The following is a 121,896-nucleotide window of genomic DNA, read 5'->3' as shown; positions in this document are numbered from 1 at the left end:
AAAATGCAAGCCTGTGAGCACTCCTGTTGCATTAGGAGAGAAACTCTCAAGCATCAGTGAACATGATCGAGTAGATGAAAAGGAGTATAGAAGTTTGGTTGGTTGTCTACTCTACTTGACAGCAACAAGGTTAGACATCTTATATGCTGTTAGCTTTCTATCGAGATTCATGCACTGCTGTAATGTTACACATTTTAAAGCTGCTAAAAGAGTCCTAAGGTATGTTAAAGGCACCTTAGGCTATGGTGTAAAGTTTGAGAGAATTGAGGAACTGAAGCTGGTTGGTTATTCAGATAGTGATTGGGCTGGCTCGGTTGATGATATGAAGAGTACATCGGGATACTTCTTCACTCTGGGATCAGGAGTTTTTAGCTGGAGCTCAAAGAAGCAACAAACTGTTGCTCAATCAACAGCTGAAGCAGAGTATATTGCATCTGCTGGGGCTGTTAATCAAGCCATTTGGCTTAGGAAACTTTTGTATGACTTGAATGAAGAACAAGTTGAAGCAACAGAGATCAAAGTTGATAATCAGTCAGCTATTGCAATTGCCAAGAACCCTGTGTTTCATGGAAAAACTAAGCATTTCAAGATCAAATACCATTTTGTGAGGGAGGCAGAGTTGTCAAAGGAGATCAACTTGGTCCATTGCTGCTCAGAAGTTCAATTGGCAGACATTTTGACCAAGCCATTAGCTACCACCAGGTTCGAGTATTTGAAGAAGCAAATTGGAGTCTGTTGTTTTGTAGCCAATGAGGAGTGTTAAAGGTGGCAACAAACAGCAGTACGTATGTTACCCGGATAAAATACAGCAACTGCAAATGTACGTATTTTACCCGGGTAAAGTATGTTTTAGTGTGACAGACGACCTGTATATGATTTGACAGAAACTTTTTGACTGGATAAAGTTGGTCAGTTACTTTCCAATTTTAGACAAGTCCTAGGTTATCATTAGAAAATTTAATGTTTGTTCATTTCAACAAGTTAAAATGTTTGTTGTAAGCTCTCTATGTATATCATATTTGATGGATAAATGTAATACACTGATCATCTTCTTGTTCTCTCAATTCCTTATTCTTTTTGCTTCTGCCTGTTCATTTTCTTGAATCAAAAACTTACTTCATACTTTATTCGAGAATATTACCTTGTTGCTCCAAATTCAACAAGTTGTTCATATTTTACCCGGGTAAAATAGATCTGTTTTTCTTTCTGTGTGAAAAACTCAACAAAAACAAATTGAAGTTCTCACAGTTCAGGTGCTCCTCCTTATATGGCTAAAGCTCCAATTCAACAGTGGCACAAATAACCAATCTTTCTAATGGATCTAGATATCATTGAAGGAAAATGCAGCAAGTATTGAGATACCAGATGACACCAATGCTGGAAACTAAACAATGAAGCTGAACCGAGTCCACCATTGGTCCTATGAATTAAAAAAACCAACCAATAACAAGTCAACTGTCAATAAGAATTAAGTATGAATTTTAATATCTGAATTTTAAGAACACAGACGCAACAGGGGAATGAAGATGAGGAAATAATAATAATAAGCAACAATCACAAACTTTTGAACAAATTTCCAATTTTTATGTTCATAAATTATGCTTTTAACATTTACAATGTAGAACTACAAAGTTTCACTATGGTAAAGCACCTTCTAAAACACAAGTAATTTATAAAGCAGAGCAAGTTAGATTCATCCTGGTCAGTTTTAATTAATTAAAGCACTTCATTTACTGTCATTAATTTATAAGATGAAAATTTACTATTAACAATGGTGGAAAATTTATTGTAGAAAATGTTATCTAAACTTAAATACTATGCACCAATCATATTTGTCCAAATTATCATTCTTATCCAAAAGATAATAATACCTAAAATCTACTACAAGGACTATGATTGGCCTAAAAGATAACAACTAATATTATTTAAATAATACTAAAAAAGTTAACATTAAAATAGTATTCATCTTTGACAGAATGAATTAAATTAAATATATAATTAGACAAAGAAAATAAGGTGATAGAATACTTAATTCTTAGAGACTGAGAGTGGGTTTGGATGGGCGGTATATTTATCTCTTGTTAGTGTTAAAATAACCGTGAGATTAAATATTATAACAATACTATAACGTAAGATAAAAAATTAGTTAAATGTATCGTACCTTACATTCCATCCAAATCGTGAATCGCTGATAGCGAATGCCTATGTATAGGATTAGTTCATTAGAATTTAACAAAAGAAAACGTAAAGTCAAATGGCCCTACCATGAAATCAATCCTTCACTCCAGACTAAACCCAAATCGTTTGGATTTCTTGCAAAAAAAAAAAAATTCTAGTGTATTGTTTTTTGCTCTATGAGGAAAGCTTAAAAGCTCAACAATCTAGCTTTGAGAGTGAAAACTGTGAAAGGGGTGCCATTGAAACTAATATCCAGCTCCATCATCCCACAAGTTTCGAGATAACGGCAAGTTTGGCAAATTCTGAATTCATAAAAACCAATTGATAAATTAGGGGAAAAAGGTCATGAGGATGCTAAAAACATCACAATGAAACAATGGTAAATTACCTCTCAAGGAAGGCTAAATTTCCGAAATATATATGGTCCCTCTGAAGGTTCAAAAACCAAAAAGAGCTTAGAGATAGCTTCAAATTTGCATTGACTCAATGTTGAACAAGATCAAGAAGGCAAATGTATTGACAAGTTGCAGTACTGCCTCAATATCTCAGTTCAAGCACAAACATAAAGCAGTCATTCAATTGAAGAAATTGAAGCGCTTAAAAAGCTTACTTGTTCCTCCTTTTTCTAGTATAGGTAAAGCTCCAAGCATCATGGCATTTCCAAAGATCTACCATCAATTCTCTATTGACACTCTGTTTTGGTTAACATTTGTTACGTCGCATTAAACTGTGCAAGTAAAAAGCACAACAAATACGAAAGACATGAAAAAAAAAAAGCAGAAATCTTGTAATCATGAATTGATGAAAGAAAATGTGAAACATAAATCAATGTATCAATATATCATTGAAAGCAAATGCAGCGAGTATTAAGACCTTGCTGGAAACTAAAAGCCAAAGCTCCACTTATCCTATGACTCAAAATCAACTAATAGCAAGTCAACTGCCAAAAAGAATTCAAGTATGAATCTGAATATCTACTCACTGCAATGCTCAAACAACATAAGAGGCAGTAACATACAAAGAAATTTCAGCCCAAACTGATATGATAATCAAAATCCAAGATAAGAGAATATCAACTCCAATGGCTCTACCATGAAAATAATTCAATCTAGCTTGAGAATGAAAACTGTCAAAGGTTGCCTCCAGCTCCATTTGTTCATCCCAAAGTTTTGAGACCTCTTGCAAATTCTGGATTTATATAATCCCATTGATAAATATGGGAAAAAAAAAGGTGAGGATGCTGAAATTCATTATATGAACCTAAAATCATAATAATAAGTCAAAAGTCATAGGTAACTTACTTCTCCACCAAGACTGATTTGCCAGAACCCAGAAAGGGCCTCAAAAGATTACTTTGGATTTGTGTTGACAAATCTGTTGACATCTTGCATTGTCACCAAATATCAGTTCAAACACTTACATAAAGTAAGCATTCAGTAAAACAAATTGAGGGTCTTACAGGTCAGGTATTCCTCCTTGTATGGCTAAAGCTCCAATTCAGAAGTGGCATTCTCAAAGATCTGTCATTCCTAATCTTACATCAACACAGAAGCAAAGGATATAAAAAAAAAACCAATCTCACAAATAACCAATCTTTCTAATGAATCAAGATATCATTGAAGGAAAATGCAGCAAGTATTGAGATACCGGATGACACCGATGCTGGAACTAAACAATGACGCTGAACCGAGTCCACCAATGGTCCTGTGAGTTAAAAAAAACCAACCAATAACAAGTCAACTGTCAATAAGAATTAAGTATGAATTTTAATATCTGAATTTTAGTACCCACCAAAATCCGATATGGATATTTTCTCAACTCCAAAGCAGAATCATTTTGCTACTGTGTTGAAATCTCCAGTTAGCGTCTAATTTTCCTCCAAATTAATTAATATATATGGAGAATTTCCTTCTTGGACAATATATGCTATATCTACAAAAGAACACACACAACAGGGGAATGAAGATGAGAAAAAATAATAATAAGCAACTATCATAAACTATTGAACAAATTTCCACTTTTATGTTCATAAATTATGTTTTTAACATTTACAATGTGGAACTACAAGGTTTCAGTATGGCAAAGCACCTTCTAAAAGGCAAGTAATTTATAAAGCAGAGCAAGTTTAGATTCATCCTGGTTGGTTTTAATTAATTAAAGCACTTCATTTTCTGTCATTAATTTATAAGTTGGAAGTTTACTATTGACAATTGTGGAAAACAAAAGTATGGCAATAAGAAAAATGAAATGAAAAAACTGAAAAATGTATGATAATATGAAAAAATGAGATGAAAATGAAACCCCTACCTATGCATTTGGATGACATGATTGAGTAGTTGAAACTCCTCAAAAGCAGAGCCAAGGATGGAAAGAAATACAAACTATTTCAATCTTTTAAGTCCTCCATCCCTTCTTCACCATCATGGCTAAAGCTTCTTTTGTTCCCAGCAACTCTCTTTTCAGTAGCATCTGTATCACTTTTTGCATCCACGTAAAATACATGAACACCAAATCTCTCCACCTTGATTTCCTTTTCTCCACTAAAATTCCAATTTCTATTTCTGATGTATAATTCAGATGTTGCCTCCTCATAATTCTTGTCTTCTATAACCATGTCCATGCAAGATAGAATAAGCACGTAATCACCCATGTACTGCTCTGGCTCAAGAAGGTCTACCAAAGTTATTTTACTTATTAGCTCTTCATAACCACCACCAACATTGCCACCACCAGCGGCTGTAAGTTGGTACGCACAAATACATTCAGGTAATTGAAATTCAAAGAAGCTAGTGGGGTCAGCCACAAGGCAAATAGCAAAAACCAAAAATCTGCTGCCACCACCCCCATTTGGGGCTATCTTCAAACTTAAGGAAGAATTCAAGCTCCGACCCTTGAACTTATTTGCTGAAATTTCGTTTCCTGGGAAACAGCAAATCTAACTTTGACGGTTATCACGAAAGTATTTCCTACCATATGTCGCTGCCCATTCCTTAGCTAGGGATTCAATTTTGAGCATGGCATTTGCCTCGATGTTTTTAGTTGACTCTTGATTCAAGTTGAAGCAATTACAGAATCGCATCAATAAGTTATGATCAATGCAAAACTCATCATCTAAAGAATCAAACTGATATAAATTTTGATCTGCAAAGGATACTTTTTCTAATGATGTGCAGTTATTTACACTCAAGACTTTCAGATATGGTGGAAGCTCTGAGAGTAGTTCGACCTTTGGGCAACCACTAAGATCCAGTTTAAGAAGGGATTCCAACTTGATCAATATATTTTTGACCGCTGAGCCACTCATATCTAAGTGCTGAAGATTACATAGGGGATCGAAAGGCAACGGCACTTTTTCTATTCCGCTTTTTGATAAATCTAAATAACAAAAGTGACGAGGGACCTGAGGAAACTTCTTGAGACTATCATATCCTATAAGATGAAGATTACTCTCATCAAGAGATGCCAAATGATCGAGGCAAGTAAGTTGAACCAGACTTTTACAGTTAGAGCAATTAAGGATTTCAAGGTTGATATCTCTTGAAAGATTAGTTATCTTTCTTAAATTACTATAATTTGAAACGACAAGTACCATTAAATTAATAAAGTCCTATACAGAAAAAATAGTTGTATTTTACTTTCAAGCATCAGCTACTTATTAAAAAATGAAAAGGAAAGAAATACTTATAATACTATAAAAAATAAAAATCTATACTTGATGTATAGAGTGTGAAAATTCACCCACAATTAATAAATCAAACGATGTCACTTATCTAAATAAAATAAATTCTTTTATATTTATTTTTAAAAACTTTAAATAAAATGTTATCATATGAATATTTATATATCAAAATATAATTTTTTTCAAAAAAAGTATGAAAATACATACCATTCAATAATCTCCATTTCAAAGTTCAAGCAAAATTTTGCAGTTAGAGCAATCAAGGTATTTAAGATTAATGGCTCTTGAAAGATTAGGTATCTTCCAGGGATTTAAATTGTGGTCGCGGCCGCGTTTTCGGTCGCGTCTCGTTTATTGCGGTTGCGGACATAACGAATGCTATTGCGGTCATTGAGGGTATCGCGGTTGTAAATTTTTTTAAAAATTCACACAATTTATTGTAAAATATAATAGCGGTTAATCGCGGTAGCGGTTTCGGACGGTGCCGCTACCGCTATATAACGGCCGCTATAGCGGTATCAGACTGCTATTTAAATCTCTGGTATCTTCCTTAAACTCACGCACTTTTTGAAGCCAATTTGCCTTAAATTAACAAAATCCTGTACAGAAAAAATAAGTGTATTACTTTTAAGCATCAACTATTTAGTAAAAAATGGTAAGGAAAAAAATAATTATAATACTATAAAAAAATAAAAATTTATATTTAATGTATCGAGCGTAAAAATTCTCCAACAATTAATAAATTAAACGATGTCACTTATCTAAATAAAATAAATTTTTTTATATTTATTTTTTAAAAATTTTAAATAAAATGTTATTATGTGAATAAAAAAAAGTATGAAAACGCATACCATACGATCACCTTCATTCCCAATTTCAACCAAACTTTCACAGTAAGAGCAATCAAGGATTTCAAGGTTGATGGCTCTCGAAAGATTACATATCTTCCTTATATTATTGCAATTTGCAACGTAAATTTCCCTTAAATTAACAAGCTCCTACATAGAAAAAAATATTTGTATTACTTTTAAGCATCAACTACTTACTTTAAGCAGTAAGAAATGAGAATGGAAATAAATAATTATAATAATAAGAAAATAAAAATTCATATTTGATGTATTGGATGTGAAAATTAACTCACAATTAATAGATCAAATGATGCCACTAATTTATATAAAATCTTTCATATTTATTTTTTAAAAACTTTAAATAAAATGTCATCATATGCAGGGGCAAAGCCAGAAAATTTTTTTAGGGGAGCCGGATAAAATTTTAATTTTTGATAGTTTATATCTTTATAATTTGTAAAAGATTAAATCGAAATTTTAAATTTTAGGAGGGGCCAAAGTACAATTTTACATTTACTAATTTAAAATTTTTAAAAAAATTTAAAGGCATAAAAATTAATTTTACATTTTAAGAGGGGCCGAGGCCCACGCCAGCCCCCCTTGACTTCGCCCCTGATCGTATGATTATTTGATACACTAAATTATAATTTTTTTCTTAAAAAATTCTTAAATTAAAAAAGAATGAAAGTACACTTACTATATGATCATTTTCATTCCAAAGTTCAACCAAACTAACAGAGACAACGCAATGAAGGACTTCAAGGTTGATGGCTCCTGAAAGATTAGGCATCTTCCTTAAATTCTCGCAAAATGAAACGTCAATTTCCCTTAAATTAGCAAGGTTCTGTGTAAAAATATATATATAAAAATAATTATATCACTTTTAAGTATCATCTACTTACTTTAAGCAATAAAAATATAAAGAAAATAAAAAAAAAGTAACAAGATCCTGCACACGATGAGAACAAAAGTAGCTTCATTACTTTAGAGCATCATTTACTTATTTTAAGATTAATACACCCACCATGAAGATTAAATGATGTTGCTTTTTTAAAAATAGAATAAAATTATATGTATATTAAATTTTTTAATAAAAATATGTTATCATATAATTAAATGCTATATCAATTATAAATTCTTTTTCTTAAAAAAAAAGAAATTCTCAAATGAAGAAAGTATAAAAGTATTCGTACTGATGTCCATCCCAAAGTTGTTCCATGTCTCCATATGGTAATTTTAATACCACAAGATTTTTTGGATTAAAACTTGATGATAAAGATTTATAGGGGTAACCATCCCATTGAAGATACTTTAGCTCATCAGGAAGAGATACAATATCAACTTGATTTGTATATAGGTTCTTATAATTTCCACACTTCAAACTCTTAGGAGAATAGAAGATGATATATTTAAGATTAGTCATGCTTTCAAAAACAAAAGGGCGTAATAATAGCTTATCCATATGTGACATGTTTAACTTCATTCCTTGAATTCGATCCGTCCCCTCATAAAGAAAATCAATTTATCAAACATGAGCATGGAGAAATTTATGGATATTCCATTCTAAATGTGAACGCATAATGTATTTAACTAAGCCATAAATCTTGACCAGATTATACAGTATACTTAGGACATCAGTCATTATGTGTCTAGTAAGACAATAAATATTTTATTTTTTAAAATGCTATTAAAAGAGATAATATTTGATACAATATCAAATGTATAGATTTATATAGTGATGTTGAACCACGTGATAGTATCTCACTAAATCATATTAAAAAAAAGAAAAGAATACGAATACAAGTAATGCTTACTTGATTATATTTGAGCACTCGTTTAATGTGTTCATGACTCCATAGCCTCCTGCACTTTCCAGGGGTTTTAGATTTTTGGCGAATAATATCTTTTCCCAACTCTTCAAGCATATCATGCATAGATATTATATCTTTAGATGAGATATTAATTAGGCACTTGCTGACCAATTTGCTTATTCCATCCTCTACACCCCGATAACAACTTAGAACATGTTTTATTCTTTTTATGGGTTCCCCTTTAAAGAAGCATGCAATGTCAAGAAATATATTCTTCTCTACCATACCAAGCCCATCATAACTACTTTTCAAAACCACAAAAATTTCGGGGTGGGAATAGTCCCCTAGCTTCTCCATCTCACTTTCCCAATCATTTATAGTCCTTCCATATAAATTACAACCCAAAACTCTAAGAGCAAGTGGACTGCCTTGGGAGTACTCCACAAACTTGCATGATAGATCTCGAAAATCAACGTCAAGATTCAACTGCTTAAATGCAAAGGTAGAAAAAAGTTGAAGAGAATCATTCTTATTTAATGCCTTCACCTCATGTATTGTGTCAGCTCCTCCACTCTTAAGCACTTGTTTCTCTCTAGATGTTATAATGATTTTACTTCCAGAGCCCAAATGTTTAACACCCATACAATCTATTTGGTTTGGGTCACTAATATCATCAAGGACAACAAGTACTTTCTTATTGTTGAGCCTCCTTGAATTAAAGTGGATTCTACAGAGGGGGTGTCTATATCAACATCTGACCTCAATAATTTCGAAAGAAGTTCATTTCGTAAAGATTTCTTCCCCTGTTTTTCTATTTCCTCTCTAACATTTTGGAGAAAGCAACAACTTTCAAACTCTAAAGAGATTTTTTTATATACAGCCTCAGCAAGGGTTGTTTTGCCTTGACCACCCATTCCCCAAAGTCCTAATACACGACAGTCTTTTTGCTTAATCAGCTTCAAAATCGTCCTTTTCTGATCATCTATTCCAACCAATTCTTCTGAAGCACTTCCAGACTTAATATTCGACAACTTTTTTATAACTTATTCAACAACATCTTTAATGTACTGGGTTTCAGGTCTAGAAAAAAAATATATATAAACCAGTAAATATGAAATCTAAAACAAATATAAGTTGAATATAACAATAGAGAAAAATATAGTTACCTGTCAAATTTGCCTCCTCCTATCAGCTGGTTGCTCTGATTCATGCTCTTCGAAGGATGTCTTAAAATGCCCACCACTATTTCGCACATCGGAAGGATCAACATGGTAAAAGACGGTAAGAACAATATGTTTGTCAGTGGGATTGTGCTTGCGATCCATGATGTCAGAAAGTTCACCTAAGCATGATTTTGAAGAAGCATAGGGTTTAGATAAAACGAGGATTAAGAGATTTGAGGCCGAAATTGCTCGAGAATATGTTGGCGGAAGTTTCTCTCCTTTTTTCAGTGTTTCGTTATCGGGGAAGACATTAATTCCTACTTTTTCCAAAGCATTGACTAGGTGATTGGAAAAGTTGAGGCGTGTGTCTTCACCTAAGCTTAAGAAAACTTGATGCTTCATCAACTTTCGCATAACATACGTAACAATATCCTTGATGTGCTGGGTTTCCGGTCTAGCAAATAATAGAAGTATATATATGAAATCCAAAACAAAGATAAGTCAAATATAAGGAGATGAGACAAATATAGTTACCTATCCGAGATGCTTCCATCTATATGCCACCCTTGTAATTAATGTCGAAAAGGTAAAGAAGACAAGGAGATCCTTGAAACATTCAGAAATGTCGAGATCAATTTACCACTGTTGGATGCCATCAGACAAATTTCGCGGTATGCCAAGTTCCTTAAAGAACTCTGCAACAACAAATGAAAATTAACAGGTAATGAAAAGGTAAGTGTTGGTGAGAATGTATCTGCAGTGTTACAGCGGAAAATGCCAGCGAAATGTAAAGATAGGGGCATGTTTGCAATACCATGCAAAATAGGTCATTTAGGAATTAAGAAGGCTATGTGTGATTTAGAAGCCTTCATAAATGTAATCATTCAGTTGGCATTCAGTTGGCAGCCAGGTCCATTGTGTATCCCGAAAGAGTCCTCGAGAACGTATTAGTCAAAGTCAACGGACTTATCTTCCCTACAAATTTTTATGTGATAAAAATGGAGGAGGATAACACTCTTGGGTCTTCAGACATCTTGTTGGGGATACCTTTCTTTAGTATTGCAAATACTAATATTGATGTACAAAGCGGAACCCTCACGATGGAGTTTGATGGGAAGATCGTGAAGTTTAATGTTTATCTCACTATTAGTCACCCAAGTGAAGTCTTAGACGTAAACCGTGTCGACATAATTAACTCATCAGTAGAAAGAACTTTTGAGTCATCTTATGGAGATAAATCCAAAATGATGTTTGATGATTTTTCTGTTAATAAATTATTGGCTCCTATAAATACTAAATTTCTACCTTCTGTTGTACAGGCACCAGATCTGAAATTAAAATCACTTCCCAAGCATCTCAAATGCACATTTTTGGAGAACGATGAGACCATTGCCGACTTAAAAGGGATCAAACCCTTGGAGGAAAATATGAAACTAAAGAAAGAGGTGCAAGGACGATTAAACCCAAATATAATGGACATGATAAAAAATGAGAATTTCCAAGCCCATATGAACGAAAGAATTCAGCTGGAACAGCCCCAATACTAGTTGAGGCATCAAGCTAGCGACGTTAAACAAGTGCTTATTGGGAGGCAACCCAATTTTTTTATTTTATTTTATTTTATTTTACTTTATTTTACTATTTATTATTTTATTTTATTTTTTTGGATGTTGATAAAATTCTCTTCTTTTGTCTAGGTAAACGAAGCAACAATAGGGAGAACTCATTACCATAATACGCGAATAACAGTAACTACACGGGGAGTTCTTCTAAACTTTTTCCACCTATTTGTTTATTTTCTTCCACATCGAGGACAATGTGTTTTAAGTAAGGGGATGTATTCCTCATTATTTCTGCTGTTTTATCTACTACTTTCGTTTTTGTCCACATTTATTTTTTTCGAATATTCTGCCTCTTTTCATGCCTAGGAATTTGACCATGACTTGGCCACTGTTTGACATCCATGCATGATTCTTATCTACTGAGTTAATTATGATTTTGCTTGATAGATTTCATCTCCACTGCTTTATTTCTTTTAGTTAAAATAATTATGGTTAATAGAGTTAACCCTATTTGCTTTTAGTAAATTTGATTAAGTCTAAATACAAAGAGGACACTTAATACAATTGCATGCTTAAAATATGTTCATGACTATTAAGGTGGTTACTGAAACTTATTTTTGACACTTGATTGTTTTCCTAAGTCCTCCAAAATTAAAATTTCATTTAATAATAATATTTCTGTGGTTATGAGTGCAGCTTAAGACGTGGCTAGCTAAGTAACTGGGGTAGGGTGCTTGGGTTGTCATTCTATTTTGCGTCAAAAGGTTGTGTGACGTGTTAGGTAAAACTCCGCTAACCAGAATTAATTTTTAAGAATGTGTTAGGTTGAGTAACCGGGGTTAGGTGCTTGGCTGTCATCTCTCTTTGCGTCAAAAGGTTCGATATGTTCTAAAGAAAAATAAAAATTAGGAATGTGTTGGGCTAAGTAATCGGGGTGGGGTGCTTGGCTGTCATCTCTCTTCACGTCAAAAGGTTCAATATTTTCCTAAGTGAAAGTAAATAAATAAAGTTGAAATTAAAGTAAATAAAAAAGGAAAAAAGGAAAAAAAAAGAAAAAATAAATAAATATGCATTAATAAAATTTTGGGACTAAAGGGAGAAGTAAATAAGGTGTCTTGATAGGTTTGGTAAATTACCTAATTTTCATGAAATAATCCAAGTCGATCTTAATTTTGTGTGTGTTAATTGGAACACTTTTTCAATTTTACTTAAATCAAGCTAGGGGTTCTCTTTATTTTTAGTATGCATTTTGACCAATTTTTATAAAACTTTGGAGTAGAATTTCTTTCATGGCAGGATCTAATTTTCACAGTGGATAGGAACCATACTTGAGGGCAAGCATGGGCTAAGTAGGGGGAAATTTGATAACACTCTAGAACGTCATATTTTTATGTGCTAATTGCATATTTATTTTGAGTATGATTCTACTAATTTGGGCTATTTATGGTCTTTTATCTTTTATGGACTAAATTGAATGCAAAAGTAAATTTAAAGGTAAAAAGTGCAAATTTGAAGATATAATGAGCCAACATGCAAAGAAAGAGGGAAGTGGTGCCAAAAATGTAAACATGGAAGACCCAAGGACTAAAATGCAAAATAAGAGATTTTATAGCACAAGACTCTATTTTAATTTCAATTATATTAGTATAATTATTAAGGATTTTTATTTAGATTTAATTTTAGGATTTATTTTCATTTATCTTTATTTATCTTTAATTATCTTTAATTATTTTTATTTATCTTTTAGAATTTCATTAGGAATAGACTAGGTTTTCTAGTACTATAAATAAGGGATGGAGTGGCACATATTTGATATCTCTTTTTCCTAAAAACACTCCCTCTCCCAAAAACTCTGTCTTTTGTTCTCCCCATATTTTCTTCAATAAAAATCCCATATCTATTTTATTTATTTCTTTCCTAAAAATCATGAGCCACTAAATCAATCTAGCCGAAGGTTGTCAAAATTCCTCAAAAAGGTTCATGAGGCTTAGAACCCGTGCTTAGCCTTCTCAATAGGGTATTCATCGTTTCTCCGCATTACGAGACTAACGCTTCCGTTCATGTCCCTTAATAGGTGATCTTTTCAACTTGTGCAAGAACGGCCGCTTTGCACGTTTTGGGAAGGTTACACAGTCGGTTCGTTGGCTTTCTGCGTTAGAGGTTGACGATTCCAAGAGACAAAATAGTGTGGTATTCGCCGTTAGGAAGAGGTGATCTAGCAGAAGATAGTCCCACAAAAGCGATTATTGGCTAGAGTCAGGCTCCGCCAAATCTTAAGTCCAAATCCTTGGAGCTGGTAGTCGTAGGCGTCCTCTTCCACTATAACTGGCTTATCCTGCTCGAGAGGGGTTACTTAAAAGCCAATGATTGAACCCAAGGTGGAACGAGACAATCGGAGGCTAGAATCTTGCCACATAAGAAACTTTCTCTTTTCCCAACTCTATTTATTTTTATATTCCTCATTTTAATTTCTGTAATTTATTTAATTTCACAATTTCAATTCACTTTAAATTCTGTTTTTATTTTTTCAGATTCTTAATTCTATTTTTTAGGAACGCAGGTTTTCTCGGCCAAGAAATTGTCCAGGATTTCAAGAAACGAGCATTCGTACAATCCGGTCCCTAAGGATTCGACCCTACTTTCCCTTTACTGTTATTTTTACTATTTTACAGGGAATAGGATATTTTTGGTGCTCTCAACGACCGCATCAACTATTAGCATAACCAAGTAGCTTCATGCTATCAACTTTGGTGAACATCATTCCAAAGTTCAGTATACATTTGATGTACCTGAGAACTCTTTTGGCAGCTTGTAAATACTTCACATTGCAACAATGTATGAATATAGATAGCAGACTTACAGAAAACATAATGTCTGGTCTAGTGGTTGTCAAATAGAGCAAACATCCAATAAAACTCCTATAGGTTGATTTAGAAACCTTATCAAAATCACCTTGGCTCGACAGCTTCTCTCCAACAGCAATTGGTGTGCATGTTGCCTTGCAGTTCAGCATGGAAAATTTGTTTTGAATCTTTAAGGCAAATGCCTTCTGACTTAGGAAGATCCCTTGTTGAGTTTGAGACTTCAATGCCAAGGAAGTATGACATTTGTCCCAAATCTGACATCTCAAACATCCTTTCTATTTTTCTTTTAAAATCAGCCATCATCGCATTGTTGCCTCCTATCATCAGTAAATCATCCACATACAAGGAGACTATGTGCTTTGTTTCATCATCTTCCTTATTCACATACAAGGTTGGCTCACTGATGCTTCTCTCAAACCCCAAGCTGGTTAGGTAGCTATCGATTTTGTCATACCAGGCTCTTGGTGCTTGTTTCAAGCCATACAAGGCCTTTCTTCAACTTGTAGACATTACCTTTCTTACCAGCTACTTTGAAGCCTTCAGGCTGTTCAACATATATTTCCTTATCAAGAAAACCATTGAAGAATGTTGATTTTATATCTAGTTGATGTATTTGCCATTACTTTTGTGCAGCCAAAGCAACCAGCAGCCTAATTGTGTCAAGCCTGGCCACTGGTGCAAATGTAATCAATGTCATACTTCTGACTGAATCCCTTCACTACCAGCCTTGCTTTTAGCTTTTTCAAAGTTCTATCAGTATTTTGCTTGGCTCAGAACACCCATTTTACTCCTATGACCTTCCTGTTGGCTAGTCTTGCAACTAGCTCCCAAGTTTGGTTCTTTTTTATCATGCTCAATTCATCAAGCATAGCCTATTTCTAACCTTATTAAGCTTTAGCCTCTTCAAAACTTGGTTCAACAACAGCCACATCAACCCTCTCATATATTTCAGCCAACGGTCTGGTTCCCCTAAATGGCACATCATCAATGTCTATTTCAGGATCATTTCGATCAGCTTCAGTATGATCTGTCACCAGGTCTTCAGCAGCAGTCTATGGTTCACTTTTATTCCAGTTTCAATCTGACTTCTTGTCGAATACAACATCCCTACTCACAAAGTCTTTATTGGATGAAGGGTTTATGACCCTATACCCTTTCTTGACACTGTTGTAGCCCACCAGGATGCCAGGTTGAGCCTTCTTGGCCAATTTGTCTCTTTTTTACTGCTAGAACATGTGTATAACATATGCAGCCAAAGACTCTCAGGTGATCAACTGATGGTTTGAACCCAAATCAGGCCTCGAATAAAATTTTATGAACAATGCCTTGGTTGTTAGCCTATTTGAAGATATACAATAATGTTAACTGCCTCAGCCTACAAGGTTTTGGGCTAATTCCTCTCAAACAATAGACATCTTGCCATATCCATCAAGATTCTATTCTTTCTTTCACTAACACCATTCTGTTGAGGTGTGTAGATGTTGGTGAGTTGGTGCTTGATGCTTGTTTTATCACAAAAGCACTGAAATATAGCTGAGGCATATTCTGTCCCATTATCAGACCTCGATGTCTTCAGCTTGCAACCTATTTTTGTTTCTGCTGCAGCCTTGAACTTTTAAAATACTGAGGCCACTTCTGACTTGTGCTTTAGGAAATAAATCCAACAATACCTCGAGTAATCATCAATGAACAGGATAAAATACCTACTGCCATTCAAAGACAATGTCTTCATAGGGCCACACACATTAGTGTGGATAAGTTGCAACATTCTACAAGCTCTCTAGGCTTTGTTTATAGGGAATGGGCAACCTGGATTACTTTCCTAGCTGACACACTTCATAGACATCTTCTTTCTCAACGATTCTGAGAAGTTTTCAACCAAGTCTCATTTGGTCAACTGAACCAGTGACTTGTAGTTAGCATGACCTTGCTTCTTGTGCCACAACTTGGATTCATCTAAAACAGCTGTATAGACAATGTCTGAGCTCTTGTTCCAGTCCACTACAAAGGTTCTATCAGCCATGGTCACTGACATAAGCTTAGATCCACTTAGATTATTGATCAGGCATTCTTTTCCTTTGAACACTACTGAATAACCTTTTTCTAGCAACTGAGCTATACTGAGTAGATTTCTGTCAATTTTAGGCATAAACAAGATATTAGAAACAAGTTTGGTACCTGTAGGAGTGTCTATCAGCACATCTCCTTTACCTTCTGCTTTGATGAAGTGACCATTTCCAACTTTCACCTTTGTTTTGAAGCTTCCCTCGATGTTTTTGAAGACAGCAGCATTAGGGGTCATGTGGTTTGTGCAACCACTATCTATCAACCATTCTTTTATGGCTTTTCTTTTAGTAGTTGAGCAAGAGACTGTAAAGAATTGCTCTTCTTGCTCACTACTTTCTTCTGCCATTCGAGCTTCAGCTCTAGGTTGCTGAGGCTGGTTTTGATTCAGCTTGCTTTTGTTTCTGTAAACCTTTTCAATATGGCCCATCTTTTTGCAAACTTTGCATTGCATATTAGGCCTGAACCAGCAGTCTTCTCCCTGATGACTGAGCCTTTTATAATGTGGACAAAGTGGATATTTTCTTTTTTACTCCATCTCTCTCCTAGGCTTGTCTAACCATGTCTTCTTCCCTTTGTAGCCAAAAGAGCTCGAGGCAGGTCTACTCTTGGCTTGAAAGGCACCTTCTTGATACTCCTCCTATCTTTTGGCTTTTCTTTGCTCTTGAGCATAAAGAGCATTAATTAGCTCAGTCAAAGAGATGCTAGTCAGATCTCTCAAGTCTTCAAGGGAAGAAATATTAGCCTCACATCTTTTAGGCAAGGTTGAAATAACTTTTTCTACAATTCTTGCTTCATTAAACTAGTCCCCAAGCAATCTAATGCTATTCACAATAGCCATGATTCTGTCTGAATATTGCTTCACTGTTTCTTCTTCATTCATCTTCAAATTTTCAAAGTCCTTTATCAAATTCAGTAGTTGTTGCTGTCTCATTCTTTCAGTCCCTTGGACAAGCCTGCTTTGGTGACTCACAAGCCATGATCCTTGTGAAAATCACATCAGACACATTGTTTTGGATGCAAGACATGGCCTTATGTCTCTTGGTTCTTTCATCTATGTGCTGCCTGATCTGAGCCACAGTGGGATTGACTCTTAGAGGTGCTGGTTCAACATCCGAGTTAACTACTTCTCAAAAGTCGAATGCCTACAGGTAGGTTTTCATCTTTACTACCCAGATATGGTAGCCTTCTCCATTGAAGACTAGTGGTGCCTGGAGAGAAGCATGATGAAGACATGATTTGAGGAATGAAAAAAGACAGGTCCACTAAGAAATGTGATCTAGATACCAATTGTTGGAACTAAGAACAAAGATGAATGAAACAAGCAGTTTCTCGAGCTTTAAGGCTCGGTGCTTACTGCGCAAACAAAAATAGAATCGGGCTTGAAGAATAAAAGAACGCAAAGAATTAAGAGAGAATTAGATGAAGAATTCTGATGAATTTTCATTAACATAGAAGATAGCACAATGCCAATACATATACTAGACATAAGCTGGTAAAAAATAAGCAAATTGTCACCTAAACATTACCTACTACCACTAAGTGACTTTGAAACTTATAAAACATAACTTGCACACTTTGTAAAGCTGATTTATCGGCTCAAACATTCACAAATTACATCAAGTACATTAACAACTTGGTTTGAATCTAACTAAGTTACAAAGTGTTAATTGAATTAACAAAACTAAACAAAACAGCAGCACCATATTCAGCTGCAACATGCATGGTTCGGGCAGCTCCTCTACTTCTTGGCTGCATGTGCTGCATGGAAGCCAACTTCAATAAAAGGTATTCAAAAGATTCCTTCAATTTTGTGTTGAACCATCATATGAATAGAATCAATAAGGCAAATCTATTGACAACTTGTATTGTCACAAAATATCAGTTCAAACACATAAATAAACTAGGCATCAAGTAAAAGAAATTGAAGCTCTTACAACTTAGGTGCTGCTCCTTATATGGCTAAAGCTCCAACTCATTAATGGCTAAAAATATTTTGCATTGGTCACAAACTTGACTTTAATACCAGAAATTTCATGGGAACTTGTTTTATTGTTGAGAAAGAGGATATTAGAACCATCCACAATCTACAAGTTCTGTTGAGTATCGAATCTCACAACAAATAGGAAACACCTACTCCTAAATCAACATAAAAGTAAAGGTTATAAGAGAAACCAGTCTTTCTAATTAACATGAAATCATGTAATCATGAGTTGATAACATATGAGCACCGATGTTAGAAACTAAACAATGAGGCTGAATAAAGTCTGCAATTAATCCTATGAATTAATAAATCCAACCAATCCAAAAATAATTTAAGTATGAATCTTAATATCTAAATATGGGCACCTACTACTAACCCCTTACTTTTATGACTAATTACATATATATTTTGAGTACGATTCTACTAATTTGGGTTTTTTATAGATAATTTATCAACTCCAAAGCAGGATATTTTTACTATTGTATTGAAATCTCTCCAATTGCCATTCAATTTTCCTCCAAATCAATTAATATGGAGAATTTCCTTCTTGGACGATATATTCTATACCTACAAATGAACACAGACACAATAGGGGAATTGATATGAGAAAAATAAGAAGAAGAAACTACCACAAACTATAGAACAAATTTCTATTTTATGTTCATAAACTATGCTTTTAATATTTACAATGTTGAACTACAAGGTTTCAGTTTCTCGAAGATGGTAAAGCACCTTCTAAATGACTAGCAATTTATAAAGCAGAGCAAGTTAGCTTCATTCTGGTTGGGTTTAATTAAGTAAAGCACTTCATTTTCTATCATAGGCAATAAACATAAAATTTGAAAATTTAGTTTTAACAATTGTGAAAAGCAAAAGTATGGCAATATGAAAAATGAAATAAAAAACTGAAAAATGTATGATAATATGAAAAAATAAGATGAAAACCCCATACCTATGCATTTGGATGACATGATTGAGAAGTTGTTACTCCTGAAAACCAAAGCCAAAGATGAAAAGAAATAAAAACTATTTCAATCATTTAGGGCCTCCATCCTATTTTTCACCATCATGTCTAATGCTTCTTTTGGTCCATTTCTGTAGCATCAGTTTCACTCTCTGCATCCATGTAAAATACATGAACACCACATCTCTCCACCTTGATAAATTTTTCTGCTTCTGCTTCTTCTTTGTAATCCCAATTTCTGATATAGAATTCAGATGATGCCTCCTCATAATTCTGGTCTCTTTTAACCATTTTGATGCTAGATAGAATAAACACGTGATCACCCGTGCACTTCTTTGACTCAGAAGCACCCAAGAAAGATATCTTACTTTCGAACTTTTCATAACCACCATCGGCGGTTGTAAGTTGGTACTCACAAATACATCCAACATTACTAATGCAATGACAGTGAGTGAGATTAGCCACAAGGTATATAGCAAAAACCAAAAATCTGCTCCCACTACCCCCTTTTGGGGCTATCTTCAAACTTAAGGAAGAATTCATGTTCTGACACTTGAATTTATTTGCTGAAATTTTGTTTCCTGGGAAACAACATATCAAACTTTGAAAGTTATCACGCCGTTTTTTCATACCATATCTAGCTTGAGAATGAAAACTGCCGAAGGTTGCATCTAGCTCCATGTGTTCATCCTACAAGTTTAGAGATCTCTTGCAAATTCTGGATTTATATAATCCCATTGATAAATATGGGAGAAAAATGGTGAGGATGCTGAAAATCATTATATGAACCTAAAATCATTATAATTAAGTCAAAGTCAATGGTAACTTACTTCTTCACCAAGACTGAATTGCCAGAACCCAGAAAGGACCTCAAAAGATTACTTTGAAGTTGTGTTCACAAATCTGTTGACAACTTGCATTGTCACCAAATATCAGTTAAAACACTTGTGTCGAAACCACCCCTTTCATTTAAATTTTTTTTTTTTAAAAAATAGGGGGAATCGACTTTTTAAAAAATGAAAATATGGAGTCGCCACCGGTCCTTTATTGGTGTGATCGGATCACCTAAGAATTGGGTTATAAAACATTTGCAATTCACTAAAACAATGACTCTGGTCTACGAAAATTTTAGAAAATGGGCTCGGGAGTCGGTTACGTATGATGAAGGATTAGCACCCTCACTATGCCCAAAATTGGTACCAAATCGATTAAATACTGTCCTTATGTCTAAAATTTAAAGATGTTTTTGAAATGTGGTTCTTTTTCTTTGGGAAGTCTGAGTTTGTTGCCAAAATCTTCCTGTTTCGACTTCCGAAAGTTTATAATTAGAAAATTTCAAAAGGGTGCTCAACTATTTAGTCCAACAAAAAACTGAAACCCAGCACAGTAGGGCACGATTCCTCGAATTTCCAAACATTGAACATTGCCTCTCCTTAGAAAACACGAATGAAATTCTGAAGGGATGTTCGATTATTTTGAAGAAATGAGAAAGTGCAACCCAACACGATAGGGCACGATTCTCAAATCGCCAAACATCGAACATCCCTTGTTTTGAAAGGTTTTTAATAAGCATGAGTGAAAACCTAAAGGAATATTCGATTGTTTTGAACAAACGAGAAATCACAACCCAACACGATAGGGCGTGATTCCCGAATTGTCAAACGCCGAATATTGCCTTCGTTTTAAAAAAATTTTGAAAAAGGCATGAGTGAAATTTTGAAAGGATATTCGATCATTTTGAGCAAACGCGAAATTGCAACCCAACACGTTAGGGCATTATTCCGTGAATTGCCAAACATCGAATCTCGTCTTCGTTTTAAAGAATTTTTAAGTGAATACTTATAAACTAGCTTAAAACGTATTAATACATTTTTTTATTAAGCGAAATTAATCATAAAACTTGGATTTTATAAAACCACATTTCAAAAACCAAATGAAAACGGTGAGATGAGATAATTGACATATATGAGATACTATCGACTAACAAACTAATAATTAAAAATAGCTAACCTAAAAGTGTAATCCGATTGCAATAATGCATGGAGAATAAATACTATGAAACAATGAATAAATGAATAATGCAACGATAACATGCATGGGAAATAAAATGATTAATATTAGACACAAACAAGATGCAAATCAAAGAAATAGTACGATATAAAACTATTTTAAAATAACGACGCGTAAATGGGCACATAAGACATGGACTGACAAATTTGCATGAAAAACTAGAGGTATATTATTGTTCGAATGTACATTATAGAATAGGGATTTTTAAAGTTAAATAACATGCAAGGTGTTTTAGAAAAGGTACGCGCAACAAAGAAGAATTTAAATAATGTATAAAAATATAAAAATAGTATTAAAATATGAGATTCTAAATCAAAACAATGTGATAAAATGTGTTCTAAAAACAACTTGTATACATAAAGATATATATAGGTAAATTTAAAAGGAACTTTATAAAATAAATTAGCATAAGACTTAAAATGTGCATAGAATTAAATTAATTTTGTCATAAATTATATATAACATATTTAAGAACATGCTTATATATGTAAGAAAACTATATGTATAAAATGTATAAATTTAGAGATGTATATATAGATTAAACTTAGACATTAATAAATATATATACACTTACGATAATAATGATTTAGGAGATATATTATGTAGGATCATATGATAAAATATAAGGATAAATTTAAGAGATCATATACATAAAAATAATATAAGGTTGATAATAACTATATATAAAATCAAATCAAATTTAAAACAAAGAATAAATATGTACGTGTAATAGTGTATAAAGAAAACATTTACAATAGTGATTTGAAAAACAAAATAATTAAAATAACTTATGATATAAAGAAAAGGTAAGTAAACAAGGATAAAATGTTGAACGTGTCTTTTAAAAAGGATAATGAACCATAGAATGAATAAATAAATAAAAGGGGGGAGACTCAATCAGAATAGAATTGAAATAAAAGGGACAAATTATAAATGAAATCAGCTAATAAAATAACAAAGGGGACCGTCGTGTAACGTGCACCAATATATGAGGACTAAAATTGGAATTATTCCAAGCCTCAAAACGCTGTGCAGTATCGCGGATTCAAATGAACACGCGCGCGAATTGAAGAGCTAAATTAAAAAAAAAAAAAGGAAAAGGAAATAAGGATCAATCGGATACACATGCACAAGGGGAGGATCCTCTACGCAAATTCCCCATTTCAGGAGAAAGGGCACTGATCCGGCCTGCTAAACGGGTCGACGCGCGGACCTTTCTTAATACAAACGGCGCCGTTTTATTAATAGGTTATTTAAAACCTTTCTTTTCCTATTTCATTTTCCAAACGCAGGTGAAAAAGAAAAGGAAGGAGAACCCTTGCTCTGCTAGGGTTTGGCTCTACATACAGCAGCCAGACCGCCGTCAGTTCGATAGCCGACGACGCGAACCACCAGACTCTGCCGACGGAGGTCGCAACCACGGAGATCTGGTGAGCCACTCCTTTCCCTTTCCATTTTTTTTAAAAAAAAATAAATCTTTAAATCGCATTTCACTCTTGAAAGAAAACAAAAAAATGAAGCAAAAATTCAAAGAAAAACATTCGACCCTCGCCCGAATCTCCTTATTTTCGAAATACTTGGGTGTTCATCGGTGTCGTTTCAAATATCTCTTTCTTTCATGCTGAAATCGCAAGCAAAAATGAGGAGAAAAATAAAAGAATGAACAGACTTGAAAAATCACCTCTTGTTTCGTGATTTCTGCTTTTTCTATTTCTTTGTTGTATTGCGTCCGTTCGTAACCTTTACAATGATTAGAGATCCCGGCTTTATAGCCGAAAAAGAAAGAAAAAATAAATCAAAATACAATGTTTTTTTCTTTTGTTTGCATTTGCTGTTGTGTCTGCCTTGTTGGTTTGTAGGTACGGGTGCGTGTACGGGGATCGTGCTGGCGCTTGGCGTGAGGAGTACGGAGCGAGGGCTGTGCTGTTGTGGTTGCTGCTCGTGAAGGCTGCGGCGTGAGGACCCCTTCTGCCCTAGGGTTTGCGGAAACTTACCTTGGCTTTCGGGCCGTTTGGGCTCATTTTAGGTATTGGGCCACTAGATTTGGGCTAGAGGGACTGTTTTGGGTCTTTGGGCTTGTAATAGGACATTAATGGACTGTTATAATATTTGTTGGGTTTAATATATATTTATTTATTTATTTATTATATATATTTGGGTTTCTAGTGGGCTCGGGCAAATTTGGCCCACTACAACTTGTATAAAGCAAGCATTCAGCAAAACAAATTGAAGCTCTTACAGTTCAGTTGCTCCTCCTTATATGGCTAAAGCTCCAATTCAGCAGTAGCATAAATAACCAATCTTTCTAATGACTCTAGATGTCATTGAAGGAAAATGCAGCAAGTATTGAGATACCAGATGACACCAATGCTGGAAACTAAACAATGAAGCTGAATCGAGTCCACCACTGGTCCTATGAATTAAAAAAACCAACCAATAACAAGTCAACTGTCAATAAGAATTAAATATGAATTTTAATATCTAAATTTTAAGAACACAGACACAACAGGGGAATGAAGATGAGAAAGTAATAATAAGAAGCAACAATCACAAACTTTTGAACAAATTTCTGATTTTTATGTTTATAAATTATGCTTTTAACATTTACAATGTAGAATTACAAGGTTTCAGTATGGTAAAGCACCTTCTAAAACACAAGTAATTTATAAAGCAGAGCAAGTTAGATTCATCCTGGTCGGTTTTATTTAATTAAAGCACTTCATTTGCTGTCATTAATTTATAAGTTGAGAATTTACTATTAACAATGGTGGAAAACAAAACTATGGCAATATGAAAAATGAAATGAAAAAATTGAAAAATATATGATAATATGAAAAATTGAGATGAAAATGAAACCCCTACCTATGCACTTGGGTGACATAATTGAGAAGTTGAAATTCCTCAAAAGCTGAGCCAAAGATGGCCAAAGATGGAAAGAAATACAAACTATTTCAATCTTTTAAGTCCTCCATCCCCTTCTTCACCATCATGGCTAAAGCTTCTTTTGTTCCCAGCAACTCTCTTTTCAGTAGCATCTAAATCACTCTTTTTATCCACGTAAAAAACATGGACACCACATCTCTCCACCTTGATATACTTTTCTCCTTCTGTTCTAAAATCCAAATGTCTGATGTAGAATTTGAACGATGCCTCCTCATAATTCTTGTCTTCTATAACCATGTCGATGCTAGATAGAATAAACACGTGATAACCCATGTACTTATCTGGCTCAAAAAGACTGAAGAAAGATACCTCACTTCTGAAATTTTCACAACCACCTCCACCATTGCCACCACCAGCGGCTGTAAGTTGGTACTCACAACTACATAGAAGATGTAGAAAGTCATGGCGGTGAGCGAGTTTAGCCACAAGGAAGATAGCAAAAACCAAAAATCTACTCCTACTACCCCCATTTGGGGCTATCTTCAAACTTAAGGAAGAATTCAAGCTCCCATAATTGAACTTATTTGCTGAAATTTCGTTCCCTGGGAAACAACAAATCAAATTTTGAGGGTTATCACGAAAGTATTTCCTACCATATGTCGCTGCCCATTCCTTAGCTAGGGATCCAATTTTGAGCATGGCATTTGCCTCAATGTTTTTAGTTGACTCTTGATTCAAGTTGAAGCAATTATGGAATTGCATCAAAAATTCATGATTTATTCAAAACTCATCATCTAAAGAATCAAACTGATTTAAATTTTGATCTGCAAAGGATACTTTTTCTAACGATTTGCAGTCATTTACACTCAAGACTTCCAGATATGGTGGAAGCTCTGAGAGTAATTCGACCATTGGGCAACCACTAAGATGCAGATAACGAAGAGATTCCAACTTGATTGATACATTTTTAACCGCTGAGCCACTCATATTTAAGTGCTGAAGATTACATAGAGAGTCGAAAGGCAGTTCTGTAATTGGGCAACCACTAAGATCCAATTCACGAAGGAATTCCAACTTGATCGATACCTTTTTTACCTGCGACTTCCCCAACAGCAAAGTTTCAAGTTTGTGGAGATTCTTAATTGAATCAGGCACTTCTTCTATTCCGGTTCCTGATAAATTTAAAGAAATAAAGTGACTTGGGACTTGAGGAAACTTCTTGAGAAGAGAACATCCATAAAGTAGAAGCTCAGCAAGAGATGCCAACTGATTGAGGCAGGGAAGTTCAACCACACTTTCACAGTTAGAACAATCAAGGAGTTTAATGTTGATGGCTCCTGATAGATTAGGTATCTTCCTTAAATTCACGCACCCACCACAGCGAATTTCCTTTAACTTAACAAGAGACTCGCACCCACCACAGCGAATTTCCTTTAACTTAACAAGGGACTGTATACAAAAAATAATTGTATTACTTTTAAGTATCAATTATTTATTTTAGTTAATAAAAATAAAAAATAATTATAAAATTATAAAAAATAAAAATTTATATTTGACATATCGGGCGTGAAAATTTATTCACAATTAATAAATCAAACAATGTCATTCTTCTAAATAAAATAAAATCTTTTATATTTATTTTTAAAAACTTTAAATAAAATGTTATCATATAAATATTTGATACATCAAATTATAAATTATTTTTTCAAATAAATATAAAACACATACCATATGATCATCTTCATTCCAAAGTTCAACTAAACTTTTGCAGTTAGAGCAATCAAGGACTTCAAGGTTGATGGCTTTTGAAAAATTAGGTATCTTCCTTAAATTCACGCACCCAGCAAAGCAAATTTGCCTTAAATTAACAAGTCCCTGTATAGAAAAAATAATTGTATTACTTTTAAACATCAACTATTTACGTTAGGTAGTAAAAATGAAAAGAAAATAAATAATTATAATACTGTAAAAAATAAAATTTATATTTGATGTATCGGGCGTGAAAATTCACCCACAATTAATAAATCAAACGATGTCATTTACCTAAATAAAATAAAATCTTTTATATTTATTTTAAAAACTTTAAATAAAATGTTATCATATAAATATTTGATACATCAAATTATAAATAATTTTTTGAAATAAATATGAAAACACATATCATATGATCATCTTCATTCCAAAATTCAACCAAACTTTTGCAGTTAGAGCAATCAAGGACTTCAAGGTTGATGGCTCTTGAAAAATTATGTATCTTTTTAAATTCACGCACCTTACGAAAGTAAATTTGTCTTAAATTAACAAGGCCCTGTATAGAAAAAAATAATTGTATTACTTTTAAGCATCAACTATTTATGTTAGGCAGTAAAAATGAAAAAAAATAATTATAATACTATAAAAATAAAAATTTATATTTGACGATTAGGCAGAAAATTCACCCACAATTAATAAATCAAACGATGTCATTTACCTAAATAAAATAAAATCTTTTATATATATTTTTTAAAAACTTTAAATAAAATGTTATCATATAAATATTTGATACATCAAATTATAAATCATTTTTTTGAAATAAATATAAAACACATACCATATGATCATCTTCATTCCAAAGTTCAACCAAACTTTTGCAGTTAGAGCAATCAAGGACTTTAAGGTTGATGGCTTTTGAAAAATTAGGTATCTTCCTTAAATTCACGCACCCAGCAAAGCAAATTTGCCTTAAATTAACAAGGCCCTGTATAGAAAAAATAATTGTATTACTTTTAAGCATCAACTATTTACGTTAGGTAGTAAAAAATGAAAAGAAAATAAATAATTATAATACTGTAAAAAAAAAAATTTATATTTGATGTATCGGGCGTGAAAATTCACCCACAATTAATAAATCAAACGATGTTATTTACCTAAATAAAATAAAATCTTTTATATATATTTTTAAAAACTTTAAATAAAATGTTATCATATAAATATTTGATACATCAAATTATAAATCATCTTTTTTCGAAATAAATATAAAAACATATACCATATGATCATCTTCATTCCAAAGTTCAACCAAACTTTTGCAGTTAGAGCAATATAGGACTTCAAGGTTGATGGCTTTTGAAAAATTAGGTATCTTCCTTAAATTCACGCACCCAGTAAAGCAAATTTGCCTTAAATTAACAAGGCCTGTATAGAAAAAATAATTGTATTACTTTTAAGCATCAACTATTTACGTTAGGTAGTAAAAAATGAAAATAAAATAAATAATTATAATATCTGTAAAAAATAAAAATTTATATTTGATGTATCAAAGTGAAAATTCACGCACAATTAATAAATCAAACGATGTTATTTACCTAAATAAAATAAAATCTTTTATATTTATTTTTAAAACTATAATAAAATGTTATCATATAAATATTTGATACATCAAATTATAAATAATTTTTTCAAATAAATATGAAAACACATACCATATGATCACCTTCATTCCAAAGTTCAACCAAACTTTTGCAGTTAGAGCAATCAAGAAATTCAAGGTTGATGGCTCTTGAAAAATTATGTATCTTTTTTAAATTCACGCACCCACGAAAGCAAATTTGCCATAAATTAACAAGGTTCTGTATAGAAAAAAATAATTGTATTACTTTTAAGCATCAACTATTTATGTTAGGCAGTAAAAAATGAAAAGAAAATAAATAATTATAATACTATAAAATAATAAAAATTTATATTTGACGTATTGGGCGTGAAAATTCACCCACAATTAATAAATCAAATGATGTCATTTACCTAAATAAAATAAAATCTTTTATATATATTTTTAAAAACTTTAAAAAATGTTATCATATAAATATTTGATACATCAAATTATAAATCATTTTTTTTCAAAATAAATATAAAACACATACCATCTGATTATCTTCATTCCAAAGTTCAACCAAACTTTTGCAGTTTGAGCAATCAAGGACTTTAAGGTTGATGGCTTTTGAAAAATTAGGTATCTTCCTTAAATTCACGCACCCAGCAAAGCAAATTTGCCTTAAATTAACAAGGCCCTGTATGGAAAAAATAATTGTATTACTTTTAAGCATAAACTATTTACGTTAGGTAGTAAAAATGAAAAGAAAATAAATAATTATAATACTGTAAAAAATAAAAGTTATATTTGATGTATCGGTGTGAAAATAAATCAAACGATGTCATTTATCTGAATAAAGTAAAATATTTTATATTTATTTTTTAACAGCTTTAAATAAAATGTTATCATAGAAATAATTGATACATCAAATTATAAATCACTTTTTTCGAAATAAATATGAAAACACATACCATATGATCATCTTCATTCCAAAGTTCAACCAAACTTTTGCAGTTAGAGCAATCAAGGACTTCAAGGTTGATGGATCTTGAAAAATTAGGTATCTTCCTTAAATTCACACACCCACGAAAGCAAATTTGCCTTAAATTAACAAGGCCCTGTATAGAAAAAATAATTGTATTACTTTTAAGCATCAACTATTTATGTTAGACAGTAAAAATGAAAAGAAAATAAATTATTATAATAGAATAAAAATAAAATTTATATTTGACGATCAGCGTGAAAATTCATCCACAATTAATAAATCAAAGATGTCATTTATCTAAATAAAGTAAAATCTTTTATATTTATTCTTTAAAACTTTAAATAAAATGTTGTCATATAAATATTTGATACATCAAATTATAAATTATAAATCATTTTTTCAAATAAATATGAAAACACATACCATATGATCATCTTCATTCCAAAGTTCAACCAAACTTTGGCAGCCAGAGAAATTAAAGATTTCAAGGTTGATGGCTCTTGAAAGGTTAGGTATCTTCCTTAAATTCACGCACCCCTCAAAGTAAATTTTCCTTAAATTAACAAGGCCTGTATAGAAAAATAATTGTATTACTTTTAAGCATCAACTATTTATGTTAGGCAGTAAAAATAAAAAGAAAATAAATAATTATAATACTATAAAAAATAAAATTTATATTTGACATATCAAGCGTGAAAATTCACCCACAATTAATAAATCAAACGATCTTATTTATCTAAATAAAATAAAATCTTTTATATTTATTTTTAAAACTTTAAATAAAATGTTATCATATAAATATTTGATACATCAAATTATAAATCATTTTTTCAAATAAATATGAAAACACATTCCATATGATCATCTTCATTCTAAAGTTCAACTAAACTTTTACAGTGAGAGCAATCAAGAATTTCAAGGTTGATGGCTCTTGAAAAATTACGTATCTTCATTAAATTCAAGCACTTATCAAAGTAAATTGCGGTTAAATTAACAGGGCCTGTATAGAAAAAATAATTGTATTACTTTTAAGCGTCAACTATTTGTGTTAGGCAATAAAAAATAAAAAATAAATAATTATAATATTATAAAAATAAAATTTATATTTGACTATCGGGAGTGAAAATTCACCCACAATTAATAAATTAAACGATGTCATTTATCTAAATAAAATAAAATCTTTTATATTTATTTTTAAAAACTTTAAATAAAATGTTATCATATGAATATTTAATACATAAAATTATAAATCATTTTTTCAAAAAAATTGAAAACATATACCATATGATCATCTTCATTCCAAAGTTCAATTAAACTTTTACAGTTAGTGCAATCAATGATTTCAAGGTTGATGGCTCTTGATAGATTATGAATCTTTTTAAATTCACGCACCCATCAAGTTGAATTATGTTAAATTAACAAGGTCCTATATAGAAAAAATATTTTTGTTACTTTTAAGTATCAATTACTTACTTTAAATAGTAACAAATGAAAAGGAAATAAATAATTATAATACTACGAAAAATAAAATTCATATTTGATGTATTAGGTGTGAAAACTAACCCACAATTAATACATCAAACCATGCCACTAATTTATATAAAATAAAATATTTCATATTTATTTTTAAAAACTTTAAATAAGATGTCATCATATAATTATTTGATACGCTAAATTATAATTTTTTTCTTAAAGAATTCTTAAATAAAAAAAGTATGAAAGCACACATACGGTATGACCATCTTCAATCCAAAATTCAACCAAACTTTTACAGCCATTGCAACAAAGGAGTTCAAGGTTGATGGCTTCGGAAAGATTAGGCAGCTTCCTTAAATTCTTGCAATTTGAAACGTCAATTTCCCTTAAATTAACAAGGTTCTGTGCAAAAGAAAAATATATATAAAAATAATTATATCACTTTTAAGTATCATCTACTTACTTTAGACAATAAAAATAAAAATAATAATTAACAAGATCCTGCACATGATGAGAACAAAAGTAGTTTCATTACTTTAGAGCATCATTTACTTATTTTAAGACTATCAAAATAAAATTTATATTTGATGTTTTGGGTGTATTAATACACCCACCATGAAGATGAAATATATATATAATTTTAATAAAATATATTATCATATAATTAAATGCTATATTAATTATAAATTTCTTTTCTTAAAAAAAAAATTCCCAAATGAAGAAAGTATAAAAGTATACATACCTGATGTCCATCCCAAAGTTGTTCCATGTTTCCATGTGGTAATTTCAATACCACAAGGTTTTTTGGATTAAAACTTGATGGTAAAGATTTACAAGGGTAATCATCCCATCGAAGATACTTTAGCTCATCAGGAAAAGATACAATATCAACTTGATTTGTATATAATTTTTTATCATTTACCCACCAAAAAATATTAGGAGAATAGAAGATGATATATTTAAGATTAGTCATGTTTTCAAAAACAAAAGGGCATAATAGTAGTTTATCCATATGTGACATGTTTAACTTCATTCCTTGAATTCGATCCGTGTCCTGAAAACAAAAATCAATTTATCAAATATGAGCATGGAGAAATTTATGGATATTCCATTCTAAAAGTGTTTTTTTTTTTCAAATCAACGCATAATATATTTAACTAAGCCTTAAACCTTGACCAGATTTTACATTATACTTAAGCCAATAAGACAATAAATATTTTATTTTTTAAAATACTATTAAAAGAGATAATATTTGATACAATACGAAATGTATAGATTTATATAGTGATGTTGAACCACATAATAGTATCTCATTAAAGCATATTAAAAAAAAAAAGAATATGAATAAAAGTAATGCTTACTTGATTATATTTGAGCACTCGTTTAATGTGTTCATGACTCCATAGCCTCCTGCACTTTCCAGGCGTTTTAGATTTTTGGCGAATAATATCTTTTCCCAACTCTTCAAGCATATCATGCATGGATATTATATCTGCAGATGAGATATTAATTAGGCACTTGCTGACCAATTTGCTTATTGCATCCTCTACACCCCGATAACAACTTGGAACATGTTTTATTCTTTTTATGGGTTCCCCTTTAAAGAAGCATGCAATGTCAAGAAATATATTCTTCTCTACCATACCAAGCCCATCATAACTACTTTTCAAAACAACAAAAATTTCGGGGTGGGAATAGTCCCCTAGCTTCTCCATCTCACTTTCCCAATCATTTATAGTCCTTCCATATAAATTACAACCCAAAACTCTAAGAGCAAGTGGACTGCCTTGGGCGTACTTCATAAACTTGCATGATAGATCTCGAAAATCAACTTCAGGATTCAACTGCTTAAATGCAAAGGTAGAAAAAAGTTGAAGAGAATCATTCTCATTTAATGCTTTCACCTCATGTATTGTGTCAGCTCCTCCACTCTTAAGCACTTGTTTCTCTCTAGATGTTATAATGATTTTACTTCCAGAGCCCGAATGTTTAACACCCATAAAATCTATTTGGTTTGGGTCACTAATATCATCAAGGACAATAAGTACTTTCTTATTGTTGAGCCTCTCTTGAGTTAAATGGATCCTATAGAGGGGGTGTCTATATCAACATCTGACTTCAATAATTTCGAAAGAAGTTCATTTCGTAAAGATTTCTTCCCCTGTTTTTCTATTTCCTCTCTAACATTTTGGAGAAAGCAACAACTTTCAAACTCTAAAGAGATTTTTTTATATACAGCCTCAGCAAGGGTTGTTTTGCCTTGACCACCCATTCCCCAAAATCCTATTACACGACAGTCTTTTTGCTTAATCAGCTTCAAAATCGTCCTTTTCTGATCATCTATTCCAACCAATTCTTCTGAAGCACTTCCAGACTTAATATTCGTCAACTTTTTTATAACATATTCAACAACATCTTTAATGTACTGGGTTTCAGGTCTAGAAAAAAATATATATATAAACCAGTAAATATGAAATCTAAAACAAATATAAGTTGAATATAACAAGATGAGAAAAATATAGTTACCTGTCAAATTTGCCTCCTTCTATATGCCACCCTTTTAATTTACCGACCTCTGCAAAAGCAGTTTTCCATTGTTGTACTCTATCAGCTGGTTGCTCTGATTCATGCTCTTCGAAGGATGTCTTAAAATGCCCACCACTATTTCGCACATCGGAAGGATCAACATGGTAAAAGACGGGAAGAACAATTTGTTTGTCAGTGGGATTGTGCTTGCGATCCATGATGTCAGAAAGTTCACCTAAGCATGATTTTGAAGAAGCATAGGCTTTAGATAAAACGAGGATTGAGAGATTTGAGGCCGAAATTGCTCGAGAATATGTTGGTAGAAGCTTCTCTCCTTTTTTCAGTGTTTCGTTATCGGGGAAGACATTAATTCCTACTTTTTCCAAAGCATTGGCTAGGTGATTGGAGAAGTTGAGGCGTGTGTCTTCACCTAAGCTTAAGAAAACTTGATGCTTCATCAACTTTTGCATAACATACGCAACAATATCCTTGATGTATTGGGTTTCAGGTCTAGCAAATCATGGAAGAAGTAAATATATGAAATCCATAAAAAAAAGTCAAATATAAGGAGATGAGACAAATATAGTTACCTATCCGACATGCTTCCATCTACATGCCACCCTTGTAATTTACCAACTTCAGCAAAAGCAGTTTTCCATTGTTTCACTTCATCAACTGACCTCCTTGTTTCATGCTCATCAAAGGATTTCTTAAAACTCCCATCAATATTCTCCACATCAGAGGGCTTAACATGGTAAAATATAGGAAAAACAATTTGTTGTTCGACGCTATACCGGTCCATGATGTCAGAGAGTTCAACCAAGCATGATTGCGAAGAGGCATAGTCTGCAGACAAAACGATGATTGAGATATTTGAGACTGCAATTGCTCGAGAAAGTGCTTGTGAAAGCTGGTCCCCCCTTTCCAGTTTTTCTTCATCGAAGAAAACATCAAGTCCCTCGTCTTTCAAAGCTTGAAGTAAGTGAGTGGTGAAATTAAGGCGCATGTCTTCACCTCTGAAGCTCAAGAAAACATGATACTTCATTAGAGTAGAAGAAGAAGAAGAAGCCATGGAAGAGTATTGAAGCAAAAGAGAGAAAAATATAGCTAGTGAGTTTTGCTTGGGTTGTGGTATTATTCTAAGAAGAACAAGTGTAAAATATGCATAATCTTTGGTATCTTTTTATTAAAAGGGAAAGAGATTGAACACCACCCGAGAATCAATTGCCCTTTTTATCTTTAACTGACAAAAGTCAGAGTGTTTTGATGATGGGTCCATCAAACCCAAAATGATTCTTATTTGAGCGATTAATAAAATATAAATTTAAAAATCACGATTAATTGAGCTTAGATGAGAGCATAAGTTTACAGTTTTATAATAAAGTCTCTCGTAATTTTTTAAATATTCTAAATCAAGATAAAGTTAACGATGCTTTTGATCAATTTAGTTTGATGTAATTTTATTTGTTTGCTTGTTTTTTTTTAAAAATCGATTATTATCTGAAATTAAATTAAATTGAATCAATTTTATTTTTTATTTAATATATAATTAATTTTAATTTTTAAGATATAAAATTACATATTTTATATTTAAAATAGTGACAATAATTTAAAAGTTTTGAAAAATTATTGTATTTTAGAAATATTTATGAAATTGAGTTTAAAATTTATCAAATAATGTTTAAAAGTCATGAAACAAAAACTTATTTTATCAAAATAAATCTTAAAAATTAAAACAAAAATTTATATAAAAAATGTGAACCAAATCGAGCCGAATTGAACTATGATGGACTGTTCAAAAATATAAATAACCCGGCCCCGTGAACCTCTTAGAAACTTCACTATCCATGAAATTAGCCAATTTGGAAAAGGGTCAAATTTTGATTTTGAGTCCCCCTACTATTCTCAAATTCGAGATTTAGTCCTTTAACTTAAAAATAATCTCTCTACTTATATGTTGTCATTAGTTAATTCAAACAAGAGAGTTAACTATTTCAATTAAAATTAAAATTTTAGTACGTACTATAATCAAAGTGATATAATATCTTGTAAAAGGTAACTCAAATAAACAAAAAAAAAATTGAGAGAGAAGTGAAGATAAGGGCATAGTTAACTTTTTCTATGTTTATTAAGATAAATAATCGTATGAAGCAAATCCAAAAATTTATCTTGGACCCAATTCTAAAGTTCGGCTGAAGCATAGGCGAAGACTTGAATAACCCCAACGCCATAAAAAAATTTACTGAAAAACAGTTAAATTTTAATTTTGATACTTATATTATTTTTAAATTTAAGATTTAGTTTCTAAACATTAAAATAACACAATTTAATCTCTTTATATTATCATTAATTAGTTTGATATAACATTAGTAAGTATACCTAGTAAAATATCAGGTCAGTATTTTTAAACAAAATAATTAATCACGTTATCGATCCGGAATATTCTCAAAATTAAAATTTAATCCTTATATTTCAAAACCACTTAATTTAATATGTTTGTAGTGAAGCGTAGGCGAGGATTTGAGATTAGCCAATTATCTTTGAGGGTAATAAAAAATACATGTGCTTGTGGAGCTTTGATAAATTGCATAGTGAATCTTGTATTTTCTTGTCTAGTATGTTAAATAACTGTTTGAGTATTCATTAGCTGAACTATCTGACCCACACATCTCAATGTTAAGTTCACATTATATTGTCTTTTTATCTTATCTTCATTATTGATTTAAAAAAAAAAAATCAATACTAAGCTACCAAGCTGTAAAGAGTCATCTTTATTTTTTCCACGAAGCTACATAATTAGGAATTTTGCTGAATTTTCAAGAAAAATCTACAGATTGTTAGTACAAATCTCCGATGTGAAAAATTTCGAACACACAAACGAAACTCGAACAGAAAAAAAGAAGAAATAGGACAAGGCTCCAAGGCGTGTATCAAGCCTCTATATATCTTTAAGGTTGTATTCGCCCCTATTTATCTTCGATGTGCAAATGAGTTCCAAACAAATTAACCTCAAGGATACAATGAAACCAATGACTATTTGCGTTTTGCACTGATGAGAATAGTACACTACACACTGAGCAATGTATAACAAGAAACTTAATTTCTACAAAAGATTTCTGCAGTAATACTTTATAGAATAATCTAATAATATTAGAAAATGAAGGAAGGAAAGAAATAATATTAGAATTTGTTGGTGTGATTTCCAAATGAAATTCCATTTCTATTTCTAAGAATTTTCATGTCTCTTTATAGATACATCTTTCAATAGGTGTCTTTCTGAATAATAATTTCTTTAAAATAAACACATAATTATTTATTTAATATTATAACTCTTTAAATAATATTATTTAAATAGTTATAATTCTTTTAAAAATCGAATAATATAACTTTTGATTAATTATATCTATTATTTTACTGTGGATTAGAACTGTTTTTTCTTGTGGTGGTGAAAAGAGTATACATTAAACACCTATAATCTTCACCTTCAATAAGACATTAGATTAGGCCAATGTTAAAATTTTAAGTTGCATACCTATTCATAAAAAGCTTATGTGGCAACAAGCTCGAAAGCTTTAATTTGACACGATGAAAGCTGAGAAAGAATGTTGAATTACAACCCCAATTTATAATTACCATTTAGTATGTTAGATATTATATTTTGTTAGTGTTTATCGTTGCAGAAAGATTAACCTTTGTGTTTAGTTTTTAGAAATTAAATTCAACTTAAATATTTTGTTAGTTAGAAGGATAATAAATCTCATATTACCTAAAAACAAATGGCAAAGGAATTACAAAATTTATATAAAACCCATATCTTACATTATTTATAAATACTAAGATAGGAAACTTTAAGTCTATATAAAGAATCATGTTATAAGCCTATTTTAAGTGTATATATTAGTTTATGTTGGGTTTATGTTGGGTTATCTGTGGGGTAAACATAAAAGCTCATCAATCTAGCTTGAGAATGAAAACTGTGATACGGTTGGCATTGAAAATGACATCCAGGCTCCATGTCTTCATTCAACTTGAGTTGAGATAAGAGCAACTCTGCCAAATTTTGCATGCATTTATATAATCCACAGATAAATCAGGGAACAGAATGCCATGAGGTGATGAGGATACTAATAATCAAAATGAGTAAAGTAATTTACCCACGAGCATATGCTTCCTCTGAAGGGATAAACTCTGTTGATAAGTTGCAGTACTGCTTCAATATCTCAGTTCAACCACGATATAAAGAAATCATTCAGTAGAAGAAATTCAACATCTTAAAAGCTTACTTCTTACAAACATCTGTCATTTATTCCCTCATCTGCTTTCCTTACATCAATCATTCCCATCTTTATTCCCTTCACATTACCAAATCCAAAATTAAGGGCACACCAATAAATGTGGATTTTGCATTGATTCACAACTATCACCTTAACCAGTAATTTTGTGGGAACATCATTTGTTGGTGAGAAAGAAGACATCAAAACTACCCATAATCTGCAACTTCAATTCCAGTAGAGTATTTGAATCTGTGTCCGGCTTGACTTTCATCCATGTTTTATGGAATCTACAGATCACAGTCATAAAATTCAAAATAATAAAACACATCAAATAGAAAACACCTACTCCTAGATCAATATAAAGGCAAAGGTTATATGATTAACCAATCTCAAACATATGTTGATTATATAGGGAATAGTTGGTAGGTTTACCTTATGTAACATGAATATAAATCAGAAATCATGAACTGAAAACATATATATATATATATATATATATTTACTAACTTTTAAAGGAAATATGAAACATAAATCAATGGGTAAACAAATCATTGAAGTAAAACGCAGATAGTATTGAGATATAATATCATTAAATCTCTACTTACAGCCCATGGCATGAGCACCAATGGGGGAACCTAAACAATTAAGGTGAAGAGTGTCCACCACTGATCCTATGAATCAAAACCAACCAATAACAAGTCAACTGCCAAAAAGAGTTCAAGTATGAATCTTAATATCTCCTCACTGCAATGCTCAAACAACATGAGAGGCAGTAACATACAAAGAAATTTCACCCAAAACTGATATGATAATCAAAATCCAAGATAAGAGAATATCAACTCCAAAGGCTCTACCATGAAACTAACGCAATCTAGCTTGAGAATGAAAACTGTCAAAGGTTACCTCCAGCTCCATGTGTTCATCCCACAAGTTTTGAGATCTGTTTCAAATTTTGGATTTATATAATCCCATTGATAAATATGGGGAAAAAAGGGTGAGGATGCTGAAAATCATTACATGAACCTAAAATCATAATAATAAGTCAAAGTCAAAGGTAACTTACTTCTTCACCAAGATTGAATTGCCATAAGCCAGAATGGGCCTCAAAAGATTACTTTGAATTTGTGTTCACAAATCTGTTGACAACTTGCATTGTCACCAAATATCAGTTCAAACACTTGTATAAAGCAAGCATTCAGTAAAACAAATTGAAGGTCTAACAGCTCAGGTGTTCCTCCTTGTATGGCTAAAGCTCCAATTCAGCAGCGGCATTCTCAAAGATCTGTCATTCCCTAGTCTTACATCAACACAAAAGCAAGGGATATAAGAAAAACCAATCTCACAAATAATCAATCTTTCTAAGATATCATTGAGATACCATATGACACCAATGCTGGAAACTAAACAATGAAGCTGAATCGAATCCACCGTTGGTCCTATGAATTAAAGAAAAAACAACCAATAACAAGTCAACTGTCAATAAGAATTAAGTATGAATTTTAATATCTGAATTTTGGTACCCACCAAAATCCCCTATGGATATTTTATCAACTCCAAAACAGGAACCATGTTGCTACCGTATTGAAATCTCTAGTTGCCATTCAGTTTTCCTCCAAATTAATTAATATATATGGAGAATTTCCTTCTTGGACAATATATGCTATATCTACAAAACAACACAGACACAACGGGGGAATGAAGATGAGAAAAAATAATAAAAAGCAACTATCAAAATTTATTGAACAAATTTCCAATTCTCTGTTCATAAATTATGCTTTTAACATTTGCAATGTGGAACTGCAATGGTTCAGTATGGTAAAGCACCTTCTAGAAGACAAGTAATTTATAAAGCAGAGCAAGTTTAGATTCATTTTCTGTCATTAATTTATAAGTTGAAAATTTATTATTAATAATTGTGGAAAATTAAAGTATGGGAATATGAAAAATGATATGAAAAAACTGAAAAATGGATGATAATATGAAAAAAAGAGATGAAAATGAGACCGCTACCTATGTATTTGAATGACATAAATGAGAAGTTGAAACTCCTCAAAAGCAGAGCCGAAGATGGAAAGAAATACAAACTATTTCAATCTTTTAAGTCCTCCATCCCCTTCTTCACCATCATGGCTAAAACTTCTTTTGTTCCCAGCAAGTCTGTTTTCAGTAGCATCTGCATCACTCTTTGCATCCACGTAAAATACATGAACACCACATCTCTCCACCTGGATATGCTTTTCCTTGAAACCGTATTCTACGTGATAATCTTCTCCTTCGTAATCTTCTTCTTCATCGTGAAGGATATCTTTTATGTAGAATTCAAATGATGCCTCCTCATAATTCTCTTCTTATTTAACCATGTCCATGCTAGATAGAATGTTAAACTAACCCTTATTTCAATTGAAATGTTAATTTATATTGGAATTGAATGTATAAATAAATTAAAGGTTAAAGGTTGTTTGGATACAAGTTAAAAATTAAGGGTTATACATTTTGGACATGAAATAATAAAAGTAGATGAGCATAACTAAATAAAGTGATAAATTAGTATAGTGGAACATGAGACAATCAATTTTGTTTGTAATTTTTTTTTTTAGTTTATTTGGGTACAAATAGAGGATTAAGTAATCAACCCTATAGTTGAAATATTTGGCGAATGGAGGTATGTAAGAAGTTGTTAAATTCAAACTTTCAAAATAAAAAATGCAAGGATGAACAACTTTTTTCACCGTTGATTGGAAATGAGATATGTGAAATGACATATCTAATTATGCTTGCTCAAAAATTACTCCCTTTGTCACATGCTCTTAAACCTAATTATTACTAATTTGCATACTAAGAACATAATATGATTATCACTAAGAATATAGTTTATAATTATATTGATACGCTATTAATATTTATCAATTTCTACAAGATTAATATTTGCAAATAAGGAACTTAATAAGTTTATTTATTTAAAATTTTAAAATATTCACTAATTAATTTCCATAATGAATGTTTTAATTTCTTGGTAATAGTATTTTATTTCAATAATTTTACCTAATAAAAACTAAAGTATTATAAATACTTAACTATAAATTATGTCATGTCCTTATTTTTCATTTTATACATATCAACTTTCAGCTATCAACTAAGATTTATCAAACACTTTTAAGTAAACAGTTAATGGAATCAGTTGATCAAACCAGCTACGACAACAAATTATCAACTATCAACCAATTGCTAAATAGGGCTAATATATTTACATTAGTCAATAAAAATAACTTAATGAAAGTTAATCGCTAATATGATTTTGTTTGAATTTTGTATAATTTGTTAATATTAATGTGATCTGCAAATTTTGTGCAACTTTCATGAAAGTGTCTGATCTGATTTTTACTAAATTCCTCTTTATGGAAAATAAGAAAAAGAAAATAATTGGAGATGATTTGAAAGCGCTGTAGGAGTAAGCCTTTATTAAGGTTTGTGTCAAAAATAATCCGACTCAAAAATAATTGTGGGATATTCTTTTCATGGGTTGAAGCTTCTGGGGACATGTAAAGGACATCAATATATGGGTTATTTTTTTTAAAAAAAAAAGGTATAGCATATGGAGCATAAAATATTTGTGTTATTTTACATAAACCTGACAATGTAGGTTGAAAAATGAATCAACACAGTTGTTAAGCACTCATATGAGAGAAATAATTTTGTTTATACATTAGAAACCGCACCATATGTAATTAAAAAATGTTTTATATTAATATTAAAGACAAATAATTATATCAATATTAAATATTATTTCGCTATCCTTAGTTAAATTGTTAACGGAAATGATAACTTGGTTACCCTCTATTAAATTGTTGATATAAATAATGACGTAGTATTTTCTTAATTGATACAATAACACTTTTGATTCTCTATGTTTATACATTCTATTAATTTAATTTTAATTCTAAATAATTTAATGAATTTAACCCTTCACAATTACAAAATTAATATATTTAATTATTTTATAACTTATTATAGTTTGCACAAAAAGTTATTTAGATTTTTCATCTTCTTTGTTTTCACTAAAATTTTAATATTCATACACTTTATAGTTGTAAAAACTCGACAAACTCAAAACTAGGAGTTAACTTTGGATTTTTTTTTTTTATGATCTCCAAACTCGAAAGCCTCAACTATCTTGCTAATGCATTGAAATCTCCAAACTCGAAGTCAAAACTTCTCGCTGTGCAAATCCCAAATAGATTTAACACAATAAAATCCACCAGTAGCTAAATAACACTCATTGAATCTCTCAAGGATTTAAGACTACAGAAAAATTACTGAATGTATTCGTTTTTAGTATCTCAAGGTATTCCCCTGCATCGTTCGGTTTCTCTGTGTCTATGGCGGTGCTTAAGATCGACCACAAGGCATATAGCAAAACCCCATAATTTCCTCTCGCTACACTTAATTGTGCCTATTCTCAAAACTATTGAAGAATTCGTGCTGTGATACTGCAACTTATTGGTTGAAATTTCATTTCTAGGTAACAACAAAACAATTTGTCTCCCTGAAGTTCGTATTTTCGTAATTCATCTATCGGTTGCTTTACTATGGACTCAATTCTAAGCATGGCATTTTCCAAAATGTTGAGAATTGAATCTTGATTCAAGTTGAAGCAATTAGAGAACTTGATTATACGGATATTGATCTGCGAAACTACTTCCTTTAATGATGTACAGTCATGTGCAATCTAAGGTTAGAAGCAGATTACCTAGACACCCTACAGACGAGGGCAGTTCTTTGATTCAGAGCCCCGAATAAATCTAATTCTGTTAAGCTTCGAGGGGTTTCTGGAAACTTGGCAATCGGGCAATGACTAAGATTCAGGTAATAAAGAGATTCCAATTTGGAGATTTCGCTGGAAACATTTTTGACATTTGAATTACTCATATCCAACTCCCCAACTTTGAGGAGATGCTCAATTCAATCAGGCACTTCTTGGATCCCAGTATTTTGTAAATTTAACCCAGGAAACTTGGTTAGTTTATAACATCCCTTAAGTTGTAGCGTTTTTAAGAGATGTCAAAGGATTGAGGCAAGGAAGTTCAGCCAAACATTCGCACCCACAACAGCTAAGGATTTCAAGTTGCTTGGCTGTTAATAGATTGTAGATCTTCCTTAAACTCTTGCGATTAGAAAGGTCAATTTGTCTTAAATTAACAACATCCTGTACAATGAAAATAATTAAATAGCACTTTAAATTGCATCTTTGGGAGTATTGGAAAAGAAAGGAAAAAAAATTATTAGTCTACTTTAAAATTAATTAGATTATAGCACACCTGCATGGGGATGAAAATTTTATGTAACAAATTATAAAATTTAGTTTTTTTTAGTACAAAAATTATAAAATTTAGTTGAAATGGTAGAATTGTGATAGTGAATGTTATAATTTTAAAATTCAAATCTTATGATTCTCATTATGTATGTATTTCGTTAATTTTATCAAAATATAAAAGACATAAATACTTCTAAAATAATATTTATTACTTTGTAAAAAAAAGTAATAATTTTGATAATTTTATAATTGAGTGGAATATAGGTTAACAAGTGACACTAATTCAATCAAAAACATTAGGATAGTTTTAGACCAAAGTGGGAAAATGAATATGATTTGAGAGTAGCATTAATCGAATCTAAATATAGATTTTATTAATGTTATTTGCATTTGAAATTAATTCAATTTTCTCTATTTTAGTATGAAATTTTATTAACTCATTTAAATTTAAATGAGCTAAGTATATAAAAATAAAATCCATTATTTTAATTATTTTATACTTGAATTTACAATTAAATTATTAAAATTTAAACTTTAGATTGATTTTTTTTTTAAATTTCTACAATTTAAAAATTCTCCTATTGAAAAGGAATAGAGCTGACATGGAATCATAGTTTCATGCAATCCTTTCAGTAAATAAATATATAATAGAATAACTATATTTCTTTTCTAAAATTTTACATAAAATTCTAATATTTCATAACAGATTAAATAATTGTAAATTAATAAGTATCATCCAACAATAAATTTACCCAATTCATAACCACTAATGATTGGGTCAAATGACAATCAACAACCTCTATAAGATTTTACATGCCATTATGATAACATTTAACATTATGATTTTTTTTTGAAATGGTTTTTCAAAAAATAAAGTACACCTATTTTTTTAAAAAATTCAACTTAGTTCACCTAACTTTAAAATGTTTACAATTTAATGTCTAAAATTTGTAAAATTATCAATATATATTTGTAACATGATGTAATTTTCATATTTCAATTAGAATATATTGATTGAGTACGTAATTTAAGTCAGTTAACTTTTAAAAAAATCAATTTTTTTTCTTACTTGAATGATTTAACTCAACATCTTATACCTATTTATTGTAGAAAACTTTATCCAAAAGATATGAGATCCAAAATTTACTGCAAAGACTATAATTGATGACTAAAAATAATAACAAATATAACTTAAATAATACTAAAAAATTTTAACATTAAAAATAGCATTTATCTTTGAAAGAATCCATTAAATTAAATATGTAATTATACAAAGAAAATAAGGAATAGAATAGTTAATTCTTAGTGACCGAGTCACTGATTGTCAATGTCAATATTGTAAACCCATATCGTTTGGATTTTTTACAAAAAGAAAAAATTCTAGTGTCTTGTTGGTTTTTTGTGGTAAACTTAAAGCTCAATAATCTAGCTTTGAGAGTGAAAGCCGTGAAAGGGGTGCCAGTGAAAATTCTGATCTCATATAAACCAATTGATAAATTAGGGGAAAAAGTTCATGAGGATGCTAAAAACATCACAATGAAACAATGGTAAATTACCTCTTGATAGAAACTCGATTAAAGAGAAATATTCTGAAGAAGATTAAAAAATAAATATCTGAAGAGATTATTCTGTATTGCTTAGCTTCTATTCAGTACACAGATATGGTTTATATACAGTAGAAGAAGGCCTAACTGCTGTTAACAATCTTTAACAAAATACCAACTTTGTTAACTGCCTAACCACCTGACTTATCACTCATACGTGTATTATTTACATACTATAACACCTCTCAAGGAAGGAACTTCCGAAGTGCATATGGTTCCTCTCAAGGTTCAAAACCAGAAAGAGCTTAGGAAATAGCTTCATATTTGAACTGACTCAATGTTGAACAAGATCAAGAAGGCAAATCTGTTGACAAGTTGCAGTACTGCCTTAATATCTCAGTTCAAGCACAAACATAAAGCAAGCATTCAATGGAAGAAATCGAAGCTCTTAAAAAGCTTACCTGTTCCTCCTTTTTCTAGTATAGGTAAAGCTCCAAGCATAATGGCATTTCCAAAGATCTACCATCAATTCTCTATTGACTCTTTGTTTTGGTTAACATATGTTACGTCGCATTAAACTGTGCAAGTAAAAAGCACAACAAATACCAAAGACATGAAAAAAGAAGAAGCAGAAATCTTGTAATCATGAATTGATGAAAGAAAATGTGAAACATAAATTAATGTATCAATATATCATTGAAAGCAAATGCGGTGAGTATTAAGACCAATGCTGGAAACTAAACAATAAAGTTCCACTTACACCCTAGGGCATAAGAACCAAGGCTGGAAACTAAACGATGAAGCTGAATGAAGTCCAGCACTGATCCTATGAATTAAAACCAGCCAATAACAAGTCAACTGCCAAAAAGAATTTAAGAATTTTACGAACTCCAAAGCAGAATCTTTTTAATTACTAAAATTTTAATTCACATGGCATTATAAAGTAATCAGAGAAGTATAAAATTTGTGTTTTTTCTTATAGTAGATCATAGTTTAGTATTACAGAAAGTAACTTTAATTACTAAGCTTCGAATCTTGAACTTGTTGGATACCATCTCATAAAAACCAATGTACAAACCAATTCCAATGTTACATCCTTTCAATTCCAAAACAGAGTAAAAGGGAAATTTGATTCAAGTTTTAGCACAAACTGATGTAACAATCAAGTCAAAATGGCTGTACCATGAAGCCAACTCTTCATTCGAAGTTCCAACTAAACCAAAATCATTTGAATTTATTACAACTTTCTTTTTTCTAAGTATTTATGTGGGATTCCTCTACGGGTATGCATTGAAAATAACATCCAGGCTCCATGTGTTCATTCAACGAGTTTTGAGATAAGAGTAACTCTGCCAAATTCTGCATGCATTTATATGATCATGGGAAAAGAATGCCATGAGGATACTAATAATCAGAATGAGTCCAAAGTAATTTACCCAAGAGCATATGCTTCCTCTCAAGGGCCAAAATCCAGAAAGCAAAGCTGGATGGGATGAACAAGGCGGCTCTGTTGACAAGTTGCAGTACTGCTTCAATATCTCAGTTCAACCACAACATAAAGAAATCATTCAGTAGAATAAGTTGTACATCTTAAAAGCTTACTTCTTACAAACATCTGTCATTTATTCCCTCGTCTGCTTTCCTTACATCAATCACTCCCATCTTTATTCCCTTCACATTACCAAATTCAAAAAGTAAAAGTTTAATCTCTAGGTAAAAGGGCACATCTATAAGTGTGGATTTTGCATTGATTCACAACCTTCACCTTAACACTAGTAATTTTGTGGGAACATCATTTGTTGGTGAGAAAGAAGATATCAAAACCACCCATAATCTGCAACTTCAATTCCAGTAGAGTATTGACTCTGTGTCCGGCTTGACTTTCATCCAAGTTTTATGGAATAGTTGGTAGGTTTACCTTAGCTAACATGAATATAAATAAAAAATCATGAACTGAAAACATATATATATTTACTAACGTTTTAAGGAAATATGAAACATATATCAATAGGTGAATGAATCACTGAAGTAGAATGCAGAGAGTATTAAGATACAATATGGTTAAGTCTCTACTTACTGCCCGTGGCATGAGCACTAATGGTGTAACATCCCGAAATAGGCCTAAACGGAACAGTGGTTGCGAAACCATAAATCCGAGGTAGAATGTAACGGCCTAATTTTCAGTGGTGTCGGAAATGGTGATTTGAAATTACTAAATCAGACAAATAAGATTGAACAAGATAGTAATTTAATATTTATGAGTCAAGTAAGAATTTAGAAGAATTTGTGAAATGGTGAAATTAGTGAATTAAAATAATTTATTAGGTCAAACGGGTCAAAAATGAGGTATCGAGACCTCGAATTTGAAAATTGAGCTATAAATATTTTTATAAATATTTATGAAGTGTCATTGAGTTAGTATTAAAGTTTCGTTAGAAAATTTTGATGTTTGGATAGCTAATTAATTAAAAAGGACTAAACTGAAAATAGCTCAAAATTTGTTAAATTGTAAGTAAATAGCTTAAGTATTTAAAAAGATGGATTTAAAGAGGAATTAGACCCAAAGGTTAATGGCTGGATGGTTTGGGTATGAAATAAGCAAGAAAACAATGTGAACAAGGGACAAAATTGGAATTAGTATAAAAGTTAATAGTTAAAAAAATGATGTAATTGAAAATCTAGACATTTCTTCATCTTTCTCAGCCAGAAACGCCGTAGCAGGTATGCTATGCTGGTTTTTCATATTTTTGCACCATGTAAGTTCAATTTTTACTATTTCTTAGTAATCTTTATGTTTTTGTGACTTTTACAATTAGGTCCAATCATCTAATTCATTAGTTTTTGATTTGGTGGGTGAAATTGGAAGTTACCCTGGCTGAGTAAGGGCAGTTTATGATGAATTGTTATGAAATTGAAGTTCTAATTTCATATTAAGGTTGTTTTATTAAGTCATTTTGATAGAAAATGGTATTTAGGACCTAACTGTGAGCAAAATTGTGAATTAGATGTTGGTGTTGAAATTCAGAATATCAAAGGCTGTGAAATAGTTTATAATGATAAAATAAAAGTGTTAATTTAGAAAAAATTAGTTCAATTAATGGGTGAATTGAGCAGGGACTAAATTGTAAAAACTATAAATTTTGGGGTAAAAGTGCAATTTTGAATTTTGAACAGCATAAATTGTGAAGTGAAATAGAAATCAAATAAATGCTAATGAGTAGAAATATTTTATATTATAGATCAAGAATCCAAAGAAGAACGAGGAAAAGAAAAAGTAAAGGATTAAATTGTAAGGTTTAGTCACATTTTGTATCAAGGTAAGTTACAGTAAATAAATGCAATATTCTTTTATTTTACATTATTATTGTCAGTTTCCAGCATTTATATACTTATTTTCTTTGAATAATTAAAGCCGAATTAAAGGCAAAGTGACAGAGAAAAAGCATTAGGAAGCCCCGTTTGAACCTTAGGAATGTTAGGATATTGGGGTTGACAGGACAGGACAGGACAGAAATAAGCCATGTAAATCCATATCAGATATATGGCTTTGGAGACAGGAATGAGCCATGTAAGCCCATATTATATATATATATATATATATATATATATATATATATATATGGCATTAGAGACAGGAATAATTCATGTAAGTCCATGTCGAAGACATGGCATTGGCAGGATATTGATAGACAGAAACGACCCTAATATCCTTAGTATTCCGAGTGGTTCAACGGGTCATTGTACACGTTAAATTATAATGAATTATCAGCAAAAGGGAAGGTAGATTATATTTATGAATAGTGAAAGGTCAGATAAGAAAGAAGGTAAATGAGTAAAGAAGAAGGTAGAAAATGAGAAGTAAAAAAAGTTTATGAGGCTAGGTGACATTATGTATAATTATTCATTATGTTGAATGTTATAATTTATTTGCTTGTAAGCTTACTAAGCCTAGTGCTTACTCTCTCCATTTTTTTTTTCTTATAGTTCTTATCAAGCCACTCGGGGATCGAAGGAAACGTCGGAGACCGATCACACTATCGAAGAAATCACATTGGTATAGCTAGACGTTTCGTTTTGTGTATGGCATGTATAGGAACTTGGTTTCTTTTGATATGATATGATCAATGAATGATGTGTAAATACTTGCTAGTGATTAACTAATAGAAGGGCTGATGATATACATGTTTAATAGTATGTATGAATAAGTAGTAACTATCACATGAAAACTAAGAAAAATGTGAAAGTAACTTAGAAATAGATTCAAGTATCAGAAATAACGTGATTTTGAAAAATCACAAGTAATTGTAGAGACATGGGTTGATGGTGAATAATATATGAAATTAAATCTCATTGTGTCTATTTTCATATGGATTAAGCAAAACAGATAAAAGTTTTGTATTTTATAAGATATCTGAGTTTTAGTGAAATAGGGCCAGAGTGATTTCTGGATCCCCTGTTTCAACTTTAGAAATTCACCATAAATTTTAAAAAAATAATTAGGTGGTTTACCTTATATGGTTAGAATCCTTATTGAATCTAGTTTTAATAGAAACAAACGGTATAGTCATATGATTTTTTTTACAGAGAGAAAAGTGGTTCGTAGTAAGTAGAGGAGGCCAGTGCAGTCGAATTCTGAAACAGGGGTAACTTTAACTAATAAACTGTACTAATTGGCTAAGTCAAAAATTCTAGAAAAAAATTAGTAGATAGATATATGAGTCTAATTTCATGAAAAATTTACGGATCTTAATTTCGAGGTCTGAAACTCGAGAAATGAATTTTTAAGTAACCATGCCTCAGAAAAACAGTTTATTCCAAAAATTAAAATAAGTGATTTAGAGTTGTTTAAAAGGTAAGATAAGTTTAGTAACACCTCAAGCTTGACTCCGGTGATGGTTTCGGGCGTGGGGGCGTTACAAATGGTGGAACCTAAACAATTAAGCTGAATGATGTCCACCACTGATCCTATGAATCAAAACCAGCCAATTACAAGTCAATTGCCAAAAAAAATTCAAGTATGAATCTTAATATCTCTTCACTGCAATGCTCAAACAACATGAGAGGCAGTAACATACAAAGAAATTTCAGCCCGAACTGATATGATAATCAAAATCCAAGATAAGAAGCTGTCAACTCCAATGGCTCTACCATGGAACTAACCCAATCTAGCTTGATAATGAAAACTGTCGAAGGTTGCATCTAGCTCCAAGTGTTCATCCCACAAGTTTTGAGATTTCTTGCAAATTCTGGATTTATATAATCCCATTGACAAATATGGGAAAAAATGGTTAGGATGCTGAAAATCATTATATGAACCTAAAATCATGATGATAAGTCAAAGTCAAAGGTAACTTACTTCTTCACCAAGACTGAATTGCCAGAACCCAGAAAGGGCCTCAAAAGATTACTTTGAAGTTGTGTTCACGAATCTGTTGACAACTAGCATTGTCACCAAATATCACTTCAAACACTTGTATAAAGCAAGCATTCAGCAAAACAAATTGAAGCTCTTACAGTTCAGGTCCTCCTCCTTATATGGCCAAAGCTCCAATTCAGCAGTGGCAAAAATAACTAATCTTTCTAATGAATCTAGATATCATTGAAGGAAAATGCAGCAAGTATTGATATATCAGATGACACCAATGCTGGAAACTAAACAATGAAGTTGAATCGAGTCCACCACTGGTCCTATGAATTAAAAAAACCAACCAATAACAAGTCAACTGTCAATAAGAATTAAATATGAAATTTAATATCTAAATTTTAAGAACACAGACACAACAAGGGAATGAAGATGAGAAAGTAATAATAATAAGCAACAATTACAAACTTTTGAACAAATTTCTAATTTTTATGTTCATAAATTATGCTTTTAACATTTACAATGTAGAACTACAAGGTTTCAGAATGGTAAAGCACCTTCTAAAACACAAGTAATATATAAAGCAGACCAAGTTAGATTCATCCTGGTCGGTTTTAATTAATTAAAGCACTTCATTTGCTGTCATTAATTTATAAGTTGAAAATTGACCATTAACAATGGTGGAAAACAAAACTATGGCAATATGAAAAATGAAATGAAAAAATTGAAAGATGTAATGAGATGAAAATGAAACCCCTACCCATGCATTTGGATGACATAATTGAGAAGTTAGAAATTCCTCAAAAGCAGAGCCAAAAATGGAACGAAATACAAACTATTTCAGTCTTTTAAGTCCTCCATCCCCTTCTTCACCATCATGGCTAAAGCTTCTTTTGTTCCCAGCAACTCTCTTTTCAGTAGCATCTGTATCACTCTCTTTATCCACGTAAAATACATGAACACCACATCTCTCCACCTCCATAAACCCTCCTTCTGCGGCGTTTAAATCCAAATGTCCGATGTAGAAATTGAATGATGCCTCCTCATAATTCTTGTCTTCTATAACCATGTCGGTGCTAGATAGAATAAACACGTGATTACCCATGTACGTATCTAGCTCAAAAAGACTGCCGAAAGATATCTTACTTATGAAATTTTCACAACCACCTCCACCATTGCCACCACCGGCGGCTGTAAGTTGGTACTTACAATTAAATAGAGGATGTAGAAAATAATGGCGGTGAGCGAGATTAGCTACAAGGCAGATAGCAAAAACCAAAAATCTGCTCCCACTACCCCCATTTGGGGCTATCTTCAAACTTAAGGAAGAATTCAAGCTCCGATACTTGAAATTATTTGCTAAAATTTCGTTTCCTGCGAAACAGCAAATCAAACTTTGAGGGTACTCACGAAAGTTTTTCCTAGCATACGTCGCTGCCCATTCCTTAAATAGGGATCCAATTTTGAGCATGGCATTTGCCTCAATGTTTTTTGTTGACGCTTGATTTAAGTTTAAGCAATTACGGAATTGCATAAAAAATTTAGGATTTCTGCAAAACTCATTATCTAAAGAACCAAACTGATTTAAATTTTGATCTGCAAAGGATACTTTTTCTAACGATTTGCAGTCATTTACACTCAAGACTTCCAGATATGGTGGAAGCTCTGAGAGTAATTCGACCATTGGGCAACCACTAAGATGCAGATAACGAAGAGATTCCAACTTGATCGACACATTTTTTACCGCTGAGCCACTCATATTTAAGTGCTGAAGATTACATAGAGAGTCGAAAGGCAGTTCTGTAATTGGGCAACCACTAAGATCCAATTTACGAAGGAGTTCCAACTTGATCGATACTTTTTTTACCTGTGAGTTCCCCAACAGCAAAGATTCAAGTTTGTGGAGATTCTTAATTGAATCAGGCACTTCTTCTATTCCCGTTTCTGATAAATTTAAAGAACGAAAATGACTTGGGACTTGAGGAAACTCCTTGAGACTAGAACATCCATAAAGTAGAAGCTTAGCAAGAGATGCCAAATGATTGAGGCAAGGAAGTGCAACTAAACTTTCACAGTTAGAGCAATAAAGCACTCTAATGGCTCTTGAAAGATTAGGTATCTTTCTTAAATTCACGCACTCTTTAAAGTAAATTTTCTTTAAATTAACAACGTCTTGTATAGAAAAAATAATTGTGTTACTTTTAAGTATTAACTATTTATGTTAGGCAGTAAAAATGAAAAGAAAATAAATAATTATAATAGAATAAAAATAAAATTTATATTTGACGATCGGGCGTGAAAATTAATCCACAATTAATAAATCAAACGATGTCATTTAACTAAATAAAATAAAATCTTTTATATTTATTTTTAAAAACTTTAAATAAAATGTTATCATATAAATATTTGATACATCAAATTATAAATTATTTTTTCAAATAAATATGAAAACACATACCATATGATCATCTTCATTCCAAAGTTCAATTGAACTTTCGCAGTTAAAGCAATCAAGGATTTTAAGGTGATGACTCTTGAAAGATTAGGTATCTTCCTTAAATTCACGCACCGCTCAAAATAAATTTCCTTAAATTAACAAGGCCTCAGATAGAAAAAATAATTGTATTACTTTTAAGCATCAACTATTTATGTTAGGCAGTAAAAAATGAAAAGAAAATAAATAATTATAATAAAATAAAAATAAAATTTATATTTGACGATCGGCCGTTAAAATTCATCCACAATTAATAAATCAAACCATGTCATTTATCTAAATAATATAAAATCTTTTATATTTATTTTTTAAAAACTTCAAATAAAATGTTATCATATAAATATTTGATACATCAAATTATAAATTATAAATCATTTTTTTAAAAATAAATATGAAAACACATACCATATGATCATCTTCATTCCAAAGTTCAACCAAACTTTCGCAGTCAGTGAAAACAAGGATTTCAAGGTTGATGGCTCTTGAAAGATTAGATATCTTCCTTAAATTCACGCACCCCCCAAAGTTAATTTTCCTTAAATTAACAAGGCCCTGTATAGAAAAAATAATTGTATTACTTTTAAGCATCAACTATTTATGTTAGGCAGTAAAAATGAAAAGAAAATAAATAATTACAATAGAATAAAAATAAAAATTATATTTGACGATCGGCGTTAAAATTCATCCACAATTAATAAATCAAACCATGTCATTTATCTAAATAAAATAAAATCTTTTATATTTATTTTTAAAAACTTCAAATACAATGTTATCATATAAATATTCGATACATCAAATTATAAATTATAAATCTTTTTTTAAATAAATATGAAAACACATACCATATGATCATCTTCATTCCAAAGTTCAACCAAACTTTCGCAGTCAGTGAAATCAAAGATTTCAAGGTTGATAACTCTTGAAAGATTAGATATCTTCCTTAAATTCATGCACCCCCCAAAGTTAATTTCCTTAAATTAACAAGGCTTTGTATAGAAAAATAATTGTATTACTTTTAAGCATCAACTATTTATATTAGGCAGTAAAAATGAAAAGAAAATAAATTATTATAATAGAATAAAAATAAAATTTATATTTGACGACATGCTAAAATTAATCCACAATTAATAAATCAAAAGATGTCATTTATCTAAATAAAATAAAATCTTTTATATTTATTTTTAAAACTTCAAATAAAATGTTATCGTATAAATATTTGATACATCAAATTATAAATCATTTTTTTCGAAATAAATATGAAAACACATTCCATATGATCATCTTCGTTCCAAAGTTCAACTAAACTTTTACAGTGAGAGCAATCAAGGATTTCAAGGTTGGTGGCTCTTGAAAAATTACGTATCTTTATTAAATTCAAGCACTTATCAAAGTAAATTGCGGTTAAATTAACAGGCCCTGTATAGAAAAAATAATTGTATTACTTTTAAGCATCAACTATTTATGTTAGGCAATAAAAATGAAAAGAAAATAAATAATTATAATATTATAAAAAATAAAATTTATATTTGACTATCGGGCGTGAAAATTCACCCACAATTAATAAATTAAACGATGTCATTTATCTAAATAAAATAAAATCTTTTATATTTTTTTTAAAACTTTAAATAAAATGTTATCATATGAATATTTAATACATCAAATTATAAAATCATTTTTTCAAAAAAATTTGAAAACATATACCATATGATCATCTTCATTTCAAAGTTCAATTAAACTTTTGCAGTTAGTGCAATCAAGGATTTCAAAGTTGATGGTTCTTGATAGATTATGAATTTTTTTTAAATTCACGCACCCATCAAGTTGAATTGTGGTTAAATTAACAAAGTCCTATATAGAAAAAATATTTGTATTACTTTTAATTATCAACTACTTACTTTAAATAGTAACAAATGAAAAGGAAATAAATAATTATAATACTAAGAAAATAAAATTCATATTTGATGTATTAGGTGTGAAAACTAACCCACAATTAATACATCAAACCATGCCACTAATTTATATATAATAAAATCTTTCATATTTATTTTTAAAAACTTTAAATAAGATGTCATCGTATGATTATTTGATACATTAAATTATAATTTTTTCCTTAAAGAATTCTTAAATGAAAAAAGTATGAAAGCACACATACTGTATGACCATCTTCATTCCAAAATTCAACCAAACTTTCACAGCCAACGCAACAAAGGAGTTCAAGGTTGATGGCTTCAGAAAGATTAGGAATCTTCCTTAAATTCTTGCAATATGAAACGTCAATTTCCCTTAAATTAGCAAGGTTCTTGCAAAAGAAAAATATATAAAATAATTTTATCACTTTTAAGTATCATCTACATACTTTAGGCAGTAAGAAATGAAAAGAAAATAAATAATTAACAAATCCTACACATGATGAGAACATAAAGTAGTTACATTACTTTAGAGCATCATTTACTTATAGTAAAACTATCAAAATAAAAATTTATATTTAATGTATTGGGTGTAATTAATAGATAAAATTGCTTCTTTTAACAAATAGAATAAAATTATTTATATATATATTTTAAATTTTTAATAAAAATATGTTATCATATAATTAAATGTTATATCAATTATAAATTCTTTTTTAAAAAATTATTACATGAAGAAAGTATAAAATATATATACCTGATGACTTTCGCTCCAAAGTTGTTCCATGTTTCCATGTGGTAATTCCAACAGAGTAAGGTTTTTTAGATTAGAATTTGATGATAAAGATTTGAAGGGGTAATTTTCCCATCGAAGATACCTTAACTCATCAGGAAGAAATACATTATCAACTTGGTATGTAAATAGCTTCTTCATTTGCAAAGATCTCCAAAACGAATCATAGGAGAAGATATATCTAAGATTAATCATATTTTCAAAAACAGAAGGTTGGAACAGTAGAATATCCATGTGTGACATGTCTACCTTTATTCCTTGAATTCGATCAGTTCCCTAATAACAAAAACCAATTTATCAAATATTAGAATGGAGAAATTTATGGGCATTCCATTAAATAACTCATAAAAGAAGTCATTATATTAGTATATATAGGTGTAGACTAATTAAACATTTTAGATACAAAAGTGTTTATTTTTTTCAAGTCAATGGATAAGGTATTTAATTAAGCCATTAACATTGACCAGATTCTACATTATACTTAAGACAAAGGTCATTACGTGTGCAGTAGGACAATAAATATTTTATTTTTTAAAATGCTAATTAAAAGGGATACTACTTTATACGATATAAAATGTTTATATAGTACTGTTGTACCACTTGGCAGTTTCTCAATGAAGCATATTAAAAAAATAAAAGAATATAAATGCAATTAGTACTTACTTTATTATATTTGAGTATTTGTTCCACATCTTTGTGACACCATAGCCTGCTGCGCTCTTCAGGGCTTTTAGCTAACAATGTCCTTTCCCATCTCTTCAAGCATATCATGACACCATAGCCTACTATGCTCTCCAAGGCTTTTAGATTCTTGGCTAATAATGTCAATTCTCATCTCTTCGACCATACCATGAATAGATGAGACACTAATGAGGCACTTGTCGACCAATTTGATTATTCCACACTCTACACCCTTATAAGAATTACTCAGAATAAATTTTGTTTTTCCTATGGTTTCCCCTTTAAATAAGCATACAATGTCAAGAAATATATTCTTCTCTAGCTCACTCAACCCATTATAACTACTTTTCAAAACCTCTAAAATTTGTTCGTCTGGGGGACCATCCTTTAGCATCTCTACCTTACCATTCCAGTAATCTATATTCCTTTCATATAAATCAGAACCCAAAACTCTAAGAGCAAGTGGATTGCCTTGGGTGTACTTTACAAACCTACGGGATAGATTTTGAAAATGAATCGGGGGTTTCAACTGCTTAAACGCAAAGGTAGAAAAAAGTTGAAGAGAATTGTTCTTATTTAACCCTTTCACCTCAAGTATTGTGTCAGCTCCTCCACTCTTAAGCACTTGTCTATCTCTAGATGTTATAATGATTTTACTTCCATAACCAAAATCCCCAATACCCATACAATCTATTTGATCTGACTTATCAACATCATCAAGGACAACAAGTACTTTCTTTTTCTTGAGCCTGTCTTGTGTTAAAGTGGATCCTACGGAGGGGGTGCCAATATCAACATCTGAGTTCAATAATTTCGAAAAAAGTTCGTTTCGTAAAGATTCCTTCCCTTGTTTTTCTATTTTCTCTCTAACATTTTGAAGAAACCAACGACTTTCAAACTCTGAAGAGATTTCATTAAAAACAGCCTCAGCAAGTGTTGTTTTATCTTGACCACCCATTCCGTGAAGTCCTAATACACGACGGTCTTTTTGCTTAATCAGCTTCAAAATCGTCTCTTTCTGATAATCTATTCCAACCAATTCTTCAGAAGCACTTCTAGACTTAATATTATCCAACTTTTCTATAACATATTCAATAACATCTTTAATGTACTCGGTTTCAGATCTAGAAAACAATAAAAAATATAAAAAAGTAAATTAATTTGAAATCTAAAACAAAGATAAGTCGAATATGACAAGATGAGAAAAATATAGTTACCTATCACGTTTGCCTCCTTCTATATGCCACCCTTTTAATTTACCGACCTCTGCAAAAGCAGATTTCCATCGTTGTAGTATATCAGCTGGTTCCTTTGATTCATGCTCTTCGAAGGATGTCTTAAAACTCTCACTAATATTTCGCACATTGGAAGGATCAACATGGTAAAAGACGGGTAAAACAATATGTTTGTCAGTGGGCTCGCGCTTGCGATCCATGATGTCAGAAAGATCACGTAAGCATGATTTTGAAGAAGCATAGTATTTAGATAAAACGAGGATTGAGAGATTTGAAGCCGAAATTGCTCGAACATTTGTTGGTAGAAGTTTCTCTCCTTTTCCCAGTGTTTCGTTATCGGGGAAGACATTAATCCCTACTTTTTCCAAACCTTTGACTAAGTGATTGGAGAAGTTGAGGCGTGTGTCTTCACCTAAGCTTAAGAAAACTCGATGCTTCAACTTTTGCATAACATACACAACAATGTCCTCGATGTACTGGGTTTCAGTTCTAGCAAATAATAGAAGAAGTATATATATGAAATCCAAAACAAAAATAAGTCAAATATAAGGAGATGAGACAAATATAGTTACCTATCCGAGATGCTTCCATCTATATGCCTCCCTTCTAATTTACCAACTTCAGCAAAAGCAAGTTTCCATCGTTCACTTCATCAACTGACCTCGTTGTTTCATGCTCATCAAAGGATTTCTTAAAACTCCCACCAATATTTCACAGATCGGAAGGATCAACATGGTAAAAGATGGGAAGAACAATATGTCCTTGTGCGTGCTTGCGGTCCATGATGTCAGAGAGTTCAGCCAAGCATGATTTCGAAGAGGCATAGTCTTCAGACAAAACGATGATTGAGATATTTGAGACTGCAATTGCTCGAGAAAGTGCTTGTGAAAGCTGCTCCCCCCTTTCCAGTTTTTCTTCATCGAAGAAAACATCAAGTCCCTCGTCTTTCAAAGCTTGAAGTAAGTGAGTGGTGAAATTAAGGCGCGTGTCTTCACCTCTGAAGCTCAAGAAAATATGATACTTCATTAGAGTAGAAGATGAAGAAGAAGAAGAAGAAGAAGAAGCCATGGAAGAGTATTGAAGCAAAAGAGAGAAAAATATAGCTAGTGAGTTTTGCTTGGGTTGTGGTATTATTGTAAGAAGAAAAAGTTGAACGCGTTTTCCTTAGACTTGAGCTTAGCCAATTATCTTAGTCAACACCACCAAAGATAATCAATTTTCCTTCTTATCTTTCACCGACAAAAGTGGCAGTGTTTTGATGGTGGGTCCATTAAACCCTGATTCGAAATGAGTTATTTGAACGATTAATAAAATATAAGTTTAAAAATCACGATTAATTGAGCTTAAATGAGAGGATTAAGTTTATAGTTTTATAATAAATTCCCTCGTGATGTTTTAAATATTCTAAATCAAGATAAAATTAAGGGTGCTTTTTATCAATTTAATTTGATGTAATTTTTATTTATTTGTTTGTTTTTTCACTAAAAAATCTGTTATTATCTGAAATTGAATTGAATCGAATCAATTAAATTTTATTTTTATTTAATATATAATTAATTTTAATTTTTATGATATAAAAATACATATTTTATATTTAAAATAATGACAGTAATTTAAAAGTTTTTAAAAATTATTGTATTTTAGAAATATTTATGAAACTTGAGTTTAAAATTTATCAAACAATATTTAAAAGTTATAAAACAAATTTTATTTTATCAAAATAAACTTCAAAAATCAAAACAAAAATTAATATAAAAACCAAACCTAGCCGAATTGAACTATAATGGACAATTCAAAAATATAAATAACCCTACCCTGTAAACCTCTTAGAAACTTCACAATATCCATGAAATTAGCCAATTTGGAAAAGGGTCAAATTTTGATTTTGAGTCCGTCTACTATTCTCAAATTCAAGATTTAGTCCTTTAACTTAAAATAATATCTTTACTTTTGTGTTGTCATTAGTTAATTCAAACAAAAAGTTAACTATTTTAATTAAAATTAAAATTTTAGTACGTACTATAATCAAAGTGATATAATATATTGTAAAAGGTAACTAAAATAAACAAAAAAATTGAGAGAGAAGTGAAGATAAGGGCATAGTTAAATTTTTCTATGTTTATTAAGATAAATAATCTTATGAAGCAAATCCAAAAATTTATTTTGGACCCAATTCTAAAGTTTGGCTGAAGCATAGGTGAAGACTTGAATAACCCACCGCCATAAAAAATTTTACTCGCCGAAAACAGTTAAATTTTAATTTTGATCTCTATATTATTTTCAAATTTAAGATCTAGTTTCTAAACATTAAAATAACACAATTTAATCTCTTTATATTATCATTAATTAGTTCGATATAACATTAGTAAGTATTCCTATTAAAATATCACGTCAGTATTTTTAAACAAAATAATTAATCACATTATCGATTTAAAGTATTCTCAAAATTAAAATTTAATCCCTATATTTCAAAATCACTTAATTTAATATGTTTGTAGTGAAGCATAGGCGAGGATTTGAGCTTAGCCAATTATCTTTGAGGGTAATAAAAAATACATGTGCTTGTGGAGCTTTGATAAATTGCATAGTGAATCTTGTTTTTTCTTGTCTAGTATGTTAAATAACTGTTTGAATATTCATTAACTGAACTATCTAACCCACACATCTCAATGTTAAGTTCACATTATATTGTCTTTTTACCTTATCTTCATTCATTGATTTAAAAAAAAAATCAATACTAAGCCACCAAGCTGTCAAGAGTCATCTTTATTTTTTCCACGAAGCTACATAATTAGAAATTTTGCTGAATTTTCAAGAAAAATCTACTATTGTTAATATAAATTTTGAATGAAAAAAATCTCCAACACACAAATAAAATCAGAGCAGAAAATAAAAATAGAACTCGTTGGTCCCCTTTTATTAAATGGTGATGAGATTTAACGCACAAACATAGGCCATGACAAGGGGAAACAATACATGTGCGTGTGGACCTTAAATACCCCACCATCCACCAATTTGTTTTTATCCCTAATTTCTTATGTCATGTGATGCATGAATTTGTTTTTAAGAATGACAAAACTTGAACTACTCGTTAGATTTTGAATCGATTCGTTTCGAATGAAATTTTTTTGAAAAATGTACAAGACAGGATGGAGCGAATTTATTTTTAAATAATAAATATGGAGTAATTATGATAATTGCTTGTCTCATCTCATTTCACGTTACAATATGAAATTACCAATTTATTATTTTTATATATAAATATTAAAATGTAAAATATAATAATATATTATAGAAAAATCTATATATTTTATATTTTCTAATTGTACATGTGATTTTAAAAGAAAAATGGGTTATCGTGAGAAGAATTCAGAACACTTTTATCTTCAACTCAATTAATCTAGTGGGCTCCAAATTGGCTTTTTTTTGCTTTTTTTCTCCATTGTATTTTACATTGGATTCTATTTGATAAAACTAAAAATAAGTTCATTTCTTCATAAGCATTGTTTTTCAAAGTTGAAACACCACCACCCATTAAATCCTATCCATTACTTGATAAAAGCTGAAGCATAGGCCACGAATTTAGCTTACCCAATTTTCTTTTACGGACAGAATTGAGTAAGGAGATTTACTCTTTCAAGAGAAGTTTTTAAAACGTCACTCATTAGACAATTGAGCGTGACAGCCCTAATTTGACCCTAGTTGAAAAGTGGTTTTGGGACGACAAAACCGAATCATAAAAATAATTAACTGTTAAATTCTATGTTTATTATATGTGTAAATGCATGTGTGAAAGTTTCATGCTTTGATTTTGTCATTTGTATGTGAAATTTATAAGATAGGACTCATGTGATAAAACTTGAAAGTGTGATAGGTAAATTTTAAAGTGCCAAATAATGCATGAAATGTTGACATAAGGATTTGCATGTCAAATGGACCAATTTTGTTAGTGGCGGCCATAAATGATGGTTGATGTATAATATATGTTTTATTTAAGTATTATAATAAGTAATGGCTTTATTTTTGAAATAAATTAATTAGTAAAACAATAAAAGATGATAAAAAATAGATGTTCATCTTTCTTTCTTGATTGCGAATTTGGGAAAGAAAAATAGTGAAGAAGAAGCCAAGGCATTCGGCCATGGTTATCTCCATTTAAAGGTATGTAATGCAATTTTTATTTGTAATTGATTATGAAATTAAATGGATAAATACATAGCATAGTTAACCCATGGTTTAAATTCATGAATTAATGAACAAGTGTCCTTTCGGCAAGTGCTAAATTGGTATTATTTTGATAAGTTTTTGGGAAGATGTTAGTTATATGTTAAGTAGCTTAAATGATGGTTGAATAAGTAGAATTCATGGTTGAAAAGTATGAATTGAAATTGCCGTATGTGTGTATATGCATTTTGGAAAGAAAAATGTTGTTGTTTAGTTGAGTTTTCATTTGATATGTACATTCGGTCAAAAGGGGGGAGGGGAGGAATAAGATGAATTTAAAATGTTGTGGTTTGTTTTTAAAGTTGGTTAAATAGTTGTGGTCATTGTCGAATACATTTGTGTTAGGGGAAAATATGATTAAGTATCGGTTTGATGAGCTAAATATATATGTATATTCGGCTATATAAATTTGATGTGTACTTGAAAATATAATAAGCCTTAAGAGATTATGTTTGTGTCTGTGAACTAGATGTTTTATGGATATTCGGCTAAAAGGGTAAATGGCTAAGTCATAGGAATTGGGGTGATATACATTAGGTCATTAGGGTTATATGTACTTGGTAATGTGAGTTATGTATTAAGTAAGTTATTTCTTTGAAATGTATATTCAGTCATTGTTTAGCATAGGTGAAACCTATGTACAATTTGCTATATTTGATCATGAAATGGAATTTGTATATGAAAGCTAAGTTTGAGTGGTTAGGGCCGAATGTGGTATATGAGATATTAAGGCATGTTATGATTATATATATATATATATATATATGTGTGTGTATACGTGGTTGTGCATAAAATGAGTAATTGATTAAATTGTGTTAGTCACACATAGGTATATAAAAATATATGCCTTAGGTAAGTACCTTGTGACATAGAGACATTCGGTTATATATATATATATATATATATTATATAGATAAATTCGTGTAAATAATAAGCATGATATCGAGTCATGGTACATTTTATAAAACTTAACATGTATGGAAGTTATATGATTATCAAATGTGATTATTAAAGAATTAAAGTTGAGTAGGTAATTAAACAAATTCAATTGTTTAATTTTAAAGCTCAAGAGCAAAGAGGAACTAAATCAGATAAGGGGAAGGAGAAAGCAATCGAGTAGCCTATCCGTAACTGTTCAATTATACCCGAGGTAAGTTTTGAGTAGTTTCTTTTAGTATGAAATTGGTGACGCTTTTATAAGAGTATATTAAGTGAATTGCAATCTTTGGTTTGTTCTTGATTATAGTTGTATAATAAATAGTGTATGTATACCATTATAGTATAATGGTCACTTTGGGATTAAGCTTGAATGGTGAAATGAATGTGTGGTATTAAGTATAACTCTTGAGCCGAAATGTGAATGATGATGTGCATATTGAGCTTATATCCGAATGTAGTAAATGACTACTAAAGTGATAGGTTGAATGAGACATGTTAAAATATGACTAAGTATGCATGGTATTTGAAATATATCCGGACATGAGGTCCGCAGGCTATATGCTGGGAATATATCCGGACATGAGGTCCGCAGGCTATATGCTGGGAATATATCTGGACATGAGGTCCGCAGGCTATGTGCCAGAAATATATCCGGACTTGAAGTCCGTAGTCTATGTGCCGGAAATATATCCGGACTTGAAGTCCGCAGGCTACGTGCTGAATGGTACCCTGGTTAAAAACCAGTGGACTAGTGTTATAAATGTGTTTCGAGTTCTAAGACTTGACAGGACCGAGGCCAGTAAGTTAAGTAAGACTACAATATTGAATATCCGTGGTAACCATCGTCGAGTAAGTAATATATATACTTTACATGTTAACGTAAGTATTATGTGCTCATATGTGAATTGATTTCAAAATGATTTATTAGTATCAAAGAACCATGTATATATATATATATAGAGAGAGAGAGAGAGAGATGTGTGGATGAATTCGGTATTTGAGGATAAGACAATGACATATTCGGTCACTGTAAGTCATTATAGGAAAATATGTGACTAAACGTAATTGTATAAACCATGTAGATAATGAAACATGTGCTGGAAATTTTCTTGTGTATATATAAATACATATTCGGCCAATAGGAATTATAACTAGTGTACTTGTGTATATTCGGCCAAGTGAATTACAATTAGAATACGAGTTTTGTGATATTTAATGTTCATTTTATATGATACGTTTTGATTGTTTGAAATGCTTAAAACTTACTAAGCATAGTAATGCTTACTTTGTTGCCTTAATTCTCTGTTTTATAGATCTTGTTCGTCAGCTACGGTCTCGGGGATCTCAAAGTCGAAGTCGTCCACACTATCTAAGCCTGTTGGTACTCTAGTAGTTAAATTTCGATAATGGCATGTATAGGCTTGACTTTTGGTTGTTAAATAATTATCTTTTTGATGATGTATATATGTATAGCCATGCGAAAATGGCTTGATAAGTTACTATATGTGTTCCAAATGGTTAATGTGAATGTGTGGTTGAGATTTGATTAATGTTTTCAATATTTGATGTGAATTGAACTTAAAAATGAATCACTATACCTAATTATCTTGATATGACTCTTTTGTATATGGTAATACTCTTTAACCCTCCGGCGACGGGTACGGGTTAGGGGTGTTACAATGCTACCCTCAATAATTGTTCTTTATCGGGACTTTGTTCCTAACCTCCACAAAGAGCCATTGTATGGTTCACCGGACGGGGAGCCTCGATTGGTGGAGAAGATACGTACTTGTAGGAGAGGTAGAATATATATTATATATATATCATAGAGAAAATGTGTGTAGGGATTAGAACCACTATGCTCCTAAGGAAAATGTTACTTATGCCTTGATTTGTGGTTTGAATCCCCATGTGCATATTTTCAATTGATTAATATTTTGCATAATGCTTACGCTTATCTCCTGAGCTCCTAAAAGTACATACCTCTTCCACTAATTTAGGTACTCTACTCCCTAAATCCACAAGGCTTTCCACATAGTTGAGAGGCAAAAACTCCAACACCGGGGCAATACCTCTAATAGTTGAGTGGAGTATTGACTGTCCGACAAACAACACCTAAAAAATTTCTCCCAAAAGAGTCGAACCCCCTCAACAAATTTAAACCCAAATTTTTCTTTTCATGAAAACCTAAAACAATTAAAGTCGACAAAGTAAAGATTTAGATTACAAACTGTAAATAGTTTAAGAAAAAACATTTAAAATGATGTTTTATAATGAAAACTTATTTTAATTATGAAATTTGATCCATAATCAAATAACACAGCTTGCGTGTATATGTCATGCTACGTACCTTAGCTGTAAAGGGTATCAAGTAACTAATCAACAATCCAAAATTTTACCTTATTTCAAATATGACATGTCTACCATTTTCGGTATCCAAGATATCCAAAATCTTTCGGGGATTGAGTTTTAGCATAGATATTGATAATGCTCTAGAATAACATATTTTTATGTATTAATCATGTGTTTATTCTGAGCTTGATCTTACTAATTTGAGCTATTTATGTCTTTTTATCTTTTGGGGACTGATTTGGAGGAAAAAGCAAAATTAAGGGACAAAAGTGCGAATTTGGAGACAAAAATGGGCTGATATGCGACACAGGAAAAAGATTGTGCCAAAAGTGCGAGCATGGAAGACACAAGGACTAAAAACGCAAAAAGAAGAGATTTTATTTTATAAGACTCCATTTTATTTATATTAGGATAATTAATATTAAGATAGTTATTAGGATTATTTAATTTTAGGATTTTATTTTAATTATCTTTATTTATCTTTAATTAAATGTATTTATCTTTTTAGAATTTAAGTTAAATTAGACTATCTCCCTAGCACTATAAATAGGGGGTGAAGTGACTCTATTTAGGGTGTTCATTTTTTTCTGTAAACACTCTCCCCCTAAAAGTCTAGGCTTTTGTTTCTTCATATTTTCTTTCAATAAAATCCCCTTTTCTATTTTTATATTTATTTTCTTTTCCACCATTATCATGAACCACTAAAACCTATCTAGCCGGAAGTTGTCAATATTCCCCAAAAAAGGTTCTTGAGGCCTATAATCCGTACTTAGCCTTCTCGCCAAGTATTAATTGTTTCCCCGCACTACGAGCTGACGCTTCATCCATGACCCTTAAGAAGTAAGCTTTTCAGCATATGCAAAGGCGGCCGCTTTGTATGTTTTGGAAGGATTGCACAGTCGGTTCGTTAACTTACTGCGTTAGAGGTTGGCGAGCCAAAGAGACAAAATGGCGTGGGATTCGCCATTGAGAAGCATTGATCTAGCATAGATTACTAGCTAGAGTCAGGTTCCCTAAAAATCGTAAGTCTAATATTTGGAGCTGGTGGTCATAGGCGTCCTCTTCCACTATAACTGTCTTACTTGAGTTGAGAAGGGTTACTTAAAAGCCAAGGATTGAACCCAAGGCGGAACGAGACAATCGGAGGCTGGAATCTTGCCACATAAGAAACTTTCTTTTTTCCCAACTCTATCTATTTTTATATTCCTCATTTTAATTTATGTAATTTATTTAATTTCACAATTTTAATTCACTTTAACTTCTATTTTTATTTTTCCAGATTCTTAATTCTATTTTTTTATTTTTCAGGAACGCAGGTTTTCTTGGCCAAGAAATTGTCCAGGATTTCAAGAAACGAGCATTCGTACAATCCGGTCCCTGAGGATTCAACCCTACTTTCCCTTTACTGTTATTTTTACTATTTTACAAGGAATAGGATATTTTTGGTGCTCTCAACAACGCATCAAATTTTGGCGCTGTTGCCGGGGATCAATAACGTACTAATCTTGTTTTTTGTTTTTTGTTTCTTATTACTAGATCTGCTCCAGGAACTCTTGCGCTTGATTCAGAGATTGAAAAGACTGCGAGAGCTAATCGCAAAGAAACAAAGCTAAAGAAAAAGTAGTCAGCGGTGGTTGGGACTCAAAGTAATCCACCGCCAAGAATCAGAATCGACGATGAAGCAGGGTTTAGGGTTAACGACTCAAACTTTTGAAGGCGAAAAATTAGAAGTCGATTCCCCAGAAGAAGTGCTTAACGCTGGGGTTGGCGTAAACCCTAATTTAGCACCTCAACCTGTGGCTTAAACAATTAGGCAACTGGCTGAAGCATCGACAAAACAACCGCCACTATGCATTACGTATCCTACTATGGATACTGATTTTGAATTAAAGTCAGGCTTGATCCAGCTACTGCCAACTTTTCGGGGGTTACAGAACGAAAATCCTCATAAACATTTGAAAGAATTCCATATGGTTTGCTTTAGTATGAAACCTCAAGGGGTAACTGAAGATCAAATTAAACTGCGTGTTTTCCCTTTTTCCTTAGCAAATTCTGCTAGGGAAAGGTTATTTTATTTACCTCCTGGATCTGTAGCGACTTGGGCTGATCTATCTCATTTATTTCTCAATAGGTTTTTTCTAGTGTCGCGTACAGTTGAGTTAAGAAGAGAAATCGTGGGAATAAGGCAAAAAGACGCAGAGTCTCTATACGACTACTCGGAGTGATTTAAGAAGTTGTGTGCAAGTTGCCCACAATACGGTATAACGGAACAGTCTTTGCTCTAGTACATTTATGAAGGCCTAAAACCCATGGAGATGAATATGGTAGACGCCGCGAGTGGAGGAGCATTGGTCAATATGACTCCACAACAAGCAAGAGACTTAATCTCCACGATGGCTGCAAATTCTCAGCAATTCCGAGCCAACCTAAACCCCCTAGAAGAGTTCACCAGCTAAGTAATTCGACCTTAGAAGATAAGGTTGATAGAATTGCTAATATTCTAAATTCTCTTATTGCTGAAAAAGCAAAGACAGCCCAAGTATGTGGAATATGTGCTACCTCTGAACATACAACTGATGCATGTCCTAGTTTGTATGATGATACGGTGGCTCATTTAGATACTACAGGAAATTTTCCTGGGCCACCACAAAGGTAATACGACCCTTACGCTAATACCTACAACCCAGGATGGATGGATCACCCTAACTTAAGTTATGGGCCAACCCACGACTTAACCAGTTAAACCAAAATCGGTTTCCACAACAGCCTTGAGATTCAGGTAATTCTCTAGAAACCATGGTCAATAAATTAGCAGCTAATGTCCTTGATTTTCAATAGCAAACCCTTAATTTTGAAAGAGAGACGAAGGATTTCTAACAGAAAACTGATGCATCTATAAGGGAGTTGACCATATCAATCGAGAGATTAAACTCGCAAGGGAAGCTACCGTCACAAACAGAACCTAATCCAAGACAACACGTAAATGCAGTGACGTTGCAAAGTAGAAAGGTACTGGAACCAATTCCTGGCAGAAATCTTGGCCAAGAAATCGCCCAGGAAAAACCCGAAAACGATGAACAAGTCCGAGCGAAACCTCCACTGCCAAAAATCCAACCTCCATTCCCAGGATGATTAAACTAGTGTCGAAAAAGTAAGGAAGACAAAGAGATCTCGAAACATTCAGAAATATCAAGATCAATCTACCATTGTTGGATGCCATCAGACAAATTCTGCAGTACGCCAAGTTCCTCAAAGTGCTTTGCACCAACAAACGAAAACTAACAGGTAATGAAAAGGTAAATGCTGATGAGAATGTATCCGCAGTGCTACAGCAGAAAATGCTGGCAAAATGCAATGATAGGGGTATGTTCCCTATACCATGCAAAATAGGCCATTTGGGGATCAAAAAGGCCATGTGTGATTTAAGGGCCTCCATAAATGTTATGCCTTATTCTATTTATGAATCACTTAACGCGAGTTTTTTGACAAAGACAGGTGTTATCATTCAGTTGGCAGACAGGTCCATTGTGCATCCCGAAGGAGTCCTCGAGGACGTATTAGTCAAAGTTAATGGGCTTATCTTCCCTGTAGATTTCTATGTGATAAAAATAGAGGAGGATAACGCTCCTGGGTCTTCAGACATCTTGTTGGGGTGATCTTTCCTTAGTACTATGAATACTAAGATTGACGTACGAAGCGAAATCCTCACAATGGAGTCTGACGGAGATATCGTAAAGTTTAATGTTTATGGCATTATTAGTCACCCAAGTGAAGTCTTGGACGTAAACCGTGTCGACATAATTGATTTATCAGTAGAAAAAACTTTTGAGTCATCTTATGAAGATAAATCTAAAATGATGTTTGATGATTTTGAATCTATTAATAAATTATTGGCTCCTATGAATACAAAACTTCTACCTTCTGTTGTGCAGGCACCAGATCTGAAATTAAAACCACTTCCCAAACATCTCAAATGCATATTTTTGGAGAATGATGAGACCATTGCCGACTTAAAAGGGATCAACCCCTTGGGGGAAAATACAAAACCAAAAAAAGAGGCGTAAAGACGATTAAACCCAAATATGGTGGACGTGATAAAAAATAAGAATTTCCAAGCCAATACGAATGAAAGAATTCAGCTGGAATAGCCCCAATACTAGTTGAGGTGTCAAGCTAGCGACGTTAAATAAGCACTTGTTAGGAGGCAACCCAATTTTTATTTTTATTTTATTTTATTTTTATTTTTATTTATTTTATCTTATTATTTTATTATTTATTATTTTCAGATATTAATAAAATTCTCTTCTTCTAGGTAAACAAAAATGAAGATAGGAAGAAAGGAGAAACGACAAATCTGCAGCCAAACAGCCCTTACTCGACACTTTTGGCCAGCAACTAGTGGATCTCATTGCCATCATACATGAACGACAGTAATTACACAGGGAGTTCCTCTACACCTTTTTCTCATATTTTATTTATTCCACATCGAGGACTATGTGTTTTAAGCAGGGGGAGACATTCTTTATTATTTCTGCCATTTTAGCTACTGATTTGGTTGTTACTGCCCATATAATTTTTTTAAAGCATATTTTACCTCTTTTCTTGACCAAGAATTTGACCACGACATGCCCACTGTTTGACCCACATGCATGAGTCTTATCTACTGAGTTAATTATGATTTTGCTTGAGAGATTTCATCTCCACTGTTTTATTTTTTTTAGTTTAAATAATTATGATTAATGAAGTTAACCTTATCTTGATTTTTGTAAATTTGATTAAGTCTAAATACAAGAGGACACTTAATATAATTGCATGCTTAAAATGTTTTCATGGCTATTAAGGTGGTTACTAAAACTTATTTTTGACACTTGATTGTTTTTCCTAAGTCCTCTAAAATTAAAATTTCGTTTAATAAGAATAATGTTTCTGTGGTTATGAGTGCAGCTTAAGACGTGACTAGCTGAGTAACCGGGGTAGGATGCTTGGGTTGTCATCCTATTTCGCATCAAAAGGTTATGTGACGTGTTAGGTAAAACTCCGCTAAACGGAATTAATTTCTAAGAATGTATTGGGCTAAGTAACCGGGGTGAGGTGCTTGGCTGTCATCTCTCTTCTCGTCAAAAGGTTTAATATATTCCTAAGTAAAAATAAATAAATTAAATTAAAATTCTATAAAAAAGAAGAAAAAAAAAGAAAAAAAAGAAAAAAAGTCATATTAATAAAATGTGAGGACTAAAGGTAAAAACGAATAGGGTGTCTTGATAGGTTTGGTAAATTACCTAATTTTCATGAAATAATCCAAGTCGATCTTAATTTTTTTTGTGTTAATTGGAACACTTTTTCAATTTTACTTAAATCAAGCTAAAGGTTCTCTTTATTTTTCGTATGCATTTTGACTAATTTTTATAAAACTTTGGAGTAGAATTTTTTTCATGGCAGGATTTAATTTTCACGGTGGGATGTGAACCATACTTGAGGGCAAGCATGGGCTAAGTAGGGGAATTTGATAATGCTCTAGAATAACGTATTTTTATGTATTAATCATGTGTTTATTCTGAGTTTGATCCTACTAATTTGAGCTATTTATGTCTTTTTATCTTTTAGGGACTGATTTGGAGGCAAAAGCAAAATTAAGGGACAAAAGTGCGAATTTGGAGACAAAATGGGCTGATATGCGACACAGGAAAAAATTGTGCCAAAAGTGCGAGCATGGAAGACACAAGGACTAAAAACGCAAAAAGAAGATATTTTATTTTATAAGACTCCATTTTATTTATATTAGGATAATTAATATTAAGATAATTATTAGAATTATTTAATTTTAGGATTTTATTTTAATTATCTTTATTTATCTTTAATTAAATGTATTTTTCTTTTTAGAATTTAAGTTAAATTAGACTATCTCCTTAGCACTATAAATAGGGGTGAAGTGACTCTATATGGGGTGTTCATCTTTTTCTGTAAACACTCTCCCTTTGAAAGTCTAGGTTTTTGTTTTTTCATATTTTCTTTCAATAAAATTCCCTTTTTCATTTTTATATTTATTTTCTTTTCCACCATTATCATGAGCCACTAAAACCTATCTAGCCGAAAGTGTCAATATTCCCCAAAAAGGGTTCTTGAGACCTAGAATCCGTACTTAGCATTCTCGTCAAGTATTAATCGTTTCTCCGCACTACGGGCTGACGCTTCCGTCCATGACCTTTAAGAAGTAAGCTTTTTAGCATATGCAAAGGCGGTCGCTTTGTATGTTTTGGAAGGATTGCACAGTCGGTTCGTTAACTTACTACGTCAGAAGTTGGCGAGCCAAAGAGACAAAATGGTGTGGGATTCACCATTGAGAAACGTTGATCTAGCATAGATTACTAGCTAGAGTCAGGTTCCCTAAAAATCGTAAGTCTAATCTTTGGAGTTGGTGGTTGTAGGTGTCCTCTTCCACTATAACTGGCTTACTTGAGTTGAGAAGGGTTACTTAAAAGCCAAGGATTGAACCCAAGGTGGAACGAGACAACCGGAGGCTGGAATCTTGCCACATAACAAACTTTCTCTTTTCCCAACTCTATCTATTTTTATATTCCTCATTTTAATTTCTGTAATTTATTTAATTTTTGCAATTTTAATTCACTTTAAATTCTATTTTTAGTTTTCCAGATTCTTAATTCTATTTTTTTTATTTTTCAAGAACGCAAGTTTTCTTGGCCAAGAAATTGTCCAGGATTGCAAGAAACGAGCATTCGTACAATCCGGTCCCTGAGGATTCGACCCTACTTCCCCTTTACTGTTATTTTTACTATTTTACAGGGAATAATATTTTTTTGGTGCTCTCAACGACACATCAGATACCATCGTTGCTATTACAATAAGAGGATGTGTTTGAATATGTTTAAATGTATATTTTTTTTCCTGTTTTAAAAGTTTGATAGTTTATGATAGAAGTAGGGGTTATGTAAGAAAATTAAAATTCTTCCAAATGATGGTAATGATTAGGAATTTCCAAGTCAAGGTCTTCCACTGGGACAAAATTGTTAAGCAAGTGACTAAACTAATAAAAGAGCCATGGAACTAGTTTACTTGTGTTAAATAAGTTCAAATACTTTTGGTCTACTCAAATAAAACTCTAGTTTGAATTACCCATTATTTAAAATGAAGTATTAATTTATATTAAAGATTTTATTTAAGATATAAATTAAAGGTTAAAGCTTATCTAGATACAAATTAAGGCTTATTTGAATAACATTTAAAGCTTGAATGCTTATTTGGGGTATAATAAAAGTATAAGAAATTATTTAGATAAAGTGATAAAGTTTAAGGGCCTATTTGATATATTAATATAAGTAAATTATCTATAGGAAAAAGATATTAGTTGATTTTTTTATAGATATTATCTATATTAGTAGTTTCAACAAATTGAAATAAAATGGGTTTCTTTTTGTAGTTAAAATTTATTTTAACTTATGAAATTTCGTTGTGATCAAGTAGCTCTGCTCTTATATTTTAGGTATACCTGCTCGTGGGCTTAAAAGCTTGTCTGAAAAGTGGGAGGATTTGAGTAAAAATATAGACCCAAAAATGGGATTGGGAAAAAAATAATGCCCGTTTAAAAAATAGACTGGGCCTCGGGTAAGACATTATTGGCCCAGGCCCGTCCCGAATTCACTAAATGACAAAAGAATCTGCTTTTTTTTTTGTTATTTTAACGATATATTCTTGTTGTTTTCTCCTTATTTTGCTACCATTTCACTATTATGTTGCTAATATTTTGTTGTTATTGTTTGGATATTGTATAACACTTGTTTTATTGTTAATTTTGTTATTATTTGAAAGATATTTGCTTGTTAAGTTGCATCTATGTTAGTGTTATTTAAGTATACATATTTTTAAAATTTGTTTTCAATTTGTTGAGAAATATGTATTTTAATGTTTTAATATTTTTATATATTATATATAATTAAAAATCATATAAAAATTTAATATGGGTGGGCTAGGTCGAGCTCGGGTTTTAGCATTTTATCTAGGTCGGGCTTGAATAAAATTTTAAGCCCATTTTTGGGCTGGACCAAGTCTAACAAACGGGCCTAAATTTTTACTTGAGCTCAACTCGGCCGACCCGGTCCATGAGCACCTCTAGTTGTATGTGATACTATTTTTTATTTTTGAAGATAATCAATAACTAGTCAACAACCCAAAATTAGCCATTGTTTCAAATATGCATATTTTCGGAATGGGATAGAGCAACATTCAATCTTTAAACTTGACATTTTTCTTGACTTGGTCCTCAACTTTGTTTTTTGTCTATATTAATCTTGAAACATGTCAATTTTTAGCAATTTTGGTACCTGTGATGATGTGACACTTTCAGATTGAGCCACATCATCAATTAAATTATTATATATTTTTTATAAGAAATATTTAGGTGATGATGTGGCACAATCTTAAAGTGACACATCATTATAGGGATCAAATTTTGAAAACAGAAGTACTCAATTTCATGACTAATGTGAATAAAGAAAAATTCAAAGGCCAAACTGAAAAATGTTATCAAATTCAACAATTAAATATTATCTTATCCATTTTGGTATTCATGATAAAAAATTTCCAATGATGATGGTAAGTGGTAATTTGCAAATCAAGGTATTCCAATGGGACAAATTTGTTAAGAAAATGGCCAAACTATTAAAAGAGTCCTTGAACTAATTTACTTTTGTTAATAAATCCCTATACTTCTTTTTTGTACCCAAATCAACCTCTATATTTTTATTTGTGTTCAAATTAGACCTTGATTAAGGGTAATTTGGACACCAATTAAAGTTTAAAGGCTTATCTGATGTATAATAATACATAAAGTGATAAAGTTTAAGAGCCTAAAATATATCAGTCCGAGTTAATCAACAAAAAACAAAAAATCAGGATCCCCTATTTCTTTCATCTTTTTACCTATTTCTTTTAAAAACACAAAGAAAAACAATACTAGGCATATCCCCTTACCCATTTATCTATTAGGGATCCAATTTTGTGCATGGCATTTGCCACAATGTTATCAATTGAATCTTATCAATTACAAAATATGATTTAAGAATGATACTTTTTTCTATTGATTCAAGCGCTAGTAGAAGCTGTGAGAGAAATTTAAGACTCTCACAATGATCTATTAGCGACTATCTAAGGCTTCTAAACCATAAAAATTGTTTGGGCACATCATCTTCTAGAATCTCTGTGGAACAAACGAGGGCAGCATTGAACTCTAGCTTTTGCAGACTTGAGTTCGAGTCCTAAATAAGTTTAATTCTCTTAAACTTATCAGGACTTCTGGGAATTCAACAATCGGGAAATAAGATAATCAAGGCATTCCAACTTGATCAATTCACATTTTACCCTTGTTCTATTCAACATCACTTAATGGTTCCAAAGACGAGGATACTTCTGCAGATTACAGTCTTATAGTTGTAACTTCATAATGCACCAAAGCATGAAAATTCACCCTTTGATATGTGCCTCATAACTTTATATTTTGTGGGTGATAAATAAAATCATATGAGATTCATTTAAAAATTGTGGATGCAAGCTTGCAACAACTATCACTAGCTAATGGACCTTATTATCATTGCTTAAACGTTTTTGGAAATAGCAATCTATAATTTAGCCATGGACCTGAATTTATGTAAAATTAGTAATACCAAATTGCAATACACTTTAACATTACCTAATTTTACAATCTAATTAAACTGATAAAGTTTCATACAATGTTGTCTACAATAAATGAAACATGGTTTGAAGATAATATAATATAAAGGAAACAGAGTGTAAACCTTAAAATAAAGCCTCAGTGGCTTCAACTGCTAACCTGGGTTGCAGTTTATAAGCATAACATAATAACATATTTATAGGAACTTAGATAACAGATCAAGAAACCTCAGCAAAGTTTTAAGCTAGAAGATATTGTAACTTGCTGAACAAACAAAGAAATTGACTTGAATTGTAACAAGAACAGATTTCTCAATAAGAACCAAAACAAGAAGAGATTTTTTGGTGAATAATTCATCGTCTCATTTCTGAAAACAAAGTATTACATATAACAAGTACTCAAGTTGTCAAAAGATGAAAATATTACCTAAACACACTTAACTCCACTAACAAAGTCTTAAAACTTATAAATATTTGCTTGCACACTTTGTTAAGCTGATTTATCAAATCTATTACACAAAATTACATCAAATACTTTACATACTTAGTTCTAAAAACTAAGTAGCAAAAACATCAACTAAAAAGTAACAAAACAGTAGCATATTCTTCAGCTGTAACTTGCATGGCTCGAACTACTATGGTTTGCATGAAAGTTATCTTTTAACACACCTCTTTGGCTTTCATGCTACAAACTCCCAATCTAGCTTTCAAATTCTCACACCAGGAGAATTCTCACACCAGGAGGTTTTGTCAAGATATTAGCTAACTGATCTTTAGAACTAGAATGAACTAATTTGGTTTCTTGATATTGTTCCACTTCTCTAACAAAATGAAACTTGATATTAAAATGTTTTGTTTTGCTATGAAATGCAATTGCAATAGCAGATTGATTTTCACTTTTGATATTTGATGCTTCTCTTTGGTGTAAGTTCATATCTGTCATGAGCTTTCTTACCCAAATTACTTGATTAACAGCTGCTCCAGTTGTAGCATATTCAGCTACAGTTGTTGATTAAGCAATAATGGACTATTTCTTTGAACTCTAACAAAAAAACGGCTGATCTAAGGCTAAACACATACTCTGAAGTGCTTTTCATATCATCAATTGATCCTGCCCAATCACTACCAGCAAAACCAACAAGCTTCATGCTGTCAACCTTGGTGAACATAACTCCAAAGCTCAGAGTTCCTTTGATGTACTTGAGAACTCTCTTTGCAGCTTGAAAATGGTTCACATTGCAGCAGTGCATGAACCTAGATAGGAGACGGACTACAAACATTATGTCTAGTCTTGTGGCTATTAAGTAGAGCAAACATCCTACTAGACTCTTATAGGTTAATTCATTCACTTTCTCGAAATCACCTTGGCTAGACAGCTTTTCGCCAATAGCAACTAGAGTACTAGTTGCTTTACAATTTTGCATGGAAAATATGTTTAGAATTTTTGAGGCAAATGCCTTTTGGCTTATGAAGATCCCTTGCTGAGTTTAAGATACCTCCATGCCAAGGAAATAGGACATTTCACCCAAATCAGACATCTTAAACATACTCCTCATTTTGTCTTTGAAATCTGTCAGCATAACATCATTCTTACCAGTCACTAACAAGTCATCCAAATATAAGGAGTCTATAAGCAGTGTTTCATCACTTTCCTTTTTCACATACAATGTTGGTTCACTGAACCTTCTTTTGAACCCCAAGCTTGCCAGGTAGCTGTCGATTCTGTCATACTAAGCCCTTGGTGCCTACTTTAAGCCATACAAGGCTTTTCTCAGCTTGTACACTTTGTCTTTTTTCACCAGCAACTTTAAAACCCTCGATTGTTCAACGTATATCTCATTATCAAGAAAACCATTAAGAAAGATAGGTTTTACATCAAGTTGATGTATTTTCCACTGCCTTTGAGCAGCTAGAGCTACCACAAGTCTAATAGTATCAAGTCTTACCACTAGTGCAAATGTTTCAAAGTAGTTAATCCCACACTTCTGATTAAATCCTTTCACAAGTAACCTTTCCTTCAGCTTGTTCAAAGTTCCATCAATATTTTGTTTGGCTCGAAACACCCATTTTACTCTTATAACCTTCCAGTGAACTAGTTTTACAACTAGATCCCAAGTCTAATTTTTATGTATCATGTTCATTTCATCAAGCATGGTTTGTCTCCAGCCTTCTTGTGCTTGAGCTTCTTCAAAACTAGCTAGTTCAACAATAGCTACATTAGCCCTCTCATATACTTCACTAATGAGTCTGGTTCCCCTAACTGGCACATGATCAATGTCCAGCTCTTGATCATTCTAATCAACGTCAGTTTGTACTGTCACTAAGTTTTCAACAGTACACTCTGGTTCACCTTTGCTTCAATTCCATGATGACATCTCATCAAATACCACATCCCTACTTACAAAGACTTTGTAAGTTGTAGGATCTAGAACTCCATAGCTATTTTTGACACTGCTTTAGCCCAGAGGATGTTAGGGTGAGCCTTTTTTGCCAATTTGTCCCTCTTAACTACAGGAACATGTGCATAACATATATAACCAAAGACTTTCAGATGAGCAATTAATGGCTTGAACCCAAACCAAGCTTCAAAATGAGTGTTTTCAAGCAAGGCTTTAGTTGGTAGCCAATTCTGAAGATATACTAAGTGCTAACTCAGCCCGAAAACTTCTAGGCAAATTCCTTTCAAACATCAAGCATTTGGCCATATCCATCAAGGTTCGATTCTTTCTCTCACTGACACCATTTTGCTGATGTGTGTTAGTGTTGGTGAGCTGGTTTTCAGTCATTGATTATTCATAAAAAATTAACACATTTGAGGTGTACTCTGTCCTATTATCTAACCTTAGTGTCCTAAGCTTGCAACCTGATTGAGTTTCTACTACTGCCTTGAACTTCCAAAACACTGAGGCTACTTTTGGCTTGAGCTTTAGAAAGTAAACCCATCCAAATCTTTTGTAGTCATCAATGAAGAGAATGAAGTACCTACTGCCATTCAAAGATTCAGTCTTCATAGGGCCATACACATCAGTATGGACTAGCTTCAGTTTTTCAAAGGCCCTCCAGTCTTTGTTTGTTGAAAATGGCAGTCTAGCTTGTTTTCCTAGCTGACATACTTCACAGACATCCTGTTTTTCAACAATTTTTGTGAAATTTTCAACCAAATCTTCCTTGGACAACTGAAGCAGTGACCTGTAGTTAACATGGCCCAACCTTCTATGACACAACTTGGACTCATCTAAGACAGTTGTGTAGGTTCTAACAGAACCATTATTCCAATCAACAAAAAAGTTTCTGTCAATCATGGCTACTGACATGAGCTTGGATCCACTTGAATCGCTGATCATACATTATTTGCCTTTGAACACAAAGAATATCATTTTTCAAGTAGCTGAGCAATACTTAGTAGATTTCTATCAATTTCAGGTACTAACAAAATATTGGAAACAAGTTTAGTACTTGAAGGAGGATCAATCAGCACATCTCCATTCCCTTCTGTTTTGACGTATTGTCCATTGCTTGCTTTTACTCTCAAATTGAAGGTTTTGTCTATGCTTTTGAAGATAGTAGCATCAGGTGTCATGTAATTGGTGCAGCCACTGTCAATTAACTACCCTTTTTGTGGTTTTTCTTCTGTTTGTAGAATTAGAGATAGCAAATACTTACTTTTTCTGAGCACAACTCTCCTCTGCCACTTGAGCTTTTGTTTTAAGCTACTGAGGTTATTGTTTCTTTTGTTGGCATTTATTTTTACATACCTTTTCAACATGGCCCATATGATTACAAACCTTATATTGCACATTAGGTTTGTACCAGCAGTTTGCTTCTAGATGGCTAATCTTTTACAATGTGAGCAGGATAAATTTTTTCTTCTTGCTCCATCTCTTTTAGGCTTTTTTGACCAAGTTTTCTTCCCTTTATAGCCAGAGAAGCTTCAAGTTGGCCTGCTCTTGGCTTGGAATACACCTTCATGATGCTCCTTCTATCTGTTAGCTCTCATTTGTTCCTAAGTATAAAGAGCATTAATCAGCTCAGTCAAAGAAATGCTTGACAAGTCTTTCGAATCTTCTAGGGAAGAGATTTTAGCTTCATATCTTTCAGGTAAGGTTGAAATAACCTTCTCCACTATTCTGGCTTCACTGAATTACTCCCCAAGCAATCTGATACTATTTACAACAACCATGATCATGTTTGAATATTGCTTGATTGTCTTTGATTCCTTCATCTTTAGATTTTCAAAGTCCCTCCTTAAGTTTAAGAGTTGTTACTGTCTTATTTTTTCAGTACCTTGAAACTCTTCTTTAAGCTTGTCCCAAGCCTGCTTTGGAGTATCATAGGGCATGATCCTTGTGAAAATCAAGTCTGACACATTATTTTAGATGCAGGACATTGCCTTATATCTTTTGGCTCTATTTCAGAGTGTTGCCTAATATAAGCTACCATAGGGTTAGCTCTCAAGGGTGGTGGTTCAAGATCCACAAGTCAAATGCTTGCAGGTAGGTCTTCATTTTCATTACCCAAATGTGGTAGCCTTCATCGTTGAATACTGGTGGTGGTGCTGGAGAGAAACCTAATGACGACATTGTGTTTTTGAGAGTAGAAAAGAAAGAGGTCCTCTAAAAAGTTAGCTCTCGATACCAGTTGTAGGAACTTAGATAACAGATTAAGAAATATCAGCAAGGTCTTAAGCTAGAAGCTACTGTAACTTGCTGAACAAACAAAGAAATCGTCTTGAATTGTAACAAAAATAGATTGCTCAATAAGAACCAAAACAAGAAGAGATTTTTTGGTGAATAATTCATCATCTCATTTCTGAAAACAAAGTATTACATATAACAAGCAATCAACTTTTCAAAAGATGAAAATATTACCTAAACACACTTAACTCCACTAACAAAGTCTTGAAACTTATAAAACTTTGCTTGCACAATTGGTTAAGCTGATTTATCAAATTTATCAGCACCAAATTACATCAAATACCTTACATACTTAGTTCTAGTGTAACTAAGTATCAAAAACATCAACTAAAAAGTAAAAAATCAGCAGCATATTCTTCAGCTGCAACTTACATGGGTCGAACTGCTACAGTCTGCATGAAAGCCATCTTTTAACAATATTGTATATGCCAATAGCCACCATGCCATGAACACCGAATCCAATCCATCCCGTCCTTAGCCAATAAGCCTTAGCAAGTCATTTACGAGAACCGATATCTTTCACATGAAGGATTGATCGATTAGCTCAAATACATCCCCCAAAGAATCTGAGGTCGAATTGATAAACAATGAAACTGTCATGCTCTAGTCTGAACCTTCAGATACAGTATAATAGCTCGAATCGTAGCCATGTTTTACGACCGCCTCAATTCTGCCCACCCCTTAACATCATTCTTCCGAAACAGTGGCTGTATATTCACCACAAAGAGTTACCGTAAGCAGAAAATAGTTATGGAAATTGCATTGCTCGTTTCAAGACAAAATACTACACAGCAACCGCATAACATGTTCAGTTAAAATAAGCATCTACAAATTTGTGTAAATACTTCCATAGAAAGGGCCTCAAAAGATTACTTTGAATTTGTGTTCACAACAGAAAGCGAGCATTCAGTAAAACAAATTGAAACTCTTACAGCTCAGGTGTTCCTCCTTGTATGGCTAAAGTTCCAATTTGTTAAGAAATACACTAAAGAGTAAAGAAGAATTCCATCATATTTCATTTTCAGAGATAAGGAGGGTATTTAATACAAATACTGCTGCTAACTAACTAACTGAATTACTGCTTAACTAACATAATTGCTAACACTAAGTTAATCATAACATGCCCCGAGCTTTGCCAATTTCCTTTCATGAACCATAACATGCCCAGAGCTATGTCGACTTCCTTTCATGCTTAGAGGTACATGATTATCAGACACCACACGCAGCTGGCTTCTGAACTTACTGAACAATCCGATTGAGAAAGGTTTGGTTAAAATATCAGCCACTTGATCTTGGCTGGATACATGCCCCACTTGCAAAGATCCTTCGGCAACCTTCTCTCGCACAAAGAAAAGATCCAACTCCACATGCTTAAACTTCGAGTGCATGACAGGATTACTAGCAACAGCAACAACAGCCGAACTATCGCACCAAACTAAAGCCTTGGCCTTGATTGGAGTAGCAAGCTCAGATAGTAAGGACTGAATCCAGATCATTTCAGCGGTAACATGCGCAAGGCTCCTGTATTCTGCCTCTGCAGTTGATCTAGATACTACCTGTTGTTTGCGAGAACTTCAGGAAACAAGATTACCACCAAAGAAAACACAGAACCCCGTAGTGGACCGTCGATCATCCGAGTCAGACCCCCAATTGGCATCGGAGTATCCTTCAAGTAAAAATTTTGAAGACCTAGTGAACTGCAACCCATGACTCAGAGTCCCTTGTAAGTAACCTAGGATCCTTTTGACAGCCTTAAAATGAGAATCCAAAGGCTTGTGCATGAACTAACAAACCTTATTAACAGCAAAGGCAATGTCCGGCCTAGTAATGACAACGTATTGGAGAGCATCAACAATGCTTCTGAACAGATGCTCATCTTCAATGGGATTACCCTCATGACTGGAGAGGTGGCAGGTGGATACCATAGGTGCAAAAGAACTATTTGCCTTGTCCATTGAGGCTCGACAAAATAAATCTTGAATGTACTTTTGTTGACTGAGAAATACGCCATTAGTGGAATAAGTGACCTGAATTCCAAGGAAATAGTTTAACCGTCCAAGATCTTTGAGAAAAAACCGATCATGAAGTTCTGTAACAAATTTATCTATTGCTGAAGAGTTGGTTCCAGTGACAACTATATCATTAACATAGACCAGGACGTATATCAACTGAGACCCCGTCTTTTGAACAAAAAGGGAGCTATCAGCCTTAGACGCTTGAAACTTAGCCTCAAGAAGAAACTCTTTCAGCTTATAAAACCAAGCTCGAGGGGCTTGTTTGAGGCCGTATAACGCTTTCCTCAGCTTGCAGACAAGTGTTTGACCACCGAGCCCTAGTTGCTCAAACCCCGGAGGTTGCACTATGTAAATGTCCTCCTGTAAATTTCCATTTAAAAAGGCGTTATTGATGTCCACCTGTCAGAGAGACCACCCTAGTGAAACAGCAAGAGCCAGCACTAGCCTGATCGTTGTGGGTTTAACAACAGGACTAAAAGTCTCCTGAAAGTCAACTCCCGCTTCTTGAAGATAACCTTTAACAACCAACCTGCCTTTATATCTAGCCACCGAACCATCCGAGTTTCTTTTCACCTTAAAGATCCACTTGCGGCCAACAGCTTGATGTCCAGTAGGTAGAGGCATGAGATCCCAAGTACGATTTGAAATCAAGGCATCGTATTCTGCTCGGGTAGCAGCAATCCACAGAGGGCTCTGAAAAGCTTCACTAATGGATGAAGACTCCTTGTCAGCTAGAATAGAAGAGAAAACTTTTGGTTTGAACACCCCACTCTTAGACCGAGTTTGCATGGGATGCAAATTTGTAGTTGAAATGCCTCTTGTAGAAGAATCAGGCTGAGCAAGTAGAGCTAAAATATCAACTGGTTCTGAAGAACTAGACCTTGTTGGAGAGGGAGATCGAACTGAAGTACCAACAGCTACTGAAGAACTAGAACACGTAGGAAGAGAAGCATTACTAGAACCAGGAGCAGACACAGGAGAACCTTTAGATGGTTCAAAAGAAGGAGAGTTTGCTGAACAAGGCAAAGGAGTTTGAAAAACCAAAGGAACATAAGACTGTTGACGATCAACTCTGACTGATGCCACAGGTGAACAGTGAGAGAACCCCAACTGAAAAGGGAACTGAAACTCGTCGAAAACCACATGCCGAGAAACAAGAACACGACCAGTATTAGTAAGGCACTTATAGCCTTTTTGATTGTCACCAATACCAAGAAACACACACTTTGCAGACCGAAATTGTAACTTATGTTGATTGAAAGGCCTTAAGTGAGGAAAGCAGGCACACCCATAAACCTTCAATTGAGAATAAACAGGTTGATGCTGAAAAAGCTTCTCATATGGACTGATATGATTTAAAATAGGTGTAGGCAACCTGTTAATAAGATGGGCTGCATGAGCAAACGCATAAGACCAGAACTTCAACGGCACAGAAGATTGAGCTAACAAGGTCAACCCCATTTCAACTATTTGCCTATGTCTCCTTTCAGCAACACCATTTTGCTCAGAAGTGTGGGGACATATGATTCTGTGATGAATGCCAAGACGAGACAGTTCCTTAGACAGCGAACGATATTCGCCCCCCCAGTCGCTTTGAAGAACCTTGATTGAGTGATTAAACTGCACTTGCACTATTCGATAAAAATGAAGAAAACACTGAAACACCTCAGACTTGGACTTCAGAAAATACAACCAAGTATATCGACTATGCATGTCCACAAAAGAAACATAATAGGAAAACCCATTAGATTGCACATGAGCTAGTCCCCAAACATTAGACATTACAAGTTCAAAGGGGGAGGAATACAACGTTTTTAAAGAATTAAAAGGCAATTTGTGAGACTTGCCAAGGTGACAAGCTGTACATATATTGGGTAAACTAACGATTTTAAATGAAACATTACAAGAACGCAAAACATTAGCAAGCGTAGTAGCACACGGATGACCGAGTCTGTTATGCCATAACACAGGAGATGAAACTTGAGCTGTGTAAATAGCAGGCAATTGAGACTGTTGAACATCAACAACAGCACGAGAAGATCGCGAGAAATCAAATCTATAGAGTCCCTTATGCATGTGGCCCACTAGCAGAGTTTTCTTTGTCTGTAAATCCTTTATAAAACACAAATAAGGATGAAACTCAAAATAAACATCATTATCACGAGCAAACTGTCCTACAGACATTAAATTTTTGCACACTATAGGAACATGTAGAACAGTCTGAAGGCGTAAAAGCCTTGAACCAACCATGAAGTGAGAAGTACCTACATGAGCAATAGACATAGAGGCACCACCACCCATAGAAACTTGACTTGTACCTGTGTACGGGGAAGCAGTAGCTAGATTGGCCATATCAGGAGTGATGTGATTGGTTGCCCCAGAATCAGGATACCAAACCTGATCAGGTGGAGAAGAAACAGGAGCCCGAGAAATCTGCTGACCGGATGAAGGTTGAGGACATGACCCGCAGCAATGAGACACAGGTGAGCAAGAAGAATAGTCTTGACCATGTAACTGATGGTAGTTGACTGATATCGAGCTAGTGGAACCAACACCAGAAAAGTTCTCATCAAACTTGTGATAACAAGTTTGAACCAGATGTCCAACTTTACCACACAGTTGACACTGTGGCCTGGAGCACGACCAACCTCGACTCTGCCCTCTGGACCTGCCACGAGACCAGCCACGACTTTGCCCTCTGGAGCCTTGTTTATGATCTTGAGACTGGACTCAACAGACTGTTTTGAACTATCATTATTCCCTGATTGTCGAGAAGCCAAATTAGCTTGGCAAGGAGCTTCTGTTAAGACTTCCAATTGTCGTGCCTCACAGTCAAGCAACATTTCAATCAACAAGTCAAGAGAGAAAGGAGTCGCAGACGCAAATACCCAAATAGACTCAAAACTCAAGAGAGAGACCAGCCAATATGACACTCACTTGTTCTTGCTCAGAAACAGGACTACCAGCAGCAGTCAAAGTATCACTAAGACACTTTACTTTAGACACATACTCTTTAACAGAAAGATTCGCTTTCTTTAGGGAGTATAAAGCATGACGCATGCTCGAGACTTTAATGGTAGACTTTGCACTAAACCGCCTTTCGATGGTCATCCATATATCAAAGCTGGTCTTGGCAGTAGTAAGATGAGCCAAGATATCATCTGTCACTGTAGACAATAACCAAGAAGCAAGAAACTTATCTTGTTTCTTGTGAACCAGAAAGGCTGGATTTTCATATTGTTGACCATCAGACCCAATGATGAAAGGAGAAGGGGAAGGAACAGTACCTAGAACAAATCCTTCAAGAATCAGCAAAAGCTGATGTTTCCACAAAAGGTAGTTGTGATCAGCAAGTTTGATAGTGTCGTGTTTAGAGAAGTAATGAACAGTAGGTGTACATAGACTGCCAGATCCATGCGAATGAACAGCTTCACCAGGACTAGAGGAATGACGAGGCGTGTCAGCCACAGGTACAGCATCGAGATTGGTGTCGGTCGCCATAAGAGGAAAATAAAATTTTACACCAAGAAGACCATAGCTCTTGATACCATGTTAAGAAATACACTAAAAAGTAAAGAAGAATTCCATCATATTTCATTTTCAGAGATAAGGAGGGTATTTAATACAAATACTGCTGCTAACTAACTAACTGAATTAGTGCTTAACTAACATAACTGCTAACACTAAGTTAATCATAACACAATTGAACAATGGCATTCTCAAAGATCTGTTATTCCCTAGTCTTACATCAACACAAAAGCAAAGGATATAAGAAAAACCAATCTCACAAATAACCAATCTTTCTAATGAATCAATATATGATTGAAGGAAAATGCAGCAAGTGTTAGATACCAGATGACCAATGCTGGAAACTAAACAATGAAGCTGAATCGAGTCCACGTCCTATTATTTAAAAAAACCAACCAATAACAAGTCAAGTGTCAATAAGAATTAAGTACGAATTTTAATATCTACTTTGGTACCCACCAAAATCCCCTACGGATATTTTACCAACTCCAAAGCAGAATCATTTTGTTACTGTATTGAAACCAGTTGCCGTTCAATTTTCCTCCAAATTATTTAATATATATGGAGAATTTCGTTCTTGGAAAATATATGCTATATCTACAAAAGAACACGGACACAACAGGGGAATGACGATGAGGAAAAAAAAAAAAAGCAACTATCACAAACTATTGAACAAATTTCCAATTTTATGTTCATAAATTATGCTTTTAACATTTACAATGTGGAACTACAAGGTTTCAGTATGGTAAAGAGCCTTCTAGAAGACAAGTAATTTATAAAGCAGAGGAAGTTTAGATTCATCCTGGTTGGTTTTATTTAATTAAAGCACTTCATTTTCTGTCACTAATTTATAAGTTGAAAATGAAAAAGTGGTAATATGAAAAAATGAGATGAAAATGAAACCTTTACCTATGCATTTGAATGACATAATTGAGAAGTTGAAACTCTTCAAATGCAGAGACAAGGATGGAAAGAAATACAAACTATTTCAATCTTTTAAGACCTCCATCCCCTTCTTCACCATCATGGCTAAAGCTTCTTTTGTTCTCAGCAAGTCTCTATTCACTAACATCTCTATCGCTCTTTGCATCCACGTAAAATACATGAACACCACAGCTCTCCACCTTAATATATTCTTCATGCTATTTTCTTCATGATAGATATAGAAATTTCTGATGCAGAATTTGAATGATGCCTCCTCATAATTCTTGTCTTCTTCTTCATCAAGAATCATGAATCAGACCATCAATTTCTGCATTAAAAACCATTTAAATGAAACCAACTCAAACTAAACCCAAATCATTTGGAATTTTTTACATTTCTTTTTCTAGTGTTTTTTGGGTTCTTCTATGGGAAAAACATAATCTCGCCAATCTAGCTTGATAGTGAAAACTATCGAGAGGTTGCCATTGAAAGTAACCTCCAGCTCCATGTGTGTTCATCCCACAACTTTGGGAAATTCTGAATTCATACAAATCCATTAAGAAATCTGGGGAAAAGATGGTCTTGAGGTGAGGATGCTAAAAATCACAATGAGTCAAGGTAATTTACCTGTCTAGGAAGGCTAAATTCTCAAGAGCATAGGGTTCCTCTGTAGGTCCAGAAACAAGGCGAATCTGTTGACAAATTGCAGTACTGTCTCAATATCTCAGTTCAAGAAAAAGTGTGAAGCAAGCATTCAGTAGAAAAAATTAAAAACTTACATGTTCCTCTGATCTTTTGTATAGCTAAAGCTCAAAGTATAATGGCCTCTCCAAAGATCTGCCATTAATTCTCTCTTGGGTCTCTGTTTTTCTCATATGATTTGCTTACACCAATCACTTCCATCTTCATACCCTTTCATAGTATCAAATTTTAAATGTTAAAACAAAGAAAATAAGCTTACCGAAAAAAGTAAAACAAAAAAAATAATATTAATTTTCAGGCCATTTATTTATTTTTTAATGAATTATCAAACAACATCTTAGACCACCAAATTTACAGATGATAATGAGTCATATAATTGTAAAAGATATGCATAAGAAACATAACCAAAAAAAAAATTGCATTGAAAGTGAGGGAAAATTGAAGAGACCATTCATTTTGTAGTCTAAGATATACCACAACAAACACCTACACCATCATAAAAGCATAGGTTATTATAAGAAAAACCAGTCTCAAACAAAGCAGTCTTTCAAATTAACATATATATATATATAAATAGGGAATAGGTGGAAAGTTTACCTTAGCACCTAAGAAAGAGATGCAATATCAACCCTTTAAGTCATGAACAAATTTCCTCCCCCTTTTTCCCCCTTTATTTCCCTTGTCTCTAGTGATTTTACTGTTTTCCCTCATGGCTAGCGCTAACGTCGAGTTCTGATGCCCCGTTGGAGGGCTCGAATGAGCCACCGATGATCGAGTCCTCACATTTTCATGGTATAGGGACTAATTGGACCTGTGTTGTTTTCAGCCACACAATATACATGAACACCGCATTTTTTGACCTTGATATCCTCAACTTCAGCTTCGCCGTAGTAGCATTTTTTTATATAAAATTCAAATGCTGCCTCCACATAATCTTCGTCCTTTTTAATCATTTTGTCACTGAATAGAATCAACACGTGGTCACCCATGTACTTCCGATGTAACTCGAAATCTAGCTTGTAATCCCACTCACATTCGAACTTTTCATAAGAACCGTCGAAGGCTGTTAGTTGGTATTCACAGATACCTCGAAGATCTCTGTTGTATTTATGGCAATGCGTGAGATCAACCACAAGGCAGATAGCAAAACTCAAGAACCTGCTCCCACTAAACTCGTTTGGGGTTATCTTCAACTTCAACGAAGAATTCATCCTCTGATACTTGAATTTACTGGCTGAAATTTCGCTCCCTGGGAAACAGCAAAACAATGATTTTGGACCATAATCATATTTACATCCCCATTTCTTTACAAGTGATTCAATTTTTTGCATGGCATTTCCTTCAATGTTTTTAATTGAAACTTGATTCAAGCTGAAGCAATCAGAGAATATCATAAAGAACTCATCTTTACCGTAAAAAGAATAGAGTTCATATAGATCTCGATTTCGACGTGTGAACGATACTTTTTCTAACGATTTGCAGCCATGTGCATCCAAGTACCGCAAATATGGTGGAAGCTCCGAAAGTAATTTAAGACTCTCGCAATGATCCATTTTCAAATATTCAAGGCTTTTAAACTTTAGGATTTTAGGGGGCTTATAAACTATCCGACGAGCTAGGGGGAAATAGGATGACGATAAATATGGACGGGGCGTTTTTTTTTTTCACTTCAGGCGCTTTTTTCGCTTCAGGCGCTTTAGGTTTTTTGGGTCTTGGTAAAGGGTGGGGGAAATAGGATGACGATGAACATGGATGGGGCTTTTCAGGCTCTTTAGGTTTTTCGGGTCTCGGTAGAGGGTAGAAAGAGTATTTCGATGAATATGGACGGAACTCTTCAGGCTCTTTAGGTTTTTCGGGTCTTCGTAGAATTTCTGGGAATTTGGCGATTAGGCAATGACTAAGATCCAGAAAATGAAGGCATTCTAGCTTTGAAATTCTGCTTGATACTTTATTTACCTCTGATTTTGTCAATATCAATGTTTCAAGTCCAGCGATATGCTCAATTGAATCTGGCACTTCTTCTATTCCAGTTTCTGCTAAATCTAAGAAAGAAACATCATTTGGGAGCTCGGGAAACTTCTTAAGATTATAACATCCATGAAGCTGAAGCGTTTTGAGAGATGCCAAACCACTGAAGCCAGGAAGTTCAACCAAACGGTTGCACCCATTAAAGCAAAGGATTTCAAGGTTCACGGCTCCTAATAGATTAGGGATCTTTTTTAAATTCTTGCAATTCGTAAGGACAATTTTCCTTAAATTAATAAGATCCTGCGCGATGAAAATATAAAATAGTTTTATTACTAAGCATTGTCTACTTACTTAAGTATAAAAAAAAAAAAAAAGTTATTATAGTATTTAGTATACTTCTTTAATTTATTGAATGAAGAAAGTATGAAAAAATTAACTGATCATCATCTTCATTCCAAAGTTGTTCTATATCACCATGAGGTAATTTCAACACAACAAGATTCTTCGGATCAAAACTTAATGATAAAGATTTAAATGGGTAATACTCCCAACAGAAAAGTCTTAGCTCATCAGGAAGAGATACATCGCCAACTTGATCTGCATATAACTTCGTCTTTCGTTGCTTTCCAATAAATGGAGGAAAATAAAAGTAGATATATTTAAGATTAAGCATTTTCTCAAAAACAGAAGAACATAACTGTAGTTTACCAATTTGGGACATGTCTAACTTTATTCCTATGATCCATTCTGTTCCCTAATAACAAGAAACAAGTATAAGCCATTATATTAAATCACTCATTAGAAATTAAACAAGGCTTAGACTAATTGAGCATACTTTTTATTACAAGAAATTTTAGATTTAAAAAGTGTTTAATTTTATAGTATAAAGCAATACATTAGATATTTAATTAATTTAATAAAACCCTTGGTAGATCCATGTAATAACTTAAGATTAGGGTTAGCATTTGATAAAACTAAAACATAAATTTGAGAGTATATTTGAGAGTTTGAATTATTGGAGTTGAAGTTGAGTTGTAAGTAAATCTTCTATCTCTATCAACTAAAACTAAATACAAGTAATTAATCTTTATAATGATTTCAATGGATGTGATTTGGTTTAAATATATATATTGTTGAGTTGTTATTATTTTGTTTTTCTTTTTGGCGATTTTCGTTCAGGTATTTGGTGTTCTCTAGGGATTACTACCTTATACATGGTATCTACAAATATATAAAAAAATATAAAAAGAAACATAAGTACAATTAATACTTACTTTATTATATTTGAGCACTTGCTTTACTTCATTAGGATTCCATAACCTACTGCGCTTTCGAGGAACTCTAAATTCTTTGCGAACAATGTCCTTGCCCATCAGCTCAACCATATCATGCATAGTAATACATTGCGGAATCTCATCCAAGAAACTACTTCTTCGATCATCTAATGCACCTCTGGAAGGGGAACTTGCAATCTCTTCTGCTTTTCTCTTGAGAAACTTACTGCGAATTTCAAGCATATCACGCAAAGAGATAGGAAGAGGGGTGATATTTAGTAGGCACTTGTCGATCAAGTTTCTGATGCTAGACTCTGCGCCATTATAACAATTACTTAGAATTTTTTCTACATTTTCCTTAGGTTCCCCTTTGAAGAAGATTGCAATATCAAGGAATATATTCTTTTCTTGTTCATCAAGCCCATCAAAGCTTGTCTTCAAAACCTTATAAATGTCTAGTTCGATATATTCCTTTAACTTATCCATCTCGCTTTCCCAATATACTCTACCCTTGTTATATAGTTGGCAACCCAAAACTTTTAGAGCAAGTGGATTGTACTGGGTGTACTCTACAAACTTTATTGATAGGTCTCGATAATCAGCATCAGGATTGAACTGCTTAAACGCACAAATAGAAAACAGTTGAAGAGAGTCAATCTCTTTTAAATTCTTTACCTCATAAGTTTCGTCAGCTCCATTGTCAAGTACTGTTCTATCTCTAGATGTTACAATGATTTTACTTCCATCACCAAAATGTTTAACACCCATAATAGCTATTTGATCTTGGTGACTAACATCATCAAGCACGACAAGTACTTTTTTATTGTTCAACCTCTCTTGGTGAGGGTATCCTATCGAAGGAGTGTCTATTTTAATATCTTTTTCATTTAACAGTTTGGAAAGAAGATCATTTCGTAAAATTTCCTTTCCGTGTGTTTGTATTTTCTCACAAACATTTTGAAGAAAGCAACGGCTTTCAAAATTCTGAGACATTTCCTCATATACAGCTTCAGCAAGGGTAGTTTTGCCTATACCATCCATTTCCCAGAGTCCTATTACACGACTGCCTTTTTTCTCAATCAGCCTCAAAATTGCATCTTTCTGATAATCTATTCCAACCAGTTCTTCAGAAACATGTCTAGATCTGCTACTCCTCAACTTTTCTATAACTTTTTTAACAATTTCCTCTATGTACCCTGCTTCAGGTCTAGCTACAATAAATAAATAAATATACATAGATATATGAAATCCAAAACAAAGATAACTCAAATATAAGAAGGTGAGAAAAATATAGTTACCTGTCAAATTTGCCTCCTCCTATATGCCACCCTTTTTACCAACTTCAGCAAAGACTGCTTTCCATCCCTTCACTTCATCAACTTCATCAACTGGCCTCTTCGATTCATGCTCTTCAAAGGATGTTGTAAAACTCCCACCAATATTTCTCACATGGGAAGGATCAACATGGTAAAAGATGGGAAGAACAATATGTCCTTGTGTCTGCTTGCGGTCCATGATTGCAGAGAGTTCAGCTAGGCACGAATTTGAAGAAGCACAGTCTTTAGATAAAACAAGGATTGAGAGATTTGAGGCTGCAATTCCTCGAGAAAGTGCTGGTGAAAGTTGCTCCCCTTTCTCTAGTTTTTCTTCATCGAAGAAGACATTCAGTCCCTTTTCCTTCAAAGCTTTGTGTAGATGACTGGTGAAGTTAAGGCGTGTGTCTTCACCTCTGAAGCTCAAGAAAACTTGGTGCTTCATTTGACGAGAAGAAGAAGAAGAAGCCAAAGAGTATGGATTGTCTGATTGAGGCAAAAGAGAAGAAGAAGAAGAAGCAAAAGAGTATGGATTGTCTGATTGAGGCAAAAGAGGAGAAGAAGAAGTCAAAGAGTATGGATTGTGCAATTGAGGCAAAAGAGATGCACCATTTTTCGTACTTTTGAAGAAGAAATAGAAGAAGAAGAATGAAAAGAACTATGATCGTAGCATCATCTTTGGTATTTTTGTGAGAAGATAAAGAGTGAAATATCCATCATCTTTGCTACCTTCTTATTTTTATTAGACTGAGTCCTTTACAGGTGGCATGAACTTTCTAGTATTTATCCCTGAGTTTGAATACTGAATCAAATATTCAACTAGCAATTAATTTTAATTATATTACTTTAAAATTAAATTTTCAAATTAAAATTAAAATATATATTAATTTTGTACAGTGAGTTTTGCTTGGATTGTGGTGTTATTATAAGAAGAACAAGTGTAAAAAAGAAAAAGAGAAATTAATTTAAATAAAAAAAATATATTAATTTATTTTTATATTAAATAAATATGATTATTTATGTATTTAATATATAAATTTTTTACGTTTTTAGATGTCCCCAGAGTTTTTAGAAGAACGTGAAACTTCCATTCCACTGCCTTATCCCAGAAAAAGGCTATTTCTTTTATCCTTTTTCGTTAGTCAAAAAGGTTAATTTTTGCGTCCAATCATCATACATTTCCATTAAAGTAGAATTTGGTTACATCAAATCTGGTGGTCCGAATTATCAACAAAATACGCACATCACCTTCATAATGAGAAAATAAATAGAGGCTCAATTCAACAATGAAACAAACATCACAATGAAACAAAGGTAAATTACCTCTCAAGGAAGGCTAAATTGCCGAAGAGCATATGGTTCCTCTGAAGGTTCAAAAAGCAGAAAGAGCTTAGGAAATGGCTTCAATTTGCATTGGCTCAATGTTGAATAAGATCAAGAAGGCAAATTTGTTGACAAGTTGCAGTACTGCCTCAATATCTCAGTTCATGCACAAACATAAAGCAAGCATTCATCGGAAGAAATTGAAGCTCTTGAAAAGCTTACTTGCTCCTCTTTTTTCTATTATAGGTAAAACTCCAAACATAATGGCATCTCCAAAGATCTACCATCCATTCTCTATTGACACTCTGTTTTGGTTAACATATGTTACGTTGCATTAAACTAGCAAGTAAAAAGCACAACAAATACCAAGGACATAAGCAAGCAAATAAAGTGAGTATTAAGACCAATGCTGGAAACTAAACAATAAAGCTATTGTTGAGCATTGGCCTGCAATGCAACATGTGACCAGCAGCTCAACAAGCAGACCAGCAAGGAGCAAAACCGAATGCAGCAGCTAGCTTTGGACCATTTTGTTCATTTTATTTCTATGTAACTTAGTTTAGTTTGATTGTAATTTGATCATAATCTAGTTGGATTAGTTTTTTGATTGGTATTTTATGTAATAGCTGAAATGTTAGCTTACTTTTACTTGTAATTTAGCTTACTTTTACTTGTAATTCAAAGATTATGTTTGTCTAGTATTAGTGGGAGCAGTTACAACTATTAGGTAACTGTCAAACATGTTTGTAACTTATATATTTTTTGAATTTTCAATCAATGAAAATGATTTTCATTTGGTTGCAACTTTGTTCAAACTTTTTCTTTCATTTTTCAGTTCCTTCTTTGGCTTTTGTTTTCATTCTTGCTTATGTTGCTGCCAATGTTCCAACAAATGGTAATTAGAGCCTAAGTCTTGGGGGGCCTTTGTTGTTGGTTGTTTTATTTTTTGAGAAAACAAAAGTACGAGAAGCAAGAGTTTGAAGCTGTTAAACTTATTTCAGTAGGATGAGTTTCACTCTACCTCCACCTCCACCTCCAGTGTTTGCTGGTAAGAACTACCACATTTGGGTAGTCAAAATGAAAACATACCTTCAAGCACAAGACTTATGGAGTGTAGTTGAGAATGATTTCGAGACACCTCCATTGAGGGCTAATCCCACAATTGCTCAGATGAGGCAGCATGTTGAGGAGAGCACAAAGAAGCACAAAGCCTTGGCCTGATTGCAAAATAGAATGACAGATGTAATCTTCACTCGAATCATGGCTTGCAGCACACCTAAGGAAGCATGGGAGAGGCTGAAGGAGGAGTTTATGGGATTAGATAAAATAAGGTAGTAACAAGTGATTAACTTGAGGAGAGATTTTGAGAACCTGAAAATGAAAAAATCTGAGAGCATCAAGCAATATTCAGACAGGATCATGGCCACTGTCAACAGCATAAGGTTGCTTGGTGAAGACTTCAGTGAGAGCAGAGTTGTGGAGAAGTTCATCACCACTCTTCCTGATAGATTTGAGTCTAAAATCTCATCACTTAAGAATTCAAGGGACTTGACAACCATTTCCTTGTAGAATTGGTGAACTCTTTTTATGCTTTGGAGTAAAGAAGGGCCAACAGGTAGGAAGATCATCCTAAAGGAGCCTTCCAAGCAAAGGCCAAAGAAAGCTCCAACACAAGGCAGAAAGGAAAGAAGCCTTGGCTTGACAAGAGGGACAAACCAAGGAAGGATTCAGGCAAGAGGAGGTATCCACCATGTGTCTACTGCAAAAAGACCACACACTTGGAAAAATATTACTGGTTTAGGCCAGACATCTAATGTAGAAACTGTAAGCAGTTTGACCATGTTGAGAAAGTTTGTAAAAACAAAGCAAAGGCACCAGTACAGCAGCAGATTCAGGTTCAAGCTGCTGAGGACCTTCAAGCTCAGGAGGAGCATGTTTTCACAGCCTCAAGCTTTGCTACCACAAGCAAGGTCAAATGCAATTGGCTGATGGATAGTGGCTACACACATCGCATGGCAGCTGATGAAAGCCTGTTCAAAGATCTTGACAGAAGCTATGCCTAAAAAATCAGAATAGGCAATGGGAGTCTGATTGAAGCCAAAGGCAAAGGGAATGTTGTGATCAACACTGGTTCAGAGTCATTTCAGATGTGCTTTTTGTACCTGACATTGATCAGAACCTGTTGAGTGTTGGTCAGTTAGTTGAAAAAGGGTACTCTCTAATTTTCAAGAATGGTTCATGTGTTATTGAGGACTTCCCTGACCAGGAGATGATTACTGTAGGCATGGTAGACAAATGTTTCAAGCTTGATGTGAACCAACTTGAGAAGAAAGCTTATACAAGCTTAGTTGATAATACTGGCCTATGGCATAGAAGACTAGGCCATGCTAATTTCAGATCACTTGATCTGTTACATAAGATGAATTTGGTAGATGATATGTACAAAGTTGAGGCAAGGGAGACTGTTTGTGAAGTTTGTCAGCTCGGCAAACAATCTAGATTGCCTTTTCCAATGAACTAGGCATGAAGAGCTCGAGAAAGGCTTGAGCTGATGCACTCTGATGTTTGTGGACCAATGAAGTCCTTTTCTTTGAATGACAGCAAGTATTTTGTGCTGTTCATTGATGATTTGACCAGATTTTTCTGGGTCTACTTCATGAAACAGAAGTCTGAAGTCTTTGAAGCTTTTGGCAAATTTAAGGCATTAGTAGAGAACCAGACAGGTTGCAAGATTAAGTCCTTGAAAATTGACAATGAGGCTGAATACTTGTTTGAGAGGTTTCAAAAGCTTTGTGAGCAGGCAGGGATCCATCATCAGCTAACCACTGTTTACACTCTACAGCAAAATGAAGTTTGTGAAAGGAAGAATAGAGCAGTGATGGATATGGCCAGATTTTTGCTATTTCAAAGCAAACTTTCAAGCAAATTTTGGGCTGAGGCAGTCAATACCTCAGTATATTTGCTCAACAAGCTTCCAACTCGAGCAGTGAAGGACAAAACACCTTTTGAAGCCTGGCATGGACTCAAACCATCTGTTGATGTGTGTGCTATGTGCTTATTCCAGCTGAAAGTAGAACTAAACTTGAGAGAAAGTTTGCTTCTGGTATATTTGTTGGCTACAGCAGTACCAAAAAGGGCTACAGAGTGTATGACCCCTCAAAAAAGAAGATTTTGGTGAGCAGAGACATCAAATTTGATGAGGAGAAGTTTTGGAATTGGGAAGGTTCAGATGCAAGCTAGTTTGATGAAGACTAATTTGACATCAGCCTAGAGCTAGCTGAGAATAGACCAGAAAATGCAGACATCGGTGATCCTCTTGGGAGAGGAACCAGAACCATTGCTGACATTTAGCATAGATGCAATGTTGCTATAGTTGAGCCATCTAGCTATGAAGATGCTGCAAGGGACAAATGCTGGAGAAAGGCTATGGAAGCTGAGCTTGAAATGATCAAGAAGAATGAGACATGGGACTTGGTTGATAGACTAGACCAATAGAAAGTCATAGGTGTCAAGTAGGTTTTTAGAGCCAAATTCAACTCTGATTGCTCTTTGAACAAACACAAGGCAATGTTGGTGGTGAAGGGCTATAGTCAGCAATATGGCACTGACTTTATGGAGACATTTACTCCAGTAACAAGGCTTGACACAATCAAGCTTTTGTTTGCTTTAGCTGCATAGAAACAATGGAAGATTCATCAACTTGATGTCAAATCAGCTTTCTTGATTGGTTTTCTCAAAGAATAAATTTACATAGAGCAACCAGAAGGCTTTTAAGTCCAAGGACAAGAAGACAAGGTTTATAGATTAAAGAGAGCCTTGTATGGCCTGAAACAGGCACCAAGAGCCTGGTATGACAGAATAAACACCTACTTGTCTAAGCTTGGATTTGAAAAGAGTGTAAGTGAAGCCACACTCTATGTGAAGAGATCAGAAGGTGAAACCTTACTGATTGTGTCACTCTATGTAAATGATCTACTTGTGACTGTAAGCAAAGATGAACTGATCAATGAATTTGAAGAGCAAATGCTGGAAGTATTTGAGATGACAGACCTAGGAATTATGACATACTTCCTTGGTATGGAAGTGAACCAGCCTGATCAAGGCATTTTTATCAGCCAACATGCTTTTGCATGGAAGGCTTAGACTAATTGAGCATACTTTTTTTATTTCAAGAAATTTTAGATTTAAAAAGTGTTTAATTTTATTGTATAAAGCAATACATTAGATATTTAATTAATTTAATAAAACCCTTAATAGATCCATGTAATAACTTAAGATTAGGGTTAACATTTGATAAAAATAATTGAAAAGAAAATTTAATTAATCAAATTGGTGAATTTTATTATTTAACTAAATTTTAAATTAGAGCACATAAATTTGAGAGAATATAAAGGATGTAAGATTCTCTAATGGTGGAACTTAGAATATAAATAATGATGATGTGCCTTTTTAATTAGAATAAGAATAATTAGTCCTCAACGTTTATACATTTTATCAAATTGATAAAAATGTACAAACATTGAGAGCTAAATTTATTATTATTCCAATTAAAAAAAGACCTATCATGCTTCCATTAATAATTAATAATGGAGGAATGATAAAAAAATTGATGTTAATAACCTCAGTGATGAAATTCATTTTTTATAGTTATGTGGTTAAAACAAAACACTCTAATACTTACATGACCAATAGTGATGTTTACCGTATAGATTTATACATTTACTGTGTGAGAAATATTAATTCTATTAAATATTATTTAAAAATAAAATCTTTATTTACATACCATGAACATAATGATCAATGACTTAGGTAGGTTGAGTAAAATTCAATTTTCTCCTTGAAAAACAAAAAAAAAATTTAAATTAATCAATTTGAGTTTGATCAATTATTCGGTTATCGAATTAACTTAAAAATAGTTTGAATTATTGAAGTTTGAAGTTGAGTTGTAAGTACTTCTTCTATCTCTATCAACTAAAACTAAATACAAATAATTAATTTTTATAATCCTGATTTCAATGGGATGTGATTTGGTTTAGTAAATGTTTTACACGAGATGGGTTATGGTGACTAGAAGTGATTTCTGATTGCTCTTTTGGTTGGTGTAATGGGCATGGTTTTAATGGTATTTTTTTGTGTATATATATATTCATAGAAAAAAATCACACAAAATATATAAAAAATTATAAAAATTATAAAAAGAAACATAATTACAATTAATACTTACTTTATTATATCTGAGCACTTGCTTTACTTCATTAGGATTCCATAACCTACTGCGCATTCCAGGAACTCTAGATTCTTGGCGAACAATGTCCTTGCCCATCAGCTCAAACATATCATGCATAGAAATACAATTCGGAATCTCATCCAAGAAACTACTTCTTCGATCATCTAATGCACCTCTATAAGGGGAACTTGCAATCTCTTCTTCTTTTCTCTTGTGAAACTTACTGCGAATTTCAAGCATATCACGCAAAGAAATAGGAAGAGGTGTGATATCTAGTAGACACTTGTCGATCAAGTTTCTAATGCTAGACTTTGCGCCATTATAACAACTACTTAGAATTTTTTCTACATTTTCCTCGGGTTCCCCTTGGAAGAAGATTGCAATATCAAGGAATATATTCTTTTCTTGTTCATCAAGCTCATCAAAGCTTCTCTTCAAAATATTTGAAATTTCTGGTTGGCCATATTCCTTTAGCTTATCCATCTCGCTTTTCCAATATTCTCTAGACCTTTTATATAGTTGGGAACCCAAAACTTTTAGAGCAAGTGGATTGTATTGGGTGTACTCAACAAACTTTATCGATAGGTCTCGAAAAGCAGCATCAGGAGTCGACTGCTTAAATGCACAAGTGGAAAATAGTTGAAGAGAGTCAAACTCATTTAAATTCTTTACCTCATAAATTTGGTCAGCTTCTCCATTCTCAAGTACTTTTCTATCTCTAGATGTTACAATGATTTTACTTCCATCACCAAAATGTCTAACACCCATAATAGTTATTTGGTCTTGGTGACTAACATCATCAAGCACAAGAAGTACTTTTTTATTGTTCAGCCTCCCTTGGTAAGGGTATCCTATCAAAGGAGTATCTATACGAATATCTTTTTCATTTAACAGTTTGGAGAGAAGATCATTTCGTAAAGATTCCTTTCCTTGTTTTTTTATTTTCTCACTAACATTTTGAAGAAACCAGCAGCTTTCAAACTTTGGAGACATTTCCTTATATACAGCATCAGCAAGGGTTGTTTTGCCTATACCACCCATTCCCCAGAGTCCTATTACACGGCTGCCTTTTTGCTCAATCAGCCTCGAAATTGCATCTTTCTGATATCCTATTCCGACCAGTTCTTCATAAACATGTCTAGATTTGCTACTCATCAACATTTTTATAACATATTCAATAATATCCTTGATGTACTCTGTTTCAGGTCTAGCAAACAAACAAACAATAAATTTATATGAAATCTAAAACAAAGATAAGTCAAATATAAGAAGGTGAGAAAAATATAGTTACCTGTCAAATTTGCCTCCTTCTATATGCCTCCCTTTTAATTTTCCCACTTCAACAAAGGCAGCTTTCCATCGTTGTACCTGACGTAGCCTTTTTGATTCATGATCATCAAAGGAAGTTTTGAAACTTCCACCAAGATTCCGAACATGGGAAGGATCAACATGATAAAAAATGGGAAGAACAGTATGTCCTTGAGTGCGCTTGTAGTCCATGATGTCAGAGAGTTCAGCCAGGCACGATTTTGAAGAAGCATAATCTAATGATAATATATTTATTGAGATGTTTGAGGCTGCAATAGCTCGAGAAAGTGCTTGTGAAAGTTGCTTCCCTCTTTCCAAAGTTTCTTCATCGAAGAATACATTAATTCCCGTATCTTTCAAAGCTTTGAGTAGATGGCTGGTGAAGTTAAGGCGTGTGTCTTCACCTCTGAAGCTCAAGAAAACTTGATGTTTCACTTGATGAGATACACCATGGGAGCTTTCCTTTGCTGGGCTTCTCTTTTTTTGGTACTTTTGAAGAAGAAATACGGGAAGAAGAATGACAAGAATCATTAGTAGCATCATCTTTTGTATCTTCTTATTAGATGGGAATGAGATTGAACTCGTTTTTTGTTGGACTGCGTCTTTGATGAATATTGAAACCTTATTATTTTTTCTTTACAGGTGGCATGAATATCTGGTATATATCCAGGCTTGCAACAAGTTCAACATCAATTTGAGTTTGAATATTAAACCAAAAACCCCCCATCAAGATTCATGAATCAAACCATGGATTTCTGCATTAAAAATCATTTTAATTATGTGCCAGCAACAACTATCACTAGTAACCATTTAGCTAATAAATAATTTTAAGTTCTTCGGGGTTAAGCTTCCACTCTAATTTATAAAATATGTGGATAACCCTAACTTTATTTTTTCTTTTTCTTTTTTAACTATATTCAAAAGTTATCTTGAAATTACAAAAATAGGATTTGGCAATATACCTTTATGCAAAGCTGGATTATTGTCCACTCTAGTATGCACCATTTTACTCGAGGATTGTGCAAAATGCTAAATCTTCAGCCTAAAAAGCGTAAAAATATGTGCGCTTAGCAAGACATTCGCGAAAAATGATATCCTTCACATGAAGGATCAACCAATTAGCAAGACATCCCCCAAGGAATCTGAGTGTGAATTGATACTCAATGAAACTTTGATGCTCTGGTCCGAAGCTTCAAGTACTGTGTAAGAGCCCAATTTTACCCGGGCTCAGTAATAAAACAACAAAAAAATATATATAATAATAATAATCTATTTACAAGGCCCGAGAGCCTAAAAGAATTATTACAAATCAAATACAAAGAGAGACCCAGTGGCCAAAAAATCTAAATTTTCTCAAAAAAAAAAATTAAAACCCAGTTCCCCTTTTGCGCCGTGCCCCACACGTCAATGTGCTCATCGCCCGAGGCCTGGCGCGCCCTTGCCACCATTGCACCGAAATGACAAAGGTCCACTTCCCGTCGTCGTTGTTGACCATAGGTACCTGCAAAGAAAGAATGAAAGAAGATAGAGAGCAAAATAGCAAAAATGAATAGCAAAAATGGAAGAAACAGTAGAAAAGACAATGAAAAAATAATAGTCTAATGCAACATATTCGGCTATAAAAGCCATAACAGCCATGTATTTTTTCACATGAAGCAATCAAAAAATAGAGAAAATACGAAGAACAAAAACTTAAAAGAAAAAAGGTGATTTTTTTATTTTTGAAAAGCACAAAAAATAAAAATACCTTTTTTACCAGCGTCCTGTCCCCTCCCTTTGTTATCGAAGATCTTCTCTAACTCTGGAAGACCCTCGGGCTCCTTCGAGCTGGCTGGGATTCCGTAGAAAAGAGGCATGAGAGGTGCGAGGAGGGCTATTTTTAGTTTTTTTTTTCTAGTTTTGAAAGCGTTGCTTTCTAATCGGAACAAAAAAAAAAAAGAAAAGAAAAAGGCAATTTTTAAACTCACATCAAGGCGATTTATACTGTCGCCGATGACCTATGGGTCATAATGGGCAACAAAGACCCCATGGCTACCTAAGAAAAACCTTTAATTATTTAATTTTCCCTTCAAACTTTAATTATTTAATTATAATTAATTAAATAATAATTCAAAGAAATTAAGTTAATATAAGTCATTTCTTGTTCTTAGCGAAAAAACACATTCATTGTAGATAGCAATACATGTAATCATTTCTTTTTCTCTTTTTTCATTCAGTTCAAATGAAATCTGCAAATGGTTGTGTTGAGCTAGCAGAGGGATTAATTGAACATATATAATTAAGATTAAAATAATTTGTACTTAAGTTCCGACTCTTAGTTTAGAGATATTTGACTTTATATATTATATAAGGTTTTGAAAAGGATGGGAAGAAAAATACGCATTATTCATTGATAATTCTACTTATACAAGTAGAAACGATTTAAGATAAATCAAATATTTAAATAACAAAATAGAGATAAAATTATTTTAAAAAATAAAATAAATTCAAATTTTAAAAAGAGAAAAAAGAAATTAATAGACTAAAACTAAAGAAGACTTAATCAAGCTTATACCATTAATAGCATCTATTTTGATCTTGTCCGTCCAAAGATACAAATAAATGAAAATTATTAATAAAAATTGAACATATTCAAATTCGGCACTCACATAACTAACATGACGGCAAATAGGACCCCAACTTTTACACACCCATCTATCGTAATTTCATGCATATAGCCTTGTCCTTGACCTATTACCCCTTAACTAAACCTATCAACCAGGCATGTTGGGTTAATTTTAATTAATGTAATTTGGATTGGTTTAGTCAATTTGAGTTTTAAATATTGAGTTAAGGCCCGTGTCTTCACCTCTAAAGGTTAAGAAAACTTAATGCATCATTTAACGAGAAGAAGATGAAGAAGATGCCATAAAAGTGTATGGTTTGTGAGACTGAGGAAGAAGAGAGGAAAATATACAAAGGGAGCTTTGGCATCCTAGTATTAAATAAAAATGAGATTTAACAAAGGCGACGGCCGGAGGAGATTAGCTAATTATCTGAGTCAAGAAAATTGTCACACTCACACTTTTTAGGAAATGACAGTCTTCTTTTGTTGGAACAATGGCAGCAATACAAGATTCAAAACAAAACAAAAGCAAAGGAACCAAAGCAAAATAGAAGAAAAAAAGTTTGAAAACTTGAAAAAATGTGACCGGATAACCATTTTCATTGAATGAAATAAAAATAGATGTGTAGGTTACATAAAATTGGACAGATACCTAACAATATAATTGCTCCCACCAATACGCAACTAATACAAGTTAAATTTCAAACTAAAGCTAGCTGATACATCAGTCATTACATCAAGTACAAATCAAAAACTAATCCTACTAACTTTGATTACAAGTTACAAACTAACTAAGCAAGTTACATTTGAACAATATAAAACAAAATGGACCAAACAAGCTGCTGCACTCGGTTCTGCTCTATTGCTGGTCTGCTTACTGAGCTGCTGGTCACATGTTGCATTGCAGGCCAATGCTTAACACTCCTCCTTAGACTGTATGCAACATACACCAATCTTGCTTCTTAAGTTCTCGAACCTTGTTGCACCAAGTGGCTTAGTCAAAATATCAGTTAGTTGGTCTTATGAGCTGCAATGAATAAGGCTGACTTCTCTTGATTGCTCAGCCTCTCTAACAAAATAAAATTTGATTTTAAAATGTTTAGTCTTGCCATGAAATACTGGATTTTTAGCTATGGAAACTGTTGATTGATTGTCAACCATAATTTCAGTAGCTCCACTTTGTTCTTCATTCAAATCAAACAACAACTTTCTAAGCCAGATGGCTTGATTCATTGCTGCAGCTGTTGCAATGTACTCTACTTCAACTATGGATTGAGCAACTGTTTGTTGCTTCTTTGAACTCTAGCAAAATACTCCTAAGCCAAGTGTGAAGAAGTAACCAGAGGTGCTCTTCATGTCATCTAAAGATCCGGTCCAATCACTATCTGAGTATCTTATCAGCCTAAATTCTTTTTCCTTCTTAAACATGACACCAAACTTCAAGGTTCCCTTAACATACCTGAGTACCCTCTTTGCTGCCTTGAAATGTGATGTGTCACAACAATTCATGAATCTTGACAATAGACTAACAGCATGCATGAGATCAGGTCTGGTTGCTGTTAAGTAAAGCAGACAACCAATTAGGCTTTTGTACTCCTTTTCATCAACTCTTTCTTGACTTCCAAAGCTTATTAGCTTTTTTCCTTGAGCCAATGGTGTGCTCACCTCTTTGCAGTTTGCCTTGTAGAATTTATTTAAAATCTTTAATGCAAATGCATGCTGACTGATGAAGATACCTCGATCAGACTGGTTCACTTCCATGCCAATAAAGTATGTCATGATTCCCAAGTCTATCATATCAAACACTTCTTGCATTTGGGTTTTAAAATCATTGATCAAGTCAGTCTTGCTTCCAATTACCAACAGATCATCCACATAAATTGAAACAATTAGCAAGGTTTCATCTTTTGACATTTTTACATAGAGTGTTGGTTCACTCAGGCTTTTCTCGAATCCAAGTCTGGACAGTTATGCATCGACCTTGTCATACCAGGCTCTAGGTGCCTACTTCAAGCCATAAGGAGCCTTCTTTAGCCTATAGACTTTCTCTTCTTCTCCTAAGGCTTTAAATCCTTCTGGCTGCTCAATGTAAATTTCTTTTTTAAGAAAGCCATTTAAGAAGGATGACTTAACATCAAGTTGATGAATTCTCCATTGCTTTTGTGCTGCTAAAGCAAACAGGAGCTTGATTGTGTCAAGTCTTGCTATTGGAGCAAATGTCTCCATGAAATCAGTCCCATACTGCTGACTATAATCCTTTACCACTAGCCTTGCCTTGTGTTTGTTCAATGAGCCATCAGTATTAAATTTGGCTCTAAAAACCCACTTAGCACCTATGACTTTCTTCTGATCTAGCCTATCAACCAAATCCCATGTTTCATTCTTATGAATCATGTCAAGCTCAGCTTCCATAGCCTTTCTCCAGCATCTGTCCCTTGCAGCTTCTTCACAGCTCGAAGGCTTAACTACTGCTGCATTGCATCTATGGTAGATGTCAGCAATGGTTCTGGTACCTCTCACAGGAGGATCATCAACATCAGTATTTTCAGGTTCATTTTTAGTTAGCTCTAGGCTGATGTCAAACTGATCTTCATCAAACTGACTTGCATCTGAACCTTCCCAACTCCAAATCTTCTCTTTATCAAATTTGATGTCCCTACTCACCAAAATCTTCTTTGTTGAGGGATCATACACGATGTAGCCCTTTTTAGTGCTGTTGTAGCCAACAAATATGCCAGGAGCAGACCTTTTCTCCAGCTTGGTTCTTCTTTCTGCTGGAATGAGAACATAACACACACATCCAAATACTTTCAAATGAGCGACAGATAGTTTAAGTCTATACCAGGCTTCAAAAGGTGTTTTGTCCTTTACAGCTCGAGTTGGAAGCTTGTTGAGTAAGTACACTGAGGTATTGACTACCTCAGCCCAAAATTTACTTAAAAGTTTACTTTAAAATAGCAAACATCTGGTCATATCCATCACTGTTCTGTTCTTCCTTTCACAAACTCTATTTTGTTGTAGAGTATACACTGTGGTCAACTGATGATGGATCCCTGCCTGCTCACAAAACTTTTGAAACCTTTCAGAAAAGTATTCAGTCCCATTGTTAGTTCTTAAGGCCTTGATCTTACAACCTGACTGGTTCTCTACTAATGCCTTGAAAATGCTGAAGGCATCAATCACTTCAGACTTCTGTTTCAAGAAGTAAACCCAGCAAAATCTGGTCAGATCATCAATGAACAGCATAAAGTATTTGTTGTCATTCAAGGAATGGGACCTCATTGGTCCACACACATTAGAGTGCACAAGCTCAAGTCTCTCTCGAGCTCTATATGCGTGGTTCACTGGAAAAGGCAATCTGGTTTGTTTGCCAAGCTGACATACTTCACAAACAGTCTCCATTGCCTTAACTTTGCTTATATCATCTACCAAATGCATCTTATGCAATAGATCAAATGATCTAAATTTAGTATGGCCTAGTCTTCTATGCTATAGGGCAGCATTATCAGCTAAGCTTGTATAAGCTTTTTTTTCAAGCTGATTTACATCAAGCATAAAACATTTGTCTACCATACCTACTGTAATCATTTCCTGGCCATGAAAGTCTTTAATAACACATGAACCATTCTTGAAATCCAGCGAATACCCTTTTTCAACTAGTTGACCAACACTTAACAGATTCTGATCAATGTTAGGTACAAAAAGCACATCTAAAATGACTTTGTTACCTGAACCAGTATTGATCACTACATTGCCCTTGCCTTTGGCTTCAATCAGATCACCATTACCAATTCTGATTTTTGAGCCATAGCTTCTATCAAGATCCTTAAACAAATTCTCATTAGCTACCATGTGGTGTAAGCAGCCACTATCCATAAGTCAATTGCATTTGACCTTGCTTTTGGTGTTAAAACATAAGGCTATGAATACATGCTCCTCTTGAGCTTGAAGATCTTCAGCAGCTTGGGCTTGAATTTACTACTATGCTAGTGTATTTCCCTTGTTTTTGCACACTTTCTCAACATGGTCAAACTGCTTACAGCTCCCACATTGGATGTCTGGCCTAAACTAGCAATATTTTTCCAAGTGTGTGGTCTTCTTGCAGTGGACACATGGTGGAAACCTCTTCTTACCTAAATCTTTCCTTGGTTTGTCCCTCTTATCAAGCCAAGACTTCTTTCCTTTCTGACTTGTACTAGAGCTCTCTTTGGCCTTTGCTTGGAAGGCTCCTTCAGGATATTCTTCCTACCTATTGGCCCTTCTTTGTTCCAATGCATAAAGGGAGTTCACCAATTCAGACAAAGAAATGGTTGTCAAATCCCTTGAGTCCTCGAGTGATGAGATTTTTTACTCAAATCTTTCAGGAAGAGTTGTGATTACTTTTTCAACAACCCTACTTTCACTAAAATCTTCACCAAGCAACCTTATGATGTTAACAGTGGCCATGATCTTGTCTGAGTATTGCTTAATGGTCTCTGATTCCTTTATCTTCAAGTTCTCAAAGTCTCTCCGCAAGTTGATTAATTGTTGCTGCCTAGTCTTATCCGACCCTATGAACTCCTCCTTCAGCCTTTTCTATGCTTCCTTAGGTGTGCTGCAAGCCATAATTCGAGTGAAGATTACATCTGTCACTCTATTTTGCAAGCAAGCTAAGGCTTTGTGCTTCTTTGTACTCTCTTCAGCATGTTGCCTCATTTGAGCAATTGTGGGATTAGCCCTCAATGGAGGTGGTTCAATATCATTTTCAACTACACTCCACAAATCTTGTGCTTGAAGGTATGTCTTTATCTTGACTACCCAAATATGATAGTTCTCACTAGCAAACACTGGAGGTGGAGGTGGTGTGAAACTCATCCTGATGAAACAGGCTCAACAGCTTCAAACTTTTACTTCCCGAGCTTTTGTTTTCTCAAATGAAACAACTAACAACAGAGGCCCTCAAAGACTTAGGCTCTGATTAACATTTTTGGAACAATGGCAGCAATACAAGATTCGAAACAAAACAAAAGCAAAGGAACCAAAGCAAAATAGAAGAAGAAAAAGTTTGAAAACTTGAAAAAATGTGACCAGATAACCATTTTCATTGAATGAAATCAAAATATATGTGTAGGTTACATAAAATTGGACAGTTACCTAACAATGTAACTGTTCCCACCAATACACAACTAATACAAGTTAAATTTCAAATTAAAGCTAGCTGATACATCAACCATTACATCAAGTACAAATAAAAAATTAATCCTACTAACTTTGATTACAAGTTACAAACTAACTAAGCAAGTTACATTTGAACAAAATAAAACAAAATGGACCAAACAAGCTGCTGCATTCGGTTCTGCTCCATTGTTGGTCTGCTTGCTGAGTTGTTGGTCACATGTTGCATTGCAGGCCAATGCTTAACATCTTTCTTTGTATCTTTTACCCACAAAAGTCAAGGTCTTCCAATGGGATAATGTTCAGCAAATGGATAAGCCTAACTTTTTACATATAAAGAGGGAGAATTTTCATTCTTTGTTGCATTATGAACTTAGTTTTTCTTATGCATTTTACAATTATATATATCATTGTGATATGCAGATGTTGTGTTTAGCAATAAATGGATTTACAATAATCAAATTCTACAAATTAAAATACAAAGATCAACTTCATTTTTATAGAATAGAAAGATGAAAAGCATAATTAAAACAACGAATTTTTGTATCGAAGTTCACTAAGCATATATGTGCGTTGAATATAAATATTGTTGTATGGGTCACCAACAATGTAACAAATATTAGTCATTTTAATTATTATTTCAAAACTTAAATATTTATGAGTTTATCAAATCCAATGTTTATTTACTTACAATACACATAATAACCAATGTCTTAGAGTAGACATGGGATCTGGTGATGGGTTTTTTGGGTTAGTTAAGTGTCTAATGCATTGCTTAAAAGATGAAACAAGATTCATATCTATATTAATATTTGATAATTTGTTTTTGTTATTAGGGGACAGAAACAATTGAATGGAAAAAATTAGATATGTCTCAAATTAATATTCTACGATTATTTTTAGAACATAATTAATTTTAGATATATCTACTTTTATTTTCCTTCATCTATTAGGAAGTATTAGATTTATAAGTTACAAGCAGATCTAGTTGATATTATATCACTTTAGATACAATTCAAAGTAGATGCTCTGAAATAATGTTACAGAGTTGTCAAGAACCTTCTCCTTTTTTTTCTTTTATTTTTCTACGAAGCTACATAATTAGGAATTTCGCTGAATTTGCAGAGAAAATCTGCATATTACAGTCAAACATATTGTTCTAAAATGCATAACGAAAAGAAAATGTTGATAATGCACCAAAGCATGGAAATTCACCCCCTTTTAACTCTGTTTTTTTTGTACGGTGATAAAGAAGATGCATTAAACTTATTAATGAAATATTTTTATTGGCCGTGAAAAAAAGAGTAGCTTTTGACACAAATGTCAAAAAGTCTAATTATTCTTACGGCACTTTAAAATAGCATCCAATCTTCTTTCTTTCCGCGAAGCTACATATATAGGAATTTGGATAAATCAAATCAGACCACTCCTGGGCTGAATTTTCTTGGAAGTTCCACAAAATTTGCACATCACAACCATACATATAGCTTGTAAAATGCTTATGGAAAAAGGTAAGTTGATAATGCACCAAAGAATGAAAATTCTAAATCACAAGCTATTTGTATTGTAGAGCAAGTTAGATGTGATCCTGGTTGGTTTTTATTAATTAAAGCACTTCATATTTTTATCATTGGCAATTAGGAAAATTTACTATTAACAATGATACAAAAATTTGTATGGTAATCAGAAATATCCTAACTGGCAGCCCCATTATAGCTGTTACCTCACGAAGGAGTATGTAATCAGTGATGTTACCTCGAGAAGTTCAGTAGGTGTTTAGATATGGATGGTTTATGTACGGCTGTTGAGAATTTTGAGCAATCCTTCATTCGAGGGTGGCGTCAGAACATTAGTTTAGGAGTATGATTATATGTATTATTTAGACTATAAATCCATATAATTTATCCAACTCAATATTAAGTTTTATTGTCAAAATATTATTTATATAATTAATTAAAATAAATTTAATTAATTCACTCAATTAAATTATTTTTAATTAAATTCTAATTTTATTAAAGTAATGATAATTTTACTATACTAAAAATTATGAGTAAATAAATTTAATTATCTTATTTCTCAAAATTATAATGACTAATTAATTTAATTTTCACTTCAAACTTCAATTATTTAATTACAATTAAATCAATCTAAGTTTTAAATTTTTGTGTGATTTAAATTTTGAGATTGAGGAAGAAAACTTTATGTTTCACTTGACAAGAAGAAGAAAGAAAAAGCCATGTAAGAGTATTGACTTTGAGATTGAGGAAGAAGAGAGGAAAATACACAAAGGGAGCTTTGGTATAATATTAAATGACAATGAGATTTAACAAAGGCAACGACTGGAGATTAGCTAATTATCTGAGTCAAGAAAATCGTCGCCCTCACACTTTCCAAGAAATGGCAGTCTTCTTTCTTTATATCTTATGTTGTACCCAAATAAACCCCTATATTTTTTTTTGTGTTTAAATTAGCTCTTATTTCAAATGAAATATTAATTTAAATAAAAGTTCTATTATTAAGGTATAAACTAAACGTTAAAGGTTATTTAGATAGAAGTTAAAATTATTGGTTATTTGGACCCAATTAAAGTTTAAAGGCTTAGTTGGGTACAATAAACGTCTAATAGCTTAACTAAATAAAGTGATCAAGCTTAAGTTCTTATCTAAATAATTTTTATAGAACTATCTAATTAAAATAATCTATTTTATATAAAAAAGTTACTTTTAAGTTTAACATAAAGCTAATCGATATTTTTTATATAATATCTTAAATTATTTATAACATCTTTTAACTTTTAAATAGGAGGATAACGTGTTTTAATACGCTCAAACCCATGAACTCCTACATTAATAATAATATCTGATGCCAATTGAGCTAAGACTCAATCTACAGATATTAATTAAAAATTAAAAAAATAAAATAATGATGGGCACATTATTTGAGATTATTATCAATATTAAAGTATTGTCAAGTTTACTTGGAAAACTATGCTTCTTTTGCTCATTTGATTTCAAAGGCTAAAAAGAGAATTAAAAAAATAAAATAAAAAAATCCAAATTCAACATTATTTGAATTACCTTGTCGTAACAATTTTTTTTGAAAAAAACGTGAATCGACTTGGATTTTGAAGATGAAAACGAAAGCTGGGAGTCGCCACCGATCCTTTTTGACGAGGTGTGATCGGGTCACCTCATAAAAGTGGTTGTTTTTAATAAATAGTTTGATTTATTTAAACAACTATTTTGGTCTACGCAAATCAAGAAAACAGGTTCGGGAGTCGGTCACGCACGAGGAAGGATTAGCACCCTCGATACGCCCAAAATTGGTACCTAGTTGATTAATTAGTGTCTTAGTGTCAAAAATTTAAAAACTTGAAAGAATTTTAAAATACGATCCTTCTTTATAAAAAGCTCAAGTGTTAAAGACCTTCTCGTCTCAAAATATGAAATGTCACATCCAGTAAGTTAGGACACGACATCTTGAATTTTCGAGAGCGAGCTTGCCTTTTATAAAATCTGTGTATTTTATTAAAAGGGTATTCGATTATTTAGAATAAACAAGAGAAGTCGAAACCCAGTAAGTTAGGGCACGTTTTCTCGAATTCTCAAACACCGAATATGGCCTTTATTTCGAAACAAAATTCTTATTTCGAGATGACAAAATGTCATACCCGGTAAGTTAGGGCAGAACACTTCGCATCTTCGAGAATAAGCATTTTTCAAAACTCGTATAGCGATTTGAAAGAGTATTTTGTTATTTAGGTTAAATGAGAAAAATCGAGACCCAGTAAGTTAGGGCACGATTGTCCCGAATTACCGAACATGGAATATCACTCTTATGAAGGAATTATTTTAAGGTATCGAATAAAAAGCATGATGAGATATAAAAGCAAACCATGAGGCGAATGCGTAAAAATAAGCGTGACAGTGTCAAACATAATAATACGAGCAATTACGATAGGTAAAATAATGACAAGGCTAATAAATAAATGCATGAGGAAAAGGAAACGATCGAATACGTAAGTAAATTAATAAATAAAAATGACGAAATAAAATGAAAATGATAATGAAAGTGATGATAGCAACATAAGTAAAGATAAACGAATAAAACGAATAAAAAGAAAATAATGAATAAAGCAGGAGATGTTCAAAAAAAGAACTCGTAATAAACAATTATTATGTAAAACTAAAGAATGATAGTATAGTAATGGTAATAATAATATTTGTAGCGACGTAAAAAAAATTTAGTTTCGCTTGGTCGCTAATTGTGGCGATTTATTAAACATTTGAAAACCAACTTTCGATTTTATTAAAAAGGAGTCGCCACCGATCTTTTTTCTAGGTGTGACCGAACACCTAATAAACCATCCTTTTTAGAAAAGAAAACTTATTATTGTACAAAATGAGGGCGAATTTAGGTCTACGTCAAAAGTCCAGAGAAAAATTGGGGTTCGAGTCGATTCGCGCGAGGAAGGTATTAGCACCTCGCGACGCCCAAAATTGGTATCTCATAAACATGTGTTGACTTGATTTTCAAAAATACGAGTTCAATATAATATTTAATCGTGATCCGATTGAAAAATGAGAATTTTAGTTTTCGATTTTTTAGAAAGGGTGTCTGCTTTTTAACACAAGTTTATTTAATTTCACCCAACATAGCGATGAAATCGATAGCTTAATATTAAATCGGTACATTGCCTTATTTTTGAAATTAATTAAAACATGAGAAAAATATTCCTAAAGTGAGAAATTAAAAATAGATAAAGGACTTAAAAAAATGATATCATTAATGAAAAATATTAACATGGAATACTAGAATATTAGAATAACAATAATAATGATATTTACAAAATAAAAACAAATCATGTACTAATAATAAAATAGGAAAATGATATATTTGGTAATAATAATATAAAATAATAATATGTACATAAAATACATATATATATATATATGCATATAATAAAAGTATGTAATACTAATATTAATAATAATATCTACAATAAAAGAAAATATTAGGAAACATACATAAAAAATATATACATAAAAATATACAACAATAATATAAAATAATGATATGTACAAAATATATATATATATATATATGTATATATATACATATGTACATAAAATATACATTAATATAATAATAGTTATAATAATACTAGCAATAGTAATAATTTGTAATAATAATATATACACAATATGGTATTTAAAAAAAAAAAAATATATATATATATATATATATATATATATATAATAGTATTTAAGAATATATACATAAGAAATATATAACTAATGGCATTAAAAAATATATACATAATATATATAAAATACCTAAAAAAGGGGAAAGAAGAGAGAAAGGAGGGGAAAGGAAATCCGCCAAGGGGGGGTCACCGGTCGATCTTGATGTCATGCAAATCACCAACCACATACTATTGGTAAAAGGTAATTTTTTAACAATATATGTATATATAAAGAAAGAAAAAAATAACACAAAAAAAGAAAGAAAAGATTCGAAAGAAGAGGAAAAAAGAAAAATGCAACCTTTTATTGATGTTTCTTTTGTGTTCAAAATTTGAAGGGATTTTGTGTTTGTCTCCTTTTTTTTTCAATCTTTTCAAAATCCCCCTCCTTTTTTTTTTTACATGATTTTTGAATGGCTTTTATAGCCATTTTTACATGATTTTCTATTATTTCTTTTTCTATTTTGTAGGTGGTGGTGGTAGACAATGGATATCAAAATGGGAGGAAAAATAGGGCAAGTGGGAAAGTGGTTAGGTGGCTAGGGTTTTTTTAGTTTTTTTTGTTAGGTTTTTCTTTTTCTTCTTTTTTTTTGGGGTTAGGTTTTTTGGGGGGCTTAATAGGCTTTTGAATTGGGTTTAATATTTAGGTTTTGTAATGGGTTTGGGTAGATGTAAATGGGTCATGAGTTAAGGGTTTTAGTGGGTTTATAGGTTTGGTTGGGTTTTGATGAAATCGGGCCGGGCAATTTGGGCTTTACAATGCCCTCTTTGCTCATTGTCGTAACAGAATAGAGCAAAGACTTTCAAGGAAGACCAAATTTGCCCGGTCTTGCTAGGTCTTGACTTGCTTTAGAACTCTTCTTGTTTAGTTAGTCCCTTTTCAGTCCACCGCATCTTGTATCTTTGGTTCACTCCACTGCATCTTATGATATACGCCTTGTAGCTTCAATCTATTCCAATGTAACTTCAAGGATATGAAATTTATGGCTTCGATCTACTTCACTGTAACTTCAGAAAGGTGAGATCTACAACTTCAATCTTCTCTTCTATAGCTTCAGTGAGATAAGGTTTGTGGTCTTTTCTTCTGCGACTTCAGAAAGGCAAGATCTGATGCCCTCGATTAACTCCACTGCAACTTTAAGAAGACAGAATCTGACGTCTTCAATCAGCTTCAATCTTTATTCTCTACTCAGCATGTGATCCTGAGCTCAACTCATTTTTCGCAATATGAATTGACTCTCTAAAATAGACATTAAAAACAGAAATTGAAAATAGCTCAGCGTGTGAGCCAAGGCTCAACTCACCTCTCGCAATATGAGTTGATTTTTGAAACTTATCTTGAAAAGCAGATTTTGAAAATACCTCGACATGTGACTCGAGGCTCAACTCACCTCTCGCAGAAATTAAAAAGCTCAACTCACCTTTCGCAATATAAATTGAAAAAATACCACAGCAGTGTGATCTCAAGCTCAACTCACCTCTCGCAATATGAGTTGATTTTTTGAAAGACGAAATTGAAAATACCTCAAGATGTGAACCGAGGCTCAACTCACCTCTCACAATATAAGTTGATTTTTTGAAAACAGAAATTGAAAATACCTCAACGTGTCTTGAGGCTCAACTCATTTCTCTAATATGAGTTGAATTTTGAAAAGAAATTGAAATTACCTCAACGTGTCTTGAGGTTCAACTCATTTCTCGCAATATGAGTTGAATTTTGAAAAGAAATTGAAATTACCTCAACAGTGTCTTGAGGCTCAACTCATTTCTCTAATATGAGTTGAATTTTAAAACAGATTGAAATTACCTCGGCGTGTCCCGAGGCTCAACTCACCTCTCGCAATATGAGTTGATTTTGAAAAAGAAATTGAAATTACCTCAACAGTGTCCCAAGGCTCAACTCACCTCTCATAATATGAGTTGATTTTTGAAAATATAAATTGAAAAAAATACCTCAGTGTGTGATCAAGCTCAACTCACCTCTCGCAATATGAGTTGATTTTTTTGAAAGGCAGAAATTGAAAAACGGGAATTGAAAATACCTCGGCGTGTGAGTCAAGGCTCAACTCACCATTCGCAATATGAGCTTATTTTTTTTGAAACACAGAAATTAAAGAACAGAAATGGAAAACACCTCAGTGTCTTGAGGTTCAACTCACCTCTCGCAATATGAGCTGATTTTTTTAAAAAACAGAAATTGAAAATACCTCAACGTGTCTTGAGGCTCAACTCACCTCTCGCAATATGAGTTGATTTTTGAAACTTAACTTGAAAAGCAGATTTTGAAAATGCCTCGATATGTGACTCAAGGCTCAACTCACCTCTCGCAATATGAGTTGATTTTTGAAAAATATAAATTGAAAAAAAAAAATACCTCAGTGTGTGATCAAGCTCAACTCACCTCTCGCAATATGAGTTGATTTTTTGAAAGACAGAATTGAAAATACCTCAAAGATGTGAACTCGAGGCTCAACTTACCTCTCGCAATATAAGTTGGTTTTTTTTTTGAAAACAGAAATTGAAAATACCTCAACGTGTCTTGAGGCTCAACTCATTTCTCTCAATATAAGTTGAATTTTGAAAACAGAAATTGAAATTACCTCAGCGTGTCCCGAGGCTCAACTCACCATTCGCAATATGAGCTGATTTTTTTGAAACACATAAATTAAAGAACAAAAATGGAAAACACCTCAGCGTCTTGAGGTTCAACTCATCTCTCGCAATATGAGCTGATTTTTTTTGAAAAACAGAAATTGAAAATAACTCAACATGTCTTGAGGCTCAACTCACCGCTCGCAATACGAGTTGATTTTTTTTTTTTTGACAACAGAAATTAAAATTACCCCAGCGTGTCCTGAGGTTCAACTCACCTCTCGCAATATGAGTTGAATTTTGAAATAAAACATCAGAATACCAGAACATGTCATCTGGTGGAACTCATGTGTCTTTTCAGCTATCATCACATCTTCTTGCTCTACTGGAGTACCTGTATATGTCATGCATGATGTTATCATGATATGCACATGTTTGCCTTAAATGCTTTTATGCCTACATGATTATGCAAAGGCTCCTTAAGTATGTTTGTCGATGTCCATTTAGCCAACGATTGTTGAGGATCCGTGTTCATTGCTTTGATTCTCGACTTTCTCTTCGTGCCTTATACCATCTTCAAGCTTCACGAGTAATCGACGTTTCTCGATATCACTCTTCCGCCTCGATTGAACTTTGTTCTTACTTTGAGACTCTTGTGCTTATCAAATTTTCATCCGTAATGCTTAACATTTCTTTTGTTTAGAGTATGTCATTTCACCATTTATCATGTAAATAATGAGATGCATGAAAAAGGTCGATAGGGACAAAATGATATTTCATATTCATCTATTTCAAATGTGGCAAACAAAGCAAGTTAAACAATGAGAGTAAAAATGTCAAAAAGAAAGAAAGGATCGATTCAACGGATACAAATGCTCTAGATATTCAACACATGAACTCTTCCTCGCTCCTCAATCAAAAATCTTTTGAGCGCGGCTTTTGCGTAGAAGATTTCAAGCTTTGAAATGCTTCAAATATCAGAGCCTCACCGCTTGACCTATCGCTCGACCGCCAAAGTTAGTTTCATTAGGACGCCTCTCGGTTTTTATCCTAATCTTTTGTAATAATCAAGACGCCTTTTCGAAGTTTTCGCCTTGATCCATTTTTTTTTTAAGATGCCCTTTTCGGGTTTTCATCTTAAGCATAATATTTCTTCACAGCATCTGAGTTCACTGGATTCGACAACTCTTTCCCATCCATCTCGGTAAGGATCAAAGCTCCTCCTGAGAATGCCTTCTTTACGACGTACGGTCCTTCCCAGTTTGGTGCCCATTTCCCTCGCAGATCTTTTTGTATTGGGAGAATTTTTCTCAGCACGAGTTCTCCTTCATGGAATTCTCTTGGTCGTACATTCTTGTCATGGGCTGCTATCATTCTTTTTTGGTACATCTACCCGTGACAAATTGCCCTGAGACGCTTTTCTTCAATGAGGTTCAGCTGATCATATCGAGCTTGTACCCATTCTGCTTCTTCTAACTTTGATTCCATGAAGACTCGTAGAGAAGGGATCTCAACCTCGATAGGTAGCACAGCTTCCATTCCATAAATCAGAGAGAAAGGAGTTGCTCCCGTAGATGTTCGTACAGATGTGCGATGCAAACAAAGCAAATGGAAGCTTCTCGTGCCAATCTTTAAACGCCTCAGTCATTTTCCCAATGATCCTCTTAATATTTTTATTGGCTGCTTCAACAGCCCCGTTCATCTTTAGGCGATAGGGCGAGGAGTTATGATGCTTTATTTGGAATTGCTCGCATACTTCCTTCATCATATTGTTATTCAGATTCATGGTGTTATCTGAAATGATTCTTTCAGGCAAACCATATCGACAAATGATTTCCTTCTTCAAAAACCTGCAAATTGCAGTCTTGGTCACATTGGCAAACGAAGCGGCTTCTATCCATTTTGTGAAGTAATCAATGACCACAAAAATGAATCGATGTCCATTAGAAGCTTTGGAAAATAGGCCCTATGACATCCATGCCCACATAGAAAAAGGCCACGGAGAAGTCATGACGTGAAGGGCGAAGGGCTACATGAATTTTATCAGAGATTTGACATTTGTGGCATTTTCTCGAAAAACTAATGCGATCGCTTTCCATCGTCAACCAAGAGTAACCGAGTCTCATAATCTTTCCGCCATATCGAAACCATTGGCATGTGTCCCATGATTCCTTCATGGACATCTTCAAGTATCTTTCGGCTTCAACATCATCCACGCATCTCAAAAGTACTTGATCCTTTCCTCTTTATACAGATATTCCCATCAAGAACAAATCCACCGCCATTCTTCCGATTGTTCTTTTGTCGTTCTCATTCGCTTGTTCGGGATAGCTTTGATTCTTGATATATTCTAAGATATCATGGAACCATGGCCGTCCATCCGCCTCTTTCTCAATACTACAACAAGGTGTGGGGACCTCGATATGCTCATTTTGAGGGCATTATTTCGCTTCTTTACTTGCTTTGAACATTGAAGCCAAAGTGGCCAGGGCATCAGCCAGTTGATTCTTTTATCGTGGGAAGTAATGAAAAGTTATTTCTTTGAATTCCTTGATCAATCTAGCCACTAAATCGCTGTATCAATTTTGAGTCCCTCACTTCCCACTCTCCACGGATTTGGTAAATCACTAGGGTTGAGTCCCCGTACACCTCTAAGATCTCGATGTTTCGTTCGATAGCTGCACGAAGCCCCATGATACAGGCCTCATATTCCGCGATATTATTGGTACAGAAGAAGTTCAGTCTTACAGTGAACGAATAATGATTCCCGTCTGGTGATACCAGGATTGCTCCAATTCCATGCCCTAAAGCATTTGACGCACCATCAAAGCACATCTTCCATGACTTCTCTTTTGATGACTCGGATTCTATTTCTGTGATGCACATTAAATCTTCGTCTAGGAAATCGAATCTTAAAGGCTCATATTCCTCTGTCATTCGAGTTGCTAAGAAGTCAGCTATTGCGCTCCCTTTTATCAACTTCTGACTTATATAGTCAATGTCATATTCCGAAAGGAGGATCTGCCATCGTGCCATTCTTCCTGATAGTGTCGGCAATTCCATCATGTATCTTATTGGGTCCAGCTTTGAAATTAGCCATGTCGTGTGATACAACATATATTGTCTGAGTCTCCGAGCTACCCAAACCAGAGCACAACAATATTTCTCAATGGACGAATATTTTGCCTCATATTCAGTGAACTTTTTGCTGAGGTAGTAGATCGCTTTTTCTTTCTTTCCTGACTCATCATGTTGCCCCAGTACGCAACCCATTAAACTTTCGAACACAGTCAAATACAATATCAATGGTCTTTCAGAGTTGGCGTGTGCTAACCTGGAGGATCGGACAAATATTGTTTTATCTTATCAAAAGCCACCGGCATTCCTCGTTCCATTCTCCGGGTTATGTTTTGAAGAAGCCGAAAGATTGGGTCGCATTGGTTGGTAAGTCGAGCGATAAATCGGGGATGTAATTTAATCTCCTAAAATCCTCTAACTTCCTTTTGCGCGCGGAGATGGCAACTCTTGAATGGCTTTTATTTTGGTGGATTAACCTCGATACCTCTTTCACGACAATGAAGCCTAGCAACTTCCCGAGGTAGCCCCAAACGTACATTTGGTGGATTGAGCTTTAATCGAACTTTCTCACTGTCGAACAACTTCTTGAGATTCACTACATGCTCTTCTTCCCCGGGATTTAGCAATCATATCGTCGACGTAGACCTCTATTTCTTTATGCATCATGTCATGGAATAACGTCACCATAGCCCTCTGATATGTTGCTCCAGCATTCTTTAACCCGAATGGCATCACCTTGTAGCAGAACGTTCCCTACATTGTTATGAAGGTAGTTTTCTCCATATCCTCAGGGGCCATCTTGATCTGATTATACCCTGAGCATCCATCCATGAAAGAAAACAATGAATGTTTTGTTGTGTTGTCCACCAACGTGTCAATATGTGGCAAGGGAAAATTATCTTTTGGGCTTGCTCGATTCAGGTCACGGTAATCCACGCACATTCGTACTTTGCCATCTTTCTTTGGTACCGGGACTATGTTAGCCACCTATTCTGGATATTTGGAGGGTTGTAGGAAGCCAGCGTCAAATTGCTTCTTGACTTCCTCTTTTATTTTCAACAGCATTTTGGGTCTCATCCGTCTTAATTTTTGCTAGATGGGCTTGCATTCTGGCTTTAATGGGAGCTTATGGACCACTAAATCTTCATCTAACCCTGGCATGTCCTGATATGACCATACGAAAACATCTTTGTATTCGCGGAGTAAAGTGATCAAACTATGCCTGGTACTCTCTGAAATAGAAGTCCCAATCTTCACTTCTTGTTTCCTCTCTTCAGTGCCCAATTTTATTGTTTCCACAGATTCTTCATGAGGCAAAATCTGTTTATCCTCTTGTTCCACCATTCTTAACAATTCAGGAGACGAGACATAATCTCCAGCATTTTCTTCGGCTTTAAATTCTCCTAAGCAAACAGCCTTCTCAAAATCAATTTCAAGATTCGTAACGGGCTTATTCATGTCGTCAATATCTGAGCACCTGAAAGTTGAATGAAAAAGGAAGCTATAGAGGGATATCCAAGTATTGGAAACAACAAACAAAATGTTATGTCATGGCAATGAGGCAAATGTAAGGATAGGCTATGAAATGAGAAAATGATTATGAAATTAATGATAATGCGAAAAATCGTGACAAAATGCATCTTCATTGATATTCATTTAAATGATAAAGAGCGAATGCAAGCTCTTACAAAAGAATTCTATTATATCGAAGGACACAATAGAAGGTTAATATTTAGCATTACTCTGAAGACTTATAAACTACAAGAAGCTCTTCGGCTGTCCAATTGTTCAACACGAAACCAAGAAAGCAAGGGCGTATCCTCGAGACATCTTTACTTGCACCAGCTCCTTTGTCAATGACATTTATACTGACATTCTGAAAACCCCTTTCAATTAACCCCAGCATGTTTCGTGGATCATCTTGTCCAGGTACATCATTCCCCAGATGTAAATGTTTTTGACAAAGGAGGTACTCTATTGGTTCCCATTCGGTTCTCGCCCAAAGTTCTTGCAATTCTTCTTTCTTGATCCTTCTTCCACTGTCTTCTTCTTTGACGTATGTCAGGCTGGAACCCCAAACCATATCGGGCCTTGTGGTGCACTGGCTTTAAAGCCCTAACTATTCCTTGCAGATGTCTCCCTAAACCTCTTCTCGCACGAGCTCCCTTTCCTACGGTCAACTTGACGCCCATTCTGGTATTTCTTGATAGTTTTGGCATCGGAATTCTGTTTCCCTCAGCGACGAAAGTGGCATTGACGAATTCAAGAGATCGAAAGGAATATTCCACTGCGTCCTTGCTTACTTCCAGGTATGGCGCATCAGCAGAGATAGATGCAATAATGTCTTCTTCACCCTCGACTGTGACCAAACAGCCATCCATGATGAACTTTACTTTTTGATGGAGAGAGGACGGAACTGCTCCAGCAGAATGGATCCAGGGCCTTCCCAAAAGGCAGTTATAAGAGGGTGTAATGTCCATGACTTGGAACTCGACATCATAAATGTAAGGGCCCACTTCCAAAGGGATTTCGATCTTTCCCATGACTTCGCGCCTCGTCCCGTCGAATGCCCTTACTGTGGAATGACAGGGCCTTAAGTAGTACAAATCCATCCAGATTTCGAAAGCGTGGCCAATGGCATGACGTTTAACGCTGACCCATTATCGATGAGTACGTTTGGTATTATGTACCCCTTGCAACGAGTCGTGATATGCAGCGCTTTCACCAAGCCTCTACCATTTGGCGGTATCTCATCGTCATTAAAAGAGATGAAATTGTCCGCATTCAGATTGTTTACCCACCTATCAAGCTTTTCGACAGATATGTTGTTGGCCACATAAGCTTGATTTAACACCTTCAATAAAGCATTCCGGTGTGGCTCTGAATTTAACAGTAGAGATAGAACTGAGATTCACGCTGGCTGCTTGCTCAATTGTTCCACCACACTATACTCGCTGTGCTTAATAAATTTCAAGAATTCTTGAGCTTCTTCCTCATTCACAGGCTTTTTAGTTTCTTGCACGGGTGGAATTTCTTGCTCGACTTCGACTTCGTGCATCATTGCTTTCCCTTTTTGCTTCAAGTCGCTACTTTTCTTTATCGGTTCAACTTCTTTAGAATAGCAACCGTCCCATCGGGTAAAATGACCTACTTCCCCAATATCTTGAGTTGTGGCTTCAAGCTTTTCACCTTGAGTGTAACGATGTTGACATCGTACTTCCACAGATCGCTTTTATTGTCCTTATAAGGGAAAGAAGATGGTACTTCAATTATCATTTTGGTTTCACGGCTCCTTCTTCGCGTCATAATAGATTATTAACGATTCGTTACGCTTATATGGGAAACCCGATGATTGATTGTGAGAGGCACATATTTCTCCACTATCGCCTCTTTGGCTTTACAAAAATCCCAATCTCCTTATTGTCCATCATACTTTGCAGTACACTTCTGAATTTCTCACAGGACTGAATGTTATGCTCCCCAATAACATGGAGCTCGCAAAAGTTGTGACCTTTTGCATCTTTTCCTTTGGATACTCCGTTAAAACGACAGAGCAACCCCTTCTCACTTAGTACCTCCCAGATTCTCTGCAGAGGTGTTCTTACTTCAGAAACTCATCTTTTACTTTGTCGTTTATCCTCCTCTCCTACTGCGCTCACATTCCCTTCGGTGTGATTTGGGAATGGATTCCCGGTCGTACTGCCAGTACCATCAAATCACAAAATGCCCGCATCGATGAGCCCTTGAACTCTCCTTTTGAAAGCAAGACAGTTCTCAGTAGAATGCCCCTGGTTCCCCGCATGGTATGCACAACTAGCGTTTGGATCGTACCATTTCGGGTATGGAGGTTTAAGGGGCCATGTAATGGGAGATATCAATTGTTTCTCCAAAAGTTTTGGGTACAATTCCCCATAAGACACAGGGATGGGGGTAAATTACGGTCTCTCGGGATTATGCCTTCTTGGTCTTGGTTCGCTTCGGGTTGGCTTTGGCGGTACCGTGTTTTTTGGGAAAGTGGTGATGGGTCTTTGGTTGTTCGTGGCGTATCTGAGGTAGGACGGATGTGGTGCTTAGTAGTAAGGGGTTTGAGGGGGATAATAGAAATTCGGGGGTGGATAATTTCGAGGTCGGGGTTGGTTAGGATACGAATTGGGAATGTAACGACTCCCAGTTCCCACCATGTGGGCTTTCGGCTCTTTCCTCCTTACGGGTACTGCTTTTCTTTAGCCTTCTGATCCTTCCATTCTACCGCTCTTGACGACATTCTCTATGAGTTCACCAGATATTACGATATCCGAAAAATCCTTCGTAGTACTTCCCACCAGCTTGTCATAGAATGGTGCTTTCAAAGTATTGATGAAAAGGACTGTTATCTCAGTCTTAGTCAGTGGAGGCTCCACTTGAGCCGAGATATCTCTCCATCTTTGTGCATACTGTCTAAAGGATTCTGCTGGTTTCTTCTCCATCATTTGCAAGGTCATACGGTCTGGCACTATGTCCGATACATGCTTGTCTTGCCGCAAAATGTCGACGCCAAGTCCTTCCAGATCGAATCTTTCTCTACTAAGTTGATTGTACCATCAAGAGTGACCTGTTAGACTATCTTGAAAGCAATGTATGAGTAATTTATCCTCGTTCACATAACCGGTCATTTTTCGGCAAAATATGACCAGATGCGCCTTTGGACATCTCGTGCCATCGTATTTTTTGAAATCAGGCACCTTGAACTTCGGAGGCAGAACTAGATCAGGCACCAAACTGAGCTCTTTGGCACTTAGTGTAGAGAAGGCTTCAAGACCTCTATTGCTTTGAGTCTTTCCTCTAAGCTCCTATACTTCTCTTGAGCCCCATGATCGTCCATTCTCAACTCGGCTATTTCCAATTGGATCGTCCAAATCGGGAACAATTGGATTGGCGGTGATTAGCCCAATTTGATATGAATATTCCTTACCCTAAATGAGTATGTGGCACCGGCCGTTGCTCTGGGTCTGTGGGTTTTTCTTGGGTGTACCCTTTTTGTCTTGTGGTGTGTGATGGAGTGAATCCGGGGATAGGCGGGTCTTGATTGTGATTAACTCTTGATCGAGATTCCTCAATGTCAGGGCTCTGCATGGGTCCCTTTTCTTTGACTAAAGCTGACATCATCTCCATCATCTTGGCCATTTGATCTCTTTGCTCGAGTGATTCCTCTCGAGATCTCACCATTAGGTCTCTCATTTCTCGTTGCGATTTGGCCAGTTGCTCTTGTAATTCCTTTTGAGCCCTTTCCAACCTTTCAATTTTCTCATTGAATTCACCTCCATCACTCTAGCTTGTCGGTAGCGTTTTATCTGGATGACGTGGTTCCATCTTGTGGTATTACAACTGCGAATTATATATTTTGTCTTCAGCGACCGAGTATGGGATATGCAATGTATGAATGAATGCATGAATGTCAAAATGTTAGTTATGCAAAGAATGCAAAAAATTGGTGTTGATTTCAAGATAGCCCCATATTTAGGCATTTCATTTATCAACATAGTCCATTACACAAAGTTTTCATTTCTCCAACGGTTACACAAATTTCCTAGCCGCATTGCCTTGTTTCTTCACTTACTCTAAAACTCGATATGCTCGATCTTTGGCTCGGAGGAATTGGCAACCGAGAACTTGGCTTCATCGATAATTGAACAACTTGCATAGCGCTTTGCAATTTCATTGATCAAGAACTCGAGTTGCATTTCTTTTCTTTGAGAGTTCCTTC

The 121,896-nt window shown here is 33.5% G+C and overlaps 9 protein-coding genes across 28 annotated transcripts; all 9 read right to left on the bottom strand.

Moving 5' to 3' along the window:
- Window positions 1-4,564: 4,564 nt before the first annotated feature.
- Window positions 4,565-9,158, bottom strand: LOC108471783 (disease resistance protein RUN1-like). The gene is made up of 5 exons (XM_017773351.2): window positions 8,520-9,158; window positions 7,403-7,549; window positions 6,720-6,855; window positions 5,149-5,607; window positions 4,565-5,097 (listed from the first exon to the last, which is right to left on the bottom strand). Exons 1-5 carry the CDS (start codon window positions 9,156-9,158, stop codon window positions 4,565-4,567), a joined length of 1,914 nt encoding a protein of 637 aa, XP_017628840.1.
- Window positions 9,159-22,471: 13,313 nt separating this feature from the next.
- Window positions 22,472-30,649, bottom strand: LOC108471784 (protein SUPPRESSOR OF npr1-1, CONSTITUTIVE 1-like). The gene is made up of 8 exons (XM_053020377.1): window positions 30,623-30,649; window positions 30,136-30,282; window positions 28,391-28,537; window positions 27,970-28,116; window positions 26,661-26,807; window positions 25,799-25,945; window positions 24,050-25,519; window positions 22,472-23,600 (listed from the first exon to the last, which is right to left on the bottom strand). Exons 1-7 carry the CDS (start codon window positions 30,647-30,649, stop codon window positions 24,851-24,853), a joined length of 1,431 nt encoding a protein of 476 aa, XP_052876337.1. The 3' UTR covers window positions 22,472-23,600; window positions 24,050-24,850.
- LOC108471785 (disease resistance protein RUN1-like) lies at window positions 30,629-33,577 on the bottom strand. Of its 2 annotated transcripts, XR_008272683.1 has the most exons (4): window positions 32,997-33,577; window positions 32,407-32,916; window positions 31,242-31,372; window positions 30,629-30,934 (listed from the first exon to the last, which is right to left on the bottom strand). XR_008272683.1 is itself a non-coding variant. In XM_017773353.2 (3 exons), exons 1-3 carry the CDS (start codon window positions 33,476-33,478, stop codon window positions 31,955-31,957), a joined length of 1,356 nt encoding a protein of 451 aa, XP_017628842.1. In that variant the 5' UTR covers window positions 33,479-33,577; the 3' UTR covers window positions 31,247-31,954. The 2 variants fall into 2 exon arrangements, 1 of the variants encoding a protein (XP_017628842.1); XM_017773353.2 differs by lacking the exon at window positions 30,629-30,934 and having other exon boundaries at window positions 31,247-32,318.
- A 10,013-nt stretch (window positions 33,578-43,590) lies between these two features.
- LOC108470867 (disease resistance protein RPS4B-like) lies at window positions 43,591-51,496 on the bottom strand. Of its 11 annotated transcripts, XM_053020684.1 has the most exons (12): window positions 51,356-51,496; window positions 49,658-50,894; window positions 49,050-49,223; window positions 48,892-48,964; window positions 48,611-48,781; window positions 48,409-48,500; window positions 45,301-45,458; window positions 45,138-45,206; window positions 44,972-45,042; window positions 44,296-44,361; window positions 43,997-44,113; window positions 43,591-43,899 (listed from the first exon to the last, which is right to left on the bottom strand). In XM_053020684.1, exons 1-2 carry the CDS (start codon window positions 51,370-51,372, stop codon window positions 49,733-49,735), a joined length of 1,179 nt encoding a protein of 392 aa, XP_052876644.1. In that variant the 5' UTR covers window positions 51,373-51,496; the 3' UTR covers window positions 43,591-43,899; window positions 43,997-44,113; window positions 44,296-44,361; window positions 44,972-45,042; window positions 45,138-45,206; window positions 45,301-45,458; window positions 48,409-48,500; window positions 48,611-48,781; window positions 48,892-48,964; window positions 49,050-49,223; window positions 49,658-49,732. The 11 variants fall into 11 exon arrangements, 6 of the variants coding, with proteins under 6 accessions (XP_052876644.1, XP_052876647.1, XP_052876645.1 ...); XR_008272808.1 differs by having other exon boundaries at window positions 44,296-44,393; window positions 49,658-51,496; XR_008272807.1 differs by lacking the exon at window positions 44,296-44,361 and having other exon boundaries at window positions 49,658-50,764; window positions 51,356-51,494.
- A 126-nt stretch (window positions 51,497-51,622) lies between these two features.
- Window positions 51,623-54,334, bottom strand: LOC128282517 (disease resistance-like protein DSC1). 2 transcript variants are annotated; one of them, XM_053020690.1, is made up of 3 exons: window positions 54,056-54,334; window positions 53,544-53,690; window positions 51,623-51,943 (listed from the first exon to the last, which is right to left on the bottom strand). In XM_053020690.1, exons 1-3 carry the CDS (start codon window positions 54,332-54,334, stop codon window positions 51,749-51,751), a joined length of 621 nt encoding a protein of 206 aa, XP_052876650.1. In that variant the 3' UTR covers window positions 51,623-51,748. The 2 variants fall into 2 exon arrangements, with proteins under 2 accessions (XP_052876650.1, XP_052876651.1); XM_053020691.1 differs by having other exon boundaries at window positions 53,544-53,648.
- On the bottom strand, window positions 54,132-56,580 carry LOC108471787 (disease resistance protein RUN1-like). Its single transcript, XM_053020683.1, has 3 exons — window positions 55,990-56,580; window positions 54,755-55,896; window positions 54,132-54,367 (listed from the first exon to the last, which is right to left on the bottom strand). The coding sequence occupies exons 1-2, from the start codon at window positions 56,454-56,456 to the stop codon at window positions 54,822-54,824; spliced, it is 1,542 nt and encodes a 513-aa protein (XP_052876643.1). The 5' UTR covers window positions 56,457-56,580; the 3' UTR covers window positions 54,132-54,367; window positions 54,755-54,821.
- Window positions 56,581-56,718: 138 nt separating this feature from the next.
- On the bottom strand, window positions 56,719-57,075 carry LOC128282218 (TMV resistance protein N-like). The gene has a single exon (XM_053020376.1). The coding sequence runs from the start codon at window positions 57,073-57,075 to the stop codon at window positions 56,719-56,721; it is 357 nt and encodes a 118-aa protein (XP_052876336.1).
- Window positions 57,076-84,108: 27,033 nt separating this feature from the next.
- LOC108473063 (disease resistance protein RUN1-like) lies at window positions 84,109-98,351 on the bottom strand. 8 transcript variants are annotated; one of them, XR_008272649.1, is made up of 5 exons: window positions 97,463-98,351; window positions 96,169-97,378; window positions 85,144-85,276; window positions 84,992-85,056; window positions 84,109-84,692 (listed from the first exon to the last, which is right to left on the bottom strand). XR_008272649.1 is itself a non-coding variant. In XM_053020592.1 (3 exons), exons 1-3 carry the CDS (start codon window positions 98,020-98,022, stop codon window positions 91,163-91,165), a joined length of 1,857 nt encoding a protein of 618 aa, XP_052876552.1. In that variant the 5' UTR covers window positions 98,023-98,347; the 3' UTR covers window positions 90,777-91,162. The 8 variants fall into 8 exon arrangements, 3 of the variants coding, with proteins under 3 accessions (XP_052876554.1, XP_052876552.1, XP_052876553.1); XR_008272651.1 differs by lacking the exons at window positions 96,169-97,378; window positions 97,463-98,351 and adding exons at window positions 85,515-85,552; window positions 85,664-86,488; XR_008272650.1 differs by lacking the exon at window positions 84,109-84,692 and adding an exon at window positions 84,862-84,901.
- A 3,035-nt stretch (window positions 98,352-101,386) lies between these two features.
- Window positions 101,387-101,998, bottom strand: LOC108471790 (uncharacterized mitochondrial protein AtMg00810-like). Its single transcript, XM_017773358.1, has one exon. It carries the CDS (start codon window positions 101,996-101,998, stop codon window positions 101,387-101,389), a length of 612 nt encoding a protein of 203 aa, XP_017628847.1.
- Between the last annotated feature and the right edge of the window lie 19,898 nt (window positions 101,999-121,896).

Source organism: Gossypium arboreum, chromosome 10, assembly GCF_025698485.1.
Source record: "Gossypium arboreum isolate Shixiya-1 chromosome 10, ASM2569848v2, whole genome shotgun sequence".
Lineage (NCBI taxonomy): Eukaryota > Viridiplantae > Streptophyta > Magnoliopsida > Malvales > Malvaceae > Gossypium > Gossypium arboreum.
The sequence above is the reverse complement of the archived record's forward strand: the minus strand, read 5'-3'. Positions and strand labels throughout refer to the sequence as shown.

Coding starts and splice junctions, on each gene's coding strand:
- LOC108471783 (XM_017773351.2), bottom strand. CDS start 9,158: ATGGGTGTTAAACATTTGGGCTCTGGAAGTAAAATCATTATAACATCT. Junction 7,550..8,519: donor GAGTGCTCAAATATAATCAA/GTAAGCATTACT, acceptor ATTTTTACACAG/AACCTTGCTAATTTAAGGGA. Junction 6,856..7,402: donor GGAATGAAAATGATCATATA/GTAAGTGTACTT, acceptor TTTTCTATGTAG/GAGCTTGTTAATTTAAGGGA.
- LOC108471784 (XM_053020377.1), bottom strand. CDS start 30,649: ATGGAACAACTTTGGGATGGACATCAG. Junction 28,538..30,135: donor GGATTGAAGATGGTCATACC/GTATGTGTGCTT, acceptor TTTTCTATACAG/GGCCTTGTTAATTTAAGGCA. Junction 25,946..26,660: donor GGAATGAAGATGATCATATG/GTATGTGTTTTA, acceptor TTTTCTATACAG/GGACTTGTTAATTTAAGGCA.
- LOC108471785 (XM_017773353.2), bottom strand. CDS start 33,478: ATGGCTTCTTCTTCTTCTTCTACTCTAATGAAGTATCATGTTTTCTTG. Junction 32,917..32,996: donor GATGGAAGCATGTCGGATAG/GTAACTATATTT, acceptor ATGATTTGCTAG/ACCTGAAACCCAATACATCA. Junction 32,319..32,406: donor GAAGGAGGCAAATTTGACAG/GTAACTATATTT, acceptor ATTTTTTTCTAG/ACCTGAAACCCAGTACATTA.
- LOC128282517 (XM_053020690.1), bottom strand. CDS start 54,334: ATGTCACACATGGATATTCTACTGTTCCAACCTTCTGTTTTTGAAAAT. Junction 53,691..54,055: donor TTTGGAGCGAAAGTCATCAG/GTATATATATTT, acceptor TTCTTTTGCAAG/AACCTTGCTAATTTAAGGGA. Junction 51,944..53,543: donor GGAATGAAGATGGTCATACA/GTATGTGTGCTT, acceptor TTTTCTATACAG/GGCCTTGTTAATTTAAGGAA.
- LOC108471787 (XM_053020683.1), bottom strand. CDS start 56,456: ATGCAAAAGTTGAAGCATCGAGTTTTCTTAAGCTTAGGTGAAGACACA. Junction 55,897..55,989: donor GAAGGAGGCAAACGTGATAG/GTAACTATATTT, acceptor ATTGTTTTCTAG/ATCTGAAACCGAGTACATTA.
- LOC128282218 (XM_053020376.1), bottom strand. CDS start 57,075: ATGGCTTCTTCTTCTTCTTCTTCTTCTTCATCTTCTACTCTAATGAAG.
- LOC108473063 (XM_053020592.1), bottom strand. CDS start 98,022: ATGATGCTACTAATGATTCTTGTCATTCTTCTTCCCGTATTTCTTCTT. Junction 97,379..97,462: donor GAAGGAGGCAAATTTGACAG/GTAACTATATTT, acceptor TTTGTTTGCTAG/ACCTGAAACAGAGTACATCA. Junction 91,250..96,168: donor AAGTGCTCAGATATAATAAA/GTAAGTATTAAT, acceptor TAACCAAAACAG/AGTGTCAATAGAGAATGGAT.
- LOC108471790 (XM_017773358.1), bottom strand. CDS start 101,998: ATGTCAAAAGATGAAACCTTGCTAATTGTTTCAATTTATGTGGATGAT.